Source organism: Pempheris klunzingeri, chromosome 9, assembly GCF_042242105.1.
Source record: "Pempheris klunzingeri isolate RE-2024b chromosome 9, fPemKlu1.hap1, whole genome shotgun sequence".
In the NCBI taxonomy this organism is placed as follows: Eukaryota; Metazoa; Chordata; class Actinopteri; order Acropomatiformes; family Pempheridae; genus Pempheris; species Pempheris klunzingeri.
Window position 1 is genome coordinate 17,422,682 of NC_092020.1, and position 142,134 is coordinate 17,564,815.

Here is a 142,134-nt window from a genome sequence, read left to right on the forward strand (position 1 = left end):
ACAAGCTGTCAAAACTCACTCTCCCATCACACTATTAGCTTGTGTCCTGCTTTAACTTTAACCTCTTTGAGGTTTCACCCACATTAATTTATGACCTTAATTCATAGTCATTAGTTCAGTATTTTGCATCCCAAGATGCATCTCAGTAGCCCATGTGTGTTTGGGCTGTTTTAAAATAAAGTCAGAATGTGACAATTAAAGCAGGAGACTGATTAATTGTTTATTTTAATATTCCAGTGGCTCATCCAGCCCTCATTAATGTCTAATAAGAGCTGCTCATTAACTTGTGTGTTCAGTTGTCTTTTGTTGTCTTGTAGAGATGTGCAAGTATATCAGCAAATGGTATAATGACTAATGACATAAAGATTATGGCTAACGGCTATAAATGAAGGTGATATGCCAATATTTGGTAAACTTTCCATCAGTTCCTGTTTTGTGTCAGGTTTGTTTGCTCTTTCAAATTATTTCAGGCATGTTTTTTCTTAGTTTAATTTTGACAAGCTGCTTGGTTAAGCCTATAAACTTTATTGGTACATGTTTAAACAACAGACATCAGTATGAATTCTCTGTGATGTAATCCTTAGAGTACCATCGCTGATCTTCATCAGTTGTTTCTTCTGCCGAGACCGTTGGTTAGTTGGTTATAATCTAAAAGCAGCTTTTTCATCAAACTGTGGACCTTGGGCCATGAACAAATTTATCAGATGTTGGTGGTATTGACATAACAGAGGTGTCAACACAACAGAGATCGTAGTCTGAATGCTAGGAGTATGTTTGCAGAATCACAGAGTCAATAAACCTAAATATTTAAGCAATATAAATCATGGATTTGCTGCGTACCAGCAAGTTGGAGAAGTGTGAGGTTTTGCACCATGCCACATAATCATCTTTACCGCAACAAGTATATCAACTGTATGGGTTTATGTTATTTATTTTTTATTCACCAACTACATAAAATATCAAAAATCCATAATATTTTATGGATCCCATTCGTTGTTTAGGTAAACTGTAGGCACACCAGTCACATGTAGAGAGCAGATTGCAGCAAATGTCGGCAGATTTCTCTGTAACGCTTGTGTAATCCTGATGTATATAATCAGTGTAATAAGGCTAATGACTAGGGTATCGACTGATGATTATTTTCATGATTGATAAATATACTGATAACTTTCTTGATTTGGTGTATACATTTGTAAAAATGCCTTTTGTAATTTACCACAGCCAAAGGAGACGCTTCCAAATGTGCAGTTTTATCCAACCAACAATCCCAAACCCAAATATCTTCAGCTTGAGAAAGAAATATGAGAAAGAAAAGCAGTAAATCGTCACATTTAAGGAGCAGGAACCACCAAATGTTTTAAAATTTGGCTTGAAAAAAATCTCATCTCAAAATCTATTTAATCTGAAAGGCATTTTATGGTTGCTTCCTGGCTCTGGTTTGTTTTTATTTGTCAAACAACTTGTGCTTTTGTTTGTTGTATTCATTTATTCAAATGCTTTTAGCATTTTTTTATGACTGTGAAGCACTTTTTTAACCCTAGTTTTGAAAACTGATATATAAATGAAGTTTTACTTACTTACTAATGCGATCACTTGATTATCAAAATAGCTGCTGATTAATTTTCTGTCATTTGAATAGCTAATTATATCGTTGCAACTCTAATTTTCTACATGTAATGTAATATGTAAGTATTAGGACACGTCATGAAAAGGGAATGATACACAATTAATGTAATTATTCATGGTGCATTGCTGATTTGTTCTTATGGACACATACCACTAATACTGTGTATTCAAAGTGGTATGTGGTAGTAATTTGAGGCATAATAGCTCCAACATACAGTGTTTTGTTTTAAGTTGTATGAAAATAGTCATAATCATGAAGCTTTTACATCAACATTACAGTAGGTCAGTAAGTCCAATACAACAGATCTGCCACAAGTTCAACATTTAGGAAGAGTATAATGTTCAGCTTTTGTTTTTTGTTTTACTGTTTTACTTTTACTCAAGTAAGAGTACCAAAACCTCAATGGAATAATAATCTTAGTTAAAGGGATAGTTTGGATATTTTAAAGTGGGGTTGTATGAGGCACCTATCCGTAGTCAGTGCTGGTCTGCCACTGCCTCGCTCGGTTTGTTTGGCTGTGTTTCTGTGAGACTTCATATGGTTAGCTCAGATCCAAACTAATGTGTTAGTTCACTGATTGAGGCAGCGGTAGCATGGCCAACTCCTGCGTTCTGGGAGGTAAAATGAATGTTTTTTTCAATGGAGTCTGGTGGCTTTGAAGCAAGCGAAGAAAGAGGAAGAGAAGACAGGTTCAGTTCTTGTCTGAAAGAGCTGTCTGATGGCAAAGTAATGTGATGAAAATATTCTGAAGACAGCATACAATAGATTTTCTGTTTATTGGGGAGGAGTGGGGTTTTTTAGGTGGCTAAAATACATTTTCCAGCCAACTCCGTCCACAGCAGTACATCACTTAATATCTGTACCAGGACTCCTGGCTGCTTCTCCAAACTGTATTTCCGTTGTGGGTGACACGCTAACTATGGATATGTACCTCCAAAGTGATTTGACCTATCACTTTGAGTAAAAGCAAGTAAAAGTACTCATTATGCAAAATTTGTCCCATTCAAACTGTTGCCTTTATAATATATCCATTGTTAGGATTTTATTCCTGATTCATTACTGTTCGAGCAGCATCTGAATGTCGTCAAGGTGCAGCTAATTTAAACAACTCTATACTGTTTTGTAGTTTAACTATGTAAGCATGAATATTTTATAAACAGATTATATGTTTTACTCATAAAATCTTTATCAAAAAGTAACTAATTGCTGTCACATTAATGTAGTGAAGGGAAAAGTACAAAATGTTCCTCAGCAATGTGGTGAAGTAGAAGTGTGAAGTAGCATAAAATGGAAATACTTAAGTAAAGAACAAGTACAGTACCTCAGTTTTGTACTTAAGTACTTAAGTACAGCCCTTATAAAAATAGTCACACCCCAACAGTGACTATAGGTTTATTATTTAGGTTGTAGCGAGTGGTGATGCTGCGCTGGACTGCATTATATTGAAATGGGCTGTTGTTCAGCTCACCTCCTACTTTTAAATGCCAAAACATCAGAAACACTTGTCAGTATAATGCAGTCCAGTTCAGCACCAAACCATAATATTCAATATTATTAAACATATAGTTCGACTAACACTGTTGATCAAACCTGAACATTATTGTCTTGGTGAAGATGAAATTTATGGCTGAGCCGTTGTATTGGATTACATCAGACTTTACAAAGGTGACCAATAAAGTGATCATTAAGTGGGTGTTGTAGGGTTTAGCAGACAATGCGGTAACGTACCAATTTTTACAGATATAGTTAACTTAGACGGAATGCGGAAGCATCTTCGGGACAGAAAATAGATCCTGGTTCCACTGGGGCTCGAACCCAGGACCTTCTGCGTGTAAAGCAGACGTGATAACCGCTACACTATGGAACCAGATGAGCTTTGTACCAAATAAAATCGGTAAAATCCGCTCTGGTATCCTGTTTATGACAGCATCGGCAGTCCGTATTTGTCCGGAGATTGGCTCTCTGCTCCGTGGCCGCAGGCTGCCGTGTAGCGAAACTAAATATCGGCCTGGAGTCACCTCGCCTGGACACTAACAAAGACACTAACGTTACCCTCATGGGACGTCTTGCTGCTGCGGCCGGTCACACGGTGCTGGAGCGAAATGACACCCAGCGACTGAGCTGCCATCTATGAAGTAATCACGCTGGGAGAGTCGCCCACGTTTGTCCGCGGTCCCAGCCTGCAGCCTGCACGCACCCAGACCGACACGGTGAGCACTGAGGATTAGCTTTTGCGCGTTTAAAAAGCTGACTTGGCCAAGCATGGATCAAGAGTGTGCATTTCTAAACTTAACAGTCAAAACTTGTGTTTCCCATGAAACAGAACATGGGTCTGATGCGTCTTACCTGCTCAGGTTACCTATTGTTAATATGACAGTGTCATTGTCAAATAGACAGCTGACACCAAGTCACCTCAGAGCTGTCTGACAGTGAGGCATCACACACTAGAAATTAAAGTTTAGGGTAATGGTTAATGGAGATGATATTTTATCATATTAAAAAACAAATCACACACAGTGATATATGCCAACGGTGGTGACGGACTGTGTACACTGCAAATTTAGTCAAACAAAGCTAAATGTTTTGTTTATGTTTAATATTTTACTGCTGACACACAGCCAACCTCTAAGGTTTAAACATTAAACATCACTGGGTGTGTGAGACATGCAAGTCATACAAAATAACACTTTAGAGAGTAACAACATGACTATAGTATAGAGTTTCTTTATTTCTGAAGGTGATCAACAGTTGTAAGGTCCTTTGTCATATGTCAGTTAAGTTGTTAGTCTAGGTCAGTAGTTCGACTTAGAAATAAAGGCCACAAACTGACAAGTTAATGCATTTGACCTATTCACAGATCTGCACCTGGAGCACTATCTCCTCATACAGATTGTTGTTTTCAAATTGCTGCATCACGTTCGTGTTGTGCACGTTCGCTCGTCTCGCTCGTTTTTCAGAGCGTTCCCTTGCTGTGATTCTATCAGCTATCTATCTGCCAGTGCTTCTGCTGTGGTCTCTGCATCAAATGCAAATGGATCCGAGTTCAAAACGGAACTTCTAAGACTCACAGGCATAATTCTCCTGCTAACTTCTGCTTTGTGATACTCAGACTGCGTGTGTTAGTGTGTGTGTGTGTGTGTGTTTCTCTAAAGTTGTGGGGTGTGTGTGTGTCTGAGGAGCCTTAAAGTGAGCATCAATCGAACAACTTTCCAGGCTCAAAGTCTCTCTAAAGCTCCGTCTCTCCATAGTTTACTGGTGTGGGGTCTGAAACCAGTGACAGCCTTCTCTGTCGCACAAAGAGGTTCCTCTCCTTCCTCTCTTTAAATGGTCTGCCCTCAGCATTGTCCTTCCATTTTTAGCCATTTTGACTGGAGCTCTCAGCTTCCTCAGGCGCCAGCGAGGGAAGGGCAGTAAGGCTGAATTTGGAAAACGTGGGGATGACAGCTGCATCTGTTTATCATGTGGGGTACAATAGCACACCTTGAGAGGCAGCGCTTGTATTCTCACTGATCCTGGCTCCATCACAGCGGGCCAGAGTTAATAGAGGAGGCAGATTCATATGTGTGCCAGATCAAAATTCAAGACGTGCTAGATCTATTTCACAGGCTCTGAATTTGACTCCAATGAGGTGCATGTCAAACCAGAAAGCAATAACAATCATTCACTGGGATCAAATATCATATTTGTAAAGTAAATAGTTCAAATTAACAATGAACAGCTAAGTAAACATGAAATATCCACGTATGGCTGCATCTAACTGTTATTTTCATTAGCAATTAATCTGACAAGTATTTTTTTGCTTAATCATCTGGTCTATAAAATATCAGAAATTGTGACATATTCCCATCAAACCTCCCCAGCTTGATAACTGACTTAAAGGATTATTTGATCATAAAAATTGGTGCTGTTTGATTTGCTGTCAATTAACTAATCAATTAATTGGCTAATTGTTTAAGCTCCGGGTTTCCAGAAGCCCCATTTCAGTTATTTCTTACAATTTTATATCGAATTGACTATAAAATATATTCTAATCTCTATAGGCGCTTCACCTTCCTCCCATCAGGGCTCCATGGAGGTTTTCCTGTAAACAAAGTTATCTTTACATTCAGTGTTTCTCAACAAAAACAAGTTGTGTGAGTGTCCTTGAGCTGTAACAAACATGTTGAATGTGTTTCCTTCCTCATAAAACATTTGAAAATAGTTGGAATATTTTCAACCTTCGCCAGCTGTCAATCAGGATGTGAAAGGTTCTCTGAGTTTTTTTAATTATTTGTTTCTTTTCATTTTCTTTATTATGAATAGGTCCCTATTTTGTTCATCACATTCTCCAAAGTGAGCGTGGAAACACAAGGCTTAGCACATTTAAATGGCTGTCTTTTGGAAATTATAGGCTTAAATCACCCGAAACTACAGGATCGCAGTCAGATTTGTCCATTTTCCAGTCATAAATGTCTAATGTGTTTGAATTAATCATGGCTGCTCTGAATAATCTGACCTTTAATTGGGAGTTTTTACTCACACTACAAGATGCGGCGTGCCCGCTGTGAGTGGTGTACAGTGGGACTTTGAGCTGTGCCGCGTGTTCCCAGTTTAACAGGTCACACCATTTGCTGTTACACGCCTGTGGTCGTTTTTGATGGCCCTCTCCTGGCACACACTTGTGATTCCAATAACTGTAGACCCTGCTGAGAGGCTGGCCTGCGGAGCCTCTGTAGACTATCTCAGTCGACACAGACAGCACATGCCATCTTTATCAGTGGCATCTACAGCATCCACCTCCGGAGTATCCATCCTGCTCTTACTGGTCCCGTCCGTCGCTTCTTCCTACAACTTCAGAGCAATCACTCGCATTTCTGTTTCAGACAGTAGCACAACATCTGGCATAAAGAGTCAGTCTACTAGGATTGCAAAAGCAGTTTATAAATTAGTCCTAGTGGTGGTTGGCCATGCAGGTAATTATAGTTTAATGTGCCGGTGCTTTCAAATACTCACCTCTGAAACTTCTGACCCCCAAATAGAATCAGGGTGAATACAGTTGCATTCATGCTGCTAAAAATGTTTGGAAATTACATTTGAAAAACTCAGCTGCAGTGTCCCAGTTACTCAGGATAATCCACAGACCTCACTGTCAACAGTTTCCACAGGGTCTGTGTCTTCAGTAGAAAGTACAGAAAACTGCTCACAGAGAGGTCTGATCATCCAGGGTAACCAGGGCACTGTTTCTGGATAGACGTGTTGCTTTTTCATGATATTTTCCCATTAATTAAATTCACCTGATTGTACTGGAGTAGCAGAAGCAGATTTTGCAAAACCTGAGCACATAAAATCAGAACTGTTCACTATGCAGATTGCACAGAAAGCACATATACCACTTGGAGTGAATGTATACAGTGTTTGGGGTTAAAGTAGAACATTTTTCAAACCTTGGCAAAGAACTCCACTACAAGTGTTTGTTTTTGCCACTCAGGTTTTTATTCAAAGTGTCTGACAACATTACAGAAAGGATCCCTACAGAGATAGACCTGTAAGATCATTTTTGTTTAACCAGAAACACTGATTTTATCACGCTTTTCAAAGGCACCAGACTTCATTGACAAAAACAGTAATTTTACATCACAGAATATGAGAGCAGCTGGACTGCCATTGCCTTGATCAGTTAGTTTGCTTGTGTTATTGTGCATTACTCAAACATTGTCCTGCATCTGAACTAACATTTTAAATCACCAAAGTCACACAATAACACAAAGTAACAGATTGAAGCAGTGGTAGACCAGCAACTCTCTTGATCTACGACATAAAATTACTGTTTTTGTCAATGAAGTCTGGTGGGTTTGAATAGTGCGCTAAAACAGTTGTTTCTTGTTAAACAAAAACAAACACTTATAGTAGACCTACCTTGATCTAGCACAGTTGCACCAAAGGATTACATTATAGCCATTTCAACCTGTTTGCTGCCTGTTCTTGGCTGCCAGTAGAGGAGGTCCACTGGACCAACTGAAAAGGTTTTGTACCTTCCAGTCATTTCAAACTCAAAATATGTAAAAGTAGGCCCTGGATTTTAAATACCTGAGTTATCCTTTAAATGACCTTACAAGCTCAGCGACTGTGATGGCGTCTGTAAAATGGACGGCTTGTACAGGTCATCCTGAATGGCTTCGACACCACTGTTGTCTGCAGCGGCCTTTAGCTTGCTGTGGTGCCTCTGACAGTGTTGCTTTGTCAGAACAATAGGTTTTGAACTAAAAGCTATTGTCTGTTGAGGCACAGGGAGCATGACTGAACCTTAACAGTGCAGATGAGCTTCAAATGGCGAGTGAGAACATGCGCTCTGTGTCATAAACTTGTTGCTATGAAACATGGCCTACCTGAGGTCATTGCCTGATTCCTCCTCAGTGTATTGTCACATCCCACCGGTTAAGTCTTGATCCTTTAACGGGGCCTTTAACTCACTAACAGCAGCCCTGATTTGTTCACTGACTTAAGCTACTTTTACAAGCCTCTAACAAGTTGCCAAGATAACGTGACCTCAAGTGTCTGGGCCAGGTATCTCCGTAAGAGGTCTGGGTGTAATTACAGCAAAAGAATTAAACAAAGACAGCCAGCTTTGCATGCATCTGATGATTTTAAAACTTGTTTGTGCTTTCCTCATCAGAACATCATTGGTCTCGTTTAGTTCGTCTGCACCATGTTGTCAAGAGAACAAGTGATGGCTGTTTCTGATCGGTTTACCATGAACAAGCTCCCTCCAAACAACTTCACAATCTATGATTCCTCAGTAAAACAATACATCCATTCACATGTTTGCTGGCACTTTAATTGCAGCTATTAATTAGACACTGCACGTATTAGATGTCATGCCCACAGGTGATGGCAGCCACTAGCTGCAGCTACATGGACAATATTTTTTCAATCCAATTGAAATCAATCTGATTAGCGATCCCAGTTTAACTGTTTACATGGATGCTAAATAAACTGATCTGGTAAGATATGTACTGATATGCCCCAAAGTATTTAATCAGAAAATAACTTTCTAAACATGCGCAAAGTGGGTCCACGCTGTGAATCGGCTGCAAATACAACAGAAGAAGAAGAAAAAAATGTATCACCATTACCTCAATGTGGCAAACAAGTGCAGAAAGAATAAATTTAATCCAACCAGAGAGATTCAATCTGAATAAGTGTTTACATGGTTATTAGGCACTAATATTTTCCAGTTGAATGGGTTATCAAATGTTTACAAACCTCACTCAACCTGGATGAAATTTACTTCCAATCGGGCCCATCAATATTCCAACTGAGGTGGTCAAGTGAGGCATTTTTATGTCAGGTCGTTATCAAAGAGAGGTAGCACAGTGGTGCAGTGGTTAGCAAGAAGGGTCCATGTTCGAATCCATCAAATCCATCTATGAGTCAGCCCTGTGATTGGCTGGCAACCACCTCTCGCCCAATGTCAGCTAGGATTGGCTCCAGCCCCCCACGACCCTTATGAATAAGCGCTATAGACAATGGATGGATGGTTGGTTATCATAGACATCTAAAAGCCTACCGCTTTATCTGCAGTGAGCTAATATTGGCCGATGTTTTGGCCTGGCCGAGTTATCTCTCGGGCTCTAATAGTGCTCCTGTGCTGCAGATTATAAATTCTTATTTTCTTAAAGTAGAGTTACTCAGCTGTCAAACACATGTAAACTGCCTGGTCGGTCATAATGTAGGATTACTGTAGCCTATGTCTCAGCTGCACACAAAAAAAACAATATTAAGACATCTCTAATTTGCACTTTGAGAGAAATGTAGGTAACAGTCACCCCAAACAGATGCTCTGGCTCTGTTGGCCCCCTGACTTCTTGGGCACCTGCAGGTCCATTCTGCATTCAGCCCTTTGTAATGAAATATGAAACGGTTGATGTAACTGTTGCCTAAGTTTGGCTTTAATAAACCAGTGCATGTATCTGCCAACACTTTGATTTCAAACACTTAGATTGTCTTTTCTCTTTAACAAGGATGACCCCATTGGACATTGAATCTGATTAGATGTGTCATGAGACATTTTGCTGCTCAGGATTATATGGAAGTGCTTTTACAATTATGGCATTTAAACAGTTTGCAAACGTTCATTTCCAGTGGGACAGCAGATCATCCTTTCATCATTGAAGTAATACGTGGTCAGTGTAATTAGACCTGAGGACATTCTTATTTAAAATGTTTTCCACACCTAATTCAAGCGTCCTATAAGCAGTATATTGTGTTTGCTGAATCTTTAGAAGGTAAAAAGCAAGGCAGTGTGGCCCAGAGGGACTATTTATTAGACTCCAGCGAAGTCCCCTGCAATTAAAGATTCAAGCCCACCGAGCACCAGTCTGTTTGTTATTCACCTGTAGGGCTTTACCCGGCGCTAGGACCCAGGGTGCGCGATTTTCATCTCCAGCTGCTGCAGACCGAAAACTGGCAATAAGGGAAGATCGCGAGGACAAGCCAAAATTGCATACTGTATTCATTCTACTTCAAATTCACACCCCTGGCCCCGCACGGACGCCTCTGTGTAGACAACAATAGCTTGTTGCGCTGTGTGCAGGCTTTGTGGCTGTAGACGGCTCGGAGCGCAAGGTAAGACGGTGCAATACCATGCGATTACTAATAACAAAGGCGTTACGGGCGAGCAGGGGGCATTAAAGGGGGCATTGCACAACGCTATTGAGGGCGAGTAAAACTCTGCCAAACTTTGACCTGGATATCTGTATTTTCTAGTTGTCGGTGTCTTGCGGGAGCTACAGTAGTTGCGGTGATGTCTCGCTGTTATCCCACGGCATTATGTAGGATCGTGTCACATGCATGGACAGCCAAGTTGTGTATCGAGATGACATACTTGAGTCTGCTGTCCATGCGTGTCGGCTGTGGATGCAGCAGGCGATCCAAACGCTGACACAGTAACTATAAATGAAGTGATGCGTCTCTATTTCACACAGATATTTAACATCATCTGGACGGCGCATCGGGCCATCCATTAACCTGGCAAACAAGAACATCACCCTTCACTGTGTCTGTGATCGGCTGCCATCCTCCCCCTCGTTTGTTGAAGAATAATTCATCACTTGTGCCAAGATGGAAGAATAATGCGCTTGATTTTTACTCAGCGTTCACCCCCCGCCGCCTTCCCAGCCTCGACATTCAATATTGACCAGGTGAACCACGAACTTAGACGGGACATCCTCGTCGCCGTGAAGCATGGCGGCCTAAATAGGGTCGATAATCTCCAATATGACTCACAGATAGATGACCATGTATGCCCACTTTGAAGACGACACTCTTCAAAAAATCAGGCCTTCGAAATAAACAACGTGCCTTCATCTGTGCTATCGCAGTTGTCATAGTGCATGTGCGGAATACCACATCCCTGCTCGAGAGATTTATAATTGCACGCATAACAAGTTTTTTTTTTAACCCCACAGCTCCAGACATCCGATGTGGAGCCTGTGAACCAAACTCGTCTATAATTGGTGAAGCCCCGAGCAGCCGGTCACTACCGGGATAGCTCTTGCGCGGTCGTTGAGGTCTCCGGGTTACTCCGGCTCAGACACAATGCGATGTGTCAGCTGCCGACTTTGTGATACTCCTGCTTTCCGCCGACACGGCTCTGCACGGTGTTCCTCTTTTAACTAATCGGCGCTTTTTTTTTTTTTTTGGTTTCCCAATTTCACGTTTGGCCATCTGTCAACGATTTGGCTGCCTGCACGCAGCCATTACTGAGCGAATGGCGAAGGGCATGTTAGGAGCTCTCACACACCGATCCACTCCGCGATAGGAAAGCAGGCGAAGTAGTTTGAGCCCGGACTGACAGCAGCGTTGCCCTGCACCGCCTTAGTGGTCAGGAACGGCACCGATCGTGCACGGCAGTCAACAAACTCTCTCAGCCACACGACGATGTCAGCCTCGCTGTGGGTGCACGGTTATTTCCTCACCACTGCAAGTGTTGAGAAAAGTAGGAAATTTGTTGGCCTAAAGGAGCGGATACCCTGGTAAACAGCAGGCCTGCACTGCTCCCAGGATCCAGGTAAGACAAGTGGCCTAATTACAGCAGGGTAACCTGTGCTGCTTAACTGCTGTGCCAAAATGTGATTATGGAATATGAGAGCTAAACATCCTGTGGCTGTTTATCTTGGGAGAGGAGTCAGAAAACACAGTGCACAAATCCTCTGCTCAAAAGACTGATTTTGATGCTTCAAACTTTTATCTGCTTGCCTGCCTGTGACTGGAAGTTGCAGATGTGTTGTCATTCACCTCATAACTGCAGACATGAGTTGTTTGTCCTCATAAATTCCTCTCATCTCCTTTGTCTTTGTTTTTCAGCACTTCAGTTATATATGCAATTAGGGAAAAGCTGTTTCACTGTGTACTTGTTCTAAGTCAAATTAAAGGAAAGGTTGCAAGTAAAAGTAGCTTTTATTCTATCACAAATGATGCTAATATGATTTTACCTCCAGGAGAGGTTCCTTGGCACATCAAATTACCTCCATAGTGCCTTGTATTTATAAAATAACCTGCCTGTCCTCTGCCGTGTTAAACTCAGTGCAGTTGTTATATGAAGCATGTTGGGATTATTTCAGTCTAAACAGCTTGTCTTGATATTGTGTGAAGCTCGCTGGAGAACTAGGGGCTAAAATTGAAATTAAAAATCTAAGCCCTGTCCAAATTGTTTGGTTTTTTTCTTGGGACTCGGCTCAAGACCGCTTCTCTGTAGAAAATCCTGCGAGAATCCAGTAAAGACCTGACCTGCTAGTAACAGGAAATGTGATTTTGACACAGTGCACCACAAGATGTGAATGACAGTGAACTGAAGATGCACCGCAGAGTGAGTGGCACTTTTTTTCTTCACATTCAGAGATTATCATTGGTCTTGCTGGCAAACCGCCTTCTCACCGTCAAAACCCTGGCCTGGACATGCTGAGGAAATCCTGAAAAATCATACGGTTTATCTGGACATGTGGCATTATAGTCAGTTGTAATGAATGAGAGAAAAGCATCCAGGGGAGTAAAGTTGTCGTGTTGTGAGATGAGTTGTTATTTCGGTTTAAACCATGTTTTAGTATTTCCAGTGAAGGACAGTACACATTTGGGGGCAGTATGCAGATGAGAATAATATTATTGGCTCCACAGGCTCCTGATAAGAGTTTTGGTTTGTAAAATAATGTGGAAATGCTTTCACAGGTCCTGTCATATAAGTCATGGCTTCATAAAAGGAAGACTTAAGTGAGATTTTCGCTGAGCTGAGTCTGAACCCAGTCAGGTGATGGTTAAGTTTAATCCATGCCATCAACAAATATCCAAAAACTTACTGAAAGACAACATGTCTTACACCGTTATCCGAGACAAAAACCAGTAGAAAAGCCTTTCAGTGTGACCCCCATCTTCTCTAAGCTGCATGAGCCTGCAGCCTACACCATGCAACTGGAGCGCCTCCAGCACCCAGAGTCCTGCTTCCTCCTGTTAATTCCCCTACAACAGACCCAAACCTCTCCCACTCCTTTAATTCATTATCTTTTTTTTTTAAACATATTTAGCCAATTCCGTTCAGCAACCACCACACACTGCCCTGAGTCTGTTAATTGACCTGACTGCCAGGGAAACGCAAACACCCGCTCACGGATGCGCACAAGCCTGCTTTGGTTTTTTAAAAAAAGAAAATATTGCTTGTTACTTCGTTACCCCGATAAGCCTTTTCAGTTTAGCGCACCGTTACACTCTTTGGTCGCGATCCTCCACCCCCCCTCCCTCCATTCCCCTTGAGCGGCTGGAGCTCGCGTTGCATGCCGGTACCTGCAGTCCTTACCCCTCCCAGCCTCTCCAGCGTCTAATCCTGGGCGTGGATAGCCGAGCACTACATCTCCCATGCTGTCACCCAGCACCCTTCTGCCCCTCTCTCTCTCTCCCACCAGACTGGAGACTGGCGATACGAAGCGGACTGTCTTGACGACCCCCCCCCCCTCCCCTCCTCTCTCTCTCCCTCTCTCTCGCTCTCGCTCTCTCTCTCTCCCTCTACCCTCCCCTCCTCCTCCTCCACCACCTCCTCCTCTCTCCCTATCTCCCTCCCTCCTCCTCCCCCCACCCCGGACTTTTAGAGCCGAAAACCGTCGAGATTAGTGAGCAGCCGCGGACGGCGGAGGCGAAAGGCTGGACGCGGCCGTATCCGAGTCGTGCCTGTTCGTCGTTCACATGCCATCTGGACGAGCGGGTTCGTAACTAATTGTGCCATTAGACATCTTTTATCTCGCCTGCTGATTAGCTTGGGAATTATTCAATATTTCGGAGAGAGAGACACACACATAAGAGAGAGTCTCAAAGGGGGGGCGGTGAGGAGAGGACAGGAGAGGCTCGGTGAATGCCTTTCACCGCCGGAGTGGTTCAGTCAGTCGGTCCACCGGAGGGCCGAGAGGAGAGACGGGAGCACTTCCCAGTAGGTCGGCCGGGGATAAATAGCAGCAGCCTGCCTCAACATGTAACCCACCGGGAGCAGAGCGAGGGCTTCGCGGAGACTCCGCTGCGCAGAGAGCTGGAGACCTACCCGTGGTGGAGGTGGTGGTCGGTGGAGTTGGATATATTGTTTGCCCCCTTTTTGTGGCTGCACAACCCCTGCGTAATAAGTTGTGTCACCCAGCTCTCTGTGGGTTGTCCAGCTGGCTACTCCCCCCCCCCCCTTTATTTAAGAGTAACTCAGTGCAGCCAGTTTGTGGGTGATCAGCGGGTGAAATTGATCCATTTGTGCACAAAAATAAAAAGAACATCCTCTGGCAGGCTGCGTTACTTTGGTGGTCGTGTGCTGATGAAACGGGGTGAGTCGTCAGGAGTTTTGTTTGTTTGACTCTCCCCTGTGCTGTGTTTCCCGTGTTGCTTTGCATCGATGTTGACTTACCTTATCTGGCGGAGATGTGACACATTGCCACATTGTGTCCCCTACGACGCAGCCACACGACGAAGGAGGGGTTGGAAATATCTCCTGTCACTCGCTGTAAAATGCCCAAACATCTGTCCTTCATCTCAGCCCATGCTTGTCCGTGTTATTTAGACAAGGCGTGCAGAGGGAGGCTGCCTGCGTGCTCACTTTGTGCCCGTGTTTGTCTGTGGATGGACCGATCATCTGAGAGCCAGTTGCCATTCTGTCATTATTGTGACTGCTCGCCATCTCCACAGAGAGGCGGACAGAGGGCGACCCGGAGCTCTCCAGAGTTTTTCCGTGCTGATATTCATGCCAGAGAAAAGCACATTGTTTTCAGAGTGTCCCCGTGCCACGGCATGCATGTGGTCTCGCCGTGCACTTTTCAGACGTGACATTGGGACGTGCGTCTTTTGGTGCCTTGGGCCGGACAGTGGAGAGACCGGGTCTTAGTGGGCTCCAGCAGAATAATCTGGTCTCCTTCGAGGCTCGACTTTGTTTTGTCTGCGCGGCGTGTGTGCGGACTACTGCATGCATTTATTGGCCTACATCAGAGCGGATGAATTCAAATGTTGTGGCGGAGCAGACCGCGTATGATCGCAGCACAAAGACAAACTAGCTGTGAGCAACTGTTGTACGGTAATGAATGCAGACCCTTCCTGCAGCCAGCGGTATCTGCATCGCCGGATCCCTTTCAGTCCGTGCTCGCAGATTCCAGCAGAGATTGGTGTGTCAGTCATTATGTGCATCATATTTGGTATGTTTCACTGACTCCAGGGTGAAACATTTTCCATTCCGCCGAAGCTTTGACACAGATTTTTTGCCAAGTCCCTTTTGTAGTCGTCTCATTTACCACTTGCAGATGCGCTCGCCTGCGCTCACCTCTACCTACATGCTGGGCGGCTGTTCAGGCGTGTGTATATGAGAGTATTTCACGTTTGCTTTCAGATGACATCAAGACAGATTAACTGCTCGCCTACTGTTATTTATAATGATGTGCATGGTTGGACTTGTTTTGGGAAGGAAGGTATCGATTCTGTTGTTTTCAATGGAGAAGCAATGGGTGGAATTTCATGTCTAATTTAAAATGAGACTGATGAGCACTTAACACTGCATGACCCCCCACATTAAAGCTGGTTTTAACTGAGGTGGGCTGCTTTATTGTTATTATAGATAAAACACTGCCCAGTGATACATCATTTCTACCTAAACTAGCGTGTAACAAAACTTTTCCTCAGTTCCAGTCAGCCGCTTTTCACCAACGGACATGGCCCAACCAGCACATAACACATTGAGGCTGCTGCTCTCTAATAAAAGATCATTTGTCACAGCTGATTGCCTCATGGATGGATTCCTGAATGGGCCTACCAGTTGCAGGCCCAGGGGCCCAAGGGGTCACAGGGCAAAAGCAAGACTCGCTGTTTTGTGACTGTTAAGCCTACAAGCATTTGTTATTGGGTAGGGCCCAGTCAAAACAGGGGATGGTCGCATTTTTTAACCTGGTCCTTTAATAATGAGTATCTGCTGATACAGAGTCTTGTCTAGTGTGTATTCTATATTTCTGTTTATTTCTTCATCCGCACAGTGTATAATCAGGTTAGAGTAAGTTCCAGTAAGAATAATAAGCAATCTAAAACCATTTGATAGCAAAACCAAACAAAAATCAGTGACACAGGTTTATTTCAAGCAGGGACATTATGCTATCTTGTATCGTAGGCTTCAGTATTTTATATGATATCTGTGGAGAGCATTGTCATTTTGCTGTGTTAAGGAAGGGAAGTTCATCTCCAGTGTGAATGAAATAGATTTAGGAGAACTTAAGAGTTAAGACTAATATGCAAAATATCACAGAAAATGCAAGCAAAACAGCTGCACAATCTGGATCTGGTATTTAGGAACGGTGGCCTTTTGCTTGTTTTAGCCAGGGGCACGTTGGCTCATAAACCATCCATGTTGCAACTGATGCATTAGGTCTCATTTCACTCACTGAATATACCATTTTTAGTAAAGATTATTCACTTTACAGAACGATTGACGCTGACAAATTGTTAGTATTCCCTGCCTGCAAGCAAATCAACCCAAAGGGAAAACAGAACAACTATACTCTTCAGTTTACAACACGTCTCTCTGATACCCTGAATGGTCTCCCTGCTCAGAGGAAATTGTAGCATATCAGGCCTCCAAGGCCATCTCTGAGAAAGGAAATTTTCAATTTCCCAATGTTAGTTCTGAATCATTTACCATTTTTTCACTTCATGATGGACAAAATGAACGTCTGAGTCACATTAAGTTTTGTTCTTCTTGTGTATTCTGCAGCATATCGCTGTATTTCAAGGAAAAATCGCACCTGACTGACTCAGCTACCCCGAGGCATGTTGTGTTAAAGAAACACCTATGCAGGTAATTGTTTTTGTTTTTTTTATTTGTTCATTATGGTTAGATTACTAGATTAGAGCATTGTTTTCTCTTATCTAATTAACACTGGCCTCTTGAATCTCTCTTATTACTCAGGTGGATCCTACACTAATGAATGTAGGGGATGGAGGCACGGTGAGCAGAGAGATCAGTGCTCCAAATAAAGCGTCTGCTAGCATGGTGGGAAATCCCCCCCAGACGCTACCCCCTGAGTTTAGAGGAGATGTTACCCTCAGTCAGCAAAACAAGACCACTCCAACAACAGACTGTAAGACAGCAAAAGCCTGCCTGGACACTAGCAATTACAACCACAGCCCTGAGCTTTCTTCACCTCAACAGCCAAACAATGTACCGATGTCCGGCTCAGCCCTCACCAGCTCAGAGAAGAGAGCAGACAAAAGGACAGAGGCCCCTAAACTCAAAGCTGATGGTGCTGGGGTCTTTACCACTCCTCAGTGGTCAAGTGGTGTAAAAGTCAGCCGGGAGGACTCACTCAACGCCTGTCACAGCAATGTGACATCCAGTAAGAAATCACACCCGCCGACACAATCTGTGCAAAGTGTCCCACCTGCTTTTCAGTGCTCCACCATGTTTAAACCAGTCCAGCCTGTTGCCTTCCTTCCTTCCACTAATTTTTCATCCCCACTTTGTAAAATCACTCTTCCACCAGCATTGGGTCAGATTGCAGCGTTGAGAGAAGCCACAGCCAGTCAGTTTCAGAAAGAAATCCAGCCTCAAAGCTCAGGTGTCGGAGGGACACCTCTCATGCGGACCTATCCCTATCCGTTCTCTGTGGGCCGCACTCCAGCTACAGAGAAAAAAGCAGGCACATCAGCATCAAAACTTAAATCTAACCATTCATCAAATAAGAATGCCAAATCTGTAGGAGAGCATAAATCTTTAGCCTCAGTGGTAGCTTCACCAGCTATTGCCCTACCATTGCAGCACCCATCATTAACTTCTGCAGCACCCACCTGCTACACGCTGTCTCCCACTGCTGCCATTTGCTGCGGCTCCGCGCTGGCCAGCATCACTTCTCAGAGCAGACTGCTGAACCATGTGGAGAAAGGAAACAGCATAGACAAGACAACCTTAGGCTCTCTTAAAGAAACGCCTCCCTCTGCTTCAGAGGACCGTACAACTTGCTCAGTTGAACCGAGAGATGTACCTCTTGATTTGTCCGCGAAATCAAAACGTCCAAAATGCATTAGTGACCCTCCAGTTACAATGATAGAGCCTCATAATAACGAGTCGAATCAGAGAGATTTTCTGAACTCAAAGAGGACTCATTCTACAAGTTATAGCTCAGCTGTGCAATACCCTATCTTACCCAACACCCACAGAAATGGATCTCATCAAAAGCAAATAAATAGGCCTCAGAATCACCAGGTCCCAGAGCCCAAACCAACCTGGGGTAAGGGATCTTCGCAAGACTCCATAAAAAATATCCCTGGAACGTACGTAGGTGTGGCTAGCCCCATACTGGCTTCTACTCTTCGGGGCAAAGATGGAAAAGGGACTTTTGCTGATGAATTTCAGAGTTTTGCAAAGCAGGAGTTTATATCTATAATTGACCAAGGAGAACATCTGGCCTCAGGAGGAAAGAAGCCATCCTGTCTGATGAAGGGCAACCAACATGCTCACAATGCCAAGCATGTTAAAAACACCAGCACAGCCATAACTAAGAACTGTTCCTCTAAAGGAGCCCTAACCACAGCCCTGTCGAGCTCTGCCAATTCTCAGATTCATCAGAAATCTGGACCTGGCAAAACAGCGATGCCGTACTCCACCACCGTAGTCAATCCAGCTTGGCAACAGCCGTCTCATCTTTCGCACCAAGCCTCGTCTGTTCAGAGAAAAATCCAACAAGGATCTCCAAAGACAAAGGGCACCAATGTCACAGAGGGATCCAAGTTTCAGAATGCCCATCACAGCCCGTCCAAACCTGAGGATGATAAGTGGGAGAGAATGAAGTCTCCCCTGTCTAACCTCGCGTCCATCGTAAAGCAGCAAGCCCTCGAAACACCAACACTGACAGGTGACATCAATGCTCAAGCCTCACCTGTTGCATCAAGAAAAGCCGATGGTCTGAATCCACTCTCCGCCAGCCAAGAGACCCAGTCTAAACATACTTCTGCTTTTGAATACCCACCATACTGGTCCGTGGAGCAATGGGCTGGTGCGCCATCTCAAGGGGATTCAACTCAAGCAATGAAGAGACAAGAGAAGGCGAATGCCACTGAGCCCTCGGAGAGTAACGCTGAATTAAACACCAGCCAGGGAGAACACATGGGACTACAAGCGAAGCAAGGCTCCTCAAAACCTGCTGGCCAGTCTCATCTCTTCGGGAGCAATGCATCAACAAATGGGAACAGGACGGAGAGCAAACTAGCCCAGGTGTTAGAGGGGGAGATACTGAAGAAAGAAAGTGGGGCGTCAGACAGTCCTCCTAGTGACAAATTGGAGGGCATGGTTGCGTCTATTCTCACGGGCCAGTGCGCGGGGGGAGGCGACAAGATTGAGAAGAAAACAAACGGAACCAAAGAGGAGTCGCCAGCCAAAGCCAAAGCTGCTACCATCAAACAAAAGAAAACCAGCACTAAGAAGCCAGCAAAGGAGAAGTCACCAACAGTCCCATCAAAGAAGACAACAGGAAAGAAAAAGCAAGATGTAGAAAACACTCCAACCAAAGTGTCCTGCCAAAAGAAGGTAAATTCAAGTCAGATTTAGGGAAACATTAAAGTTAGCAGTCACTGTTGAGGACTTTAACTGTTGAAATGGCCATACAGAGCTCCCTTTCATAATATTAATGTATGACTCATGTTTTAACTTCTGAAGGCTTGTTTTGAGTCTGTTATATGCTCTCCATCACCATGAAAGCTTTGTGATCAATAGCATCCAATACAGCGTGCTCCCTGTCCCTTGTGTATTTCAGCAGAAGAAACAATGTGCACCTGTGCTGGAGCAGAGTCCATCAGCAGAAAAACTTTCCCCACAGAGTAAAGAGCCGATTTCAAGGGACAAGATCAGTCCCAGCAAGAGTGAGCAACCAACCCGCAACAAACAAGGTACGTCCTTTGTTTCTTATAATCCTGTGGCATTTACTGCCCAGAAAAAAAAATCTGATATCAATCACAGATTTAATGATTCTTCCAGCTGTGTTAGACATGTAGCCTTTTATCGAGCTTACCGTTAGATTACTCTGGCATCTCATAGCTTTAGTTCCGGAGATAAATAGCCTGCAGTCAGCCTCGATGGTATGGTAGCTTGTGTATTAAGCAGACAGAAAATGTCACACGTATTGTCTGGATAGCATTTTTTTTATGTCTCAGTAATACTTCTATGCATAGAAGCTGGTGCGAGTGTAACAATCAAATTTGTGATTTAATCAGTTACAGATAGCGGCAACAGTCCTCAGAGTCTAGAGACTCCAGCGTCTCTCAGTAGCTCTGCTGTATCTAGTAAGGAAGGCGATGCTACAGAGAGCCCCTTCCCAAGACTGAGGAGAGGACGACGGCGAGCTGATGAGGCTCGACTCGACCTCTGGGGCTTTGCTACGCCTTCCCCTCCACCTCCACCAATGCCTCCTCCCCCAGCCTCCCTGTCACCCCCTCTGACCCCCCCCCAACCTGGCCGCCGTCCGAGAGGGAGGCCCCGCTCAAACCCCCTGCCAGAGAGGGGGTTTCAGGGCAAGGGCAAGACAGCCAACGCGGAGGGAGAGACGCCTGCTCATAAGAAACGCCGGCGGTGTCGTAGCAAAAAATACCAGACTGGGGAATACATCACTGAGAAAGACAAGCTGGAGGATGGAGAGCACCTCGAAGAGTCTGACTCTCAGAGGCAGGAGGACAGTGGAATTCCAGCAGGTACGCAGTTTCTCTCCAGAGATCAGTCTGGCTTTCAATTAACTGTTTCCAGCCCAAATTTTAATCAAAGTTGCAGCTGTTAGATAAAGATGTGATGAAAACATGTTTTAAAGTTGTAGTAAGAATCTCAAAAAAAAAGGGTTTGCTTCGTTTTCGTGATTATAATATTGTAAATTATTATCTGTCTTTGGATTTAGGACTGTTTCCTCAGACAACAGACATTTTATAGACAAAACCATTACTCAATAGTGAGAACAATCTGCAGATTAGTTGCAGCTTCTAATAATCAAATAACTGTTTTAGTTCCTTAACCACACCAAAAACTAGTCTCACAGATAAGTCTGAACTGTTGTGTTGTAATACCATTATATATTAATCCTTTTTTGGCTGCTGACCAGAGTAAGTGACAAAACATTTGGTTATGCTAGTTTGTGGTGGGCATTTGTCATTATTTCTGACATTTCAGTGATATTATTAAAAAAATATCTGATCACTGAATTTGTGCCCACAATAGTTGCGGCCCAGTTCTGATCTGTGAAATAATAGTGCAGCAGCTAGACAATGATTTCTGAACATTTGTCTATAGTTTATCTACAGAAATGTCTGTGCAGAAGAGCAGTGGCATCATTTCATGATTTAATCAACTGGCACACTCAACTTCAGTGACTTTAAAGAAATTGAAAGAAAACAAAACGACCCAGTTCAAGTGGTTTTTGTAGATACGTTTTTGAAGTATTATTACCCTCTAATAGTAATAATCATGCATAATAAGTATGGATCACTGACAATGTTAAAAATCTTGGATCCTCCAAATTTGATGGGAATGTTGTGCACAGAATGGGTGAATGTAACACAAAACGCATGCATAAACTCTAAATGTTGCATTCGTTTATGTATGTTTCTGTTAACTTCCAACTCCTGAGCAACATAAGTGGGCAAAGGTAGTGAGATCAGATATCTGTGAGCACTGAGTGTGTTCATATAAAGTGTCTGTTTAAGAACTAGAGATAAATGAGTCAGAATTGGCTATAACAAAGCTCAGCTGGGGGGCTTTTATAGTTAACATATGTTAAATACAGACCTTTTATAATGTACACCTTCATTAAAGGCATACTGAAAAAGCATTAGTAGAGCATTACGAGACAGCTTAATATTTGACATTAATATCTGTCTCATAATATATAAGATAATATTTGTGTGCTTAGGCTCCTAATGTGTGCCATATCTGCATCACCAAGTCCACATAAGGTACCTGTGGATGAGACCCATATCACAAGGTGCATAAGAGGAGAGTTTACAGAGATGTACCTGAGCACAGGCAGAGCGGAGTAGCTCATGGACGGCAGATACCCTGTTTAGATGGCTGAGCCAGGGGCTCATTGGTTCGGGAAGCACCATGCTGTCTGATGTAGACACAGACAGCACCTAGAATATTCCATGCTCGATGTTAAGCTCTGCAGATGAGCAAGAACACGAAGCTGCTCCGTAGCAGTATCAGTACATTGTAGATAAACTGGGTGAAATAAGATAACAAGATTGTCTGTAGATTTTTCACTTTGTTCATCTTATTGGTGCCAATCGACATAAGCGCCAATCCAATTTGTCATTACAGATCCACAGGCGGATCAGTGTCCGAGTCCCACTGCTCCCAGTCCAGATCCTCCTCCACGGAGACCCTCGTTCACTCGCTCGGGGTCGATCCGCTACCACGAGAGCGAGGTATCCCCGGAGTGCAATGACAAACCTTCAGGGAAGAGAAAGTTCAAAAGCAAGCACTTATGTGACAATGATGAGCCGAAGGTGAGTCGTTCATTGATGCTGCCTGTAAGCTTGCACTGCATTTCAACCCATACAGGGTTGATAGGAATAAGGTACAATATGAATATATTAGCTTACAGTGCCCCCCTGTGGCTACATACATGCTATGTTTGTCACATTTATGATGCCAGCTGGTTTTATACTGTACAGGTCTGTGATAAGTGGAACCCATTACCTTAACTTGGCAATGCATTTCAAGCGATTTCATTTCACACAGTGCTCTGATCAATAAATCTGTATTTTAGAGTAAGACCAAACGCAGCAGCTTGGGCAAGCGCGGCCCCTCACTTGCCCTGGATGACGGTGGCGCTGATGTAAAAAGAGCAGCCAGCCCTCCACCCACCCCAAAAAGTTTGCCATCATCTCCATCCAATAAGAAAATCTCATCAGGAAGAAGTAGCGGCTCAGAGTCTCCACCGAAAAGGCCCATTCCTCCAGAGGTCCGTCGGCTGATTGTCAATAAAAATGCCGGGGAGACGTTGCTGCAACGTGCTGCACGCTTGGGCTATCAGGTAAAATCCACATGTTTACTTGTGTGGATTTAAACAGCGTTTGACCCTCTTTGAACCAGGTTAATTTGACCTATGCCTTTTCTGCAGGACGTAGTTCAGTACTGCCTTGAAAAGGACATCAGGGAGGTCAATCGGCGTGATAATGCAGGTTACACTGCTCTCCATGAGGCGTCCTCTCGAGGCTGGACTCAGATCGTCCAGATGCTGCTGAAATACGGCGCTGACGTCAACTGTAGTGCCCAGGATGGAACACGGTGAGGCCTCATGTAGAGTCTGGTTGTAGTTAGTTGTGTTTATTAAAGTTATTTGAAATGCAAATCCTTTTGTGGGTGTAACTGTTGTGACTAATTTGAACACTGAGGTTATTTCTTGACCCTCACAAACAGCATGTGTAACAAAGCAATCTCAATTTAGCTTTTTGCAGCCATCTGTTGCAAAAATCAAATCAAATCACATCCTCGACAGGTGTTGGGAGCCGTAATGAACATAGTGACATACTCTGACTCTCTTTTTTATCATTAAAAGAAGATAATATTCTGGTTGAACATCTGTGACATGTTTTTTAAGGGTTATACTTGCTGTATAAGTATTTGAAAGTTAATATCACTTTTATTTTACTGTAGCACATACCGCACGTGATACTCCACACACAGCAAGGTTGCAAACAGATTGAGATGTGGTCTAAAGGCGTACAATCCCTGAAAGTCATGTGTGTTTTGTGTGTTCTTCCTTTAGGCCCCTTCATGATGCAGTAGCCAGTGATAACCTTCCAATAGTCTGGTTGCTTCTGAATCATGGCGCAGACCCGACTCTGGCCACCTATTCTGGACACACACCGGTCAAACTGGCACATAGCCCGAGCATGAAGACCTTCCTCACAGGTAGTTCATCCTTTTTATTAGCCTCCTTTTCCATCAGTCGAGCTAGTTATGGCTCAATAGGCACATTTCCAAATCATTACCACTACCCCAGGCTAAATTCATCTCTCACATCATCAACAAACACTTCAGACACAATAAACAACACAGCACAAAGGCTATAATAAAGCTGATTGAAATGAGACATGAAAATAAATAATAAAACTTGTATTTGCCAACTTTACAGTCACCCATCAAGCAATGTGTCAAAACATTAATAAGCTCTGTGCCCACTCCCACTACATCACATTTGGTACACTGAGCAGTAAACAATACAGGTTGCATGTCGCACATTTAAGAAATACATTGCTTATGTCCACACAGGGCTTGACATAAAAGGGATAGTTTGGATTATTTGAAGTTGGGCTGTACGAGACACTTCCTCCATAGTTGGTACATTACCTACAGCTGTACAGGTTGTTGTCAGCACACCCTCAGGTATGAGAAGCAGGCAGCAGTCACAGCACAGATGTTAAACAATGTACTTCTGTGGACGGGGTCTGCAGAAAAATGTATTTAACCACCTAAAAAAAAGCCCACCTAAAAACTAAAAACCACTTTACATTGCCACCAGACAGCCCTTTTGATGAGGAACAGAAGCTGTTTTCTCTTTCTCCTCACTCCCTTTAAAGAAACAATACTCCATTCACATTAATTTCACCTGTCAGTGAACAGGAGTTGTGAGTCTACCACTACTTGATCGGTTAGTTTGCTTGAATTATAGTGTGACTTGGGTATTTTAAATGGTTAGTTCAGATCTAAACTAATAGTTCGTGATCAAGGCAGCAGTAGAACAGCGACTACTACTGTTTTAGTCAATGGAGTCTGGTGGCTTTGGAGCGAGCAAAGAGAACAGCTGTCTGACAGCAGTGTAAAGCAGTGAAAATATTCTTAATGCAGCATACAGTTTTTTAGGTGGCTAAAATAAGTTTTTCTGCTGTCCTCCATCCACAGCAGTATTTTGCTTGGCATCTGTGCCGGGACTGCTGCTCATTTAAACTGACTGCGATCCACTGTAAGTAATACACTAGCTATAGATAAGTACCTTATACAACGCCACTTCAGGTTATCTGAACCATCCCTTTAACTGTTTGAGCCACTTGCCTTGAGATGTGTGGTTGGTCTTATAGCTGAATTAGTCTGTCCAAAATAGAAAATGTTGTCCAAGTGAAAGGAAACATCTGGAACATCAGTTCAGTGCATTTGAGAGTTTCATCTGCTAGACTTGGCTCAGTAAAAGATGAAGTTCACCTTGATAACAAGTCTGGAGGTCTAAGTTCACACAAACTAATGCAAACACTCTGCGGCTGCAGCTCTCCATTTGACCAATTCACCACGATGTCTCCTACTTTTGACATTTCTCCCTTGCAGTGATATCACTTTTTAAGAATGATCTGCTGAGTTTTTATTTGTAAAAAGTTACAGTAAAGCGATCAAGCAAATGATTCACTCATGACTGTGTCAATTTGCTCTTATTATTGAAGAAAAATCATTAAGTCTCATCGGGAAATGACTCTGGAGAAAAAACGTCTTGCACTGATTTAAATAAAGCTTTCATTGAAGAAAACCATGCATGCAACCTTTTTAATATTTTCTTATTATTGATCATTAAGAAGGTCAATGATTCATTTTGGAAAATGCTTTAAATTTCCTTCCCAGTGGTCAATGTCATTCCATAACTGAGCCAGGCAAAGTGACTAATTACACTAAACTAAACTAAACTTTTGACATGCATGACTCCCTCTTACATGTCATAGTGGACCAGAGGGAAATCCTCAGCCCAGCTTGTTTATAGACACTTTGTAATTTATTTGCATGTCACCGTCGACAGTGTTGACAGAGTTTTAAGGATCTTTCTTCAGCGCTTGGCCAGGTAGTGGAGAGTGAGGAAACATCAGTCAGCAGCCAGCACTTAGCTGCTATCGATGTTTCCTTCACTGTCAACTTGGCTGCAGAATCAGTGTTTACTGGACTGTTTTAGCTTCACACATTGCATCTCAGGTAAATACAGAGATGAAGGCTCAGAAGCCAACACACACACACACACACACGTACAGCGATACCCAGCTTTCCTTTTTGCATGGGAATACCCCAGAAAGCCTCAAAACAGACAAACTGCGACTTTGCTACTAAGCACTGGTTTTCATATTGTCGGTTATTTTGTTGGGGCTGCTGAAAAAGCCATCCCAATTATCCCATCATATGCTGTGCTTGGTCCTGACAAGGGGACAAGTATCAATGTCAAGCGCTGTCTTTTCACAAATTTACACAGATCAACCAGTGATGGCATGCAAGCTTAACTCAGAATATAACACAAGACGCTGTTTATTTTCACAGAATACTTCACAGACCTGGAAGGCCGTGATGAACAGGATCCCACTTTGCCCTGGGATTTCTACAGCAGCTCCCTATTCGGTAAGAAACCCTGACACCGTGGCTGAATCTGTCTTTGTGGCTGCCAATCCATCAGCCCACTAATCAATCAAATCTTCTATTTCAGTTTGTAAACACAGTGGCGAAAAAGTGGTTGAAAAAGCTCATTCCTCCGCTGGCAGTGAGGAAGACGAGTTGAAGCTTGCTGGAGCAAAAACCAGGTTGCTGTGGGGAAATTATTCTAGTTTGTAGGCCGGGCTTGGGTTTGGCCATCGAGACGTGGAGGGTTGTTAGCCTTGTGCACCAGCATCAGCGCTGTGTTGTAAACAGCCACAGGGAGCCAGTTATCCAGTGGAGGGAGAACAGGATTAGAGTTGCATGGAAGAACTTAGGGAGACTAAACGCAGAGTGGACTGCAGCGTCCTGGATAAACTGTGGGGACAAAAAAATTTTGCAGTGTGAAGGATGAATATCTTTGTTATACTTAATTACAATTATATTTAAAAAAAAAAAAAAAAAATCCTCTTACTATTGTAATCCAAAAGAAGACCAAGTTTCCACCAAAGTACATTCAATCATGTCTATAATTTTAGTTTATTTCATCCCCACTGATTGTTTTGTTTGTCGTTGTTTTGTATCATTGTACAGTTTGAGAAACAGCCTCACAGACGTCTCATCACAGACAACATGAAGCTTAAATTTGTCAGAGTATCAGTTTCACAGTTTCCGTATCAGTAAATGCGCTGCATTACACTCTGTTTACTCTCCATCTCCAGGAACTTATCCTTCAAAAAGTGCTTGTAAAAGCTTGTAGACAATATCTTTTCCATCCATGTGTCTCTATGTAGGGTGTAATTAACTTCAAGCTGAGTGCCATCCTGAAGTTTGCATCCTTTAACTGATCACAGTGTCACCAGCAGTCGGCCCTTTATGTATCCTGGTTGTTGTGAATAGACAGTCCACTAGAGGGCGTCCGAACCCTGCGTGTCAAAGTGTCTCAGTTTGTCATCTTCTCACCTCAGTGAACTTCTCTTCACAGAGACCGACCAGGAGCCGTGCTGGGACTTCTTGCTGTCTGAGCAGAATCAGGATCTGGAGGAGGACGCTGCAGGGAAGACAGAGTCAGACTCGGACAAAGACTGCCTCCTGTTTGAGTTCTCCTCCGAGCCTCTCTTGCCCTGCTATCATGTTCAGGTGTCATTAACCCAGGGGTGAGTCCACAGAGACGAATGTTGTTGGCAAGAGTTAACAGAAAGTGATGGATCCCTCTGTCATCGCCCAAATATGTTATTTTAATAAAAGGATACTCATGGTAACAGCTGATTTTTATAGAATACATTATTATGTGATATTAAGCTTTCAAACATGGATGAATTGGCCAAAATTATGAGTCACATGCTTGACTACAGAGTTTTGGCTGTTTAGTTGAATTAGATGACTTTGTAAAGCCACCTATTAAGCAAAATGTTGAATTTACTGGCATCTCAGTTTGGATGCAGTTTCGCTCAGCTTTCAATAATTATAAGAATTCCTATCAAATGGGAGATGATGATACTGACACAGTAGATGATAAATATAGAAACAGACTTAAATTGGTATGTACTAACATTATGTAGAGAAATAGATACAATGGGCTGTAAAGGAGTCCAACAGTATTTAGCGTTATTTTTACAAACGCATCAGTAATGAGTTAATAAAGGCTTGATGAAATACTGAAGATCAGTGTGTCTTTGAAGCAAATGAAGCCTTATGTTTAACCTGAATTGCTCAAGAAGGCTCCACTGAGACACACATGGGAAAATGTTTCTGGTGTGTTGTAGCTTCTGCGTGTAACTTCTGATATGTACCTGATCTGAACCAGAACCTAAGGGCTACTCCACTGATATACTGTGGTACTTCTATAAAGCTGGGGGGCTTGTGAGTTCAGAGGCTGAAATATCATAACATTTAGTCCCCAGTGTGGGCCGAGCTCCAGAAACGCAGGATTGAGGTTGCTTGATGATGTCTGCCTGATAACCACCCACATCTTTCAAAGTCTCCAGTTTGTCTATGAGGATTCTTGTTATAAAGTTTCGGTCTCCACATTCAAGCTGAGATAACCCTGATTACATCACTGGGTTTTTTCTCTCACACTTAAGAACTGCAGAGCTACCTGTCTCTAGTAAACTGGTCTTCATGTGTAAAATCAGAATGCCTCTTTAATTGACTCACTGGTTGTCTTCAGGATCAGATTTTGATCTGGTTATACCAATTTATTAAAATACACCCAGACTGGCCCGATATGACTCTTAGGATGAGCATAATTATGATCATCATGCTGCTGCAAGTGTGGACTAATTTAAAAAAAATTCTTGTTGGTGCATCCATGTACTGGTTTAAAGAGTTGAGTGTCACCAGTCAAACAAGAATATTTTTATGGCAAGAAGGCAGAAGTGACAGCCTGTTTGCTTTTCTTTGTGTCCATATTTACTTGTTGTTTGTCCTCTGAGTTTCATTTCCTGACACCATAACTCACAGCTGCAGTGCTGTTTTTTTTTCAGAGCTTGATCTCAGGTGGGAAGGAGAGTTCCTCTGAAACATTTTCCATCTAAACTGTAACTTCGTCTGAAAGAAAGTGTCTGCTTTGCTTTCCATACCATATGAGCAACTGAAACCAGTGGACGTCAGGGGGGCTTAAATTGTTGAATCAAATAATGTGTGTGTGTGTGGGGGTCTGTCTGTCACTGGACTGTTTCAAGATGCAGTCAGTCGTCACTTTATTAGCTACATCAGATCTAAAACTGCAGTCTAATACAGCAGCCCAGCAGTAAACCCTCTGCTTAAACACACAGAGGTGTGTCTGACATTCAGCTCACTCTCACTGACATAAATGGGGTGGACTGAGTAATAGAAACACCTGTAATAATAACACAGCCTCCAAAATGATCATAAAGTTGAATCAGCACTTCTCTAAAACAAAAGCTGAACATCATAACCTTCATAAAGGAAGGATTTATTGTTGGGCTGCTTTGATTTTAGCTTGGTGTATCTAATAAACAGGCAACTAAGTGTATGTTATTTGTTTCGCAGGGTTTATTTTGCATAAGACATCATGCTCCCAACAAGACTTCCTTAAAAAAATAAAAATAAAACTTCCAAGTATAGAGACAATTGTGTAAACTTTACTAGAAATGAGTAGACTTCCATATGATTAACCAGAAACCCATAACTAACAACAAAAATGAAGAGACGTTCCTATGGGAGTAATTGTTGCCATACTTGGATTTGTGTAAATTTGACAATACTCCCTGTTATTAAGCTGCGGTTAATATCACACACGTTCTTCTTTTGCAGCTTTTGCAACTGGTTCCTCCTGACAGATGTCCTGAAGCGTCTGAAGATGTCTGCGCGGATCTTCCGGGCGCGTTACCCGCAGCTGGAGGTGGTGAGTTTGTCTCGCGCTGAGCTCTGGAGGCAGGTGTCGGTCAGCCAGGTGAGCTCCGCTTTGGTTTCACCCTACAGAGGCAAAAATAAGGAAGAGGAAGACGAGGACGAAGAAGAGGACGGACTTGTGGAGCTGGTGCGATGCGTGCCAGAGCTCCAGAGACTACTGGGCTCCTCCATTCACATCCTACAGGAGAAGGAGGTGGAGGAGGAGGAGGAGGAGGAGGAGGAGGAGGAGGAGGAGACACTGACAAACACAGGGAAGCCTCGCGGCCGATAGCCTCTCTTCCACCGTACTCCTCCACCGTGCAGACTGCCGTCTTTATCAAATGTGTCAACCCAAGCCCTCCCCTGCAAGCAGCAGCTCAAAGGAAACCTCTCCGTCCATTGTAACGAGGGTCATGGGTTCTAACTCCAGCTACAGTAATGACTTGACACTCCACCTATAACCTTTGACCTCAGACCGAAGGCGATTAAGTGATCACAAGGACCTGCATACGGGAGTGGTCGGTGCTGGAAAGCAGCTTTCAGGTTCCTATCTATAGGTATATTTGAATACATGAGAACTATTGAGCAAACCTTTTTTATTGATTATGTCTGTACATGCTAGTGTATATGTATATCTTGCCATCAGGGTTAAGACATTTGGTTATATAAATGTATTCTTATGGCAAAGGATGGATTATGTTCAGGACTTTTTGTTTGAGTTTGTTCCCGAGGGAAAGCGATATTTTTTCGATGGGAGATAATCCAAGGCTTTTATCTTGGTGAACTCTTGCGTAAAGCTAAGACGCTTAAGTCAGGGAGGCCAATGGCCCAGATGGTTTCTCTGTCAACCTGGGAGACCTGGAGACCTGCAGAGAAGAGACCACGGCACATAAAATTCAAACATAATCACCCATTTAGGTCAGAGCCTCATTCACGTGTCCTCCTCATTTTTCTCCCCATCATCCTCCAGAGATCATTAGTGGACATTTCACAGAGTGAGCCCGGGCAGCACTCAGCTGCTGACGTATAAAAATAATCTTTTTGGACCTTGAGATTGAGAGTTTGTTTACAGAAGCGGATAGATAGCGGCGTTCTCCACTCCTGAACTGATACAGAATCCTGTGGATCTCTCTCAGAGGAAAAGTAGTACCATCTCTGGAGTCCAGAGCCTTCTCCCATGTCCGAGGAGCCGAGACGCCCTCTAAACTGCAGCCACGACCGTCTCCCACGCCCCGATATGGTGTTTCCAGACCCCAGAGTGCTTTGTGTTGCAGTGTTTTATTCACACTGTTTGTTGTGCTTAATTTAATAGTCATTAATATATTTGACCTCTTGTGTATCTAACAAGTCTATCTATGAGAACAATGCTTTGTATGGTTGGTGCTTCATTTTGAAATGTACTTATTAGGATCCCTTTATTCTGAGATTTTCCTCCCTCATTCAAAAACAGTATTTCAAAAAAGCTAAAGTACAGTTTTATTGTACTGGTGCTAAGACAGATTTTGTGTTGACAATCAATGATGTTTTGGTTTGAAGTCACAAACTAATAAAAGATATTTAAGATGAAGAGACTTAAGGTGTAAAGAAAAGTATAGTTTAGTTAAAGAAAACGGGAATCAGCAAGACTGAAAGACTGAGCAGTGTGTGAGATCTTGAAGAGCCTTTTATTTGATTCTTTTATAAGAAATCAACAAGAATAAAGCATGATTGTGAATCATAGTTTTTATCCCTTTGTTTTGTCAGTTGGATTATTATAATAGAGCTGATTATTATAATGAGTATGTGTGTGTGTATGAGTGTTTGTCATATTCTAATTAATGACACGTGTGATTAAGGATCACTGAAGCAGATCTGAATAACAGAAACGTCTCACGCCAACAGTAAATAGAAAACAGCGAAGAACAGAGTGCAGATTCTGTTTGGCACGATATTTCCTTTTTGTTTGGTCCGCCACCTGTTGAAAGGTGTGCTTTTTTTTTTTTTTGTATGTTTTCTGAATGTGCATAAGTTTTCTCCCTCTCTCTTCTCTCTCCTCCCCATAGAGAGCAGGAAGCAGGATTTGAATGTTGACTAAACAATCTCATTTCAAGGTCCACTTACTTGCTTGTTGAGGAGGTTTTGACCATCTCACACATCTATATCAGCAGATTTTTAGATTGTTTTGTTCCCTGCTGATTCCAAGGTCAACAGTGAACTGACAGGATCAGCTTCTAAAGTATGAATGTTATCTTTTGAGAGGAAAAAACACAATCTTTCTCTGTCATATGAAAAGTTGAATTCATAAACAATAAACGCACCTCTGCTCGCTTTAGCACACCCTGTAGTTCTGCTGTTTCAGTCTTACTTGCTACTGATGGTGGCTGAAGTAAAACTTTACACAAATGTTTGCTGAGTTTCTGACCCCTCTCTAGTTGTTCCTCCTCTCCTGTTGTAGGATTTAATATTCAGTCTATATGTCACTTGTGGCCACTGTTCTCTAAAGCTTTGTGTCACTTTAAGGCGACAGGGAAGAGACATGCTAGAGGTGCTCAGGGTCAAGGAAAGTTTGTACATCTGCTTTTCCAAGATAATCAAGCAAACTAAACCTGCTGATGAAGACTGTGTGACTCTGTAGAGGGCTCCAGAACGAGCACAGTACAGTTCGTGGACCTTGAGTTGAGATTGTTTTGTTTACTGCTGTTTCCAAGGTCCAAGAATAAACCATGAGGCTCAGGGCTGGAAAAGGTTTACGTGACTTCATGCGTTCTCATGACTCAGACAGACTTTATTTTATCCACTAGAGGGAAGCAATGACAGTGACTGAGTTCACATTAAAACGGAAAGGAGAAATCTGCCTGCTGTTTCTCTTATTGTATCTGATCTCAGTGAGCTTATTGTTATCCCTCCTAAATACATTGAAAGCATTAAATGCATACACAACCAAGCTCAAAGCCCTTGTGAGAGCAACTGAAAATACAGAGCAAAAGCGCTGACAACTTCTGTGTTTCTACAAATTCTTTTCTCTTGTTTTGTTGTTCAATTTCTTGTCACTGTTTTGACTTCTTGTTGGAGCCTCATGCAGTAAAGAAACAGAGCCAAATACCAGGAGGCGGCATCATGTGAGACATGTTAGGGCTTCTGTCTTGCCTGCAGGGCAGCTGTGCACAGTTGGAAAGTCTGTGCTCAGGGATCAAACACACAAAAGATTAGATTAAAAATTTAGTTTTTTTCTCTAGATTTAACATTGTTACCATTACAATAAAAGAACATGCATCTGTTTCAGTAACGGCATCTGTTATCTGCAAAAATGCCCCTAAAAAAACAGCATTAATGCTTAAAACTGTGTTAAAAGTGCCATTAAATCACACTTATTGTTCAGTTTACCCCTTGTTTTTACTTTCCCTTTTGGAGCTATGAAAAAAAAAACACCGATAAAAGTTACAAATGCGTGTCTTAAAACCAGGATACAAAGAACTACACAACTACACAAAGAAATACAGAAAAATACAACATCAGCTAAGACGAAGCATATTTCTCCTCATATCTGAGCCACTATAGCAAACTGTAATTCAACATAATGCCTGGGAGCTTATGGGCCTCAGTTTGATGTCTCGGTGTGAATGTGAAAGAGATGTTTCATTGTACTGAGACGTGACATACCAGTGGCAGCCCCTCGCAGGGCCCCATGGTACAGATGGTCCTAACCACAGTGTAACCTGTGCAGTCCCCATGAGGTTACTTGAGTTCAGTCACTGCAGACTGAGGGTTATCTCCCAGCAGAGATAGCGAGTGCCTGCTGCCAGATTTGAGTTTATATCTGGTGTATGATTTGTGTATGATTTTACCCTCCTTAAAACCATAAATGAAAAATGGCTTCTAAAATACATGAAAAATTGATTTGGAGTTTGGTGTTAAAGATTTAAAGTTCACTGTTTTTATGTAGTAAACTTTATTCAGGCTGGTTCCAGTGAAGCGATCATGTTTCAGAGGGTTTCGGGAGTCTTGGGAATATTTGACTTTCCTATAAATCAAGTGGCATTACATCATACATGGAGTGGAGCACTCAGGGCCGCCCCCCTCACCAAGCCCCTGACATGCCTCGTAGTTCATTGGCTTTCTACTGTGGGGCAGTGGCATCTGATTGGATAGAAATGAGGGCAAGTCTGTACAAGACCTACTGACAGACTGACATGGAAAGAGGAAGCAAGGCAAGCTTGTTGGAGTTTTGCATTGTTCCTACATGGAGACACATGGGGGTAGCACGAGGGGGGGGGCACCAGCACATTACACACATATATTCACATCAAATTTAGCATGAGTGTGTGTGTGTGTGTAAGTGTGGAGGACGCATGGGTTTTGTTCTCCATTAGATTTCCAAGATGCTAAAAAAACAAAAATCTTTTCTTTAAAGTGAATAAAACTAAATCCTGTCTTTTAAATCCAATCCAAGCAACACATACGAAGATGCTTCAAAAAGCTTTTCAGGTTGTTAATGCAAATTTTATGTCTGTCTGTCTGTCGTTATCATTGTAAGTTAGTTAGTTAGTTAGTACTATCATTACTATTAGCATTCTTACTATTATTTGCTATGAAAATGATTCCGTTTTAAATGCCTCTCGCATTGCCTCCGGTTCACAGAGGACATGTGTTGTATCTGTTAACAGCACTGGGCTTGCGTTATGCAACAGTCCTCTTTGAAAAAAACAAAAAAGAAAACACCCAAGGGGGAAGTCCTGCTCACTTAGCCTGCATCCAAAGCTCAGCCTAGTTACTTGCTTTTCTCTCAGTCCCCATTGATAACAGCTTGCTGTATTGCTCTGTAGACTGACCAGAATCTTAAACATGCAAGAATAAATGTTGTCATCTGTCTGAACTGTCCTTTGGACATTTGGGGAATGGCTTAGTGTCTGAGACAGATCAAACTTTCTTTCACCCCGTGAGACTACACAGCACTCTTTTGTTATCATCAGCAGGATTTAGACGACTATGCTCTCCCTCCACAGACAGGAACGTCTGCAGGAGCCTGTTGTATGTCTGTCTAGGACTCTACAGTAAAACATTTTGATAAATCATACACGTTTTAGCACTGCTTTGAAATAACACTCTTCGAGGGGTGTTAAATGTCCTTTGTTCTTGCTAATATGAAGACATGTAATGGCGTTTAATCCGTTGCTATGCCTGGCTTGATGGTTTCACCCTTGCAGCTCTAAATATAACCCCGGGAAAATAACACTGTCATGCATTGACCCTCGCTATGTTGCAACAGAGTTGACCTTGTCCAGACGGCTGAGGTAGCTTCTGTTTGCTGCCAACTTTTCAGCCAGCCTGCACGTGTCAGAGAAGCACACAGTAATGAAATCTGGTTAATATGAAGACATATTGTACTGAAGCAGCATAAAGGTTGCAGTGAACTTTGAACTGTGAACAAAGGCCTGTCCTGAAAAGTGCAGGCTGAGATGTTGCAGAAAGGTTGAAATGTCTTAAAATTTTAATTCTTCGGATGTGAAATAAGTTACAGTGTCGGCTGAAGTTGACGCACTGAAAGGAGCTGAGGTGTCAGTTGAAACGTCAGAGCTGAAAGCAAATAGACAACTCAAGTGTCAGAGGAGAAAACATGTGAGATGTCACTCAGTGTCTAAAACATGAAAAAACTGAAATGTCAGCTGACATGAAAGGAGGCCGTGTGTTAAATACTGTGTGGGAGCTGCAGTTTAAGTTCTTACAGGAGTTGTAGTGTCAGTTGAGGCTGAAGCACTGAAAGCCGTTGAAGTGTACTTGCTAAAAGTATTGTAGATTTTACTTAAAGTGCAGGAGGAAGATGAGTTGTTGGTGTGTAGGTAAGCACTGAAACACATTAAAGCGGAAGAGCTGAAAGCAGTTGAAATGTCAGTCGCTATGAAAGCACATGTAATGTCAGTTGACATAAAAGCACTGAAAGCAGCTGAATCGTCAGCTGAATGATAAATGTTGTAGTTGCAGTTTAAGTTTTTAAAGAAGTTCAACATGTCAGTTGGCATGTTACCTGAAAGCAGTTGAATTGTAAGTTGGTGTGTAACAGTTAGTAAATACAGTAAAGAAGTGATATATTGCATGGTAGCTGCAGTTTAAATGGAAGCACTTAAAGGAGTTGAAGTGCAGTCGCTAAAGGTATGTTAAACTCGCATTCAAGAGCTGTAAGAAGTTGAGTTGCCAGTTTTTATTTAAGTACTGCAAGTACCTGAATTAACAATTGAAGAGTAGGAGCTGAAAACAGTTGAACTGTCAGATAAAGATGGTACTTTAAGTTGAACCAGTGTAAGTTGAAGCATTGAAAGGAGCTGAAGTGCCAGTTGAAATGTTAGAACTGAAAATGTGTGAAATTTCAGTCTAAGTCCCGCAGATAGGTGAGTTGCCAGTTTGTGTGGAAGCGCTGAAATAGCGGTTATTAACAGCTGAGAAGAAAGAGCTGTATGCAGTTAAAGTGTCGGCTGAAGTTTGAGAGACGAAAGCAGTTACAAATGCGTCAAATAATTCGTATTAAATTGAACGATTTTGACCTGCTCTATTTGAACAATGTCTTTAGGTAAAACATTTAAACAACCATATCTAAATAAAGATTAAATAAGTGTATTTTCTACCTCATGAAACATTTTCAAAGCCAGTTTTTCTTAAAGTTTATCGCGTTGCAGGAGTGTATGAGCCGGAGACAAAGAAGACACTTGATCAGCACAAACGTCTCTTGTTAAAACATGAAGCTTCGTGCCTCAAACAAACACTGTGATGTTGGAAATCTGATCACTGTGTTTTCTAGTTGGGTTTCCAGGGGCTCCACTGACAATAGAGGGCTTCATGTTAGTGAACAAACTCACACACAGCCACGCCATTGTCTCGCCCCTTGTCTTGCAGATGAGATTAAATGCTACAGCCACCCAGAGACGGACGCGGGCACTGACCTGCGGAGAACTCATCTGTTTATCTTGATGTGGCACCCGCTGACTGTGTCACTGAGAGCACAGGATTTCAGCTGCAAGAAATGACCCTGACCGTTATCACCTGCCCACCTGATAACCAGACCATGGCTGCAAAACACAAGGCCGGTGATGGAGAGTACATTTATTTCCTGTATAATTTTACTTGAGTATTTCATGTTACTCAACCTTCTGCTTCTACTTCTACTATAAAATCATGCTATATAATATAATTAGATTATTTCTTGTACTCCTAATTTCTCTGACAGTAATAGTTACGTGCTACTTTGCAAAGTAAGATTTTATATACAAAACATATTAAAAACTTCTAAAATGTGATTAATTATCTTATATTAAACCATAATATAACAGCCTGAATGGCTACATTCTGTTTAATGGATACTCTTACTTTGAGAATACTTGTGTACTTTAGTTACATTTTGCAGAACTTTCACTTGTGATAGGATTATCAAAGAAAAGTCTTGCTGTTTTCACTATCTGCCACCACGGCAAACTGTTCACAGAGATCTTCTTAGGAAAAACATATGGGACAGACATTCATGTCGAAGGGGATATGATACACAGACCAAACTAGCATGCAAAACATCTTAAAACCCCATCCTGACTCGATGTGCGTGTGTACATTGTAAGCATGGCAGGAGGCCGTACTGACCTACATAAGCAGCACATAAAGGGATAAAGTTATAAGGGTGTGTGAGCAGCAGACAAGGCCGGGCTGAGGGGATTGTTCACTCTCAGAGACACTCTGTGTCAGGCTGTAAGCTGCTCCAGCTGGACTCCACACCCACTCGCCTCTTACATAACCTCATGCATTCCTCCCCTACATGCACTGTACATACTGATAGTGGTGTGGTGTTCAGCAGCGATGGCAGACTGGTGTGCTCTCTGGGGGTTTACATGTGTAACATCGTGGGTAGATACAGTTTAATTCAGTGGGAAAAAAAAGAAAATAGGGCTTATTGTGCTCTAAGTGAATTCAGTATTTTCTCCTCCCATCCCGAAGGACTGAGTTTCACCAGCAAGGAAGCCCTTTGTAACCTAAACAACACACAGATTGATTCTTTTCCCAAAACCAGAGGACAGAGAGCAAACAGTCCAGCCCAGGTCTTATCATAAAAGTCGAGGGGGGAAGCAGGGAGGTGTGTGTGTGTGTGTGTGAGAGAGTGTGTGTGTGTGAGGTGGGGGTTGTCTCAGTGTTGTCGGGGGTCGGTGGGAAAGCCTCCGCCCAGAAGAGAACATGGTGTTCCCAGCTTCACATCTGCGTCTCCATGCTATCGAGACAAAGGAGCTGAAGCTGATGTGAAGCCGAAGGACCAGACAGCAGCTTTCATCTGGAACAGGGCACAATTAAGCTCAATAGAAGGGACTTAAAGTTATAATCATTTGTGCCACAGTTAAAGGTCAATGTAGAGGCCTTGTTCAAATATCAAAATGATAACTTAGGAATAGTAACTGCCAGAGACTTTAGCTGAAGGAACATCACTCTATAAATGTTGCTCAGCAATGCCACTGGTGAAAGAAACATTCAGATGCTTTACTCTAAAACAACCCCTAAAACATACAAACCACCAAGACATAAAATAACCACCACAATAATCAAATTATCACAAAAAGACACAAAATGACCTAGAGGAGATGAAAAACAGCCACAAAAAGGTGCGAAAACCAAAAGACACCAATTTACTACAAAGAGATCACAGCAACAATGACAAATGACCACAAAAAACTAAAAAACAGAATGAGGTACCAGATTTGAGTCTCACATGTAACTGAGGCCTCTTCCTCTATGCTAGACTGACACTTCAAGGCCATTTTTTTGAGCCTTGAGCAAGTTTACGTCGAGTTAAACAAACACAAGGAGCACTTTTTCACTTCCTTGTCCTTGTGGTTGATGTGTTTCTGGTTGTATATTACAATGTACGTGCTTTCTACTAACTATGTTCTTTTAAAAAATCACTTGAAAGAAAATATTACTTTCTTATTACATTACATAATGCACAGCCGGAGGAGAGACTTCAGGAGTTGTGGATTGTATCTTCACAGAAATGTTCTTTCTGAAGAGGTCTGTTCTCTGCGACCATGCTGCTCTTGTGCTGTTAGGGAAACACCCAGCACACAGAAATGTTAACAACATCAGTGAGCGTGCTGGTTCTCATTACTTCTGCAGCACAAGGCAGCATATTGTGGGTCCGAGCTGTGCACAATGACGTGGGCTTCACCGTCTCTCACATGAGACAATTTTATACTGAGGCAATGCCTAGCAACGCTAAATCCTCTGCATGTGAACAACACACACCACGTTACACCACAACAAACCTGTGTTTACCACAGGCAGCAGTTACCTGGGCACCAGGTTCAGCTCCTGCTGGGGGCGCCTTCAGGTTTAGTTGGTGGAATGTCACTACGTACATTTAATCAGGAAATGTACTTAAGAACAATTTTGAGGTACTTGTACTTTGCTGAGTATTTCGTTTTTTTTCCTACTTCTACCCTATAATGTTATCTCATTTGAAGAAGGTTCAATCTCTACCTTGAGAATACACTTGTAATAAAGTATAACAATTTCAAGGTTCACGCACTAGATTTTTCCCAGAGCTTTCAACCATATCCAAGGATGCACAGACAGACATGCAACAGATGTCACGTGTACAGAACAGACCAACAAATTCACTGAGCATACAAATGACATGACAACATTTCTGATACATGTATATTTTAAAATATATGTGAAGGATATGGATTCAGGAGCAAAGAAAGAAAGAAAGAAAGAAAGGTTAAAGCGGTTGTTTTGTCCATGACTTTATGGGCGTTCTGTTGCTTTATACTGAGTTTGAGTGTGCAGGTGTGCCTAATAAAGTGGCCACTGAGTGTTTAATCAGCTGATAAAAAACAATATACTAGATTAAACTACTACAGCAGTACAGTGTATTTAGATTAGCTCCACCTCAAGGACCTAAAGAAGTAAAATGCCGCTTACGTGTTGCATCAGTAATAATAATAATCCAATGATAGAATATAGCTCTGATGGGACAGCGCCCACTCTGCTGCTATTTTTAGATTGTGGTATTATTACTTTTAGCTGACGCTTTCATCCATCACAAGATGCTTAATACACAGGATTGAAAGTTGCAATCTTTTAGTGGATCAATCAAAGCTCAATCAAATGTTAAAATAATAATGTAGAGATAGTAAAAATTCCTGACCGTAGAGCTCATCAGCCTCAAGTCCTGCATTTAAAATTTTGCTCTACTAATTTATGCAAAATGCAAAAGTAAAAGCACTCATCGTGCAGAATGGCTTCTTTTTGAGGACGCTGGGGGCGTCTTTACGCTGAGCAAATGCTGTCTTAGTTCTGTCCAAATTGACTCAAAGTTTCAAGTTGACACATATTTGTCTCTTTTGTTTGACAGTTGACACAAAGGTTTACTAAAACATGTGTGGGTATTAACGCAAACAATGCAGTGAATGCACTCGGCTGTTGACTCAGGGAGCAGTGCTGTTAAGCATAGAAAAGCGAAGAATAAGGGCGATAAGAGCAAAGTGGGTGCAGCTGCAATGCTAAAAAAATCCAAACCTTTATTTAGAATCACGTTATTGACCTGAGACATCACCCTCCAGCACCAGCCTGACTTCATCTAACTCATAAAGTAATAATCTTTCTGGTTGTTTGGGGCTTTATTCCTGTCAGGTAGGAGTTTACAGCCGTTGAGCAACAGACAGTGCAGATGAGGTGAGTCGAGGCACTGCCAGAGAAGGCACAGCAGACGCTGCCATTTTCTGCCAAGTCTGTGATCACGCAGCCTCATGCTGGCAGGCCGTGTGGGGCAAAGACCTGCCAACCATGTCTCCAAATGTCTTCTACGTCCCAAGATACATCGGTCACACTGACTGCACTGAACCCAAAAACCCTTGTAAGACTCCAGCCCTGACAAAAATATCAGACATAAACAACTGTTTACTTTGGGGTTCTGCTTTCTATAAAGCCATAAGGGTAGATAAGTAGATTTCCTGTTACACATAAAATATCATTTGGCATTTGATATCTGGACTTTGAAACACTCTAAACAGCTGCTGTGCGTGATGCAACAGCACATTTTCCTCACAAGTCTGGAGCCATTTCAAGTCAGCAATGTACCGAGTTGTTGCAGCCATTCGCTCTCAGGTTTCTCAAGACTTTAATGTGAGCTGGGAGACTTGAGCGAGTCGGCAGTCAAGCTGTATTACAGAATATCAGTGTCGAGGCTCAAGCCCTTTGGGGTTTGTGCATGCAATGGAAAAAAACAACTTTAAAGCTCAGAAGTCACTACTTTACTGCCAGAAACATCGGCCTAAACAAATAATTTACAGTCATATACAAGTCGCTTTTATAATATATTTCTATTGAAACCAGCTCCTCTCATAGGAATAGTTTGACATTTTGGGAAAAATGTGCTGATGGGAAGATTGATTCCTTATATCTGTTAAATGTGAGGCCACAGCCAGCAGCAGGTTAGCTTAGCTTAGCATAGAGACTGGAAACAGGAAGAAAGCACTAATTAACACGTTTTATCTCATTTGTTTGATCCAAACAAAAACTGAAGATTAAAACCATTTCACAGCCCTTTTAACTGCTCTGTGACAAAAAATCATACACATAACTCTGTAAATCAACAAATTGTTGTTTTTACACTTTTTTTTTTTTTTTTTACCATTTTTGTATGAATTTAACAAACACTACCTAATGTATTCATTGGTGAGCTTTAGAGATGCTTCTAGGTGAATTTTAGGCTAGCTGTGTCCCTTTGTTTCTCGTGTTTATGCTAAGCTACGCTAAGATAAGCTAGACAGCTGCTGCCTGCAGCCTTTTATTTACCACACAGATATGAGAGTGGTATTGATCTCCTCGTCTAACCAACCAAAACGCTAATATGGAGATTTTCCAAAATGTTAAGCTTCTTCTTTAAGTTAGGACTCAACAATAAATGAAGTGACTGGCAGATATGTAGATTTGATTGCTGTATTTTGTAGATTTCAGTTCAGGTCATGAAAGAATAGAAACCTCATTTCTATTCACATTTGCTGTCTGGCCAGCTGTCACCAGTTTGGTTGACCCAGTTTATCTGAGTGGGCTGAGGCGCTGACCAGCACAGCCATTTTGATTTGCAGCCATTTGTATGGCCTATTGTGAGTGGGAGAAGAGGAGGACTGCAGCCTCACACCACAGGGCTCACGCAGCACTTTTTATGCAAACTCTCGGCCACCGTGTGCTCACTGCTGCTGGTCAGAGGAGCACCGGTTTGTTTGACCATGTCTGCCCTCCACTCGCTTCCTGGATGCCCTTCATCACACTACAATCTCTTAATCACCGCTGTGCCTTTCAGACAGAGAGGGGAAAAAAAGGTTGCAACCGGATTGGCTGCTCTTGGTGGAGCTGTTGCTAAGGGGAGGGTTTCACTCAGTGATGGATAGAAGTGGCAGCTGGTGGGAGCTACCACTTTGAGCAACGTATACATCAACTTAATGTTTCATTTATACACTGCTGGCATCATGTTCAATGTGAAAAAGCTGAAGAAACGTGATTGATCTCGTCTAAACCTCTCCCAAACTGAGGTTTTTAAGATCATGTTCTCTGCTCCACCAGTGTTTTTTCTTTTATCAAGTTTATTGTTGCACCTAAATAAAGTCTTATCACTTCTAAAGGGTCAATGCACTTTACAGCTTTTATAGCCATTTCAGCAATTATTCCCACCGTTTGAGATGATTTGTTGACTGTGTAAACATCAGAGTTTGAAATGAATGCAAAAATTGTAATGCAATTGCAAAATAGGTTGTGGGCTGAGGGGGGGGGGGGGGGGTTGTTTACATCCTGGCTTGTGAGAATATAGGCCTATTTAATAGTTGCTGTATTTTTTCTCTAAAGCGATCTGCTCAAAATCTAATATTGCCATTCAACCTTTGAGTTTGTGTTTTGGGTATAATGATCAGTCTCAGAACTATTAAGCAGCATTGCAGTATCTGTATTTGATAAATGATTGTGCAAAATTTGAAAAAGCCATAAAGTTTTACTGCACCTTGAAGCTGCATGGGCAGGTGATTTTCCTGAGCACAAACGTCTATTTGCATAGAATAGATATGAAATGGTTTTATTAACAAATTCTGCTTGCGAGCCTTGACCTCCTTTGCAGAACTGGTGTTCTTTATTCCCCTACAGGTAGAGCCTCAGTAAAGTACTTTTAAATCCCTCAACACCAACATTACATAAAGCTTCTAAACTACATGCAACACTGGGCCAAGTAATAGTTGTAGCTTGCGTTTTAAAAATACTCCTTACACAGCCTGAAGCACTTTACAACTTGCATAAGAAAGTTTCTGAACTACTAAGAGGAAGAGGCATCAACACCACCAACATCCTTCCTGCTAGAAGTGACAAACAAAAAGGAAGCAAACACCAAGTTTCCAATTATTTATTTCAGTTTTACTGCATTTCTGCGGCAATATAAAATTGGTTTTGAAAGAGCCAAGGACAAATACATGAATCATTTCATCATGAACCCCTTGATGCACCATTTACGCTGTCAGACAATGGGGAGGTAACTGAACAGGGCATGAGGATATACAAAAAGTCAAGGCACGCCATGTTACAGTCATACCACGTGGAAAGATTTAAAACCTCTGCAGGTCAGAGCCCTTCAGCTCAGCATTAAAATTATTTTACAGGAGGGACAGAATAACCAGCATTCAATTTCTCCTACAGTCAGACCTTTTATTCACAATCTGGTGACTAATTCATGTTCCAACTTGAAATGAAAAGACTAAAAAAAAAACAAAAAAATACAACTAAGGGCAAGTTTCAGCATAAACCGGAGCTGTGCTTCATCTGGACTTGGGTACAGATTCAATAAACCTCCACCTGACACAAAACGTCAACCTCTGCACCGAGACAGGCGGAGGGACGTGTGCAGGCGTCACTGGTTTCGGGTGCGTTTGGTGGAGGGGAGAAGAGGGAAGTTGGAGTGTCGCTACTCAGGAGTGAGAGAAGTCACAAAGTGGTTACCCTGGTCAGTTCACTGTCCATTGAGATCTATCAGGAAGAGATGGGGCCCTTCTCAACACATCCCACTGTGCAAGTCAAGCAGTCCGGGGGGGGGGGAGAAAAAGGGAAAAGAAAAATGTAGAGGCTTCTATCTTGTGAAGTTTCCCCCTCCGATTTCTCTCTTGTATCTGTTGGTGAGGTGGTCGGCTTGCAGCGTGAGCTTTGACAGAACTCCGAACAGTCCTCTGAGGTGATAGTGAAACTGATGCTCCAGGTCAGAGTTGTCGTCCAGGAGCAGGTCCCCGGTGACGGGCTGCTGCTCCTCCTGCTTCACCGCCATCTCCAGGAAGCTGGCGCCGCTGCTCATCTCCTTCTTCAGCAGCCCCCACTCCATGTCGTTCTTTATGGACTTGAGGAGCAGGTAGTGCTCGTACATGTCCCTCTGCTTGTTGGGACACGGCGGTTCATTATTGTTATTGGGCTCCACCTCGGAGGGCGCCTGCTCTTCCAGTGGCACGTCTCGCAGCAGGCTGGGCACCATGATGGTCTCATCCATGTTGTTGGCAGCTGCTATGAAGCGGTGCATGACGTTGATGAGGGAGTGCTTGTTGCTGGCGGAGTCGCTGCTGATCTGCATCATTTTGAAGGCTTTAGTTTGGCGTGGTTACAGTGTAGAGCTGGCAGGTGGGGTTAAGGCAGAACTGCTCGGTGTTTTAGAGGTGGCTGATCTGCAGGAGGAAGAGAGGAAACATGAGGATCTAAGAAAACTGCACACACGGATTGATCGGCTGCTGCAAAAAAAAAAAAATGCAACACAACATGCACAAAAGTCAGGCCTAAAATACTTTGAAACAGGTTCACACATTCAGCATGAGCACAAAGGCTGACAAAGGCAGCCAGTTCATTTCCCCACACTCAGCTAGATTGCAGGAAATATGAAACTGGGGCAGCTTGTTTCTCATCTAATCCAGAGCATAATCTGACTTCTAACACACACACACAAAAAAAAACATGTCGACAACTACAACAACCACCATCATTTTGCCGCATCGTGATGTCTGAATCACATCAATATGACCTTGTCTTCCCGATATTAAAACACTCGTGTCTGAGGCCTAGAAGAAAAAGGATGTGGACTGACCTGAACCACGGGGTAACCTGAGGAAAGTCTTTTTGGCGTGCTGTTAAATTAACCAAATCTTCTCAGGCTCTGCACACCACCCACCAGGAAGAAAAGTCAAAAATTTCCCCAACTGCCTGGCAGCTGAAGCCTGCTTTATAGCGGACCGCCGGGTTGGGGTGGAAGAGAGAAACAAAGTCCGCCCTCCTCCTGTTTTTCTACTGAGCCCATTGGACAGCACGGAGGAGGGAGGCGGACCCTCCGAGCATCTGATCCGAAACGGACCAATACCACACCAGATCGCAGCTGCCAGTCAAATACATTTGTCCAGGGTTTGTCTGCAATTAGCTGCACCCTATTTACTTCACTTTTTTTCCAGGCCGTTTGTAGCCTGAAGGCAACGCTGATGCAAGTTTGCACAGGAGCGCTGCTGCACGCTGTGAGTCATGTGTGAAAACTACTATGTGTTAAATTATTTTTAATGCAAAAGCCTAAAAGAGGGGAGGAAAAAAAAAAAGAGCCCTTGTTTAATGAAGTTTGAGCTCGTTTTGTCGCATTTACCTCCGGAGTTATGTTACACAGCACTGCCACCTGCTGGGCGGGTTTAGTTAACTGTCATATTAATGGACTTCATACTGACACCAGTCGGTTTCACGCAATGTTTACAAATTAATCTGTCAGTCACATGTGTTCAGTTCAGTCTTGCATTATTTGGCCTTGAGGCAAACTGATTGGTGATTTTGGGCTATAGTTTATTTTTAGTTCATTTTATTTCTGTGTTCATGCTTCATCTGGCTCATCCCACGTGGGATTAGAAGACACCGCCACTTTACAAAAACACACATCTTCTGGTAACGCAAACACAAGAAGGATTAACACATTTTAGATTTATCCCAATAAAGCGCCCCCCCCCCCCCCCCCCCTCCCCAAGGCTTTCAGCTAATGTAAATGTTTTGTATGTCAACAACCACCTTATTTGCATCATCCATATTTACAAAAATCAACATGCTTTTTAAATCTTACAAGTGTATGATCAATAAATAAATACTATAAATAATATAGATAAAAAATTGGCTTGGAGGAGGTGTTGATCTTACCAGATGGTTTCAGTCTGAATCTGCCCCCCTGTCCTCCATTGACATGAAACAGTGACTCTGATTCTTCACTCTGAGGTTTGAACCCCTCAGGTTTATCTGCATGTGTAGAAACAGTCCGCAGCGCTGAGAGTCAGGCAGACATTTTGAAACCTCCTAGCAGGAGCAGTCCAGGTGTGTTTAATGAAGTTAATGAACAATGGGGGCAGAGGTGTGGGTCCTCCTGAGGAATACCTGGTGTCATCACTGACACCTGTGACTTTCCTGCCGTGTCAAGTCTGAATATGAGACAGAACAACAGGGGGGAGCAAGAGCAGTGGTTCACTAAATCACTAAAACTTTGAAAATAAATGTATGAGCAGTGAGCAAAACATCCCTTTTTTCCACCTCTAATTCACAGAGAAAAGGGCAAATATTGGACCAAAGTTTTGAAAAGTTTAATTTCTTCTTGCACGAAGACTTTCCTGTCTTGTTAATGATCTGGAGAACGTTGGGATTTCTCTTGTAACCCTTTGATAGATCTCAAAAGAAACTCAGTCAACAAGGACACATACAGCCTGCAGCCAGTCGGCTTAGATATTTGCTTTCATCTACGGTTGTAAAGTTTTAAAGTGGTGAAAACACATCACCTGTTTGTATTGATAGTAACTAAAACCCTTATCAATAAGATCTCTGCTGCGTTCATTAACATTAGCACCAAACAGTGGCGACACCAGAAAAATCAATCAATCAGAGTTCCACACCTCCGAAATACCTCAGTTATGGACACTTTCTGGTTCTTTTACAGGGTGGGAATAAGATGAGTACATACAGGATGTAGGAAGCCCACTATTTTAGACTTCATTACCCAACATTCATAGTGGGTTTTTGAGAAAGGTCTCCTCAGCTAACTGAGCTGTATTTTGTCAAAATTATCATACTGAGAAATTACTGAGCTTTCTTTGATAATAATAATCATCTTTGGTTGAATTAAAGCAAAATACAACTTGAATAGTTCTCACACACACACACACACACACACACACACACACACACACACACACACACACACACACACACACACACACACACACACACACACACACACACACACACACACACACACACAGTGTTAACAGGCCGTGGGTGCTTCTATCAATATTTTAACCACGGATTGTAATATTGAATTTGAAATTAAAGATTAATGTGAAATCTAGTCAGAAAACCTGAAAATTACAACTTCTCAAAGCCGTACATTTCAGTCCTGTCTTCACTTAATGTGAAACATGTCAGTTAAACCTGGACAATGTGTTGACAAAAATATTGTGATCTTGTTTGGATTCTGATTGTCACTCTCTAGACTAGTATAATCTTCATCCGTCTTAAATTATGAAGAAGTGACCATAACGTACCAACATTTTCTTTCTTATATGTTTTACGGTATAAACATCCTCTGAATGCACACGTCACATTATTTAAATGCAGATTTACAAACAATTACACCTCACCGTTTGTCTGCCAAAATATCTGCTCCTGCCAGTGTGTGTTTGTTTTTGCATCTTTTCAGACGCATGTAGAAGAAACGTGCAGGGCGGACACATCCTGAGCACGCACACTGTTAAAGATACTTAAGTTCATCTTTATTTCCTTTTCTTTTTTTTTTTCAAGTATTTCACATGCATCCACAAAAGAAGAACAATTTAACACTGAAAACTGATACGAAGTTGGCTGGACAACTGTGTTTTCAACAATACTGGCCTACAGAGGGAAGTCCTCTCTGTAAATCATGCTCTGATGTCAGGGTGGCGACCTCTTGTCCGTCTCTCAGGCTTACGTGGGTTTCACACACAGAAACGCTCTTAGTGTTGCAGAGAAGTTTTAACATTTATAAACTTATTGTCTAAATTTCATCTGCTTGGCTACAAGACTAATTTTAGCAAAATTACAAAATAAGGCAACTGCGTTATACAAAGACAGAAGAAATGGAAATGCTGGCAACTGGCGGAGTTAATTAAGTCAAATGAAAGTGACTATTCAATTCAATACCTAACTAAATCCCAGGAGTAACAAATCATCTCTGAAATGTCCAGGTCCCTTTTTATTTTTGGTCAAACTACGACGCAGATAATGTCCCTTTAACATTTCCCTTCTGCTTGTTTGTCTTTGGTGAGACTGAATAAAAGACAAAGCAGTGAGTGTTTTTCCCTCTAAAATGACATTGACTAACACGCACAACATTAAAAAAAAAAAAAAAAAAAAAGATCACAGGAGATCCCTTTAACTCAGTTTGCACCAGGAGCAGCCCGTCAGTGACCTGCGAAGACAGACGGAAAACGAATCAGACAGGCTGTTAGACGCTAGATCATTAAATCACCGCTGCAGAGATTTCCCAATCTGTGTATAATCTGCAATCATTTGTGTAAAATGGAGTCTCGCAGCAAGGAACCGTGGTGTCCGCTTCCCCAGTTTTCTTAATTTAGCCGATAAAAAGCCTCACCTGTGGAGAGTCGCTGTTAGACCATCTCATACTGGTTGTTGGTTATGTATCGAGACAAGCAGCAGGACAGGAATATCCCAATGAGCTGAGACACAACAGAAAAAACATAAACACAGTTACAATCAAAATACACAAAACTAACCTTTGTTCTTCTGTATGACACAAAATTATGTTTTTTTTTTTTTTTACAACCTGGATTTCTTCAAAATGAAACAGAAGGTTGAAGTCATGACACTATCTGGTGCAACTCTGATCTGCTGTAGTTTTACAATGTGATTGTTGATCAGTATGTTTGTGCATTTGTTTTTATATTCGTATTATCTACCACTGCCCCCTCTATAATAGACAATAAACAGACTATAGTGAGCAGCGAAGTGACTTTTTGGACACTGAGGGATCCTTTCAGTTTGGTCACTCAATGTGCATAAGCTTAGTTGAAGGGGCCCTGAGGAGTTTCTGACCACTGGTAGTGCTATGGAGCAATGTTTCTATGAGTGGGTTCTGTTTATTCTTGTGCACTTATACAAGGATGTGTCCTGCCAACAAGGTAGAAAAATAGAGAGTAAACACAGCAATGCAGAGAGGAAGAAGACTGCTAGCAAGTAAGCATGGATGTAAACAATTCAGGTTTCAAAAACACTTAAGGAGTAAGGTTACCCCCAAATCCTGCTGGAACCCTCCATCCTGGCATATTTACAAAAATTCAACAAAGGAGTGGGGGAGCAACATCTGTAGGAGGTGTGACTTTGTGGCTACACAGCGTGTGACGTGGGGGGGTCAGGGGGACACTGACTGACCACTGCTCGGCTGCTGTCACACTAGCTACAGAATAAATGCCATTTTGAAGCCTCAAGTTTGGCTTTAAGGTCGCCGTCATCTTGATTTTTTGGAGGCGTAGTGAAAATCATTCCACGAAGACCGCTTCTGATTGGTTAGTTACAAGGAAGTTCCGCTCTACAGCATACCCTGCTTTATCGTCTATTTCCCACTAAATGGAACCAAAATTTACAAAATGAACATCAGACTGTGTTGAAGAAGTCTTGAAACTAACGACAGAGACCATAAACTCAGCAGGAAAGCGTTTACTGAGATAATAAATCAAGTGAGAAGTACAGTCATTTTCTCATAGACTTCAATACATTATGACTTCTATTTGGAGCCAGTAAAGCTGCTCCCTGCTGGCCATTAGAAAGAATGCAGGTTTAAGGCTCTTCACTTAAAGAAAATAATATTCCTTTATTACTCCCATGAGGGGGAAATTTACAACATTACAGTAGACCGGAGGAGATATTAAAAAAAAGGGGAGATATAAAAAAAGGTATAGTACATTGTTAAGTGAAGTAAAAAGATGAATAAATATATTGCAAAGAGTAAGGCTGCTTTGAAAGACCCAGAAACTATGTCCACTTCTTTTATAGAGTCAGTGAAACTGAGCTATTCATTTCTTCAATGGACTACAATCACCACAAACACTGATTGGGCATAAAAAGTGGCAAAGTTTCACTTTTCCAGCTTTATTCAACCATTTATCCTGTGACAAAGAAACAGCAACATGTGTCGTACCTGGAAGAATGCAATCCCAAAAGAGATCCCTGCAATGATCCCCAGGTTGGCCTCCATCACATGGGTCACCTTAGCGAAGCAGCCCTACACAGCAACAAATACAGATTCATAGAGATGCTTTTAACAGTGGACAGTTAACCGATTAACCTGCTTGTTCTTAAAGACAAATTTTAAGCCATTTAAACTGAAACTACACAGATATCTAGCGGTGGGGCAGGCAGTGAACTCACCACTTTGTACACTTCTTTCTCAGCCTTGTCGAGGTCTTTCAGGGTCTCCGGCAAGCATTTGACGTTGTCTTTACAGCAGCTCATAGGGACGCCCTTCTCTTTGAAGTAAGCTGTGTCATTCCAGTCAGTGTAATTCGTCACTCCGCAGCAATGCAACTATAGGGAACAAAGCCAGCGACAAAATTTACACAACACTGTAACATTTCTTTATGCAACAAAAAAGTGGGTCAAAAAGTGTTTTTAACAATGAAAAAAAAACAGTAAGATATTAGTTTTTTCACCAACAATACAATGAGTGACGTTACTGCAGATGTTTGAGATCACCTACTGGGAAAACACCTGCAGTGAGAGAGCAGCTCTCTGTAGTTTAGTCGTCCCTTTTAAAATCTTGCTATATAAACAAGAGTTCTTTAGTTTGTACAGTGGGACACACACAAAGTCAGATAAGTGTTACACCACTAGTGTAATGAAAGACTTCCACACTTACAGTCCTCTGGATGACGTCAACTGCACCACTGCTGCTGTCGCTGCTATTGTAGTACTTGACAGCGTTTTTATAGGCGACGCCCAACTTGGCCTTGATCTGGTGAATTCAAAACCAAAGTAGGTAGGTTATATATTTTAATGAATGGGCTGGTGTGATCCACCTAAACAAAAAGAATATCTTGATGCAACTCACCTCATGCCTGAAGATAAAGCCTGAGATGCCAGCCACAAGCTCAGCCAGGAACACCAAGGTCAAAAACATGGCGTACTGAAAGAAGCATAGCAAGTGAACAATCATGTGTCAACATATCAACGTCAGTGTTTTGGGGAACTCGCTGCACGTCCACTGACCAGTTTGAGCATCCATGGGCTGCCGCGGCATGTAGCGAAGCAGCCGAACAGTCCGAAAATAACGATGATGGCTCCGGTCCCGATGAGGACATATGGCGCGTTGGTGCTCTCCTCAGATGCCAGGGAGAAATAAGCCTCCAGGCTCACCTTCCCCCACACCCCGACAGCGAGCAGGATCACGCCTGTGAACTGGAGGAGACGGCAGGGCGAGTCAGCTCCGGCATCAAAGAGCAAAAGAGAAAGAGGAGCAGAAAGACAGGGACGTCTCTGACACAAAAACCTGAGATTAAAGGCTGAAAACCACTCAGTTAGACGGTTAGAGTCAGGCAGCATTTTAACAGATCAGACTCCTTTTGAATCATTATTATCACATCTACAGCATTTAGGTTTTGCTTCTAATGATTGGAAGTGACAGAAATTACGAAAAAAAAAAATAGGAGAAGAGATTTGATCAGATTTGGACGTATATTTGAACAAATAGGGATATTTTTGTAAACTTGGAACTGGTTTTAATAAAGTGTTTTTCCCTTTAATGTAAATGCTGTGAAAAAGAATTTCCCTTCATAGACGATAAAGTCAAACTACCAACCCACCTACACTAAATGCTTTTGGATCTAAAACTGGAATCCACTGAATAATCATTTTGACCATTTGCTTTTTCCCCTTCATTATATATATTTTAGGGTTTTGGTTTGTTGGTTGAACACTTTCACCATTTTCTGATGTTTTTACACACACAAAAAAAACTTAAAGGGAGTAAATAATAATTAAAGTAATTAGCTAAATTATTAGTTCATTCCACAATCAAAACAAAATTATTCAGCAATTGTTTTGATTTGTTTCCTCAAAGCAAAGCGCCAAACATTTATATCACTGACTACAGTCCTATATGTGAGAACTTGATGCTTTTCTTTGCCATGTATTACAGTAAATTTTATGTCTTTGTGTTTTGGACTTTTTAGTTGAGATGAAAAATAAGCTTCTGAAGACGTTCTTGAATTTTGGGAACTTGTGTTGTTGTTTTCTGACATTTAATGAACCAATCACATAAATATCAAACAAGAGATATTTCTCAGATTTATCCATTAATAATGAAAACAAGTGCTAGTTGCTAAAAGTATGTAAAAACATGAAGGTTTGCTGTGTACCAAGCAGTGACCTGCACCACATCTGGCAAATCTCAGGGATTCTTTTAATTAACAACCATGATGGACTAAATCCTGGAGAAACACAATCTCCCTCATTGATTTCCTTTATTAAATCTTCACTGTTGTCAGGGGAGTAAAAGCAGATGAAGAGAAGCAGGTGAGTTAAAGGGGACAGTGGAGCTCTGACACCGTGTGTAAAACAGGATACAGCCTCTAATATAGTTCATATATTTGATATATTTGACATATTCTCCCTCCGCGTGTGTCAGTCATAAGATACACGATTCATATGCCGCAGATGATTCATTTATTGGCAGAGACACACCTGGGACGCCCCACTGGCCTGAGGTTTGATCACCTGAGCATCTTTTGCTTTAAGACGGCCCACACCAGTCATTAGCCTGAGGGGAGGCATCAGCTCAGCCAGCCAAGAGCAATAAATTACCAGATAAAAGCACTGAGCTGAACTTTGCGTTAGCAGCCGCAGCCTGAGATGGCTGTTTGCTCGGTACAAAGATTAACGCAGGGAGCAACGATAACTACTCATTTTCTCCTGAAGACAACTTTATATTTTCCTTACCTGTGAGAACAAACAGACCAGACATATTTCACAATTAAGCTTCATATTAAAACTGTGACAATTAGTTGATTAATTATTTTGTTACTGAATCTTTAAGCCATTTTTCAGGTTAAAACACCAAACACGTGCCTGATTCTTGCTTCTTAAATATAAGAATTTCCATCTATTCTTTGACTTATTGACAATAGACCTGAACACCTCTGTGTTTTGCACTGCTGGTCGGACAAAACAAGGCATCTGACGACGTCACCTTGAGCAACAAAGTACCAGCATTATCACAAATTTCTGACCTTTTAAAAGCAAATGATTAATAGACTACATCACACCTGCTTTGAATCCTCAAACAAGCAAATGTTTTGCTTTTTGGAAACGATAATGTTCTCATAATTTCCATTACGGGCATCTTAAACTTCTGATAAATTGATTCTTTGTTATTGCCCGTGTAAAATAGAGAGTTTTTAGTCAGTGCACAGTAGATCAGCTGTACAGTTGGGCTGTCATTTTATCATTTAACTGATTAGTTGTGTGCGTGACAAAACGTCAGAAAATTGTGAAAAATGTCATTCACTGTTTCCCAAAGTACAAAATGACACCCTCAAATGTCTTATTTTGTCAACTTCTCAAAGTTTAGAGTACAGAAACCAGAAAATATTCACATTTAAGAAACTGGAATAGGAGAATTTGGAAATGTTTTAATTCTTGACAAAAAAATACATCTTTTATCAAATTTGTTGGTGATTAATCTAACAGCTGACAACTAGTCGGTCAATTATCAGTTAGTTGCAGCTGGACTGGACATTTAATCTCTCTTACACTACCTGACATAAAACAAGACTTCTATCCTCTTCTTTTTTTACTCTTTGGCATTCAGTGTGGATGGCAAAGTAAGATTTTCATTGTACAGGGAAACCCGTTTCTGCACTGTACACTTGACAATAAACGCTTTGAATCTTTGAACCAAAAGAAAATAAATCTGTAGCTGTTTTGATGGTCAAATTAGTCTTTTTTTTTTTTAAACTGCAAAAAATTACCAGTTGCATCCTCTTAAATGTGCATATTTTCTGGTTTCTTCCATCTTTTCTGACAATAGGTGGTGTCTTTGGGTTTTGCATGTTTTTTTTAAAAAAAATCCCAATATTTGCTTTTCACAGGAAATGTTGTGGCTAAAAAATGTTACTGCATTTTATTCTGTCAAAAGATTAATCGAGTGATCGCTGCAGCTTTTATGTATAATCAGGATGGACTTTATATATATAAAATATCACTTCTAACAACCAAGTTTGGTGAACTGACGTCTTCGAGCTCAGCCAGTTTTTGGGACACTAAACGTTGGTAACCGTCTTCATCAGGCGGTGCATTTTCAACAAGTGGCTCTTTATGTCAACACAAGCTCCGCTCCGACTGGTGGACGTTTATCCAACATACGTAACTCCGTGTGTGTTTTCGTCGTGATTAGAGGGACCTATGCAGCGTTATTCAGCCTTGTTGGCACCGCCGCCGCTTTTAGCCCATTGTTGCTCCTTTAGCTTGTTGTCCCCCATTACATGTCAGACAACTCACCCAGAATATGAGGCTGTAGGAGATGAGGAAAGTCTTCAGGCAGGTGATCACTGGCTTCGTCTGGAGCCGTCGAGACGGCGGCGACATGCTGGCGGTCGGTTTTTCTTAAACTTTGCACTGAAAAAGAGAGAGAAAAGTTGACTTCACGGCGCCCTGGAGGCGAGAGGGGAGCAGAAACTTCGGGGGTAAATCCAGAGAGGGAGAGGGGGAAGTGTCGTCACTCACTCAGATTCACTTTCCTGAAGGAATAAACAGCTCTGCTTTCAGACCGGCGTCAAGTCCACGGCGGCACGTAACGCCGTGCGTAACACACTTCCGCCTCACGTACGGCCTTCGAAATAAAGACACCCTTCCCTACCTACATGTTTAAACAACACATTCGAGGGGAAATATTGTTGGCTTGACTGAAATGAAAAAATATGGATTTCTAAATGAATTAGATTTAGCCTACAATTGATTTATTCATTTTTATAGCCCTGATCTGTCATTAAACACACCATTGTCACCTCACCTCGGGACCTTCAACTTTGCTCTTATATAGTTTCTATTTCGCTTTCTGTGCTTATTTCTGTCCTTGTGTTGTTGCAACAGCCACATTTACCTGCTGGGGATCAATAAAGAACTGCTCTTGTCTGATCTTTAGATTATTAATTGCAGGCTGTTGAGTTGTTCCATTCTATTGCTATAAGTTGCTATAAGTTCTTAAGTCTTAAGTTCTTAGTTGTTACCCAGCTCAATGCAGGGTAACTTTTATTTTACATTTTTTCTTCCAATTGATGCTGTTTTATTTGGTATTAAGTGTAAAAATCCATGTGTCTGGACAGTTCTTCATAGATTTAAACATTTGCTAATTTGAGATGATAAGAATCTTTTTTTCTTGTGCAGCGTACCACAGTGCAGTTTTGGACCTTCAAATGGGATGTTTGCTATCTTATACATACAGTGTCAGGTCTTCTGCAAAACTCTCATATTGTATAATAACGTGAATATACAGCTTAAGGAAATAAAGAAGAACTGATTAAAATAAATGAAAATGATGGTACAGGCTACTTTGTCAAAATCAGAACCAGCTTTATTGGCCAAGTATGTGTACATATTTGAGTGAAAGATAGAAATAATAAAACAAGGACAAGGACAGTAATGCTGAATATAGACAGGCAAACATAAATAACAATGTATAATGCACATAAAAGAAGGTGAAAAATAGGTGTACATAGCAATATATATTAAAAGCAACAATAAACAACAACATCTATACCCAAGTCAATCACAAATAGTGCAAATGAATATATAATGAATGGGTAATATAATCAATTACTTTATATACATAAGGTGGAAGGTTATTATAGTATGCATGTATAGATGTCTCTATACAGTATATACAGCATGCAGGATTTATATTGACATTGACGGATGAGTAAGTACCTTCTCATAAATTTGGCCAAGTGAGTTTGATCATTTCACCAAGTCAAAGTACGAGATCATAAATTTAAAAACATGGCGTATTAATAGCTCATAGTTTAAATGAAGTCAAGATTCTTACTTTCCTCTTTTGTCTAAAAAACAAACAAACTTGTATGCTTTTACTTTGAAGGCAGCGCGTCACTTCCGGCCTCATGCTGTCTGACTTTATGACCAAATGCAGTTTATTCCACTGGTGATGTGACGCGCTTGTATAAACTAAATTTCATCAGCTGGTTAAATAAAATTACCATAACATGTCGCCCGTAAGATAAACATGAAGTTCTTTTTTCTTTTCAAATCCAATTCCTTCTCGCATTATCTCCTCCTCTGAAAGTTTATTACAACTTTATATCTTTTAATCGACATGTTCTAACTAAATTACATGTGATGGCACTTTCAAAACACGAACATCTCATGTTAAATCGTGTGAGTGGAGATCTATTTTAATCATTGCACGGTGTATATTTCCTCTCGTTATGTCTGGGAAACACATTTTAACCCTTTTACTTGGGTTTCTATCTATTCCCATCTGTACTGACCTCCACTCTCTGGGCTCAGGAGCTGCTGGAGGGGTGTTACGAAAAAGGCTCATCATCGTGTCTAAAGCAGCACAGTGGGAGGAAACACACGAACATGAGGAGTCTGACAGCGCCACCAAGTGGTTTTGGACTTTGATGATGAGCCAGAAGGATCGTTGCTTCACATAGACGGCGGAGAGTCCGATGAGACGGCAGCGCTTCTAGTCCCCACTTTCAGTAATTCGTTGATCAAAACAGCTGTAAACTTTCTCTGGATTATAATTTTGTGGGGTTTTTTGCTGGGCTCTTGGATCTGAACCAACCTGCGCCATAAACCCCCTTTTCTCCAGGAGTGTCATCTCTCTTTCTTCCTGACATGCCCCTCAGCCGCTTTGTTGTCGTCTTCATTTTATACTCCACAGGTGAGTAAACAACAAAGGTGAGAAAACTCAGCTACAGCGTGTCTTCAGTTATGTGTGAACTCTGAATACCACTTTATTTCAGTCAAAATACCATGAAAGTCTTTATAAAACAAAAAGTTTAAAAATATCTGATATCCTGACTGCCAGAGAGAGCTCTTCCCTGCAGTTAGGAAATGCCTTCATCTCAGCAATAATAACAACAGTATTAGATGCAGATGTGCTCCATGAATGCAAATGGTGCCCACTCCTCCCAGCAGGGACGAAGAGCTGGGATGCAGCTCCTCCGCACATCTCCCAGCATGCAACTGTCAGGATTAACTAAAACACAAGCTGGTGTTGAGCTCCTTCCTCTTTCAGGTGCTTCCACTGCCCGCAGACCCGTCGGTTTAATTACAGCTGGGATCTGCCAGTTAATTACTGAGGAGCACCCCCCCCCCCCTCCTATGGGCCTTCAGTCACGTGACCTGGGATCCTCCCAGAGGCCCACATGAGCTCAGATGATAAAGCAGAGAGATTGAAAAGATGCTGGTCATCCTCTCACATTTGTCATTAGAGAGAGAGATGAGGCCTTTAACTGGGTAACTCAAACAGACTACATGCCTCCTGTGGAGTGACTCACTCCTGCTACATGGAGCCGCTCTGCTGCCCTCAGCGCACAGGTTTCTGTGTGTGAGTGGGTGTCTGATGCACGGTGTGTGTCACTGCCTTGGTATTCTCCACCCTCAGTGTTCAAGAAGTCCTCAGTCTCTTTAGTTGAGTTGACGTAGGAAAAACATACCACAGAGGAGCCAAAGAAAAAAAACATAGCTCTGCTTCAAAATTTGTATTTGTTTTTGTGGGTTTTTGCAATTTTTTTGTGAAATATTGGTTCATTTGAATTCTTTGGGCCTCACACAGTTATTGAAATGTCACAGAATCAGTGACTTCTTTTAAATTACTTCTTATAACCCATTTTTACACACTTATTTTTATGTGATGTCGACTTTCTATTCATCTGTTTATATCGCTCTTTATTGTTTATCTTTTTAATTTTGTTGCTTTTATTCTTTTAATGCATTTAATTGCATTTATTGCTTTTTTTGCTTTTATTGTCCTTTATGTCTTTTTCATCCTTATCTTTCATCATCCTTTGTTTTGCTTCTTTTGTCTTCTGCTTTTACTTTATCTTAACTTCTTTCATTCTGCTTTTCTTTCTTTTTGTTTAGCCTCACTGTTGAGCGTTCTCTTGCATTACCTCCTCAGTTATCCTGCTTCTCTTTGTCTGTCAAAGTACTTTGTTAACTGTATTTTTAAAGGTGCTTTTCAGTAGTTTTACCTGCATGTAATTAAAAAGACTACAGATGTTTAATTGCCATATAAATGATGTCTCATGTCACCTGAGTAATTTCTCTATTGAGCCCTGCAGGGCAGACTATCAGACTGATGAGCTTAGCTTGTTTATTTCCTCTATGACTAATTCTCTCTAACTCTTGGGAAGTGTTACTGAGTGGAACATCGGGCTCATTATGAGAAAAATGCTGACGGTAGGATTCATTCAAACACTGCTGGAAAAGCAGCTTCCCGAGGAGGGAAGTTCGAATGTGGGGCTTCATTATTATTATTAGAAACTTGATGTGTTTGAGGGCAACTGTGCCAGAAAACAGAGTGGTTGAGCTGAAGCAAGGGAAGCAGTGCAGGAAATGACTGGAGATGAGTGTTCAGGCTGGCAGACTGGAAAGTTTGGCTCTCGTTTCTAAACATGGAGTCATTTTCAGGATTTCAAAAGGGATAATGTGCACAAACCACAACTGCTGAGAAAGGAGGATAAGAGTGAAAGTACTTATTGCGCAGAAAGATTCAAGGACAATGAAGGCCACACAGTACACAAGCCTTTCTGCTCTATACATGAGGAGATGAGCAAGAAGCACAACCTCCAAGTGAGTAATAAAAACAAGCTGTTCTAATTAGCGGTCCTAATTAGTGGTGAAGTTATTGTCAATTTAAATGGCCAGAAAACACTATGATAGAAAGTCTAACATTCTTTCTCTTTAGTCATTTTCTCCCTGCAAGAAAACAGCACAATATTAAGCCACATGCAAGATTTCCATGTTTTCTGACCCTCCTCTCAGGAGTCTCTGTTAGCATCACTGATTACAAATCCAGGTGTTTTGGAGGACGTTTTTGAGCTTCTTGTGTTGAAGGAAACCCGAGAGGAAGTTATGGAAAAGAGATTGTGATTGGAGAGGCATTTACATGTCAGACTGACTCTGTGTGACCTGTACTGTGTATATAATCTCCTGATACAGAAGGATAATGAATCATAATGTTTGACTGATCAGAGAACTGTGTTTGACGTCTGACATTTTGGCCAAATGTTAAAGGCTCTTTTCTATATGTCGTTTTTTCCAGCTGGCTCTGGGACCACACAATATGACAGCTACAGTGACTTTACAGAAGATGACCACACTCCTGAACTGGACTATAAAGGTGAATATGGAAAAACAGGATACAGGAAACAGGATACATGTGTTTATGTATCTGTACGATATGATTTGTCTAAATGTTGAGAACAAATCTAGTAGCTTCTGTAGTTTATATGTGTGATAGTACTTTAAATCTCAAAACCAGCATGCATACATACAGTGGAGATCGAAAGTTTGGGCACCCCAGGTAAAAATTTGTATTAATGTGCATAAAGAAGCCAAGGAAAGATGGAAAAATCTCCAAAAGGCATCAAATTTCAGATGAGACATTCTTATAATATGTCAAAAAAAGTTAGATTTTATTTCCATCATTTACACTGTCAAAATAACAGAAAACAAAATAATGGCGTCTGCAAAAGTTTGGGCACCCTGCAGAGTTAATACCTTGTACTGCCCCCTTTGGCAAGTATCACAGCTTGTAAACGCTTTTTGTAGCCAGCCAAGGGTCTTTCAATCCTTGTTTGAGATATCTTCGCCTATTCTTCCTTACAAAAGTCTTCAAGTTCTTTGAGATTTCTGGGCTGTCTGGCATGCACTGCTCTTTTAAGGTCTATCCATAGATTTTCAATTATGTTGAGGTCAGGAGACTGTGAAGGCCATGGCAAAACCTTCAGTTCACACCTCTTGATGTAATCCACCGTGGATTTTGAGGTGTGTTTAGGATCATTATCCATTTGTAGAAGCCATCCTCTCTTTAACTTCAGCTTTTTCACAGATGGCATCAAGTTAGCGTCCAAAATTTGCTGAAATTTGATTGAATCCATTTTTCCTTCTACTCGTGAAATGTTCCCTGTGCCACTGGCTGCAATACAACCCCAAAGCATGATTGATCCACCCCCATGCTTAACAGTTGGACAGAGGTTCTTTTCATTGAATTCTGTGCCCTTTCTTCTCCAAACGTTCCTTTGCTCATTCCGGCCAAAAAGTTCTATTTTAACCTCATCGGTCCACAGAACTTGTTTCCAAAATGCATCAGGCTTCTCTCAGTTCTCACAATCCTGCGAGCTGTTCTGTCTGATATTTTTCTTGATCTTCCAGATCTTGCTTTAATTTCCACTGTTCCTGATGACTGCCATTTCTTAGTTACATTCCGAACAGAGGATATTGGCATCTGATGCCTTTTGGAGATTTTTCCATCTTTCCTTGGCTTCTTTATGCACATTAATACAAATTTTTACCTGGGGTGCCCAAACTTTCGATCTCCACTGTAGAGGGTGATTGTATGTCACCTGGCACCAAACGCTGTCCAGCAGCAGACAGCACTTCAGTACTTTGCTGTCCACCATTACTGCTTCACACAGATTTGGGTTTGGTTGCTCTTTAAACGCAGACCCACACTGGTGTCATTCTCCGGGTCTAACCAACGGGGAGGTGACCTGCCACTCCCCTCGAGGTGGGGCCTACAGGAGCTCGTTGGGCACCCGCTGTGAGATGAGCTGCGACCGAGGATACCGTCTGCTGGGGAAGAGCTCGATCCAGTGCCTCCCCAGCCGGCGCTGGTCTGGGACTGCTTTCTGCCGCAGTACGTGGAGGTTCAGGTTTTTAAATTCCCACATGGGGATGAATCTAGTGTTATTCAACAAATCCCATGAAAAACAAAAACCATAAGAAAACTGAAACCAGTGTTGTTTGTGTATCCAAAGCCTGATACTGCTTCTCTCTCTGTATGATAGTGCTCCATTTCTGTTTAAAGTCTATTAAAAACACATCAGTGAGCCACACAGTTAGCTAACATGATCATTGATTACCATAAACATGGGCACTGTAGTTTATTTTGAGCCTTTAGCACATACACACCCTGCTGCGGTGAATTTTCAATAGCGCGCAAAATGTGTATTAATCCGCTACTGGAAATAGTCCCCACCTAATTTTACTATTTACTGGTGGTTGTATAACATTTGCTAAAACCTACAGTGCCGAGCTATTTAAAAAAATTCATTTGCCTTTTTTAGGTATGAAAGTATTTATCCATGACACACTTTATGTCCTCCGTAGGGATAAATGAGCTTGGGGGGGTGAGAGCAACAAATAAACCATTTATCTATTTAGATAAATGTTGGTTCTGTGATAGTTTCGACCCTGAGGATCAACGTACTGCACGTCTGTGTGGTGATGTTTCTTTAGGGATGCGTTGCCACGTGCTGCCCCTCATTCCATACGGCAGATACACCTGCAGTCAGGGCTTTATGGTGGACTCCAGGTGTGACTTCACCTGCAACCCTGGTTATCGCATCGAGGGGGAACACTCACGCACCTGTCAGCACGGCGGGTCATGGAGCGGAGTACAGCCAATGTGCTCAGGTACATATCAAGGAACACAAAGCTGCTGTGCTTCAGTCTTAATTTTCTGTTTTCTGTTACCAATTAAATGAATACATTTTCCAACTGCTTTTTTCAGATACTGATCCTCCAAAGATCAAGTGTCCTCCGTCTAGACTGAAGTTCGCTGAGCCTGGAAAACTCACTGCTACAGTGAGCTGGGATCCCCCCACTGCGAAAGACACTGCTGATAAATCCCTTGAGTCTGTCCCTCCCTCCCTCCCTTTGCTTACTTTTCCTGTTCACTTTAAAAAGCAATGAAACACATGGCTTTTACTGTGCTTGTTTCTCTGCAGTGTTATATTAGTAGGTCAGGAGCCAGACACCGACTTTAAAGAGGGAGCAAACATCATCCGATACAAAGTGTACGATCAAGCCAGGAACAGAGCTGCCTGCAAGTTTATTGTTCGTGTTGAGGGTGGGTAATGTGTTGACACGGGAAACAAGTTTAAATACAGCACATTAACTCAAAGACAGCAGTTTAACTTACAGGATTGGATTTTTCTCCCTCCAGTGAGAAGATGTCCAGAACTATCTCCACCTCTGCATGGCTACCTCACTTGCTCCTCTGATGGGAATAACTACGGTGCAACATGTGAATACCACTGTGACGGAGGATATGAACTGAGGGGCGTATCCAGTCGTGTCTGCCAGTTCAGTCGCAACTGGGGCGGAGGCGCTCCTGAGTGTGTCCGTGAGTTTACATGAAAGTTATGCTACATTGTAGTGCACTTTTTATGTTTATTTTATTGAGCCGTTATTTAACCAGGTTTATCCTTCTTACAAGGATCTCTTTTACATGGGAGACTTGGCCCAGAGTAATTCTACTAAGTCTAATCCAGACCACCTGGATGCAACAGATTTCACCATAAAATCATTCAGGGTCACTATGTTTTATAGTCTAAGATCAAACTGGAGATTGCTCCCTGTGAAGGTGAAAAAAAGGCCGCTTCAGGGAATTTGAAGGCATGGCAGTACATAAAATGAGGTCTGACATGTGAACGCCTGAAATGGCCTTTTTATATTGTTCGACTGCCACTACATTTTGTTGAGAAACTGTGTGGCTTTCCCAGCAATGTAACTGATAATAGGGCCCTAAGGTGCATAGGTGAAGTAGGAGCAGGAATATTTCTTTTACAATTTACCACACACACACACACACACACAACACCCAGATCAGTTGAGCACACACACATGTACTCTAAGAGGTATAAATGGAGGATGCAGTTGTGAACTTGTGTGTTTGTAGCAATGGAGATTAAATCCGATGTAAAGACGGCCTCAGCTCTTCTGGATCAGTTCTATGAAAAGAGGAGGCTGCTGATTGTGTCTGCGCCCAACATATCTGACCCAGACTACCAACTACAGAACCTCATGATACAAGTGAGGAAACTTTTTGCTGCTGGTGCCTTCACATGAATCTCCCCTAAAGAAGTTCACTGAACAACAAGAAATCTGTCTCATAATCTGCTTTGCTTGTTTTGAACCAGAAAGCAGACTGTGGACTGGACCTGCGACATGTAACTGTGATTGAGCTCCTGGGCTCCCCGCCGCGTGAGGCGGGCCGGATTAAAGAAAGTCTGCTCAGCTCTGAAGTCATCGAGGGGTTGAGGTAATAGTGAGATACTTCATCACTTAGTTATTCAACTTATTACTTAGTTGAAAAAAATCCACGCTGAACCGACTGTGTTTAACAGTTACGAGTTGTTTCTCCTCACTCTATTTAAATGTCAGTAGCCTCCAAATAAAAAGGGGACCTCCATTAATTTGACTTTAGAAGGAAAAAATCCACTCGACAGATGAACACTTTTAAAAATAGCAACATACAGTACTAATGCCAGGGTAGCAGTAATGGCTTTCTGACAGGACTGATGGAACAAATTCAATAGTAAACATTTGGCTTTGGTTCCCATGAGAATCAATGAATAAGATTTTTAAAAGGGACAAAGTCCACCAGCTCCGTAATTTGAGCAAAATGCACTGCTCACTTTTTCCAGACTGGAAAATCTCCCCTAACCTTCAGTCTCTCCGCTAACACACAACCCCACAGCTGAGTGAGTGACTGCACACTGAGGCACATTCTTTGAATGTAGTGCAAAGCATTCTGGGAAGTGTAGGCTTTAAGAGATCGTTACAAAGGGATTCCTGGAAAGATTAAAGCGGCACTAGTAAACTCTCTGAGGGGATCCTAGAGAGTCTTACAGCCGACAACTTTACTGTTTGGTTCACTCTCACTGCTCTGATCAACCTACTTTCAACATACAGCTGAAAACACACAAACACACACACATGCTAAGTGGTGGATTCCAAAGAGCTAAAAGAGAGTGAATATTGGGCTTACATTATTAGTCAGGAGGCCGAAAACATGACTCCAAATAAATGTTTATATGAGATGTACGGGAAACTGTTTACCAACATGTGGCCATAACTTTATGAGGTGATAAGTGTTGTGCTGCTGTGTTTAGAGCTTGTTCAAACAGTTCAAAATTAAATGTTGCTTTAAACCTGCAATACTTTGTCTTTTTGCCACTTGGGTTATAACATGCAACAACACTGACATATTATCACCTTTTAAGTTGATGTGGTGAACATGTTAGCAAACAGTTGCTTATTTACACATTCAGCTGATACAGAGAAACACTATCTTCCATATGTCCAATATTCACTCTTCTTTTGGCTCTGTTTAACTCCTGGAGGGAAATGGCTGGCTCTTAAAACTGCAAAATGCTCCAATATGTTTAGCAGCTGGTCACTAACTTTGTCTGTCTGCTGCTTAGTGTTGAGGTTAACTCAGAAGGGGTTTATCAGTCTTTTTTTTAAAGATTGCTTTTCTTGGCATTTCTGCTTTGTTTGATAGAACAGTAGAGAGAGACAGGAAACAGGTTAGAGAGGGGGGTGACATGCAGCAACCCGGGCCGCTGTGGTAAAGCCTAAGTCTACTCGGTGAGGCACAGAGGCGCCGCTATCTGCCCCTAAGTGTTTTTGCAGAAATGATCATCCTGCTGTGCTTGAGAAGTGAGGACCTTGAGTGAACCAGATCAGTAAAGTTACAGACTGGAGGAAAAAACAACTGAAAGGCTCGATAGAGCTCCATAAAGCTGAGGGGAACTCCGGGGAACTACTGATTAAATGCACTTTAATGATATTGAATAACGTTGTTGATTGCTGGTTTGTCTCTCTGTAGACAAGCATTCAGAATCTCCAGGTCCTACTTCAGCATGGTGCTGCTGGACGAGCTCGGACTGGACCGAGAGCGCTTCATTACCCCGATGGCGTCGGAAGAGCTATTCTCCTATATTGATAACTTCCTGCTGGATGAAGAGCAGCGAGAGAGGCTGGAGCTCCACAGGGACTTCTGTGACTAATCTAATAAACCTCTCCGGTTGCCACAGTGATAAACTCATCAGTATCACTAACACAAGATGAGGAAGGACAAGGTCCAAACCAGGTCCTGCAGGACATGAGGAGAGAGAACGCTGCAGTTCCTCATGTTCAAATGTGATCTTATACAACACTGAAGTGCTAGCACTGTTTTCTCTCTATCGAATAATCATCTTAAAGGCAAAGGGGCCAGAAAATGGACATTACAGTGATGACAGTGAAATAGTAACTGTGAGTAAAACACATTTGTAAACAAAGCCATGCAGTAATTTTGAACCATAGATACAGAAAATTAGGTCGGATGCATGATGTGGATTAGCATTATTTTTAAAGGAGCCCTAAAAATAATGAAACTAAAAGTGAAAACCATTTCTACAAACAACTACTGAGGAACACTTGAGTGGATGGATCCTTTTTTTGGTGGTATTTGAGTCTAAAACAGACCTGAAACAATCAAGCATGTCTTTGGTTTAGTCAATTTTTATTGGGTGAACAGAATATTAAAGGCAACCTTTAGGTAAACATGACTCTGATCACACTCAGACGAGGAGTTCAAAGTTAAAAATCTACATTTATATTTGCAATTATACAAATTTAATAATTTCAAATAGGCTTTCCATGCAATTTATATAAATATAATTTTTTCATCATAGTAATAATGTAAAATACAGCAGTATAGATTTAACTAAGCATAATTTGTTGGATACAACACCAGGAATCTTGTATAATATCAGTTAATAGTGAATATTTTCCCACCTATCTGTTTTTCTGTACGCATCTATGAAGAAAAGGGTGACATATTATGACAAAGTTTCTGTGCATGATTTTAAATTGCAATAATATAAAAAGCCTGAATTTTAAAAACATAAAGTGACTGTGTCAGTGCTCTTAAAATAAACAGAGTTTAGTGTTGTGATCCTTTGGCACGTTTTTTTTCAAACAGTTGCACCAGGCGGTGGCGGTGGGGAGGGGGGTGTCACGGCTAGTGTTCAGCAGGCCATTGAACTGCGTCTCTGCTTCCAGCCAATCACCTGTGTGTTGGTTCACTTCAGTACAAACGCTTCTGTTCAGATAAACTTGCAAATTACAGATGAATCCAGAATCTTAGATTTATCTCAGACCCCACAGCTTCTCCCTCTCGCAGTCTGTTTTTTTTTCCTGATGGTCCAGGCCTGTGCTGTCCTCATTTGCCCTTCCCCTTCCCCATAGTGGAACGCAGTAGAAGAGTGCCCTCTGCCCACGAGTCTGGGTACTGCATCATCTTCTGCCACAGGCTGACCTCCTCTCCAACCGAGTCCATTTCCACTTCCTCTTTTCCTATTTTTACGGTGCCTGCAGGGGTGAAGATTGCACAGCGAGTTACCATTACTGGTGGCAAATTCCTTTTGCTCACTTAATTTTCACTCTGGGGCAGCCTTGTGGAAGTCTTAAGGTGCTACAGCTGTAATCTAAAATTAATCGCCTGTTTCTCACAGCATCAATTATGCTTTGACAATAGAACAATTTGAACTATAAATATGTAAAGAGTTGTTCCCTCCCTGGTGCACAAACCAAGATCTCAACACTGAATTCCAATTAAAGTGAAATAATTGACTACTACAAAAAGGTGCAATTGTGCCAATAAACTAAAGCAGTATAATTTGAAGTGAACTAAGGTCAAAACATAAGAAAAAAACTCAAAAGAATCTACCTCCTAAAAATGCAGATAACCCTTGATTAAACAAACAAAAAGACATTCATTGGACTAAGATAGATTAAAAACAAAAGAAAACATTTAAAAAAAAAAAAAAAATCTGGGGCAATCTGTCCATCTATTACCTTTTCCAGAGCAGAGGCGGACTCCTCCCAGGAATTCATTGCTCAGCATGGCCTCTCTGTCCCACACAGTCAGCTCCAGACACATCCTGCTCAGCTGCTCCAGAGCCACATCTTTGTACACAAATGTGTGGTCATAGTGGGGGTTCAGGTTCTTCTTCACAACCGGAGTCTTCCTCTTTGTGGTCTTTGAGTTAATTGGGAACAAGTACCTTCAGAACCAACAACGCAGGGTTAGTTTCAAAAGACAAACGCTTGTGTGACAGCACAGTGAGTGTGCTTTTAAGATTCAACAGATCTTCACTAACCCTTTTACAAAGCTATCCGATGTTCCTCCCAGTTTCATTGCCATCAAATTCTTTGCCTCTTTAATAAGGACATGCAGCTCTCCCCCTTCCTCAGTCACTGCTTTTTTGCCTGAGGAGGAAAAGACAAGACAAACAAAGAAAATTAAAAAGAAAAAAGTATCATACACAACTGGAGCGGAATGCAGTTCTAAAAAATAATCATAGTCTACCTTTAATTTTCTCAGTTGTTGCCTTTTTAGGTGCGATATACTTCAAGGAGATCACCAGCTCTCCTTTGTACTGAGCGAAAGCTGAAGCCGGGGCGGCAGAGGGTGCCTGTTAAAGAAATGTACAGTTTATTTAGGAAACAAGAAGCACAGACAACTGCACAGGAACATGTTATCCATTCTAACATGCAGGCCTCTACACTAAAAATTGATTCATTACTGGGCATCTGAGGCTGATATGGATGTCGATATTTGTTTGTCTTCTGCGCATGCCCACAAAGGCAGAGAAGAAGGCGACTTCTTGCGAGGAAACATGGATGTGAACAACGCTAGTTTCAAATGTTGAAGTAAAAATCCATCAAAAATTCATCATGTTTTTTAGACCTCAAGGATAAACATAATGTGTTTTGGTGAGCGACACTAAATGTAAACATAACATTTATTTACAAGAAAACTCCACAAAGGGCCCTTTAACACAGACTAAAGAGAAATAACTCCAGTTTGTCTGATCTACCTTTGCCATGAGAGCCACATGTTCCTCATGTGGGGAGTCGAGGTCTTGGCAGTCCAGAGCGATCTCCACCTCTCCCAGGAAGGCGTTGCGGCTGAGGCGACCATGATGCCAGACTGATATCAACAAGGAGCGGGAGAACAGCTGAGAGCGGCTGATAGAGTACTGGTGGTGTGAGATGAGGAGGAGAAGAAGGGATGGATCAAAGGCCTGTCTCAACACTGACACAGTGGTGGAGAAGTCTTATATAATTTTAATGCTTTGGTGCTGAGCGAGGTTTAAATAAATCATTCAATGCAGATTAAAGCAGAAAATGGATTCAGATTTTATTGAAAGTTGCATCTAAAATTTTCCAAATGATAACCTTCTTCCTAACCTTTAAGAAGCAAATGCAAACCTATAGAGCAAACAGTTGCTACAATCGGATTCATCCAGCTAATTTCCTTTGCAGTCACTGTATTTAAGCTGACTTTACATTGGAGGCAAGGACCAAAATCAATATTTGACGACAGCTATTTCTAATCTGCAATGTCAATATCAATCTTAAGGTCTCTGTAGGTGTGGTCATTATTTGCAGCAGGCATGGCGCAAGGTCACTAATCAGGGAGTGCCATTAAGTCAACAGGATAAGGTCGACGGTAGCAGTTAGAGAGGCGCCACTTCTAAACTATCACCTTCAGTGTTTCTTTGTAGACGGGGTTGATCGTCTTTCTCTTGATGCTGGTCTTCTTTTTGCTCTGGCGAGATTTGTCAGGGAGAAGATAACATTTGACGTAACTGAAACACAGAAACAGAAAAATATGTCAAACAGTGTCACTGCTGGACACACAGCTATTGGTCTTTTGCTGTGTTTTCTGACTAAACGCCATGAAAAATATCTGTCGACATTCAGTTTCCTGTGAAGCTCAAGTAACCACCCCTGGGATGTGATTATCGAGACTTTGTACACATAGCAACCTCTTATCTATGCTGATCAAAGCTATGTTAACACCACTCTAAAGGGCTGTGTGTGCAGCAGGAAAATGTCTGTCTCAGAGCCACAGACTGCACTGCTACTCAATGTGAAGGCCAGAGTTTGGAGTGAAGTGTGTTTCAAATGCTGCGTTTTGGCATGTGAAGCTTCACATTGTGGCTATGCTTGAGAAAAAGTGAACGTTTTTAATAGTTACGGGTTGGAAATCAGCCGTGACGCATCTCCGTAGGCCAGGCCAGTGCACTCCTTGATGAAGACCTGGAGGCTCTGGGTGTGTTCGTCGTAGCTCACAGAGAAGACGAGGTCTCCGCTCACCTCCACGCTGTCAAAGTCTCCTGCTTCACTGTAAATACTCATCAGGCTGCCCAGTGTGCTCTGAGGAAACACAGATACATCTGACCTGAATACCCTGAAGGTTTAATGCCGCGGATCACAGTTTAAAAAGACAGAAATAACAAGAAATAAACTGGCCACAAAGACGTCATGCATAACAAACGAATACTGGAGGGGTAAAAGAAAGTGAGTCAAGACCATAACAAACAAATTAGCAGAGATCAGGATTTCTGTCAATATCTAAATTCAGAGTGACAGCATGAAATTCATGTTGGCCTCAGCCGTGCATTCCCCTGAGGCTTTGGTAACCATAGAAACCCTGTGTTAGACTTAACACGTAATTTTCATACTTCCTAACTCGCTGGAGGATATCCTGAGGTTATATATGCTCGTTCAGATTATCTAACATCGGTTCCGTTCTGAGAGACATAATGAGCTGCTCTTTAAAGCGTCTTTAGAGCTGTGTCAGAAATGTCAATACTTTTTACCTTTGAGCTACGCAGGCTGGAGGCGCTCGAAGCCATTGTCCTTTTATGAAAGTTAACCAGTCTGTCAATATCTTCGTCCTCCTCTCCATCTTCCTGTGGCATCAAACACAGACAGACAGGGAGATTTTTGTTGTCAGCCAAGATCATAATAAACAAACAAATGTAACGAGCCTTGTTTCCCAGGGAAAGATCTGTTTTTGTTTATTATTCTTATTATTATCATAAAAATGGCTAATCTATTATTAATATGGCAGGCAAAATCCACTTTCAGGTGTTTCAGTTGATTAAGATTAGACAGAATAGATTCAAAGTACAGTATATTGATCGCTTAAAAAAAGATCTACTTACCTGTACATCTAGGCCTGGTACAGAGCGGCTCCTGTTGCCCATTGAGGTTGCTGATGTGTCAGGTCCATCACGCAGGTCCAGTGTTGATACGTGCTCTGTTATACACATTCAGACCAGCATTTCAGCTGCGATACACACAATGTTTTCATTTGATTCTAGAAGAAAAACAGCAGTGCCGCACAGGGTAATATAAGACACTAACCAGGAGGCTTTGGGGCTCGTTTGATGCTCTTCTTGAAGAGTTTGTCGACATCCAACTCCGGGCTCGGACTGAGCGGTTTTACTTCCAGGGCCTGTTGTGACAGAAGCAGGAAGTTAGAAGTGGTGAGATAAAAGGGCTCAGGACAGAAACATGACCATGTCACCTGGATGCATCTCACAGTGTTGGCTTCCGTATTAGCGCCGTCAGTGCTACCATCATCTGCTTTGACCGGCACGGTCAGACTGGAAACACTGGACCCTGCTGGGCTGGACCGAACTGTGTGCTTCTCTTTCCTGTGTGGCGATACAAGGTTCACAGCTACAACTTTCGCCATGCTCCCTTTCATAACTCACGAACTGTTGGCACTCAGCAGAGAATATATTTTCTTTCTTCACTTTCTTTTGACCAAACATAGTAAGTACAGAAACAATTTCACTTTCAAACAAGTACACAGTATTTTGCATCACAACACACTTTAATTTACTGAAAAAGCATAATCTACTTCAACATTTTACATTTGTGCAAAGGGATCAGTTTTGTGCTACACAATGGTTATGCATTTGTTGCACAACACAATGCAACAAGTGTGTTGCATAAAGTTTGTTCTACTTCACATTTTTAACTAAGCTTTAGTCCACAAGGACTCCTGAAATTTGCCATGGAGGTCAAGTGTTTGTGAGGTGTGTGATTTCATACACACACAGCTAAATTAGTGCGAAATTGTGTCTCCACTCTAACACTATGAAGCTTAGAATTGCAGGTGATTCATCCCAATGTATAGACTAGACTAGTACACAGGCCAGCAGTGGGGGACGAGGGCCAAACATGACACTTCCTGCCTCAAATGTTGCTTTGAAGTTTCGGGGTAGTGTTTGCACCTTTAAGATTAACTACAGGTGAGTTTACCTTGACTCCTCAGGGGTCACACGGCCAGACTCTGTCTCAGTTTTACTGCTGGTTATGCTGGCGTTCTCTGCAGACTCTGTGTCACTGCGTGTTGGCTTTGGCCAAACATCCTCCTTTGATTCAAATGATTCCCTTGAAGCAATTGATCCTGAATTTTCGCCTGAACCACTGTCAACAAAAAAAGTGACTTACAGGTTGAGACATTCTTAAGTCCAGAAAACACACACATGAACATTTCTAACACGGACCAAACTGATGTGAAGAATGAGGACTGACCCTTTGTTATCTTTCTGATTCAGCTGCCTGGCCCGAGGCACAGGAATGGGAGGCTCTGGATTTATTTCAGTACTTCTCAGCAGCAGTTCTCCTGTTGTCTCACGCTTCTTCACTATCACACACACAACAAAAAGTAAAACACACTTCCATACCAGTCAAACAAAACGCTATCATGCTCCTGCAATTTTTAACATTGCTCTACTTCTACTGCTGAACAACATTCCTGTGATTGTGGGCTTTTCATTTGGCCCAAGCTGAGAGCTGTTTACATTCCTGTTTGAGCAGCCGATACCCACTTCCTCTTCCTGCACTCACATTGAGGCCTCTTTTTCAGGGAGATTCTCACTAGGTCATGTCCAGGCGTTGTGGAGAAACGGTTCACCCTTTGGTCGTAGAACCAGTCACCCGTCATTTTCTTTAGATCCCTGAAATCCAATGTGAATACTTTTTAGAGGTTTAAATTGACCTGAATTTACACTCATTCATCAGTTAAATGACAGAGCTGAAAAAGGTTAATGGCCAACCATCACGCTGTGGGCTTATTAATATTTCTCAACATGTGCACCACATGATTATCATATACGTGGTTTAAAATAACTGTTCTGGCTTTTCAGAGATGAATCTATTACAGTCAGCAACACACACAGCCAGTCTGTCTGACCAACAATATTTTTTTTTTATTTCATTTTGCATTTTAAATATTTTTTGACCAATAACGTTTCCTGCAAATTTCACTTTTTTTTTTTTTTTTTTTTTAAATGAAAGGAAAATGTATCTAAAACTGTAAAAATTCAACATTAGAAAAATATAAGCAGAGAATACGACTTAGTGGATTCAGTGTGAAGGATTTTCAGCTCTGTTCTGCTCTCAGTATACTATTTAATATTTTACTATTTGTGGCTATTTACCTTAAAGGATAAGGATTTCATATCTATTATCACTAAATCCAATGAATAGACTAAAACCAATATTTATTTTATTATACTAACAACAGTTGTCTCTGTGTTCAGACCCTGGTACAGCTTATTTCTCTGTGCCATTGAGCTCTATTGTTGTCCAAAAAGCTATTTAAACACCTCAATGAGCCACACTGCCACGCGTTCCTTTATTGCCATGAACATGTTTATTTTAAATTAATTTTTTCATTAATCCTGCTGTGGAAACGTACATTACAGCATCAAATGTTAATTAATGTACCACGAAATAGTCCCCCCAAAATAAAGGATTTATTCCTGTTTGAGTAACTGCTCCCTAAAACTACAGTACCAAATTGTTTTAGGAAATTAATCTTCAAACTTAAAGTATATATGTGCCACTTTTTTGCATCTTCACTAGGAATGACTGGGCTTGGGGCATTTCATTGGATTTACTGGCAATCTGATAAAACATAAAACCATAAATACAAAGACACAATATTTACTCAAATACCATTATTATGGAAAGTTAAAGGAGAGTAAGAAGAAAACAGTCTCTTACGACTCTTTGGCACACACACTGCATAGCCAGGATCCTTTGGGGAGCACTGTTCGGCAGTTGTTGCACACGTGGTGATTGCACATCTTACATTGGCTGGAGAAAATAGTGAGACGACTCAGAGGCTCTTGGCATCGGCCACAAGTCCACTGACTGTATCTTCCACTGCCACGTTTGGCCCCTTTCCTCTTCACATCCAGCAGCTCTGTCTTCAACTTCCTGAGAACAAAAGCAGACACATAGAAAAAAAATAATTAAAAACTGAGAGGTTGCCCTTTGAGAAACTGTGATGGCAGAATTACTGCTTTACCCTGTGTCACTCTTAATGACACCTAAATAAATGACAAATCTCACTCATTTTGGGGCTTTCAGTAATAATACAATAATGTGAAACTATTAGGATGTATGATGTATCCAAATCGAAGACAGGTACTGAGCGATATGCCTGAGATCAATATTACAATAATGATGTTGATTAGTTGACTCATGAATTAACATTGTGGAAGTAAGTTTTGAGAAAAAATGGTAAAAGTTAGTTCCAGCTTCTGTTCTGCCTCCAAATGCAAATATTTGCCATTTTATTAGTCTTCTTTCATAATAAATTAGGCTCTGTCTATCTTTGCATTATTGAAATTGATGTCAACAGCAATTTAAACATGCCGCTTTGGCTCCAAGACACTGATAGACATATACTTATACTATTTTCTGACATTTCAGAGAACATACAATATCAAAATCAGACACACCTCTTCACAAATGTCATGCAAATCTTTTATAAACTCACATGAAATACATGAAAACATAATAACATCAAAAAATAATATTAAAGGAAATATCAGTGAACACATCTGTTGATTCCTTTTTCAATGATAAGTGGGGAAAACTAAAGTTAACCATTTAGCAGAATTAACAGGAGGTGCTCTCTGCTCACCGCACACGCTGCTCCTCGGCCTGTCTCAGCTCCTCGTCCCGTCTCAGCACCTCCAGGATCAGCTCCTGCTCAGACTCAGACAGGAAGCCCAGGCTGATCATGTCCACAGCCTGGGGCATTGTTCCTTTAAAGAAGAACTGTCAGTGCAGTTTAACTGGCTCTGCTCAGTTGCTCTCACATCGAGAAGATCTCCTGAAGACAAAACAGAACATCAGCTATCAACAGGTTTGATTAAATGCTGACAAAACCTCAATTTTTTATAACGCCTACAGTGCAACTGATCAGATGCTCTGCAGTAAGAAGAGGAACTTGGTGCATGACTTGATGCCCTGCGCTGATGAAGATAAAGACAGGCACAAACCGTTGTGTGATCCTAATCAAATGAATCATAGACGACTGAGTTACGTTTCTCTCTTCCTGTTGGCCTCCATGCAGTGAAACCTTTAGTGCAGCAGCTTTGCAATGGATAGTTTGGGATGGTACAATAGTCATAGCCTCCTTCTTGTATTTAAAAATGTCCACCAGTCAAAAATTATTACTCCTGGGAATCTGGATAACCATAAAGCAAACACAGACTGATCCTTTGACATAAATTAATCTACAACTCTAGCCAAACCTAGCACTGCAAAAAAAATGATTAATGACTCATAGGAACCAGGATGCTGGATGATTTAAAATCCCTCATGCCCTGGTGAAAGGTTGTTTTGAGTAGGGAAGGCAAAAAAAACATGAACTTGGCTACTGAGCAGGGTTCCCACCCATTAAGGACACACAGAGCCGGGTGGAGTGGAGTTAAGCAGCAGCTTAACAATTTGTTTAAGACCAACATCAAACTTGTCATCTGTCCTGTTCCCATTTGAAACTTTATGCTCCAAGCACAATAACGTGAGTTGGGAAAGTGCTTGTTGAGTGAGTTAGCCAGTCAGAGGGAAAAACGCATGCAAAACCTGACACCTTTTTCCTCATTGTTAGAATAGCTGCGACCAATGATCCCTTGCAGGAGTTCAATAATACCTGCAAAGCAACTTGTCAAATGTAAAACGTCATGGAAACGGCGCATGCGTCTGTTGCAGATGACGGACAGATACTGCACTAACAAGAGTACTACTTTACAACCACTAAAAGAGAGGATATTAAAGAGAAGATACGTTTGGGGAAGGAAAAACATGGAGCCGAAAAGTGTATAAGGGTGTAATCTTTCGTAAACTGTAGATATTAAACTCAACGACAGCAGATGACATTTGATAAAAAAAGCTTTTTCTTTAAATTTCAGATTTAAATAATTAAACACGCTGAGGAGATGCAAGCGGCTGCGGATCAAACAGCCGAAAGTTGACGTAAGATACGTAACCAACAGACAATCAAATTAATGTCAACTCCACATCCACTTCATAGTGCTTCCAGAAAACTATATACTTTTATATGGCTTTTAAGGAGAGAATTCAGTTATTTCACTGCGTATATAAGCCACAAATCAGCTGGGAAACGGCACTCAACACAGCTAATTAAAGAAAATTACATCCACCTGTCGTCAGTAGTCTACTTCACCCCGCTGCTCGGCTGGCGTCACTACGGGCGACGGCGAGATAATCCGGACAGAAAAACACAACAAAAATGGGCAAAAGCAGCAGATAAGCTAAGAGCGAATTTAAGATAATTGCCTCTAAACTGGTTTACTCACTTGTCGCCTATATGACCATGTCGCCGTCCGTCACTACTTCTTCAACTTGTAGCCTCCTCCCGTCTCAGAGACTGTTGACTTTGTGCAGCGGAGGAGTCCAGAGTACCGGAAGATGAGGAAAGTTTGTAGGCAGACAGGAGCGCCTCTCCACATTTTCCATGACAGGTGCATTTAGCTCTATTTACCACAGAAGGGGGCTGGATGTGGAAAATTTGGCCCATTCAAACAGTCCGATAATTACTCCAGTTCCCCTTTTCCCACGCAAACAGTAACGTGGAAGTTGAGAGCGAGTATGCAGAGCTTTTTCTTTTTTTTCTGAAGAAATAACTGGAGCGGACATATGCATGAGAAATGCAATATATAAACAAACGCAGTGAGCTATTTATTGTTGCTGAAAACAGAGTTTATATGTATGGCACATTTCAGCATCAAGGAAATTCATAGTGCTTTACATAAAACACTAAAAGTACATTTAAATACAGTACAAAGCAGGGACAAAAGAAAATAAAGACTAGATGAAATAGTATAAGGCAGGCATAGAATTGCAATTGTGAAAGGAAGCAGAAAACAAATGTCATCAACCTGGAGCTCAGATTTACAGTTTTCTGGGAGTTTCTTTCCTCCAAATATGTGGTGCATAAAAACTGAATGTTGCCTCTCCATATTTAGTTTTTAATTTGTCCCAGAGTCATATGGTGTGTCTGTGCAGTATCATATTATGCTCTGTGCCATTATTTACTATCAGGGTGTATGCAAAAAGATGGTAGTGCAACACATTGTTAGGCAAATGATCACTAGGCCTATAAAGTTTCCATTACAACAAATCTGTTATCTAAGAAGTCAATGTGATATGTTCTTACTCCTAAAAAGAGACAGATATGATAAGGTTTTCATGGCAAGTATGTGTCTGTGTTGAGTTAAACCCCAACTAATTAAATGCACGTGGCCAAAGCCTCCAACCATTCACCTGCTAGTATTGAGACAGAGGTGTCGAGTGTGACTGGGAATGGACAGAAGTGACTCTGTATTTCATATTAGTACTACAAACTTAACTGTGTCTGTGGCTCTTCTGGCCAGCACTGCGAGTACACACTATGTGCTATCACCTCCTGTTACCTTCACAGCTGAGACAGATGGGTGAAAAAAGGAAAAAGAGCAAAAACATTAACTGTATCATTAACATGTTGGTCCGCCACAGGCTGCCCAAAACAGCTTCAGTGCTCCTTGGCATTGATTTCTACTGAGAGGATAAACATCATTCATCCAGAAGATATTCCCTTATTTGGGATCAAAACCTGAAAGCCATATCATGTGATTCACATGATTCCTTGTGAACTTCAGTGAGCTCCGCTGTACGGAAGCAGCTGCACTCTGTTCCCCCATCATTTATTCAACTCAGAAGTTAAACTGTCTGCCATGTTTGTGAATTTGTGGGAGTAGTACTGTATATTTATGATATCCATCTCCTTGGGATAATCTTTACAACCACCCCAAGTATATGAATCCTGTAGTTTAAGAAGTCATGTTGGAGTTTTATCAACTTGGGTGTTCCTGCCATCAGCAGCACACTGAGCAGTGGAGTTGAATCACATCTCAGTCTTCAGCTTTTCATTTCAGCCAAACCACAAGAGGTGTAGGGATCAAACACCGGAGGGGAAATTCAACAAGTATAAAATAACAATGAAGTGTCCTCGCCACCACTGCTCCAGTGGAGCTGACCAGCGGGCAACAGATAAGGCTGTGGTTGTGGTGCAGCTTAGCAGCTTCCAGATGTGATTATAATTGCATGAGTGTGAGGCAGGGCGTTTCTAAAAAAAAAAAAAAAAAAAAAAAAACAGCATTAGTGCACAGTGAACTGCCCTGGACAAATAAAGGTTTATGAAAACACTACAGCAGCAGCTGGTATAGTGCTGGGTTACACTGGAAACTTGCTGTTAGAGCCATGTCTACAATAGAAACATAGTTGTAAATAATTTAGATTTGGTGTATGATGTGCTAGGGATAAGAAGTTCCATAGTTTCACTGTAGCATGCTAAATTAGGACCAATAATGTCTGTTGCTAGACTTGTTTTCTGATTGGTTAAAATGTAAAGCGTGCTGCACATGCTTGTTAGTTTAACTGAATCTATGAAGTCTCAACAGCACACTGATCTTTGACCATGTTTGCTGTGCATGCTCACGCTTGTGCAGTACGTTTTCAGTATTTTCTTACCAATTTTATTTTGTACTTAAGAATTTTCAGTGAACCCACAGTCATGAACTGCAGAGTTTTATTGAAGCATGCGTCTACTACATGCTCAGACTCTACAGCTTTAGTGGCCATTTTCAGGAAATAGACAGAGCCAATTTAACATTAAAATGTTGAATTCCATAATGTCCACTCAGTGTGTCTGCGTTCACCTTTTCAGGTCAGGAGGGTCTGCACTCCAAGTCCAGCACAATGTGGTGAACATGAGGTGCATATGACTTCACATGTTCTATGTGCTGGATGTTTGCCGTCCACGCTGCACCAGTGGTGTCCTTTAAAAGAGAGGTGATGCGGTTTGCTGTGTCATCGGCCCAGGCCTGCCACACCTCTCTGTCAGCTTTCTTCCCAGAAATCCTCTGGGTGGCATCATCAATTGCTGGAATGGCTGCTGCATTCGGTAATGGTGAAGTAACGTTCTGGTGAATGTGCAAAATGCCACCACTTGTCCTCTTCAGCAGCCGACAGGCAACAGGCCAGCCATCCTCAGAGCTCGGTATGAGACCCAGATTCACTCGGTCGGCAGTATCACACAGCTGGAGCTAGAAAAATAAACAATGAATTATCTTTCCATAAACTTGTATCACTATTTTGTTACTCTGGTAATGAAGCTGATTAGATTTATATAGTTACAGTCAGTTATGGTGGTACGCTGGAAAGGGCATGTAGATTTAAGGTTGGCCTATAGGATGTTAAAATCAAGAAACCTGTGACTTATTGAGATGAAACAGAATACTGAAATGCCATGTCTTGTACTCAACATTTTCTCACCTGTGATGCCAGAAATGTGTGTGTGATTACAGTGGAATCTACACAGAGTAAAAACAAATCAACCAGACTGCACTTGGAATATGTGAAGCATTGTTGTGCAACTTTCTGCTGCACACAGACATCATTGGTAACACTTAACATGCCAGTTTGAATTGTTTTCTAGATTCTGCAAAGAATATTGTCTGTATCCGTCACATCAATAGTTATGGCAACAAATAACTGTCAAGAATGGCAGAAATCCCAAATTTCATGACACAAAAATTAATTTAAACGTGTTGAAATGCACGCTATTGTTAAAGTTTAGGAACTAAGTGGGTGAAATTAGTTTAAAGTATAAAAATCACATAGAAAGGAACAATAATTCACTATTGAAAAATGTACGATGCACATTTCAAATATACCGTATAACAATTCATTCATTTCATCATTTTCTAAACTTAACAAGCTAAAAAATCTGCGTTATCAATTTAATTGGAATACTTGTGTATCAACATACTGCATAATTGTATCATTACAATGAATTTTAGAAAGACAATTACTCAGCAAAAGGGGACATTGTCTATATGACAACAGTGACAGACACACTAAAGTTGAGTTTCTCCCCAAGAAAGGGCCTTAATTTAACAATTTATGTGATTATTGATATTAACTCAATAAGCTAAAATCCAGAGGTTCCAGTATTTGCTGGCATGATTTTCAGATTTTCAGCTAATAGAACCACTAGAGGGCATCAGTGAGCACTTTCTGTGGCGAAGTGAGACAGCAAATATAGCAGTAATATGTACATCGCACAAGTCACATAAGCAGCATTGGATGCATGTGAAAATGCTTTACTTGTCTGTTGTCTCCTTGGTGAACAGTGCAGCGGTCAGACACTCCGTTTGCCACAAGGTTTTTCTGCAGAGCTTCAACAGCATCGGGACTCCACTCACAGGCGTGAACATGACTGGCCCCGGCGTGTACCAGATATGGGAGAGTGAAGTATCCAATACCTGACACAAGGTGTGGTTGTGACAGTTGTACACCAACATTCTTGTCGTAATTTAAATTGTGTTGAATTACTAGTACGAGGGTCAAACATAACAAAACTAACATGAAAAATTCATCACTCAAACCTTATTACACTACAGCATGATATAGGACTTGTTTTATTGTTTCCCCTGTGATGTTAAAGTAAAAACCTGACAGATATTGAGTCAGCTCTCCTACCTGCATACAGATCCACCACTATCTCCCCTCTGCAGTCAAATCCAGCCACCCGGAGCTTCTCCATTATGTTTCCAGCTGAGAACATGCATTTGGTAACATCAAACTCATAGCTGAAACACAGGTGAAGACATTAGAAATTCAGACACGTTTTAGTTAGTTAAATATTAACCTGACTGATTAGGACTGAGACTTACCTAATCCCATTGTCCATGTGCTTGACCCAGTTGTGCTCCCCTAACAGCATCGTCACCATGGGAGACCTAAATCCATCCCTGCATATGCGACTCATCTTAGCCAGGCGCTTTGCACCCAGTCCTTTGGCCACTGCGCCCCATAGCTGTTGATCTAAGGAAATAAAAAGCAATCAAAAATGTCCTCATAAATGATCTTACACACCTAGTACTGAAGAAAAGTTGGAATAACTTTGAGACCAGTACCTAGTTTCTTCCATAGTGGCAGGGAGAAACAGTGGTCTCCCAGCAGGACTAGGTCTCCATGCCTCTGGAAGCTGCGAGGGAGGTCCCCCCTCAGCTCCTCCGTCCAGCTTTCACCATGAGATTCCAACAGCTCCTGGAGGATTTTCTCTAGTTTATTACCACTTGTCCTTCCCCTCCCCTTCTTTGACTGCAGAGGAGACTGTGGTGACAGGACAGGATAAACAACAGGGGAAACATAATGACACTTCAAAGCTGCAGCACAGTAGTATCTGTTGCTAAAAGCATTTAAGTGAAGCTCAGCTTTAATTACCTGACTCCAAACTACTTCACAAGCACTGTCCAAAGCCACCATAGTTGTGAGAGATGGCAGATCAAGTTGTGGCAGATAGGATGTTAAAATGGGCAGAAGGACTGTGTCATCTGAGTCTTTCAATAAACATAAACTCAGGTCCAGAGCTCCTTCGGCCTGAAGACATTTCCTGTAAAATAAGACGTTTAGATGTGATATCAAGATTAGTAAAGGCGGCCACAGACAACATTTTAACTTGCTATTGAAACAATCTTTCTGTCCCATCAATCAAGTTTCCATCAATGCCTACGTCCCGATGCTAAATGTTAGCTAACTTAGCTTAGCGGTTCACTCACTAAATGTTTACCTGAACTTCTGTGCATGACTCTGCGACACACGAAGACAAAGCACTCCGTCCATTTACAAGAAAATACGAAACCCCACTTTATTTGTTTCTGACGGCTCGACAGTGATATTTAGCTAGATATCAACGAAGAGTCCAGGTAACCAGTAGCTTCTTCACATCAAAGAATAACGCGTGTTTCCAGTCGGAGTATTATTCAGGACGGACACTTCAATACTCAAAACTTTATTGTAAAGACAATGTAAGCGTTACTGACCCGGAATATTGATTTTTTAAACATTAAAATGTGATGGCTACGCTTTTGTTTATGTTACATTTTTTTCTCTTGATAAATTACAAAAATGCATGAATTGGTTTGGACACGTTTGTCGCTGATGTCGGTAGATGGAGACAAACGACTCCAGACTGAGGACGGTGAGTAAAGTTACATGGCTGTTGATAAAGTAAAGTAACGAAAAATGTGATTAAAAAACCTTATTAATCTGTAATCTGATGTTGTCTGTCTTATCACAGCGTTAAATAAGGTATGATTACATTGTGTGTCCTGTAGTAAGGTAAAGTAACCAAGATCCAGCGAGACATTATGAAATCATTTCCATTAATTCTCCAAAAAATATACCTAAATGTTTGTTACAGCAGCTGAAGGAATATCTCTGATAAGGCTTACTATTTAATACTTACAATTTCTTATCACATTGAATGTGATCTTACTATTACATGAAATGTATTTGTCTCAAAATTACTATGCTGTTGTTTACTCTTCTTATTGTTTATTTTTTTTGCCAGATGTTGCATCAGAGTTATATTTCATTGGTTTTGTTCTTAGGTGCATAATTTATGTCTGGCCTTTTATTAATTTATCAATTATACTTATGTTGTTTCCATTTTTGACTTAGTGGTGAGGCGGGGTCCTTTTACAATCTGTGTTAGATTGTATGTTTGTGATGTAGTACACCGTATGTCTTTCCAGAGGTTAAGTGGTTAAGTTATGCATCATTCTGCGTTTTTAAACCCATCAGATTAAGCTTTCTTCTTGCAGTAAGATCAAAGTGCCTCATCCTCCCTGATCTCTCCTTATGTAATGAAAAGTGGCTCCAGGGTTTTAATTCTGGCTTTTAGTCGTCCACAGTCATGAGTATGTTTGAACTTAAGTTGGCAGGTTGGTCAAAGCAGCATCTGACAGGTCATTTATTAATAATGTCCTCCACTGGGGTAGATATACGACAGCCAGGATCCTGACTGATGGAGACGTACAGTAGCTTTTCTACCTCTGGTCTAAAATGTCAGGAGTCGACAGACTGAGAGTGAGGGATGTTTGGTTCACTCTTGTGGTCATTTATGGTCCAGACCTCCCTGTGTGTTCGATAAATTGCCATCTCTTTGCCTCTGTGTAGCAACAAGGAGGCTATAATGGCTGTATGACTGAGCTGAGCCAATATTGAACCATCATAATATCGCTTTTTATGTCTTTACCCAAAGAGACTTAGCAGGGGCTGTTAAACAGCTTGTAAGGCCAGTGTGAATGTCAATGCTATTACCAGCCATGAATACGTGATCACAAACTTTAAATCATAAGCTCATGCAGAGTTCACAGTAACAAGAGTCACAAAACTCAAAAAAGGTAAAGCTGAGATGAAAACAATGCAGCAGCCAACATCTGTTCCAACAAAAAAGTACTATTGGTATTAAAAAATAACAACAACAACAATAATAATAATAATATTTGCATACACATTTACAAAAAAAACATTATATGGTATTACTTAAGAGAATTCTAATCAATGGTTGCCTATCATGCTGGACATGAAAACAGTTTTAAACAATTTAAACATGAAAATCTAATTTCAAATGTGTGAAACTGAGCACCATAGTACCACCATCACCATTAAAGATTTTGGAAGGAATGTGATTATGAGAAACATTTTGAAAACTAATAACCCAAAGCGAATCTGCTGAGAGTGATAAATAAATCATAGTCAGGAGCTATGGTTTTGTTTTAGTCTGACATGGAACACCATCATACTTAAAATGTACACAATACACCAACCAAACAAAAAAAATCACAGGATATTCAATGCAAAGAGTCAATAAAGCAGAATAATGGATATGGGTGTGTTACAATGGGAAAAGAAAATACAATAAACTATACACAGCATGAAAGACAAGAAATATATCATGGATAAAACTGAATCCTAACACAGATTAAACCCTAAAAGTGACTATATTTTATCATTAAAGGTGACTGCAGTGTTTCCCTCTGCAGCCTTTTAACTACACATGGAGCAACACTTGAGGGATTAAAGCATCTGGGTGTCTGTAACTAATTAATCTGCATTAATACACTTCTTCACGGTCCCCTCCCTTGGGCAATACAACTGGCAAGAGATTTAGCATATTAATGTCATCTAAATAGGACCTTTATCTGCGTCCTTTGTTCCTCTTTCTCTTACCTGTCCTGCCCCTTTAAGATTAGACATTTCAATCTAGGCGTGTTTCCTGCTGCCATTGACTAAAACCGAGAGCTGGCATCCTGCGGGAAAAAAGCACATTAAACCGCCCTGCATGCTCGCTCCCATACAGGCGTTTCTTTCTCATTTTTTGACTGTTTTTTTTGCACATGGATGCACACTGAGCACGTCCGGCGGCATGACCATAGTGTAAAACCTGTGAGCGCGGAGCAGCTCGCCTGTACGATCATTTATGATTTATCGAGATGATATGAATGTCAATCGGTCAAGGTCCGCTCTCCCGATGCAACAGACACCCCTGTGGGATTTTCCAGCTTCTGGTGGGAAACATCTGCCACAAGCGTTTGGATGGATTTGTTTTAGTTGTGCTGCTCTGAGCGGACGGTGAGAGGGTTGAGACAGTCTGAGCAGCCCAGTGTGGGAGCCTCTCTGTGGGAATGACATGCTGCAGTAACTGGGAATAATATGGATTAGGAAACACTGATGATGTGACTGCGACACTTTAAACGAGAAGAAAATGCTCCCCAGTCGTCTCTTTGTGCAGAAATCTCTGAGTAAGTGGTTGGTTTCTCTGCAAGTGGACTGAGTGTCACATTGACTGAACAGCGTTTAAATTAATATACGAGGAGCGAGAGCCTTATTGTGTGACTCCGTTTTACAGTATAAACACTGACCGGATCCACCAGAGGACCGAGCTGAACACAAGACATCATGTCGGCGGTGATGATAACAAGGAAGGTGCGAAAATGGGAGAAGCTCCCGGGTAAAAACACTTTCTGCTGCGACGGACGGGTGATGATGGCCCGGCAGAAAGGAGTCTTCTACCTGACCCTCTTCCTCATCATCGGGACCTGCGCGCTCTTCTTCGCTTTCGAGTAAGTCACGTCCTCCTCTCCCTCTTCACTCCAGACCAGCCTCCAGAGTCAAAATTAAGATTTGCTCCTGGAAGTATCCGTCAGTCACTTCAGGGCTCTCCCCCCCCCCCCCCCCCCCCCCCCATATGTTTCTGTAGGGGCTGACAGTTATTCAGCCATCTGTAGAGCAACGCAGATTAGTCGATTAATCCATGTTAATGATTAATCATTGTCACTCTGTTTTTGAGGTAAAATGTCAAAATTCTCTGTTTGCAGCTTATCAAATGAGACTTCAGGTTTCCTTTGTCTTCTGTGAATGTAAACAGAACATCTTTGGGTTTCAGACTGTTTTGAAGACCCCACCTTTGGCTCTGGGAGCCATTTTCTGAAATATTAAGGGCCAAATGATTAATCAGGAAAATATAGATGGATTAGTAATGAAAATAATGGTTGCAGCATTTCAGTACTAAACTGTACAGGCAACTAAGGTTTATTCCCATTATTGACTGATGCGACATTTGTTTTCCTGCTTGATGAATTAAGGAGTGAACAACCTTTTATACTTTAATACTGCCCTCAAGGTGATCCATTGAAACTGCATGTTTTATCCAACCACTTATCTAAAGCTCAAATATATTGAAGTCACTATGATATTTGACAAAGAAAATAATAGAATTCTAACATTTGATCAGCTTGAACTATCAAATATTTGGTATTTTTGCATGAAAAATTGCTGAAATTATAAATCAATCATGAAAATAGTTGGTTATAGTTGTTCCAACTCCAATTTTTTTCTCAAGAACCATCTCTTTTTTTTAATGAATTACAGCTACCTGATGTGTGCACAATAGTTTTAAATGAGTATTAGAGGTTTGTAAGCTCAAGCTCAAGCTTGTCATGTACGTAAAGGCAAAGCGATTCTTTGGATTTTCTTGCACAGTCTCACTGTGAGCTGATCTGTCACCTCCTGCATGGCCTTTATTTGTATCAACCAAGAATTTCTGTTTTGATAACTCAGACACACTGTGGATCCTCAAAATTCAGACCCTGTCAGAGAAAAGGTTTATGATTGACCACATACTGAAGTGTTAAATGTTTAATAACCCTAGCTGTTCAGCTTTTCCACTGGTTTAAGAAAGGAAGGCTGCCTTTTTTGTTGTCTCAGCAGTTCTGTCTCAATCCACTACTCGCTCAACCCAGCGGACTCATTAGCACTGAAAACACTGCTGGTTGGCTTGGATACAGCGTGTGAACCAAAATCCTGTCAGCTAAGGTTGCACGGAGGCTTGTTTTTAGTATGAGGAACATGAGTTTGAGTGATGGTCATAAAGCAGTGCTGCCTCTCATTTAGACTGCACTCATTTTTCGTCTTTGTCCCACTTGTTTCCTCCTGATTCTCTCTTTTCTCACCAGTTTCTACTAACAAATCAGCCACAATGATTTAGCACAAAGTCCTGCTCTGTAACACAGTAACCCCTCTCGATTGTGGGCGTGTATGCAGCTACCAGGCCAAATGGATTTGAAGCATAGCAGAGAAGAGAAGGAGCTGCTCTCACATAGTGCCAGGCCCTTCCCATCTCTAGCTGCTCTGCACTTTAATGGCCTCCAGCTTTACTTGGAGTCTGGACAGAAGGAGCTGTTGTCCAGCTCAGAGAGATGATACCGCTCACACCGAGCATCCAGAGCCCAGAGGAGGTATTGTGGTGACTAATGGCTGGAGGGTTGTTAGCATACCATGTTCATATTACAGCGGAACATAATTATCTCTCACAAGGGGATGGATATCAACGTGGAGATTGGGCCCAAGCAGCATGGGGGTGATTTTCAAACTCGCCATTACACGGCATGTTGATACATATCTGATTTAAACCTCTGACGGAGTAACAGCTTCCTACAAAAAGCCTCTGAGGTTTAATGCATCCACAGACTGCCCGTTTGTAGTTAGATTTAATAGCAGAATTGAAACAGTATGTCCAGTCCTGGTGTGAATGGAGGAAATATCCTCAGCTACTATCAGCAACTAAGACATCATTTTATAGTTGATTAATCTGCAGATTGTTTCTCATTCAATCTATTTTTTTTCTGTAAAATGGCAGAAAATAGTGGGAAAAAAATACCATTACAATTTCCCAGAGCCCCGAGTGACACATTCAGATTACTTGTTTTGTCCAAGAAACAAAGATATTCAGTTTACCATCATATATGAAAAAGAAAAGTAACAAATTCTCACATTGGAGAAGATGTTGAAAATGTTATTGGCTCTATGGATGGAAACGTCGGTTAGCCAGTCCAACATTTTGGCCCAGAAACAAATATCTAATAATATGTTATGGATTGTCATGAAACTTTGCACATACATTCGTGTCCTCCTCACGTTTAATTGTAATCACTTTGCCGATCCCCTCATTTCTTATCTAGCACCACCTTTAGGTCAAAATGTTACTATCTAATACTTTGGTTTGTGATTTAATGCCTGCAAAACTCCCGGTGTTCCCAGCTGCTCATTGTTTTAGTGCTAATTAGCAAATGTAGCATGCTAACACGCTAAACTAAGACATTGAACATTGTGCGTGCTTAACAGCAACATGTTAGCATCTTCATTGTTATGTTAGCATTTAGCTCAAAGCATCACTATGTCTAAATATGGCCTCAGAGCTGTGAGCATGGCTGTACACTCTTGATCCCGTTAAATGGCTACTTGTGTTCGCTAACAAAGCGGAGTGAATTGTTTCACTGATCTCTAGCATAAGATCAATCATTTATCAGCATGATGGCACATTAATTTTGTGTCAATCAACTAATCAATCAATCATTGTCACAGTTTTAGTTAATATGGTTTATAATATCATCAGTGTTACGCAACACGATACAGTGGACATAATTATAAAAGGCATCGATTAAAAAAAATTTAAACTGCAGACAAAATGCAGAGGCTGCATCATTGTAATCTAGGTTTATGCTGCAATGCTTTTTGTGTCGGCTAATTCTGGTGCAGTTCATCTTTCTGTTGTCAGATAGACTGTCTTTGTCGCATAGTTTCCTTGTTCTGAGGGGTTCATTCCTGACATATTGGCTCAAGGTGGAGCTGTGAGCTGCACCATGGCATTGATAGGAGAACAGAGAGGGCAGTGTCCTGCCGTGGCCTGGCTCTTATCCAACACCAGCCGAGCAGACATCTCACTTTTATCACCAGCCATCGGCACCCCGTGCACCAAGACCTCCCCGTGCTTTAATTTGTGCTAAATTGCGGAAACAAGAAGCCGAATACACAAATGGAAAGAGCCATTAGGAACAGCTAAACAAATTATTCAGTGAAGAGGTGGGCACAGCCTATCTCACAGACTTTATGTCCTTACCCTGTTGGTTTTGTGCCCATTTAACATCCACCAAACTCATGTTTGAGTGGGATTTTACATGGTTACATTTTACCTATGATCTATAAAGCGCTGTGTGGTTATTTGTCTAACGTATGTAAATGCAAACTGCTTCCTCACAGTTGGATGTTCACTGGTTTGGTTCCCATTTGTATGTTTGTGTTAATGTGTGTTTGGTGTGCGTGTGTATGTGCATGTGGATAGCCACCTATGGAGCTTGGATGAAGGAACAAGAAACTGGAACACAAGGACAGTGTGTCATCTGTCCGTCCACCCCAGGCCTCCGAGCTACGTGGCCAGAGAAGCATATGTGCATGTAATGAGACTGAGTCTTTCTCTTTGTCTGTGCGTGTGTTTGCACTCTACATCCTTACATATGCTGCAAGGTGGAGGCGTTCAGTGTGTCCGGCTGACCACACGTCCTCTAGTCGCCTTCATAAAATGTGCTGTAAAAGATGCATTGATGAGAGGAGCAGGGCAGAGCCTACAGAGGGAGCAGCTGCAATCAGAGAAGATCTTGTAACCGACCCCTGAGCCTCCTTCAGCATCGAACCCCACCCCATCTCCCTGTCAGCCAATCAGAAAGGGGCTGCCGGCCCTGATAATGAGCAATAACATGATTTATGCTCCATTCAGAGTACATGCTCCACTTACAGTAACAGTGATCTACAGGCTTTGTTCTCTGGAAGCTTCCCTGGCAGGAGGAGATGGCTGCTCCTCTGTCGAAGGTGATATATGAAGTGATATTTTTTTGCCCACATCCTGTGCCATACTGAGAGGAATAGTTTGCATCATTTCTCCCTTTGTCTTCATTTGTTTGGTTCAATAGATGCCCCCATAGGAGAAATGCATATAGACAGCTTCCTGTTTAATCATGCTGTTAAATCACTAGTATTTTTTTTTTTTTTTTATATGGCTGAAATTAAATCATCAGATGAATTATGATTCTTCGTTGACTTGGTGAATGTTCTATGACGTAACATCTGTAATCCCAGTTTTAATCCCTGTAAGAGCACTATGACCCTGGCTCCCAGGTTTTGTCTCTCTCTCTCTCATATTGTACTTGAGTTGCATAATAAGGAGGACTGATTCAAACCGGACAACAGATTGTACCCACTGAAGCTTTAGTGTAACTTCTCCGAAACGCAGTCATACAGTGGAGTGAAATTTCAAATATTTGTAGTTCAATGAAAGGTCTAAAATGGCCTCAGTTTGTGTTGCTCTTGTCTCACCGTCTCATTTGAGCTGCAGAGCTAAGCATTCAATTTTCTACAAAGAAAAAAACCCTCATCTTTCAAAAACCTAGAAGGTCATTTATTGAACTTTACTGAGACATATGAAAACATGACACAGTGCTGATTTTTTAACTAGACACTGACTTTTTTTGAAAATGGGTAAGTGTACTCACTTTCCAACACTACTCCGGTCAGTTCTGCTGCCCGGAGCACTTGAGAAAGAGAACAGGTTTAATATAATTTTATTGTTCAGCAGACATAACAACAATAATATTTTTTTCATCCAGGTGGTTAGAAAAGGCTTTAAGGATTCTGGAAATACCTTCAAAAAAGTTGTTGTTCAGCTGCCTTCTGGATTTTTCAAAGATTGTCAGATATTTCGTTTTCAGAGGAATTACGCTTAGCTCTGTGACTTGAATGTAATGGGAATACATGAGAGGAGAAACAGGATTATATCTGTGGAATATTAAACCCCAGTGAATTACAATATCATAATATTTTTTTGTCAAAGGCGGCAGAGGGCAAGCAGAGTTTGTGAGCTATTTTTTTTTTTTTTTTTTTCGGCAGTGCCCTAGAAACAGGCAGAGTCACAGTCTACAGATGTTTGTATGACAGAGGGCTGTTACTGAGGCCTGCTGTGGATCTGCCTGCACAGCAAGTGCATAATTCATTTGTGGTATGATTCATGCAGCTCTGCAACAGCTTACAACTGTTAAGTATTAATAAAGGGGCTTGAAATGTACAATAAAGGCAAGATGTCATGAGTCACTAAGGCATGACATATTAATCCTGGGATCAGCAGTTTTATTGATGAGCAGTTGAAAAGATTTTAATTCAGCAATATCCCTACTTTGGAGCCTTCTCATCTTTGAGCTCGTATCACCCCGAGTTAAGAGGAGAAATCCTCTGGATCAAAGTCTGCAATAGACACACCCTAAAGCTCACACACGTACATACATACAGCAGACTTCCATACAGAATAAGCAGAACTGTAGGTAGCTTATCTGTATCTCTTATATAACACTGTTTAATTTTATGTGTCATGTGATTATTGCCCTTTATAACCAGCTGATTGCATTTTTTCAACTATTGGGTCCACTTTATTGAAAAGATAAACATCTTTTTTAATATACTTAAAGTACTCTGGGCCTAGTGGTCACTCTAATGACTTTCTGAATGTTGTGTTAGGGGTCCATTAATGAAGCATGTGACAGAAACACTTAAAATTGCATACTAAGATAGATTGAAGAATAATAAAAGAAAATATATGTTTTTGTGGTGTGGTTTTGATTTCATGGTCTTAACATGGTGACAGTGAACATTTCACCCTTCATATATGATGACCAAGTGAGATTACAGTCGTGTTATACTAACAAACATGGAGCCTACATTACCCACAATGCTACTGGAATTGTACAGTTGCATTGGGTTGCATAGATGTTGGATGAAATGAATACTTTGAAATGTTGTGGTGCTTCATTGCAGGTCTTGAGTAAGAAAAAGAGAGGGGAACGTGTAGGTGGCATGTGAGTGTCGTTTGGTGCTCTGATTGATTGACTGACTCACTGATGAAACCATTTTCCACACATGGACGTTGGACCTGATTTAGTCCAGTTTTTCTGCTGCCTCTTTGGTGACTGATGAACACACATGTCACTTTGCCAACACTACCCTGCTTCTCAACAGCAGAGGAAATGGTCACATCCGGGAAGGACGTGGAGGCTTGATGGGAAGCGATGATAGAGTGCGCCTTGATACCTACCAGTCATCATTACGGGAATTACACTTCATCGACAGACTGCCTCCCCTCAGTCTGAATCTATTGGCTGCTCTATGCTGTCTCTGCACAAACAAATGGGCCAAACATACTTCACAGGCCTGGTCCAGTGGAAAATTCTATTGATTTGATCTCTGCTTCTACTTTCCATTAGTGTGAAAAAAGGCACTGCAGGAAAACTGCCCATACCAGTCCAGCAGGTGTTTGTGTGTGAATGTGTGTGTGGTGTTGTTGCTGTCGGTATGCTGCCGTACCTGATTCATCTACATACTGCGACTGAACAGGTGGCCTTTCTTCTCTGCCATGTTGTGCTGACTGACAGTTTTTAACTCATCCATTTCCTTTTAAATTTATTTTTGCTGTGTGTGTCTTCTTGTACTTGCTACATAGTGAGGAACAGAACATGCATTTTACCATCAGAGTGAGGACATTTTTGGGAAGTGAGGACATTTTGGCCAGTCCGCACAACTTCAAAGGGCCGTTTGAGCTTGTTAGCTGACCTCCTGTCATGTTAGATTTGAGTTTATTTGAACAGATTTTAAACGGGATGCTATTTAGCAGTATTGATTATATAAAAGTGGATATTGTTATATTAGTTTCTTTCTACAATTGAATCGTCAGTGAACTGGCAGATGCTGGATGTTTATCCATCACAACCATTTAAGCCACTTCTTTCCATGTACCCCCTGCCAACTGCAGAGGTACCCCTGGCTGGGAATCACTGCTGTAAAAGAAACCTTCACTTATTCGATTAAATGACCAGCAGTGTCATTATGAGATGTCAGATGTGTAGTTTAGTCCATAAGTATTTGGTTCCAATGGTACAAAGGCTATTAGTCTAAAAGTGCATCCAACCAAACCAGAAAGAATCACGTAGTAATAAATACATCATCATGCATTAGTGCTGCTTTCAGGCAGTTTTGGCCAAAATAATTTATAGGTCACAGTCATTTATGTAACACTATATGCAGTGCTTCTGCTGATATGTGATACAGATAAATGGCCGTTGTCGATATGGGGTATTAAATTCCATACAAATGCACTTTGTACTTTTGTGTGGAAAAATCCTTATGACTTATACGTAGAGCTGCACCTAATCTTTATTTTCTATCTATTAATATGCTACTTATTTTCTCAAGTAATGGATTCATTATTTAGTGTAAAAATGCATTTGTATGATTCACTTCTACAAAAACAGAATAAAGTGTAATGTAATTTTGCCTGTTTGTCCTTTGAAATCATGTGTGTCTGTTCAGAGGATAGTTTTTAAAATGTTTAAGTGGTCCAAATTTTCATCGTCCGTATAATGAAGCAGAGTTTGTCAGCTGGCTTAATGCATGACACTCAGTGCTAAAGTCTTGAACAGGATATAGCACTGTACCTCGCAATCCTGTAGTGCAACATCACTGTTGCATTATGAATATATGATCCCGGCCACATGGGAGGGAGATGAGGCTGCACAGTTTAACTATTAATAACTGCATGTTGAAGCCTTTGCTGCTGCTGCTCTGCTCTGTCGCAGCACTTTGCACTGCAGCTCACATCTGTTATCACTCTGAGCAGCAGGCCTTTTCGGTGGAGGAGCCCTGCTGGCTCTAATCTGAAAGTCCTGGCAAACGCAGTTATGCTAATTGTTCTCCACTCTTCCAGAAGGTGAGGGGAGTGTGGCATGGTGTTGTTTATTCATGGTCATGACTTCGGCATGGTCCAGAGAAAGGGCAGCTCACACAGTTCATGACCTTGTGCTCAGCGCACCAGTTCAGAGTATGTCTGTTGTCATGTCACGCCCTCTCTGCTCATGCACTTTTGAAGAGGGCTCCCCCATTTCTGTTAAGGTTGTGTGCAGTCATCGTGTAACTGATGCAAAAATATCAAATACTTTAATTCAAAGTATTTCTTCTGTAATGAACTCTGGGCTGAAACTAACAATTTTACTAATTACTAATGGTTTTGTCTATAAAATGTCAGATGTAGAAAACATGTAGAACATTTCCCCAGATTCACAGTGATGTCATCAAAAGTAAAAAAGATTCATGTTTTGTTTACAATTATATAAAACAAAGAAAATACTCACACTAACAAAGCTGTTCAAATATTTTTCTTAAAATGACATAAATGCATATGAAATAATTGCTGATTGATTTTCTGGCAATGTCTAATCAAACAATCCGTAACCCTAACCCTATCCGATGGATCATCGCAGCTTTAATCATCACAAATCAAGACACAAACATTTATGATAAGGCCAAACAGAGTGACTGCAGACACAAACTGTGGGTAGACAGCTCATCATTAAATGACTGAAAAAGGTTCTGAGGATCTTTACCTTCTTCTAGACTGGATCTTTTAACATCTGTTTGAATGTTTTTGTTTGCCTACAGATGTCCCTACCTGGCTGTCCATCTGTCTCCTGCCATCCCAGTTTTCGCTGTCCTTCTCTTCCTCTTCGTCATGGCCATGTTACTGAGGACCAGCTTCAGTGACCCTGGGGTGCTGCCACGGGCCCTCCCAGAGGAGGCTTCATTCATCGAGATGGAAATTGGTGAGTCACAGAAAACTTTAGAAGAATTTTGTCTTTTATTTTGCGTTTATTTATTAGCAGTTATTTTCTGAAGCATCCTAAGCACCTGTCTCCCCAATATTCCCACTAATTCGGGGCTTCAAATGTTTCCCTATACTTTCCCCCATACTTATAACTGAAAAATCATACAATTAGAAAGGTGGTGAAGATATCTATTAAAACTGCCGTAAAAGATATTTTCATTATTACAATATATCATCTGACGGTGTGAAAACAATGCGAAAGGGGTTTCTACTTATGAGGATTATCCCCTAAATCTGCAGCTGCATGGCTTGATGGAGCGTTACAGTGAGATTCAGCTCACTATTTAACAGTCCAGCCAGCGACTTTACTGTTCTGGTTTACTCTCACTGCTCTCATACCATCCTTTTTGGCCAAAGCATGCAGCTGTTTTCAGTTCTAAAACCCCACTGTGGACACTAGCTGCTCAGCACCAAACAGCAGACAGACACAGTTGGTGACTAGATGGTGAACATAGTGCAGCATGTTTCCCTCAGGAGTTGGTAGAGAGTTAAAAGGAGAGTGAGTGAGAGTTTCCAAATGAATGATGATTAAGTTCTGCCGCTACTGGATGTGTAAAAAAAAAAACACCTGTTTGCTACGAAGTTTGCCATATACTAACTTAAAAGGTGATGATTGCTGTATAGGAGTTCCCCCAAAAATCAATTATTGTAGGTTTAAGTAAATTTAGTGAATTTAGTGAAGTGTTCAAATCCACAATGACAGTCTTCAAAATTGATGAAATTTTAAAAATGGATATAAAGCGTCAATGCTAGTTTTCATGAAATGTTTTGTGCTCTTTACAAACCTTTGTGATTTTGACTGGAATTCTAAACATACAAAGCTTGTTAGCAAAACATTTGTATATGGTAACGTTTGAAATGATGGATCTGCAAAAACGTCTGACATTTACTGCTGATAATGGCAGAAAAGAGTAAAGCCAGCCAGTAAAGAGCACCTTCAGTAATGATGCTCAGATCCACTGCAGATTTTTGCCAGGATTGAAGTGCTCTCACCTCTTTTGGTGTGACTGCAGTCCAGCTCCTCACCTTGAAGTGTGCATAGCTATTATTCGCAATCAGAGACTGCACTGATAATGCCTGCAGGCACAAGTCCCTTATCTACATCCATTTAAATGTTAAGTCAACAGCAGGACAAATGGTTATTACAGTTCATGTGCTTTTACAGCATCATCATCAAGGTTGTTCTTTTTTGCATAAAGTGACGTCCAGAGACTGCAAATTAGGTGGAAGTACAGCAAGTGAAGTAGGCATAAATACTTCAGTGTGTAGCTAGATCAGCAGTGAGCAGACAGCCACAGTCGTTCTTTGTTTGTTGTGCTTTATGTTGTTAAAGGTTGGGTGTGTTTGTCTGTGGATGTAGCGCTAGTCTAACACACATTCATTACAAGAGATCCTGTTGTCTCATCACACAAAACAAACTATTAACTGCATGATGATGACAACAAAGCCTTTGCACACAAAAAATAAACAACCCATGTTGTCTTTAGAAACTCTGTTTTTTGTGTCAACTCCCTGTGTTTATAGAAGAAGCTTTTATTCTGTAATATCTCGTACACAAGCCTCCCAGCCTCCTCCCAGCGTCTCTACCCGCCTCCATCCGTCCCTCCCTGCCTGTGTGGCTGTTCAATGTTCACTCTTTGTCTCTGTTAAAGATTCACGGTGTCTTTCAGCCGTCACTCGTGCTCTCTCGCTCCACTCAAGCAGCCTGGGTGGAGACTGGTCTCAGCTGATGACAGAGGAGGGCTGTAAAAGCAAGGCCAAGGCTCTCTGTCCTCTGAGACTGGGTTAGCTGGCAGACAGCGCTTCTCTGACTCATAGTGCTCGCTGGATGACAATGGCTCAGTGGTCTGACTGGCCTCGGCTGTGATGACCCTGGCGGAGAATGTGCAGCTCCCGCATGTAGTTTATAAGACGGAATCTCACTGGAAATTATTAATGTGAATAGAGCCACAACTAATGACTATTTTCATTATCGATCGGGGCTCTAGACTAACTTCTCCAGCACATGATTTGCTTCCACGCTTTCTTTTTGGTACAGCATTGTATTTATCAATGACCTTGTATGTTGATGAATAGTGTCTTAACTGTTATAACCTAGTTTGGCATTAATGTAAAGATTGAATATAAAGTTTCTCTGACACGAGCAGTGGCTGACATAATAGTTTATCTTCTATTAATTTTAAAAGAAAACTGTAACAACATTAATTTTGCCTTAGCAGTACAATTATTTAAAAACTGACTTAAGTACTTAAGTATTTCTCACACAATCCAAAGGAGATGTCTTAAAGAATGCAGCCTAAAATCCAAAAGTAGTCCACAGAACAATTGATATGGGACATTCCTACTTTGGACAGAGCCACACTAGCTGTTCCCCCTTGTTTCCAGTCTTTATGCTAAGCCGGTATCAAACTTATCAACTAACTCCCTGTAAATAAGTGATTTAAGCATATTTTCCAAAGTGTATGAACAGTTCCTTTTAAATCTCTTCACCCTACATCCCCTTGAAGTTGAGTCGAAGAGTTTTTAGGTCCTGGTCCTGCATACCAACGTAAAAGACAACAAATCTTTGGTAACACATTCGTTTTATGTTTGTCTTGGCTTTCTTTGGCATGCAGCCCCTCAAACCCTTCACTGACTGAGAGCCTGTTTTCAGTCTTACATCTTCCTTTTTTGGTTTAATTCTTTACATTCCACATTTCAGCAAATCTCTTAATATAACAGGACACCCATCAATTCGTCACTAAAATGGGTCACATGACCTTTTGAAGAACATGCACTGCAGCAGCTTAGATGAAGCCCATAGTTTAACAGCTTCCACCCCACACTTACAACTGGTCTACAGCATGTTTTCTAATGTGTTCGGGTAGCTGTTTGCTGTTATGAATGTGGGCGTGCTAGCAGCCAGTCGAAGAGGCAAGTATGGTTTCTGGGGCTGACACAGGCATGTTGATGAAGCAGCCGCTGCCTGGATGCTCCGTCCCCTCTGCCTGTTAGCTGCTAGTCCCGGGGGGGAATGCTAATACGAGGAGAGGCATCCTCGTGGAATTTATAATGCTACTAGCAGACTGAGCTTTGCTACCCGAGGGAGTGGCATCATTCCCTGTGAGTGATGACTCGTTAATTTATTCTCCGCTGCTTTATCCTGAAAGCCATTAATCCTACGTTCTGTAGATTAATGCAGAGCATTTTGTGCTGTCACATAAAATGAATTTCTGGAGATGTATTTTTGACACAAGCTTGAAAACGGGCTAGTTTATTTATGCAGAAATGTTTTGTTTTCCAAAAGCTTTTTACAAATCATAAATACGCAGCTTAGTTTATGTACAGTTTCCCATCTCTCAGATCTGAACCCTTTTTCTCAAGCCCAGATAATTTAATTTCCACAAATACCACTTTTTTTTTTTTTTTTATCTTAATCTATCTCCACAAAGTCAAATGAGCCTGCTTGCTCTTTTCCATTAACTCACTCCTTCCCAATGCAGTATGTTAATGGTAGATTTCTCCCGAACAGCTACTCTCCTGAGAGATTCCAGCCAGCAGCCCTCTGGTCATTAGCCAGCCTCTCAATCCTCTCAGCTCCTGCACTGCAACATAATCAGAAAGATCTGGATTGCCAAGAAATGTGAATGTATGAAAAAAACGTTTGGTTTGCAACTGCAGAAACAAAAGATAGGACTGCCGAAATGTGTTTCCAAATATAGCAGGACACTGCACTTTATAGTTGCTAATAAATAATATTAACAGCTCAGCAGTGATTACACGTAAATCCACCATCATCAATACTGTATCGAACATAATGTCGTTATTCACTGACATCCTCAAGGTTCAGCTGTCAAGATTTACGCCTTATTTTTTCTTGTCCTTGTCAATGAATCTCACATTTCTCACAGCCTGTTTTAAGAAATATACAGCAGGTGGACACCATATTGTGAGCACCTGTACACTCTATTGTAATTCAGTGCATTAGGGCAGCAAGACATGTGAATTTGTGAAGCTCATAGTGTTGATTATTTGTGAAAACACCGTGAGACGTGTTAATTTGTAATTTTTGAGGATGCAGTTTGTGCTGTTGTTGTATTGGATTGCAATTAGATAAAACCTTTTGTAATGATTTACTGTGTGCCAACTCCTACAAATGTATGTTGTGTTTTTTGTCTCCACAGAGGCTGCAAACGGGAACGTGCCCGCTGGACAGCGACCCCCGCCCCGAATCCGCAACGTGCAGATCAACAACCAGATCGTCAAGCTCAAGTACTGCTACACCTGCAAGATCTTTCGACCACCTCGAGCATCTCACTGCAGCATCTGTGACAACTGTGTTGGTAAGAGATCTCTTCTCATCTGAAGTCGGTGCTTAAAATGTTCAAACTAAGCCTTTACAAAGTGAGAAGACAGCTCAGTGAAACTTATTTTAGTTTCTCAGAAATAGAAAGGTGAATAATGTTTACTGGGAAAAATAGCTTGCTGATGTGATTATAACTGAACCCTCGGTCTTAATTGCCTCTCTGTACTCAGTTGTCACAATGATTTGAATAATTTAAAAGTCACAGCTTTATAAATAAATGTTGGACTGAGATGACAGGGTGAAAAAGTTTCTTTGAAAACTGAAACAAATGGGCCAAAACCTTCACAGGGAGTCTTTTTTAAGGAATGTGCTTTGAATTTTGAGGGTGGTTTGAACTGTGTGTGTGTGTGTGTGTCATTTCTCAGTGATTTGGCTTGTGATGATTGAGGAATGCGTCTGAAGGGAGCATAGACTCTTGGGCGATATAAGAGGAGACAGTGGAGGCTCAGTGAGGGAATAAGCGCTCAGTCATAGTGAACACTGGTTCATCTGTGTCCACCTGCTGTAGAAACACACACACACACACACACACTCCAAGCATGACACAGCAACATGCCTCAGTCCCTTTTTCTCTGCAGTCATATCTTTTGCTTTGCTTCACGTTGTTTATAGTGGTTAAAGTCTCTCACAGAATATGCAGCATCATAAAAAACCAGCAAACCATTTCACAAATTATATTTGTTTATAGCTGGGCCCGTCTCTGGTTATGAGATGTCTGATACACAGTATAGTTTGAGCATTTGGACAGTGGTTTTATCTCTGTATATAGCACATGGGAGTTGAAATAAAATAATAACTGACAGAATATTAACTGAATAGCTGCACATATCTTTCAGTGATTCAAATGGACAAAATGGTAATTCAGTTTGATTCTCAAGCTTTAATTACTTTCAGCTTTAATTTGAGGCTTTCGACATCCACATTGAGTGAACAGCGAAGAGGATTAATGTTCTGCTGCACTCACATGCAATCTTAAAAAATGGGAAGGGGGCATGTATTACAAGACAAAGAGGCAGAAGTAAAGCATGCTGAAAAAAAGGGGAGGGGTATCAAAAGGTTCCTTCTGTGCTCTGTAAATATAAACATGATCCATTTATTTTAACCTAATATCTACAAGCTGCTTCACTTCTCGTTTCTGCCTCGATGTTTACAGTATATTGGCATATTGTTGTGAAACTCCATCCAGGGAGAGCAGCGGTGTGTCTGCTGCAGAGAAAAGTGTAAAGCAAGATGTTTACCTCTGCTGTCCGTTTGACCCTGCCCTGCTTTCATCTGACTCTCCTCCAAATTACAGAAGAGGAGAGGCAAAGAGGAAGTGATCACTATATTTAGACCGCAGGTTTACAGAAGCTTATGCACAAAACTCTTTGATCAACAAACGTACTGATGTATTTTTAACACTTGCTTGATTTCCAAAAGTGTCTCATGTTTTCTGATGTTGGCGTGCAGCGTCCGATGCCGTGGTGACCTTTTTCCTCATTTTCACAGACCGTTTTGATCACCACTGTCCATGGGTAGGCAACTGTGTGGGCAAGAGGAACTACAGATACTTCTACCTGTTCACCATGTCCCTCTCCCTGCTCACCATTTACATCTTCACCTTTGACATCGTCCACGTAGTCATGCGTGAGTATCCTGTCTGCATTTGTCCGATCTGAGGGAACAGACAGGCCCATCATGTAGCAGAACGACACATCTTTACACAGAAGAATGTGCCAAAACGGGATGGACGACCTGCGACACAAGCTCTCTAGCAGCTTCTAGTGTGCAGCGCAAACGTATGCTCATGTGCTGAAACTATGACCTAATTCAGACCAGGCTTTTCCTGGAGCATGACATGACACACAACAGGAACTGACAGCTTGACATGATTCCTCTTTCATCCTCATCCTCCGGCTTCCTTGTTCTAGCCAACACAGACAGCAAGACGACAGAGAGACGAGGAAACAGGAGTGTTTCTAGTCAGGATAATTAGCTCTGGGCTTGTTATCTTAATTCTGGAGTAATGAGAATTGTGCCCTTCCAGTAGAGACAAAAAGAATAAGGAGGCAGTGGGATTTTTTCGAGAGCCTTCTCTTTTTAACTTTTCTCTGTGTTGCTCTGTTCACAGGTTCAGTGGATAATGGCTTTTTGAACACTTTGAAGGAAACGCCTGGAACATATCCTTTTAAACTCTGACCACAGTATATACCATGCAAACACCTACTATGTGCACTATATTCGCCAGATTTCCTAGAATAGAAAAACGAAAAACAACAACATACTTTTCAAGTATGACACCCAACTATGACCTCTCCCCGTGATATTCCAATAATAACTTAATAAGTAGGCACAGCAGGCCTGTCAAGCTTTGGATTTCTTACTCTGATGAAGCCTTTTTTAGCCTTTCTGAAACCTAAAACATGAGCAAAAGTATTTATCTGCTCTAACGTAAGCTGCAGTCCTTAGCATCCATCTAATTAACACTTTGCTAAGATGGATGCAGTGTGCTAGTGGTAAAAGAGCATTAATTCAAAGGCCGAGTAGCACAGCTATCTATACAGGCTTGTAGGGTTGAAGGCTAAGTTAAAACACCTCCCAGTTCATGACTTGCTCATACACTGTTTAGCATTTCACTGTCCTGAATGCTGATCTTAAAAATTTACTTCTTTTAATCTTCATTGTCTTCCACTCACATTATTAAATGATCAGGATGCTGATCTTTTGCATGGTGCACGTAGCTTTAGCCTCAGTTGTTTAGCATGATAACATGTATGAAGCTATCAAGTGCATGTATGAGACCCCTTTTGGAAGATTTCTGTTTTTAACGCATCAGCTGGAAACAAAAGTCAACCAGAGACCGCCTTATCAAAAAAGTTGTGAAGCTATCGTTAGCTTAATTAGCTACCTAGCTTTTTTTTTTTGAGGGGGGGCATTTTTGCTGGATAGAAATAAGGAGCTGCTTTTGAATTTCGATGGTAAATCTACCACAGTTATTGTTAAACCTGCAAGCTTGACACACATGGCATCAGAAGTTAACGGGGTGCAGGGCTTAAAAAATTGACTGAATTTAATTCCAGCTTTCTTTCTTTTTTCCACAGTTAAAAGGATTTTAAAAAATCCTATCCAGCCTTTGACCCCATACTTTTTCAGACTTTCTCTCACTGTCAGCTTTAATCACGTTGCATAACTGTCTGCCTGCGTTTTGCCGTCACCTGCTGTCCACTGTGTAATCAGTGACCACGTGTCGGGGCAGAAAACATCTGTTGCTGTTTTCTTAACTGGAGTTCACTGTGCTGGAGGTGTTGGTGTGCTTCTTCACCCTGTGGTCGGTGGTGGGACTGACTGGCTTCCACACCTACCTGATCTCCCTCAACCAGACCACCAATGAGGATGTAAGTGTACATGCAACATGTTCAGCTAAGCGTGATCTCTCCCAGTAAAGCTCTCTGTCCACGAATCCCTTCAAACTGCACATAACTGCAGACTGATGCTGTTGTTCCATCCACAGTTTGTTGACTTAGGTCTGAATCATCCTGTGAGGCACAATGCTGCACTTTGCATTTAGTTTGTTTAAGCTTCACACTGTCTTGCAAATGGACTATGACCTGTGAACACATGGACCAACTCACTCGTTCTTTGGTTAGTTTTCTGTGGCGCTATTGTCGTCAAAGTACTTCACAGTGGCAGAAATTCAGCAATCTTGCTCTGTTAAACTGACATATGGGCTATTTTTATCTTGGTGGTCTTATTAACTAAAAACTCTTGAAGACTCCAAGTGGGGTGTACATGCTGAGGTTGGATCATGTAAACTAAAGCTCACAGGGTGGTGATAATAGTAATAGTAACAGTAACAGTTTTGCTAGGTAGCTAACAATTATCTATAAAGAGAGACACATGTGTTTATACCTTTTTCAGCATCTGGCCAGAAGCACTGAAATGCTTCTTGTTTGCATTTGCACTACGTCACATGGCTCTCTGATTTATCCAAGACACACAAAGAGTAAATAAAGGAGAACTAAGACCCAAATATTCAGGCACTTTTGGCTCCTCTGATTGGTGCTCACCTGAATTTCTACCATTAATTCACCTTCCCAAAGTATCTAAACTCAAGAAGGAAAGACTTCAGTGATAACTGAACTACACAAACCACATGTGAATGTAACATAAACATCATGTTAGAGCAAAGTCCTCCCTCTTGGATCAATCACAGATAAGATAAAAGGCCTAAATGCAGAGATTTTTCTAGTTTGGACGAAGGGTTAGAGATTTATTCGTTTTGTCAGTGTTGTGATCAGACAGCCTGGCTTCACGTGACTGGAAAGATAAACTTACATCACAGAGGTGTAAACATTACAGTTTCAAAGACTACAGAGCTGTTTCCTAGACAACGGCACCTCCTTGTGCAGCACTGAAGGAGAGCTGGTAAACTGTGGCTTGTTAAACAAGGTTATTATATTGTAAACGCAAGAGTAAAGCTACCATAGACGGTTACTGTGAGCCCACATGAAAAGAAAACACAGACTGTTAGAATATAATATCTTAAGGCTATTTATAACTGCAGCTAAAACACACACATACTGCATGTCATGTTTGTTTCTTCTTCTCTCTTTTTTTAATCAGACTTCACATGAAGCAGAACAGACCACATGGAGGGACTGACCAGTCTCTCTGTCTGTTTTTTTAAATTTGATTTAATATGTCCTCTTTTTATCCAGTGCAGCCACACTGAGACCAAATATCTCTTTACAAGAGAAACATGGCCAGTACAGCAGGCGCCGTTTTCTTCTGCTCAGTCTGAGCCAAGTGACAAATTGGCTGGTTAATGATTTGAATGCTAAAAGCTGCAGTTGGACTCCTTTCTGCTCACCAAGCCGACAAAGTGTAATGATCTAAAAATATGCATGAATAGCTGCAGCATTAACAGAATTGAGCTGAAATAAGAAGAAAACAGACCAGCTGGTTTCTGATTCTCAACTCTTCAGCTACATTTAGAAGAAGCTAGTGAGGCTAAAAAAAGGAGGAAAAAAAAAGTATTGATTGCTTGATCGCATTACCATTGAGTCATTATTTAGTCACCACACACACACATATTCAGGCCGATGTAAAGCAGATGATGAGTGGTGGTGGTGCAGGTGGATGAATCCACAGAGGGAGTAATTTATGTAGTGTCTGTGTACCAGTGTTAACGGTGTGTATACTTTATTGGAGGCTTTGTTAGCCCAGATCTGACTTCAGAGGCTCTGACGAGAAGCAGCAGCAGCAGCGGTGGTGGTGGTGGGAGGCTCTAGATGGCTGAAAGCAAGAGAGTGCACATACTTTGTTGTAATGATTAATTTATAATTCCTCTTTTTCCTTCCTGTGGGATGGCTGGCCTCATTTTTTTCATTTAATCAGTAATGAAGCTCTGCAATATGCACCTACAGTACAGTGTAGCGCTGCTCCAGCAGCTGAAACAATGGCTGTCAGCCCGGACGTTTCAATATCTGTGATTGGCCTAATAATAGATGCATCGATACCTGCAGGGGTTGGGCACGCTGCCAGAAATACTGCTGTGGGAGAGGCGGACAGAGGGAGAGAGAGAGAGGAAGTGGAAGAACATAGAAATGGTTGAATAAGGGCATACAAGAGAAGGCACCTTGAGTGGTGTATCTGCTCTGGGCTCCCATAGGGTGACACATGTACTGTCAACTGTGTCTTCTACACACACATACACACGCGCACACACATACACACGCACACACAGATACACACATAGTACACATGGGCCTGCAGTACTGAAGTACCTCATGGGCAGACTGCTGACCTACATCTACTCAACTGAAACAAAGCTGCTGTCTCTTGACTCACTGGAGGGTCAGTCAGTGCAAACTCATGCCGTGCAGCCAAACTTTCTCTTCTTCTGCATTTTTATTTTAGGTGAATACAAATAACATCTAAGTTATATTTTTAGTCACAGATACATTAAGATCAATCTAGCACTTAAAAGATGATGAAACAATAGGTTCTTGTGTTTTCCATATTATTGGTCATGTAACAAAAATATTTTTATCCTTAACAAAACGAGCACTTTGCTTTACTGTCTTCTCTTTAATTGCTGTTCTAATGTCTGTAAATAAACATTTTACATATTTTTTTTCTTTAATCTGAAAATCATCCACAAGAGGTGGGAGTGTATCTGCAGCCCTGAGTAGTGTCTTTCAGGCTACATACATCCCCAGCCACCTTCACTCACAAGGTTGTATGTAACCTGAGAACTCAGATCTTCTTATATCTGGATGCACAGTAAGACGAAAATGTTCAGAGAGACTTGAGTTAGTGGAATTGTGCATAAGATGATGCACAAGATATCTGAAATATTTCTGTTTGAGGTTATCGAGCAGCCATAAAAACCTAACATAGAACCTGAAAGGAGCCAATATAGAATATGTATATTATTCAGTCAGTGTAGAATAAGGTGATTTTTCCATTCCTAAAGCTGCGTGAAAAGAGGAAAACCAGATTTAGAGGGCTTAATATGTGCCTCAGGTTAGCTGCCAAATAATGCATAAGGCTGAGAGTGTATATACAGTACAATGCAGAAGGACTGCATGTGTTGCTGGGGGATTCCTTTGTACCGTTGAGATTTTTCGTTGAATTATTAAAGTAGTTATAATTTCTGGTTGCCATGCTCATTCACACCCGTTGGCACAAAGAGTTCCCTTTAAACCAGGAATCATTAAGTTACTGATATGATCCTTTTTAGTAGGTCAAAGCCGAGCCTGTGGGAATGACATCTAAAAAAGGAACTATGCTTTTGAATAAGGTATAAGCAGAGGGGAAATCTTTTAAAAAGAGAAGTGAGCGATATTGTTACCAAATCAGGATGCTGGACGCTTGGGATGCTGGTTGATGGTTTGGGAAGGTTTGTCGCTCCACTTGTGAGTGTTTTGTATGTTTTTGTTTTGCACAGATTAAAGGATCCTGGTCGGGAAAGAACAGAGTCCAGAACCCGTACAGCCACAAAAACATCATCAAAAACTGCTGCGAGGTGCTCTGTGGGCCAGCGTACCCGAGGTAACGTTGTCTCAAATTAAACAGCTCTATTCATGGCAGGAAGAAAACTCACCACCGTAGTCTCATCAGTTCTGCTGATTTTCTATTAAATACCTGCTTTGTTTCAGAATCCGACATCTTTTTTATATTTAGTTATATATATATTGAGCTTTATATCTGTTTCTTTCCTCCTGCTGTCATCAGTGAGGTCTGTATCAGTGCCCGTGGTAGATCAGACGCTTAGATGTGCACTTCAGTCTGACAAATAACGAGCAGGATGCAGTTAGTGACTGATTGCCTTGTCTCGCTCTCCAGTGTCTTGGACAGACGAGGACTGATGCGGGAGGGTTCACCTGTTCCTGCAACACCTGCTACCCCCCCCTCTTCCACCTACTCCAGCAGCGGCAGCGGCAGCAACCCAGTGCCACAAACCACGGTGAGCGCATACACACACACACACACACACACACACACACACACACACACACACACACACACACACACACACACACACACACACACACACACACACACACACACTGTTCCCTCCCCCTTCACACACTTCTCTGCGCCTGGCTCCAAAGTGGATCGAGGCTGCGAAGCACAGAATAGTGAATACAAATCAGACATAAAACTGACTGTAAACCAATTACAGAGAGTGTTGGAGAGAAGAAAGGAGGTGTGTATGAGAGGAAGTGTGCTCTAAATGGAGAGCACTTTTTGTATCGATTGTCCATCTTGTGACACATTGATGAGGAGCCATTTTGTGGCTTTTCACATGGCTGCCATTGTTCATCTGTTGTTTTAATAATTGTTCAGTTTTAATATTTTCTGCCATTAGCCTTGTTTGTGCCATTCATGTTTTTACATATCAAAATAAACCAAATATCAGTGTTGCTACAGATCATGTTGACTTTAACATGTTTCACTGCCACATTACGTACTCTAGGAAATAATGAAAATCCAGTTGATTTACCCAAGACGGGTAACAAGATAGTTTATTCCCCTGGCTTCGAATGAGACGTCTTTGTGCACACTTGTATTACCTTCGTTATTTGTTTTAGTTGTAGGGCCTAATTAAACGAGTCATGTATTTCACTGCGTTTGAAATCACTTCCACTAGTGGGTGTTCACAGTGTCTGCATCAGTCGGGGCAAGTTGCTTCATGTTCAGTGACCCTACTAAACCTGGGAAATGAAAAAAGCATTTGGCCTCTATCTCGCCCTTTAAAGACAGAAAATAACATTAATAAGAAAAACCACTTGTAGATGTGTGACAGCATCCCTCCACCTTACAAAGTAAAATACCAGAAATGTCTGCTAGCATGTATATGGGGATTATATATGATGCATTTTTTGTTTGTTTGTTTTGTTTTGACAAATCCCTCAGCACTGTGGCCACATCTTGAGAAACTTTCTACAACATAGTTTCTCTCAGTCAGTCAGCAAGGAAGAGACAAGGAACTTAATTTAACTTTTTTTTGTCATATTTTCTCTTCATATAAAACTATTCAGTTTGATCTGTGTGCTGTTGATATTTAGACTTGAATGGGATACATTTAATCTTAAAAACAACTCAAAAGCTTCTACTGTAATATTAATAATATAACAGAACTTCTACCTGAGTATGGCCTTCTGACTCTGTCACCATGAAATTGAACTAAAAAATGAGATTTTTTTTGGTATCTGATCATTTTTAGCAACACCCAGTCACTGTTTTATGTCATTCTGTCATTTTATCGATATGGTGGGTAAAGACATCAGGTCTGCTAGACATCAGGGCTGGGTATCAGTACTCAATACCCTCTAAGGTGTCAACCAAAATAACCCAGTATCAAGTAGGGTAAAAACCTTTCCAGTCAAACGATACCTGCTTTCGATCTTCTTTGTACACAGATCTAGAAAATAGTGACTGTTTTTTATGCTTTTTCTTGCAGCCAACCACCGCAAGCATTCTTCAATTTAATGCGGCATGTGATTGGCCGCATACAACCTACACAGGCTGTGATTGTGAAGTCAAGCTTGATGTTTATGACTGAGATGGTAGTTGAGCGTCGAGATGCTACCAGCCTAACATGGCTATATTAGACACCATAGATAAAAATAGATGTTTGAAATGAGGAAGGATTATCTCAGAAAAAAATGGAAATGGGAGTAACATGATGAAACACCTAATTTTGCATGGAGAAAAGGTACTAAATGAAGTACTCTATTGGTATTAGTATCACTTAAGGGTACAGGTATTTCTGCTGTAATTTTTCAACGCTACCCAGCCCTGCTAGACGTCTGTTATGATCCTAAAACAGTAATCACTTTAGTTGCTCATAGCTTGCCACAAATGCTGTGCTTGTTTTGTGCCTGTATTCACTCCTGCGTGCTTCTCAGTGGCTCTCACTGCATTTGCATCTTTTCAGCATGTTGTCCTCTGCCTACAGAAAACCACAGCTCCACTCATCCCCAACGAGCACACACCTGATGACGCCAAGCCGAGCATCGCTGCCTCAGCAGAGAAGAGCCCCTCCCCCAAAGAGGAACAACCCCCTGCAAAGGTGCCACCTCTGGCCTCACCCGAGACCGATGCAGAGACATCCCTCGCCAAGGACAAGACCCATTAGCTGCATGACGGGGCGGCTCTCGTCGTAGCCACCCCCCCAGCATCCTGTCTGGTCAAGAAGTAAAACATTACAGTCTGATTACTGTGCGGGTGATTCTGTTATTCTCCGACTCCTGCCCTACATTCCACCAGAAGAGCAGAGTCTCTGCGGCAGCTCCCCCTCTTCCCTCCTCTCCTCACCAGTAGCTGCAGAGCTGTTTGATTGACACTTACTCCTGCAGGAGGGGGAGTGATTTAATGGAAAGTCAGCAGCTTCCTCTGTCTCCTGAACACTGCATGGAAAAAGACACACAGGAGGAGAACTGCAGAGAAAAAATAAACTCTCCAAGCGTGTGACATCCTCACAGGTAACCTGTGGACTGCTCTGATTGTCAGTACTACTTTTGATCTTTATTTAAAATTGCATAATGACATTTATTGTGAGAGGCCAGTTCAAATATACTCCTTGCAAGTGTCTGGCTAAGACGATATTACTTCTGGACATGTATAAAACATACAGTCATACATACAGTCAGTCTTAAGTTGTGTGCACATTACATGCCCTATGCAAACCATGAGAAAGCAGTCTGTGAGTACACATGATGTCCAGGCAGGGGGAGGACATGCAAATCCTTAGCTGAGATATCTTAAAGGAGCTTCTTCCAGGCAAGTCAAAATCTACCTAGTATTCTGATATTGCTGCAGTCAGTACTGTTGTTCCTTATGTGCATCTTTTCTTTTTTTTTTTTTTTTTTTTTTTTGAAAGTGATCTGATCCAGACCAACGCCTGTCCTTCCATTTTTATATAATCGATGATGTAGTGTGACGTCGGTGCTCTAAAATAGATGAAATTGCTTTACACACAGTTAAAGTCTTGTATCCAGGAGACGCTTCGCCAGAGTCCCAGTGTGTTTCAGAAAAGGCCTGTCTTCTGATCACAGTAGACACTAGTTGTAACAGTGCCTTATCGTAACAGTTGCACTATCAAATGCAACTGAGATCAACCAACAGAGAAGCCCTTGAATCAGTTCTTGCCACAGATAAGGTGTTAAATCTGCCAATGTTTATACACTAGTTAGTCCAGTGGTTCCCAGCCTGGGGTTTGGACAAGAAGAAATTACTGTGTTTTAACTGGTCGCAGATCTTAAAGGGTGGAAACCACTGAATTAGACCTTGTGAAGCAAAAACTAAGCAAAGCCATTGTTGAATTGTACATAGTTTTAGCAGGTAAAGATGTACTGAAAACCTCTACGCTGGTGAGGAGGAAAGATTGCAGCAGGGTTTTGTTTTGTTTTTGCTTTTTTTTGTGTGAATCATGTGAGCTTGAGCACCTCCTCCTGCATATCACTCCAGAGCTGATCTTCCTCCCAATCCTCTTTCTTCCTGCCGTCTTCTTCTTCCTCCCTCTATAAAAACGTCTCTCATATTTAAGTCCCTCTCCTTGTATCTTTGCTGTGACAGTTATTCCTACAGTATGCCCAAGGCCAAGGCTGCTTCCACTGCAGCTGTTTGTGGCGGGCTCATTATCTCAGCCGAGAGAGAGAGAGAGAGAGAGAAAGATGTTCAGTCCTTTCTTTTCACACACATCTGTGTATTGCAGACGGAGCACGGCCTGTGATGTTGCTTGAGAATTTTATGTTGGTCACAGATCGCTCGAGGGGACAGCATCCACACAAAGGAAAACAAGGGAGAGAAGAGAAGCTTGTTCTTAGTATTCAAATGATGTTAGCTGATAGCGAGAGTTTGTAATAGTGATTTTTCTTGTATGCAAGACAGAGTTAGTGTTTGTGAAATATACTTGTGTAGAAATTCTAGTGTGTCAACAGCATTGTATCAGACTCTGAAATCTGCCCGAAATGATTTATTATAAGACTTAAAACTCTCACAATTTCTCCAAAAATATTTGCCAAACAAAGCGTGGAAAATACATATTAGGGCTCTGGGATCGTTGGCAGCTGTATGATTACTCTCACTGCACTATAATTTTCAAGGCACTCAAGACTGATATTACACACTCTTGGATAATAAAAGATAATCTGGGCCTGCAACGAACCATTAACCTCATTATTGATTCATTTTATTGATTAACTAATTAGTTATTTGGGCTATATAACATCATGAAACAGTGAAAAGTTATTATATTGAAGTTGTTTCAATGAGTCCAAAAATCAAAAAATATTCAATTTACTGTCAAAGAATCAGCAGATTTTTACTTTTTAAAATCTGGAACTAGCAAAATTTGACACTTTTGCTTCAATTCCAAACAAATAATTGATCATTAAAATTGTTGACAATCAATTTTCTGTCATAAATTAACTAATAGTTTCAGCTCTCTCTGTTGGTCCGTTACCCGTGTGAACTTTCTCTACACATCTCCGTAGGAATACGCTGTAAAGGTTGTGGCAGTATTGTTTCTGTGAAGTAGAAAAGAGTATTTGTTGGGAAAACTTTCCAGTGAGACAGAAGAAACCCAGACCAGTTTTTCAAGCTGAGCTCTGTGGGCTCTCTGTGTGGGAAGTATTTGAAGACCGTTTGGTGTAAATGATCACTTTGCGTTGCTGTCACCGAGAATCTGGAATGTACGTGGTTGATATTCGATAAAAGAAGGGACGTTTGTGTTTGACTCCTGTGTAACAGTTTCACAGCATATTTTGAAGGGACGGTTGAACTTTAATTTGTAGCTCTAAAGGTTTGCGGACTGTAGAGCCAGGCTGAGCTCCTGTACGTATGTGTGACTCCTGTGTTAAAATGCCATGACGGAATCAGACCTGAATGCTCTGACCAATCTATTACATTGCATTATGTATACAGATACAGTACTATACCATTGATGGAACTCTTTATTTATGTTCACTTCGTTTAGTATCAACACTGTGACTATATGTATTTCATTCAATTTACTTCACTTCTTTTTACATGATCAATGTGTCTGGTAAATAAACAATATTGTCTTATTATTATTTGTCTTTTAAAAGTTTTTATTCCTTTATGAATAAAAATGTATCCACTATTATTAGATATTCAACAGAGGACATGTTTCGTATGCAGGTATTTTTGTTCCCCTGGATAATTACAAATTGTACTTTTAATTCTCTATGTTTAAGTTACTTTTAATTTTGATATTCAACAGACTTTCTCTCTGGACCCAGCAGTGTTGTCTCACTCAGCGCTGGCAACAGGACGACGGTTAGCTTCACCACTGGAGGCTGACCCTAAGGACCATCGATAAATTACTGTTTGATTAACACAAAAATCAATGTTTTTTTCATGACCTCCATGCTGACTTACCAATATGAGTGCAAGTTGTGACAAGAAATTATACTAAATCGGTCTCATGTAGCATACGTATTCTGACATTCTAACATAAACAGTGTCTCACTGACTTTGTGACAGTGTCTATGTGGTGTGTCCAGCTCAGGTCCTCGCTGATGTGAACCCACGAGGAGCCTGAAGCTGCTGACTCCTTCCACGGTAATCCCACTGATTGTGACGGGGAGGTGTCCTCCTCCCCGTCCAACTCACATGTCAGGGCTTAAACAATAATAATCAATGTTAATTATCAACAGCATTTCACTGAATAATGTTTTATTTAAAGTCTATTTACAGCTCTGTTTAAAACTTCTCAATGACAACACGTGACAGAAATCAGCGTAATGTTCCTCATAACAAGAGTAAAAGCAAACTACTCAAAGCTGGAATTCAACTAACATAAAAAGTATCTTACATTCATTTTTGATTTTTGTTTGAGACAGCACAACATAAAAACATGTAAGTCATAAAGAAGAGAACGTTTAAATGCTTCATTGGAACCTTACATAACATCCTTGGTGGGAAACAACAAATTGTACAATACATCATTCAAAACAGCGTTCCCAGCTGTGGCACACGGAGACAAATTGTTCTGAAGTGCAAGCAGACTGAGGCAAACGGAGACCATCATGTTCATACAGTATTTCAAACTTTCACTGTGTTCCTATCACCAGTTTGCTCTCTTTTAACAAATGGATGTTTTTTAATGACATTAAACATCCATCCACAGAGTCCTTGAGAACCAGGAGTAACGGAAATTTTAGTTTTTTTCCACAGCTTCTCAAGATCCTTCGTCCACCGTCAGCTCCTGCAGCTGCTCCTGCACGGCATCCAGCTGCTCAGTTTGGTTCTCCTCCGGCTGTCCTGATTCCTCCACATGTTTCTCCTCCTCCTGGTTTATCTGCTCCTCATCTTGGAGTTCCTCCTCCTGGTTTATCTGCTCCTCATTTTGGAGTTCCTTCTCCTGGTTTATCTGCTCCTCATCTTGGAGTTCCTCCTCCTGGTTTATCTGCTCCTCATCTTGGAGTTCCTCCTCCTGGTTTATCTGCTCCTCATCTTGGAGTTCCTTCTCCTGGTTTATCTGCTCCTCATCTTGGAGTTCCTCCTCCTGGTTTATCTGCTCCTCATCTTGGAGTTCCTCCTCCTGGTTTATCTGCTCCTCATCTTGGAGTTCCTTCTCCTGGTTTATCTGCTCCTCATCCTGGAGTTCCTCCTCCATCTTCGTCTCCTCACGGCCGCTCTCCAGGTTCTCTGAGCTCTCAAAACAGCCAGAATCCCTCGGCTCCTTGGCCTCCTCCTCAGATCTGAGCTCCTCCTCTGGCTCTGAGTCGTCCTCAGCTACATGGGGAAAAGAGACACACATTTTAATACATAGCGGCACAATGCAATCCGTTTTTTTGATTCATGCTAGACTCTGAGAGATCATTTCATCTTCAGCTTCAGAGAGAAACCTCAAAGTCAAGCACAAACCCAGTGATGAGTCTCTATTTTGTGTTTGTGGTCTTAATGCAACGTTAATTTTTGAATTATTTTTAAGTCAAAGTAAATTTTCATTTTCAGGAGTGGTTCACTGCCATTTTTTTTCCATTGAATGGGCGTTAACTCCACTCTGATCTAAGTTTTGTCATATGTTGCTACAAATATAAACAAAATACATAGTGGCTACAAAACCAGCTCATCAGGTTGGATCGTTTTGGCTTCATCAGTGTTTTTTGGCAGCAGGCAGCAAACTCCACCATAAGATAATTTTTTTTTAAAGAATACACTGCAGTTTGTCTTTATATTTTACGATGACTAGATTTAACTGTGTTCAGTCAGGTTTTGTCAATTAAACTCTCTCTTGATCCCAACATTACTCTTAAAACAGTCGATACATTGAGACTTGAATAATACTGAATACTGTAGTTCTGCAGCTAGTTGTAACAGTAATGGAAGTCCATAAACTGTTCATCATATGGCTGTTTGCTTAAATCATGCTTGATGATTTGTCTGGAGCACAGACGAGCCGAGGTATCAGCACAAAGAAGGATTCTTACAAGCTACTGAGCCCAACTACAAACTGTGAGTGTAATGCCGTCCATAAAATGTACCTAATTATGTAGCTGGGGCACTAAAAATATAACGGCAGCATAAAGTATTCCCCAAAGACACATGTTTGACACTACCGAAACTGGCTGTCTGAAATTAGCAGAACATAATGGTCTTTTATTGGAACATTTTTCACAGATATGGATTTGAGGGGTATTTTCTTACTGATAGCATCACTATGAAAGATTATTGCAGCGTTTCAGTGCGTAAACCTACAGTCTCTGAGCAGCTCAGTGGTGTTCAGGATCTTTGAGCGCTCGTCCGGGTCTGTGATGTTCAGCTCGTTGAGGTGAGACTCCTTCAGTCCTGCAAAGTCCTCCAGGCTCTGGAAACCGTGCATGGACAGCAAAGAACTCAACTCCTAAAACAGAAACACCAACATTTAGATGGACATCCACAATAATGGTTTACCAGTGAGTCCTGCTGCAGTGTAACAATCTGTGTTATCAGAGTGAAGCTCACAGTGAGACCGATGCTGTCCAGCACCTCCTCCAGGGTTTTGGGTTTGGATTTGGCTTTGCGGCTCCTGTTGTTGCAGCGTCTCCTCCTGGCCGGGGGGCTCTCATCAGGCAGCAGGTTGACGTAGATGAACTTAAAGGAGCCCACTTTGTTGTTGAGCTTCCCTGTCCAGGTCCCCACAGGGGGCTTCTCTATGATGTAGATGATGTCTCCTTTCTAAGAGAGAGGGATGACGTATGAAGACCAGACTTAGTCATGATGATGTTAGGATACAGATGAAAGGATGAACAAAGGAAAGAATAATTTTGTTATTTATTAAGTTCATACTCCTCTGAGTTTAGTACTTGATTCTAAATAACTATCACTTGTGTAGAACAAAGAAACTGAGAAGCTGCATGTCTAAATATCAGATATTTCCATACCCCTTAACAGACTTTTCTCTCGCAGCGACACAAACAAGACAAACTATGGTATTTTGTCAGACAAGCAGTCAGTAATGGATCATGGTGTTTGACTCATCCTTGAAGAATAATAATCAAAACAACCCATCTTGTTTCACTTGGTTAACTAGCTCCCCGGAGGACGGCCTGACGAGACAGCAGAAGAGGCCAAGGGACATATCAGAGACATTGAGACAGACTTTCTCCCCCCCGAGACTCACTTGGAGTTTGAGCGACTCCACATCATAGGGGCTGGGAGTGAAGTCAGTGTGGACCAGAGCGCGGCCACAGAAAGGCCCGTTGTAAGAGACGCTGTTCTCTTCCAGTCTCATGCTGTCCCTCTGGCAGTATCCGCTGTCCAGGCTCTGTCTGTCGCTACCTGAGGTGAACAGATAGGAGGCAGGGTCAGATTCATCCTGATAATTATAGTTTGGGGTTTTTTAGCCTCTATGTCCACACTGTCCTCATCATGGGATATGTCAAAAAATATATTTTTTGTTCATGTTGCACAATTTAAATTTGTCACTCCTATTATTTATTTGACTTACTTCTGTTTAGGGGATAATGATGCTCTCGTTTTTGGAGCTACACTTCCCTTCGGGGATATAAACAGGAAGTATGATTTCATCACAGATTCAGTTTTTTTAGCCTGTGCTTGCTTAGATTTTGGCAACTGGCACAATTAAAAGTATGCCGATTTAGTTATGAGCAGTTCCTAGTTACAATGTGCCCATGAATGTACAGACAACTATCACTGGATTTCTTTGATACAGAAGAAATCTTAAAAATGTGATGATTCTCTGGCAATGTCTGGAGTTATAAGCAGGGTCTTTTTTTTTAATGATTTCTAATGATGAACATTTACTTATCTAATAATATTGCAGATAATGTTTGTTACTTACAATGAATCTAACAATATATGTCTGTGTGTTAAGACTGGGCTGAGTTAGTCTCAGTCATCATGGCTTGAAAACTTCCTGTTTACAGGGGTAGAGATGTACTCTTACTGCCTGAGAGCTGGCGGGTGATGGGGCTGGGCGTGGTGTCCTCTGACCCCGTGGAGCACACGGACGTCCTCTGTCCTGCGCTCAGATCTGGAAGCCAATCACCCGGAGAGACTGGAGACAGCTCCTCACCGCTCTCACCCTGGAGACACAGAGGACGTCAACAGGTCAGGTCAAAGGATCAAGTCAGTTCACTCAATTAATAATGTTGAATTGACATGAAATGGTCTGAAAAGTTTTTTTTTTTACCAACATAAGGCTACAAACATCAACTGTGGTTTGTCTTCTTGTTCACTTGAACAAACAAAAGCCTTACAATGAGAAATTATTTGCAGTTTTAGAGCACTGACAAGCGTGACATGCACCAAACTTCAGTAAAGATATTAAAAATTAGCAGCGGAGCAAGTATTTTTTGTTATACTTAAGTAAAAGTAGCAATGCCACTCAGTAAAAATACTCCGTTACGAGTGAAAGTACTGTATTGAAAGTAAAAGTGCACAATATGAAATATTTTGCCCTGTAAATGCTCTACTATTATGCATTATCACATTTTACTGTTGCAGTTTTAACCTCTTTGTGTTGTTGGTCAGTTAAATCTATAACATTGTGTCATATTCTCTGGACATATGAAAAATCTTGGTAAAGTAACCTGTAGCTAAAACTGTCAGATAAATGGACTAAAAAGTACAATAATTCCCAGAGTAGAAGTATTAAGTGGTCTGAAATGGAAATATTCAGGTAAATATGAGTGCCAATTTGTACATAAGTGCAGTACTTCAGTATATTTCACCACTGAAAATCAAACTGCCACACAAACATACATTTGTCCACTAGATGGAGACAATTTCAATCTTTTTGTAACAACAACAGCTTTATTTCTAGATGTGAACATGTTTTTGTCTGTGATACTTTATAGTTCAATTAGTTATGATAGTTTATATATAAATGATTACTATTTAAATACGGTGATCTTCATATGCTAGTAAGTGTAGCTGTAAACAGGATTTACCCCCTCTTCAGCCAGAGCCTTCTGCACCATCTTGGATGTTTTGCGTGTCATTGTGCGTGAGATGACGTTGCGCCATTTCTTGCCCAGTTTGCTGCCACTTTTCACTGCCTCCTCTGTTACACCCTCTGCCACCTGAGATGAGAGAAAAAAAGAGAAAAAAATCTATTTCAGCAATTTCTCGACAAGAGGATATGTGGTACAACCTAAATGAAGTTTTAGTTAATTTTCTAAAAAATAGGAAAACAATGTCACTGACATAGATAAACTCTCACAGTGGTTCAAGTCACATTTCTCACAATCTAGAAACCCTACAGACTTTGTGGTAATGTGGTTTACACACACACACACACACACACACACACACACACACACACACACACACTATCATGGCCAGGTGTTTGAAAGAAGATTCTCAGAGCGTTACCAAACACAACCCCGTCTGCAGCCAAACACTGTGGGGGCTCAGTAATGAAAGCTAATAATGTTTTCAGTATTTTTATGAGGCACTTAGTTTCAGTAGTTGTAATGAACTGAGTAACTCTTGACATTGTGTGAGGAAAACAGAGGTCGAGTCCTGTGTAATTTGCAAAGAAAAGTAAAGTAGAAATACTGTGAGGTTCTGTTGGATTTAGAGAAAATAGAGCAGAGAGTTTCTTGATCAAGCTCTACAGTAAAGGGAGATAACCGTGCCGTGTGAAACATAAGTAAATAACTGCACTGATACACCCTGCCACCACAGAGACAGAGATGGATGGAAATGTACATGTAAATGTAATGATGAATATTTGGAAAATACATAACAATGAATAGAAAATCCCTAAATTCTCTGGGGGAGGGCCGTCAGACTCCTGGTTAAATGCTTGCTGCTTCTGCAACTGTTTGTCTGACGCAGGTTGTCTGGTTGACTGGCTCTCACAGGAGGATATCCTGTCTGCATGCTGCTGTCATCTGGGCTCTGTGCAGTGCTTCTCATTCTTACTTCCTCTCTTCTTCTACACTTCTATTCTTAATGGTCCTCCTATGTCCACTCACAATACCCAGTACTGTGGGTACCCAGCCACTGGGAAGTTGTTTTAAAATGTTAAAATCTGCAGTGTGTTGAATCAGGAAGCATAAACTTCTGCATCAGCTGTAACTGATAACGATTTCTGCCTCATCTTTGTGCACTTTGGTCCCTTCTGGATGCAGAGTCATTTAGGGGCTGGGTGAGGTGGTCACAGCATGACTAATGAGGAACAACGTGATAAAATATCAGGAACTGCCATACTGGGAACTTAAAACACAATGAGTTTATAAGACAGCCTCCACTGATCAGTGATGTGTGCTTTTGTGTTTATGTTTGAGAGGAACAGTCCAACTTACATTCTCCTCCAAGGTAAACTCCTTTTCAGACACAACGGGAGAAGTGGGTTTGTGCTTCATGAAATCCTTGAAGCTGCTGGACCTCTGCAGAGTGAGCTGTAAACATACAAAGAATTGCATTTATTTTAAAGCAGCATAATCAAAGTCTAAGTAACAGCAAAGGGTGCAAACAGGTCAGTCCGTTGTTTGGTGGTTTTTGAAGCAACACTGATAACACTAATCTCGCTCAACATGTTTAGATCTCTTAACGTGTGAACAGAATGAATTTGCAGAGGGGTTTCTCAGAGGGAACAACCGTCTCTCCTTGCACACCCGCCGAAGATAAAGCCACAAATCTGGGTCATTAAATATCTGTCATGTTGTACCGTGCTGCTTCTGAAACTCTTTTACACAATATAGTTTAGCAGAAAACACAGAGGGACTGTGATGAATCACCACACATTGTTTCCTTTGATAAATAGTTTGTATTCAAAAACAAATACACAATCAAAAAGTCTAATGTGTAAATCCAAACATGCAAATTCAAGTTTAATGCAACCCCACTATGAAGATTCATGTTTCTGTTCTGAATTTGAAAAAGGATAAATCTACTGTAGTGCAGTAATTTGTAGGATTAAATTTACTCAATGCTGCAATTAATGTTTTTTTTTTTGATAAGTGGTCAAAAATAGTGAATACAGTCCCTCACATGTTGCCTGACACCTAAGATGAATCTCTTGTTTTGTCTAATTAAAAGTCCAAAACCTGAAGATATTCAATTCACAAAACCACATAATTCAAGTATGCTGATTTTGTCCATTCATCAATTAATCAATACTTATTTACTGTCAAACTAATCAATTAATAACAATTATTTATTACATCATTATAGCTGAAGCTTGGTGCACTGTGACACATCACCTACATTTGCTCAAAATTAAGACTTCATTTTTTTTTTTTGTACTTTTTTGCATAATTTTTCACATCTCAGAGTTTCTTCGAGCTCTGATGGAAATTCTTTGTCTCATTTTCCACACAACCACATGTCACTGTGCTTAATCTCATCGCAGCTCATCCTTCTCGAGTCTGCGCCTCTGAAACCACAGGAAACGGGCAAAACTTGAGCAACTGCCAGCAGCCAATCATTGCAGACATCCAGTCAGTGCTGGTGGTCTCTGTTTGTGTCTAAAGAGCTGAACCACCGATGCAGTCAGAGGAACGACCTTTAAAAAGCCACAAAGTTTTCAGATACTAATCCTCAATTTACATTGTTGACAGAGTAGTGACTCCTGTTGTGGGGCAAAGATGCTCTACAGCCTCAATAATCACTGGTGACTGATGATCGCAGAGAACAAAGACAATGAGTTGTGTAAAGACAAGGTTTGAATTAGACCACAGGAGGGGAGATGATGATGGAAAATAAGGGCACTGGTGTCGAGCGTAGGAGGCTCACTCGGTTGGTGGCAGCTGGAGTCGAAAACACCAGAAGCCACAAAGCCTGCTGTGACTCAAACTACATCTGCAGCAATGATTCACCCTGCCAGAATAGAGGAACTCCACTTTTCTAAAAATGTCAGGCCAGAGAGTAGATGTTCTGTTTTAAACATAAAGATCATATTAAGCTTTAAGTTTTGTGTGCAGGTGTGTGTGTGTGTGTGTGGGTGGGTTTGCGTGTGTGGGCTGTGCAGCTTCACTGCACTACGTTTAGCAGACATCCTGTGTTGAAAAGATGTGCACACAAAGACGGCTGTAAGTAATGTGGTGGTGCAAACATCCAGTGTTCTAAGCATGTGACAGACACCTCTTCACCATTACACTCTAATATTTACATTCATAAAAACTCAGTTTAAGCACATTAACTTTAAATCTTCCTCATCTCCCATTACAAACAACCAAAAAACTCAGCTCACCTTCTTCTTCTGCACCTGCTCCTTCTCCGAGGCATTGGAGGGCCTTCGCCTCAACATCTTCTTCTTCAGCAGGCCTGAGATTTCTCTGGACAAAAAGCTGGGAGAGTGCTACGCCCGTTATGATCAGTGAGGGTTTCTGTCACTGTGCTGTCAAAGATGACAGATAAAAAACACAGAGGGAGGTAGAGCTACACTCCGCCGCAGCCAAATGAAATGCAGAGGCTGAGAGGAAGTCATGTGACCACACAGAAACTGAAGAGGCAAACCCTGTTTTTGGTGCTCGGGTTTACACACTCAGCTCATGAGTTTTTTGCATGTATTTCTCAGCCTTGTGTACCACAAGTTTTGCAACAAACTGGCACTCACCAAATAGTTCATGAAAATGTCACGACTATGGATAGACTGATAAAGCTTAAAAAAAAAAAGAAAGCATGTTTTGCATAACGCAGGTCATGATTTTATGTTGTGATCAAATAATTAGCCTCTGGTTGCTCATATTTAACATGTTCAGTCAGATAGAAGCTCTCAATAAGGCGCAGTTGTTCTAAAAGCATCTCGTGTCTTGCTGCAGTTTCACAGCTGCAGTGCAGAGCAAGAACACATCCTGCAGCCTCTGTATTACAACATTTCTACTCCTACTGGCACTGGTTTTCAACTTCAGCAGAATGTTGAAGTAAATTCTGTGGCAGGAAAGATTTTTAACATGCAACACAGAAGCTGTTTAGTTGTTGGTAGCTCTGTGTGTTCGTGATGTCCAGGCCAAACTGTGATTTTGATTTTTCAGCCTGTTTCTTTAGCATGTTTCACCAATCTTTCTCAGACAAGCACATATTTATGATTGCACTTGAAGTGTGGAAGTGAAAGAAATCTAATGATGACATATTTAGAAACTGTTACATGATTGCAGCAGCTACAGGAGGCCATAACAGCACCACAAACTGTTGATTAGTCTGTGGTGCTGTCCAGCTCATCCAATAGGGGATATTTATACAAAAAGTGATTATGAGACAAATGAGTTTCAAGGTCAGATACATGCTGACACAGTAAAAAAAAAAACCCCAAAACAATTCCAGTTAGTCACAGAAATCTGCATACTTTTGAATTTACATTCAGCCTGCAGGGCAAAGCAAACATTGATAGTAAGGGAAGTACAATGCAAGTCAAGTTTAGCTTGTTATTTTGGTTGAAGCAAGCCACATGATGAGAGGATGCCCTATTTTAGTTTCCTGTCACTCGACTAAAGGTTGGCAACAGACTTATCTGTCTGCAGATCTTAAAGGGACAAAACCCCCCAAAAAAGTTGAGTGAGATTTTGTTTTCACTGAAGGTTACCTGAGACTTAAGAAGTATTCAGATCCTTTATTCAAGTAAAAGTAGCAATACAACACTATAGAAATCTAAGAATATGTCTTAAAGTAAAAGCAATGTATTAGACAAATCACTCTCAAATGTGCAACTGTAATTGAATGCCTTGGAATAACTACCAGTTTATCCCTGCAAATGTCAATAAATATTACTGGTGATTAAAGATCCCCCTCAGTGGACATTACATTTTATATGAACTTTAGAAACTTGCTTAAGGAACTGAACACAAGAATAGAGTGCATTGTTCTTAATGAGTTTAATCTAAATTGGGCTGACAAAACAACCAAAAAAAAAGCTCAAAGAACTTAAAATAGATGCTCCCACTAAGATACTCAAATACCCAAATTAATTCATAATTAGAAAAGTTAGAAAAATAACTAAAAATAACTAACTAACTAACCAACTAACTAACTAAGAAGAGACCTTTGTTCACAGAGAACAATGATCTCATACTTACTGTTCCTCTTTTTCATGGCCTCTTTACCACAAACACAGAACGGATATGGATGAATATGTCTTCTCTGAAATATTTCTTCATATGCTTTTAGTGATGCACTTGTTTGACAAGAGCATGCAGATGCAGGGTGGGGTGTGATGGCTGCATATTCACACCTTCAACATGCGCTGACAGAATAGTTGCCAGGCAACCGGCCGGCTGCAGGCCTGAGCTCTTCACATGTGGAAGAAGTAACAGTTTCTGAGCGGGTTTACAATAATTCAGTGCTCTGATTTACGGACACCATGGATCTAAAACTGTGTAAGAGACATTATTTAAACCATCACATTATGTCAAATTATTGGACATTTTGAACTAAGCACATACACCTACCTGTACTTCAGATTGGATACTGGACATACGTAGCTAGGCTTTATGCAACTAAAAACACATCTGTAATCTTCCTCTCGACCTGTTTATATTTCAATAATCTGCTTATATTTGACATTATATTATTAAATTGGATGTTTTTAAGCACTTTAAACTGTTTGCATGCTTTTTCTACATAGATTGCCCTTGAACATGAAAATGACTTGGTTGAAAAAAGTAGACATTACAACAGTGCTTTCATCCAGGAAAAAACTGCTCCCCCGCTTACTTGTATGTGTTTACTGGCCAGTTTTGCCTCAAGTCCAATATGGCGGTGACGGTGATGTATTGGGGCAACGTGCCAAAGCAGTCAATGCGTTTCCACATACATGTGTATGTCTCTGCTGGTTTACTGGCAACTGCCCTCGGTTAACATTAGCTCCTAGCTAGCTTAAGCTTAAGGACGGGTCAAATAATCAACATTTGGCTCAATGTACGGCTCTTTATGCAGTTTAAGGAGTCAAGTTATAACAGCTTTCTGTTTAAATTAAAACTACACAAGATTATGCAGAGAATCATCTTGTCTCTCCTTGCATTTCAAAATGTAAGCGCATATAAATTGATTAGCTGCTGTCAGATTGATTCAAATTACTGACAGCCTCGGCAAGAAAATTTAGAGCTGACTTGCTGCTCTCTCTATATAACACCATTTTAAATCTTTGTTTGTGAATGTGCAGCTAATTTTAACTACTTTATATACTCTTGAGAAAATTAAACCATGTGAAGGTATCATATTTTAAAAACTGATCATGTTTTAAATGTAAAATCTTTATCTGCAAATTGACTAGTAGCTGTAGCTTTCTGACAGATGTAGTGGATTCAAACATGCAACATTTCCCCCTGAAATGTGGCGGTTTATAAGTATAAAGTAGTAAAAAATTTACCCCAGTAAGTACCTTGGGTTTAAGTGTGGTTCCTAAAGGTACCCTGTGGAGTTTTCTATCACTATGGTGCAATATTTTTTAGCAGTGTGTCCCCATTTTGTTTATTTCGTACAAGAACAGTCACACACGCGTCACTGGTTTCTTCAATTGGCCTTTGGTGGCACTAATGACTAAGAAAAAACATATCAAGGTGCAAACAAAGACAGCACAGAAGAGTCTAAGCTAGCAAACATAGATTTAAACAATGAGGATTCAAAACCTTAAAAAAGTCCAAGTGAGGTCACCAGTCATTGGCGATAAAGTCGAGTTGACTTTTATGATTTTGTCAAGTCAAAGATTCATTACTGAAGTTCACTCCTATATTTGAATGGGTGTTTAATAAAATAGAAATCATAACAGATGGTCATAGAAATGTCCAGATTAAAAACCAAAAAGCTAAAATATCAAAAATCACACAAAAGATCATCTAAAAACTTTAAACACCACAATATCAGTCATTAAATTATTAAACAAATATATCCTTCAATTAAAAAATGCTAAATTGCAGTGCATCTCTCAACCTGGTTTAGCTGCTCAATAGAGACTGCATAGGTGTAACATCAGTGTGCAAGTCTGCTGTGAATGGCGTGAGTGCAAGATTAGAAGATGAGATGATGAAAATGCTCAGACAACGTTGTGGAGGAGAGCTACGGCCAGAGCGGTGAGGGTCAGAGAGGAGGAACACACAGACGCAGAAGATCCAGACTCCACAAAAGGCTCTGTGTTTTTGACCATCCAACTTTTCTCCTCATGTAGTCCCTGTTTGTCCAGCTCAAGACCCACCAGCCTCCGAATTGTCTCGTAGTATTTATTCAGCCACTGAATCTGGAGGTAGAGAAGACTACCTCTCAATAAAAGTCATAAATGAGCCGGAATGTAAATAAATAAATCAGATGAACTTCATTCTATATCAGGAGTAAACAACTGATAATGCACACAAATAAAAGCAGAATGTTTCCCTCTAAAATCTAGTGGAGTATAAGTATAAAATAGGATAACATGGAAACACTGAAGTTATGTCCAAGTACCTAAAAATGTTACTTTAATTCAGTAGTTGACTAAATGTTTGTAGATAATTTTCACCACAGATCTTAATTCTGTTATTGTTATTGTATTAACATTAACTCTACACATATCTTAGATTGTCCCTTTATTAACATGACACAAAAATACAGAAGTTGATTTCACACGTGGTTTTGTTTTCTCTGATAATGTTTTGATCTCTGAGCTGAAGAGAAACGTCGACCTTAAGTGTAAAGGGGGATTTTAAGAGGAAACCAGCACTCGTATAGCAGGAAAAGGAAAAGACTTAGTTGGTGTCACAGTCTCTTATACAGAAAGGTACTAACAAACGGGAAACCAAGCGTGTCTTTGGGGAAGTAAACTTACAATATAGCTTGTTACTGGGCATCTATTTAATGTGCAGGGTAAGAACTTATTACCACCTTCTTTTTACTAAAATGATGATCAACTTCCATTAAACTCTCAATATACAATATTGATGAATATGTAGTCAAATACTAAGAATAATCAAAAAGAAATTAAATGTTGTGTTACCTGCTCTGAGTTGAGGAGAGAGGTGTCAATCAGCTTTCTGTCATATGGGACCAGCGACACAGTGTCAAAGGTCAGGTAGTTATGACCATACTGCGGGAAAGAACAGCACATTCACGAAGAGAGTAACCTTTAATATCGTGCGTTAAAAGCAGGAAATCGCTGACATGATTCTAGATTATCAATAAGGCTTTGTTCAACCACTCTGTGTTTACCTTTGTACGTGCAGGTACAATCACAGCAACATCTTCAATCCGGATCCCAAAGTCATTCTCCTTGTAATATCCAGGTTCTTGAAGAAAATCATCACCAGTTAATGTCCTTTAAAATGATCATAATGTAGTGTTGTCTGGATTGTTTGTGGATTTGTTTTGAAGAATAAAAAGAGCCTCACCTATTGATGTGAACATGCCTGCTTTGAAGGGAATGTTGTTGCTCTGAAAGCCGACTGGCCCTGGAAAAATATTAAAACATAGTACATGATTAAAATATAGATAACACCACAGAAAACTTCAAAAACATTTAATTTGTGTACATTCACTTTTACATCTCTATTGTTGGGCATTTAATTAACCTTACAACCTGGTATTCAATTGTACTCTGATTTAATTCCTATTTCCCTGCCCAGCATGGCATGAATTTGCAAATCAAAACAAAGGAGTAGTTATGTGCACATCCCAGCCTCTGTTTCCTCCTGTGAAACGATGGGTTTTTATTACATTTTGTCTATAAAACTGTATAGTGTTGTCTTGTTGTTCTGTACCTCTCTTTTTCAGAAATATAGCTTTCAGATAAGTGATTTTAAAGTGACTGACATGTTTTGTTTGCTTTCTATGATTTTTTTTAAATGTATTTCATCTTGATTTTCTATTTGGTTGTTGTCCTTTTCAGTCAAAAAAAGTTTTCGGGAGCTAAAATCCAGTGAGTTGACACTTTTTTAACTTTTTTACTAGTCATTTTAAAAGGGAAATCTCTGTTCAAGGCTTCCCCAGTGTGAGGACAGTAAACTCTGTGATTTGGACTGTTCCTCAGACAAATTGCAGCTCTACACACCTCAGAGTGTCACAAACTAAGATAAGTTCAAAGTAACTTCATAGATGCCAGATAATGGACTGTTGTCCTAAACTGTGAGTTTTGCCTTTTGTTCAGCTGTATTTGGTCAGTAAAGTGGAGGCTCTGAAAAATTAAATGTGTGCTCAAACATGCAAAACTGCCTGCCACAGTGTAATGAAGTTCAATTTGATGTAAAACAGCCTCCTCTGGGCCATAATCATGATGCTTTCAGACATCACAGATCATTGAAATCTGTTCCTGACTTCTGTTTCTTCAGGATTTATGCTTTTAAAATGTGTTTTTTTTTTCATTTTCATACTGGGGGTATAAACTAGAAAGAAAATAAAAAGAGAACCTACACTCATGAACTCCAAAGTAGTTTCCAACACCATGACCCGTGCCGTGGCCATAGTTCAGGCCCACCTCCCACAATGCCCGGCGACCCAGCATCTCCATGTTTACACCTGTCAATAAACAAAAGCCGGATCAAACATCCTTATCTGAAACTCATCCACTCAAAAATTAGCACAAAACGTTGGTAAGTGGAGAAACAGGGCTCTCTAGTGGTGAAACTAGGAAAGGTTTCAGGTGGGAGTGTTGTAAATCTAATTTTTAACATGCATGTATGTTTTTTTTCATTCTCACCTCTTGTCCCTGAGGGAAAGATGGTTCGAGATATCTCAATATTTCCCATGAGCACTCGAGTGAAGGCCTCCTGTGAGGTGACACATATGGTAAATGACAGGAAAATTGTACTTTAAAGGAATATTTTGGATTATGTAGCATTGTGGAAGAATTTTAGAGCTGAAAATTTCTGGTTTATATACCACCACAGAAATTACTGCAACAACACGTTTTTTTAATAGATACAGAAAAACTGATTGGCTGCAGTTTCCTGTGTTTTGACAGAGAGAACATTTAAATATCTGTTGAAACATTCACACTTTCAGTATAAAACCTAAAGGGTTACCTTCTGCATTGCTGTGGGGGTTCCCCAGTGAACTGTCCGAGTGATGTCGGTGGTCCCGTCTCTGATAATAGTGAGAGACAGATTGACTCATTTCAAATGCAGGTGTTGTGAAACTGGAGACTGTGTGAGCAGAGTGTGTTTTTACTTACAGATACTGGCCACCAGAGTCGACCAGGTACATCTCATCAACTGTCAGCCTCCTGTTTGTTTCTTCTGTTGGGCTGCAACAGAAGAAAAACAGGAAATAACAGCAGCTCTGCAGATCTTTGATGGCAACTGTAGCATGTTTAAAGGGCAATAGCAGTGTTTTATAGGTTTTAGCTACAAATAAATTACTGCTGACCATTTTCCAATACGTGATGTCTTATCTCTTAGGATGCTTCTGTTTTCCATTTGCTCAAGTGTTCTTAGAGGCATATTTTTGCCCTCAATAGGTAGCGTCCAGTGGAGAACTTACAAGAAATGGGCAGATTCGAACCAGCCATCGTTCACCACCACCACCATGATTCAGCATCTGAAAATCCCAGGCCACCAGAATGTCTGCACTCAATGCTTTCTGGTTTCCCTACACTTTACCTGAAGTTTTAAATCTTCAAAACAGACTCACAAATGAAGTGTTTCATTTTTTAAAAAAATGCTCATTAATTTCTGTAAACAGCTTGGTAGCAATTAGCAGACGTTACAAAGACAGGAGCAAATAGTTTATGTGTTTGAGACTATTTTCAGCAGCGGATTAGTACACATCTGGTGCTCTAGAGGGTATTTATGCAGCAGGACAATGTCTGTGGGATTAACTCAACATTAACTGCAGTGCCTGTGTTCTGGGTGTCTCTATCATTAGTTTAAACACTTGTTGAACAATGGAGCTCCGTGTCACAGAGGAATAAGTTACATCTGACTTAGGAAACAGTAGCAAAACTTCAGCAGGATCAATTCATTGCTGGATTTCATCTTTTTATTGGCTTTGTTGACAACAACAGAAATACAGTTAATTGTCATCCTAATTCTTAAATCAAATGCCTAAACCTGTTTTTGCAGTGTCCATGTTTTGCTTGTTTGTGGGCATAAATGTAATGACTGTCAGCAGTTTACTCTTAAGTCTTGGATGTCCTTGAATGCACCAACAGGAGGAGGTGGAAAAATCTGCATAAAACTTATGGTGTGCTTTGAAAAAAAAGGTTCAGCAGTAACATAAGGACTATATTATATACAGGTATAATTTAAATGAAAAAGAAAAAGTGAGGAAGAAGAGGAAGAATATGAATGAACCTTACCTGTAATGGGCAAGTGCAGCGTTGGGTCCGCTTGCAGAGATAGTCTCAAAGCTTGCGTTTCTGTTGTCTTTTTGTTTGCTGGAAAATGAGGTTTATATTAGCTGTGAAAGCCAACTATGAAGTGAGTGTAATGATGAATATTTAAATATTTAGTATAGTAGTGTCTTTGTGGCTGTTTGTTTATGGTCCTTTTTAATACATTTTACAGGCTGTGCAGCACTCATATTCTGATTCATGTATCTCAGTTCTCCACCATCTCCTGTATTTTGTATGCACTCACCTGCGACAGTCATTGACGTATTTTGCAGCAGTCAGCTCTGTCTCCTTCCCCCCTGGCACTGCCTTCTCCAGCCACATCAGCAGCTGGATGACTGCGACTGCATCCCTCACCTACACACAGCCACAGTGACATGGTGACTGGGAGAGTCTCAGCATCATTCACAACAACATAAAATGCACAAGCTGACATTTTACATGACGTGCTGTTCATATTTCTTTGGACAAGGTAATAAATGCTTCGAGAAAGATAACGTAGTCAGGTAAATGCATTAGAGGCTCATATCTGAGATACAAACTTAGCTTCAGTAGTCATAAGTGGTCAAAGAAGTGGTCATTACTATTTGTGCTCATGTGTGCACGTACATGGTGGTGTGCTTGTGTATATTTATCCTGACTACATCTGTGTGCGGATGACTTACGTGAGCATCTCTCAAGATTCGCGCCTCAGTCTCGTCTTTCACTGCTTTAGTCGTCAACACAGGAGAGTAGGAGCTTGTCAGTAGTTTGTCCTACATGGTGCAAAAAACAATAACAATTGATATAAAAATAATAATAAGTTGATGTAGATTGTTTGAAAGGAGAGGTTGACTTCACTGAGAAGTTTCACACAAAAAACAAAAACTTTATCATCTTTATGACAAACTGCGACTTAGTGGACTTGCAAAATTATCTTTTAAATTGATGAACATCATATGTGCAATTCGTGGCCCAAACACACACCTCCTATTATATTGCTCTGCTAACTAACTCCACAAGTTAATGGTGAAGTCTGGTTTTATATGATGTGTGGCTTAGCTAGTTGCCTAAAATCACACTTCATATCAGACAAATGTGAGCTGAAGATGAGTGATCAAAAATATTTTAACAGGAGAAAAAAGGTGTATAGATATATATAAAAAAATCTATTTAGCATTTAAGAGGAAATACAAGAACAATCAACACAGAAACACAAGATTAAAACATAGGAAATACATTTTTCATTTAATTTAATTTTTAAAAACACTGAAAAACTGTTGAGCTGCAGGGAACTTTGTGGGTTCTTCACCATGAGCGAGCACTCTCACATAGTAATTTGATCCATTGTTTATATAAAAATATTGATTGGTGCAGTTTTAAAAACTTGGATTTTGTCCATAATACGCATCAAAAATATTCATCCCACTAGCAGCCAACAAGCGGTGACTCACTACAGCTGCCTTAATGATAAAATACAGCAACATTACATAAATACAAAGAGGTTATTATACTGTATGTAGACAGTGCATTCCAATTAAGATTAAAATATCTAATATAACACTAACAAGGAATGAAATTATGCAGTGTAGTGAATATAAAGAAATAAATACCTGCATACCTCTGGTTTAATTATCTCATAAAGTGCGTAGTTTGTGTACTCTGTCCCGATCCACACTTTAACCCTGGGTTGGGCCACATACTCCTTCAGATGATCGAGGACAGTGTCGTAGCTTTTTAGCTGCACACACATGGGCCCCACACAGGAGGTGTTAAGGTACACCCTCAACTCCTCTGTCAGTCTGTCCATGTGGAGGAAGAGCCTGGGAGAAAGTACAAAGAGTAGTCTATAAAAAAAGAAGTTTTCATAAAGGGGAATTAACTGTTACGTGCACAGATACTTAAGAAAGACGGTTTGAAAGGAACCCCACATGTTCACACATGTAATCCCTGACAAACCGACTTACCAGATCGCATCCTTTGTGAGCAGTGTGTAGGAGTAGAAGAAGGGATTGTATGGGATGTCGTTGCCGCGCAGATTGAACAGCCCTAGAAATCAAAAATATACGAAACCACTAACTGGCAGCAGCAGCTCGCACATTGATTTACATGATCTGCTAGATCCACCTGAGCAGGTACATGCTGTTTACATCTAATCTTTCTGTGTGAGGTACGTGACTTTTCCTTTGTCCCTATGATTGAAAACTGACTCACTAATTCTGTAATCAGAAGTCAGGAAAGGTCTGAGACCCAGCAGTCCTGTTGTGTGAGTTATAATAAAGGAGCTTTTGAATAATTCACTGTTCATTTACAAACAGCTGAAGTGAACGACCAGGGTACATACAGATAATCAAGTCAGTTAAATACTATAATTACTGTTTATAATAAAAACTTATAATTTTCAGTGGATAGATAATTCCAAGTAACTTTCAAACTTTTCAAGTTTATATCTTTCTTTTGGTCTTTTAAGCATCTTTTCTATGTGATACGATTTCTGTATTTATTTCACAACCTGCTACATCAGACTGCAACTCCTCAGGCTACAGTTTAATCCAAAAAGCCTTGGTTGTATTTGTGCTGTGTTTGTCTCTTGTCATTTTATATTGTTGCAAACTGTATTTCCAGAGCTATCCTGAGGTATGAGCAATCTAAGCGGCTATTTAGGGCCCTGAAGCCACTGGGTGGCCTACAAATGAAAATGAAAAAGAAAAGAAATCGCTGGGGATTTGTTTTCAGCCATTTTTGAATATGGAAAACTGGATACTTCTGGCAACACTTATAGGTGTGTCTCTGCTCCAACTGAAGTGTATTTTGTAGCTATCTAGAGGCTTAATGAAATGATTATGAAAACATTTACATTTAAAGTAGCTGTAATGCATTTTTTATGATGATCATATCAACTACTTTTTTCAGCGAATTCAGCATGACAAAGTTTGAGTTACTTACAGGCTGTTTCATCCAGTGCTGACAGCAGAAGAGCAGTTGGTTGATATGGATTGTCTCTTATCTGATTTCGTATGTGCTCCACTTTCATCTGCCAGGATCTTTCTGCAAACACACACATTTCAATTTTATTTGCATCCACATGACAAGAAACACTTGATGCACATTGGCGTTGGACATGGAGTTTTACTAGAAATTCTCACTTTTTAAAAATGTTTTCATTAGAAATCAACCACCTTTTATCCTCTGTTATCGAAGCTACATTAATAGGCAGCACAACAAGCTGTGTTGTTTCTCCTTTTAGCACTGCTTTGGTCTCCACCAGCTTTTGAAGGAGATATTTAGCCACTAAGATACCAATATGTTCCATAATGTTTATGGGCTAGTTGTCAACTGTATCTAACTGTTTGGTGCTGAGTAGGTAGAGTACAGTAGCTTTATAAAACATTTTCTGCTGAAAATGGCTGACTGCTGGCGCTGGAAAACATGTTGATAAGAGTCTTCAGAGTGAGACAAAACAGTTTCTCTCCCAGTTTGTCACTAAGACCAACACCTTTCACATTACACATAATCATTTGAGCTCTAGTTCCTATTAAAATGTTGATTAGTTCAGCTTTAGCGCTTTATGTAAGTGTAATGCTTCCCACTAATTACAGACACATATCAGCTGACTTTCCTCTAACTTCTATCTTTTCTTTAGCACTACCGTTTTCTACTCATCACTTTATATTTTCCAGCCTGTACATTCAAACTATGAGGAAGTGTTTACAAAAGACTTGAAACACTCTATGAGATGCTTTTTTTCCAGATTACCCTGAAATGTATACGCACACAAACACAGACACACACAGACCATTAGGTTTTATGATGCTCTCCATTTGTTCCATTTGTCTATTCTCCGACCATAAAGACTAATAAGGCCCATGGGTGTCCAGACAACTTCCTTTTCAGAAGGCTTTCCATTCTCTCAAAGTTAGTATTTGATCCGTCAGCCGGCCATAAAAACATGAACCAGCTGTCTATGGTTGTGTTTGAGGAACTGCTTATTGCAGTCCAGTTTGCAGGTATTTATCAGCACATAGATAAAGGGCACCACACAGGCAGACAAGCAGACTTCAGTGTGTGTTTGTGTTTGTAGTACAGACACACAACGCAGTCCACTTGCCGCTTCACACATGTATAAAGAAACCCACGTATGATTCTGTCGGGCAGGCGGGTGAGGTTGTCAGGAGGGACGGGCGGCCTGTCCTTCCATACTTGGTCGACCAGGTTAACAGGGATGGACTTCAGGCTGCGATTGCTTGACTCCAGATTGATGCTGTAGTCCTCCTGCTTTTCTAATGGAGGAAATTGCAGATGATTACACACAGTGAAGCGAATCAATCACAAGTAAACAGCCTGCATGGCGTCTGGCGGCTCCATCAATAATTTTCCATCTAGTTGGGTGGGCACTTTATTGATGTTAACCAGGAGTGACGGGGGGGATGGAGGATGGAGTCTTACCGAGGGAGAAGAGGAAGGGATCAAAGCCGATCTTGCCGCCTGGCGGAACCTCGGAGATGAGCCATTCTGCTACACTGCTGATGGACACTGAGATCACACATGACAGACTCTAGTCGGGTTATTATTGACTTTAGATGGTGTGATACAATAAATTCAGTTGACCTATCTGTGGTGGATACTGTAATACAACATAGAAAAAATAAAAATGTTTGGTATTTGCTTTGTAACAAAATGTGGATTGGTGGATTAAACAATATGTCAGTTTCTCTAAACTATAGTAAGCCTGATTATCTGTTATAGTTTCATTCAATCATTATGTTTCAAAGAACATAAATACTTTTTGACTAAACTCATCAAAGTCTCTTACATCACATGCAAAGCTATAAAAATATTAATGATGTTGTTTGCAATCAGTTAAAGGTAACTTTATGGCCCATATCCTGTTACAGGATGCAATGAATCCTGTTACAAGAGATGATTTTAGATTAAAAAGATAATTAAAAAAACAAAACAAAATACAATGCTGTGTAATTGTTACAGTAATGACGGTGTATCAAATGTAGTAATAGAAATGCGGTGTGAGATATGTTGTCTAATTATGCTAAAGCCTAAAGTTGCATCCCAGCTGTCGACATCATGCTACACATGCCCAGAAAGCTCAATGCACGGCAACTTATTGCTGGTCAATTTTGGACAACAATGGAGGTCAGATGCACAGGGGAATAATTCTTGACACATCCTTTAGGAAAACGCAAGCAAATTAAGAAACACATTCAGCAATTAAACAACAAATACTGAAAACTCAAACAATCATAAACGTGGGAACTAACAACAGAACTAAGTCACAATGTAATTGAAGTTCTTCCTGATAAAACTGCTAATCATTTGTTAAAGGCTGAAGTTGCTGCCAATATCTCCAATAATATCTGCATTACACAATCAGAATGCTGAAACTAAAATGAACAAAGAATCAATTTCAGCATCACAGGGGCACCCTGTTGAGCTGGGGGTTAAGGTGCCAGCCCTGAGCCTCAACATCACCAGTTCACGTCTGGCCAGGGATCGTTGTTACATGTCATCCACCATCTATCTATCCCCTCATTCCCTGCCTTCTCTCTACTGCAGCTACAGTATCGAAAAAAATTATAAAAATGCCTAAAGAAATAACTGTTGTGTTCTGACTTGCAGTGTTTCTGTTTTTGCAACGTTTTGCAGGACATGTGCTGTCAAACTGATTGATGGGATGAGCTTTGTCACCGTATAAATCCTTGACTGACTATAGATGTGGACACAAGTCATACGTTTCCCTACAACAAAAGCTGCTATGTAATTCATTTTGTGCTCTACAAATGTGTGAACATCAGCATCATATGTTCAGTGCTAAAAGTGTTTTTGCAAGATAAAACATGCAGTGACTTCAGTTTGTTCGTGAGCTATTTTTATCATTTAATTCCTGTAATAGTATATGCAGCATTTGTCAGGATATTTTTAGACTAGACCATAAAAACCACAAATATTTGATCGGCATCCCTGTGTCCTGCGTTGTCATAACAAGTAATCAAAACACGATAACCCCTACCATCTTTTTCCAGCTCCCAGTTGCAGTCCATCTGTCTCTCAGCTTGAACCCAGTAGCGGCTGTCTGTCCATAGAGCAGCTTTGGTCTGAGTAAGCACGGCAGTGCCTGAGGAGAGGCAGAACAGCAACTATGTTATAGAGAGGGCAGCAGTGACAGTTAATTACAAACAACTATAAATGTCAAAGTTGACTTAGAACAATGCATGATGGGCCAGCTAATTGTGAAAAATGTATGCACGTGGGGAGAAACAGGAGGGTTAAGAAGAGCCACTGAAGAGAACCTGGTGATGTGTGGTGGGTATATAATAAGGGCTTACATTATCATTCCACTGTTGTACCAGCACATGAAACACTTTAAATAGCAACAGCTGAGAAGTCTGATTCTTCATGGAGGCTTTTAAAATGTGACTTTTCTTTATGGAGTTTGGCATAAGATTAGCCTGGTGTAACTGAATTGTCATCTGTCCTCATATCGTCTTCTCATATTCATCTGTGCAACAGCTGAGCACAGAAATATGTATAATCATTAATCTTGTCCAGCAGTTTTACATACAAATAGATTACTTGATGTAATGGTCAAGTTACTCTGTGAGGACGCTGATGCATGAGGAGATGCAATGATGCAGCGAGTGAGAGCGATGAAACTAAATGACCGAGAAGCAGGCTGTATCGTGAGGATGTGGGATGAAAGTAAAGGAGCTGCATGGCGGCAGCACTCCGATGTGGGGAATTGAGTCATGGGGAGGAGGAGGGGGATGAGGAAGAGGAGGATTGTACCTGCAGAGCCTGTAAAGCCGGTCATGAAGGCCATCCTGGCATCACGTGGTGCGATATATTCACTCTGACAGAGAAACAGAGTGGATTAGCATTTCATACACACATTCATGTGCACACACACATGGTTGGAACCCAGATGAATTAATTATGATGGACGGCAGATGTACCAGGTGAGCATCAGTGCCAGGGATAATGTAGGCAGAGATATTCAGGCGAAGCATTTGCTCTCGTAACTCCTGCAGCCGGAGAGTGGTATTCACTGCTGTGCTGGGAAGGTACTGTAACACACACACACACGCACAAAGAGAAAGAGAGAGACAGACAGACATACAGACAAACAGAGAGTGTGAAAAGTCTTCAGATTTAATTAAAACCTGAAGAACTGCTGATTCATCCCTTTCTATATCTCCCAGTGTAATCATTAACTGTAACACAGGTGCAGTAGCTGTATCTGTACAGAACTCAAGCAACATTTTTCATGACAGAAAAACATTTGGACTTCAAGGTAATTTATATGACTTGATTTTTGTAATTATTTGGAATTTTAAAAATCAGTTTGATCTTACCGGTGGGGACAGAGAGCAGTTCCTCTCAGTTTGCTCAAATGTAACAGCACCAATAGTGTGTCCTGAAATGAGAAGCACATAGTGACAAGAGACCTTGGAAAGTGACCATGTCTGGCTTTAAGAGCACATTGTCAGATCAAACACTCTTTTTGTAGGTGATTTTATCGAGTCGAATCTTTTCAGACACAGCTGTGGAATCAATGCAACAGCTCAGGATTTAGAGGGACGAAAGCTTCTGTTCAGTCAAAGTAAAAGGACTCTGGACAAACTCAGAGACCACACAAGGCAGCTGTGCAAAAAACAACAACATAAAAACAAAAACACAGATAATATCAATTAGAATAACTACAACTTATACAGTAAGAGTAGTGCAATCAATCAAGATGGTCAAAGATAATCGGTGAAACATGAAAAAAGGGAAGAGTATGAGACAGAGCTGTTATCTCCTTCTAAGACTAATCATTTAACTGTAATCTCTCTTTACATTTTACTCCCCTTCACAGCGTCTGTTATTGATCATCACAGTAGCTCAGTTAAAGTCTTCACACAGAGAGCAGAGGTTTGACACTTACAGACAAATCAGTGAGGATAAATAGTAACTTTTTTTTACCTGTTAGTGCTGCCAGAGTCAGAGCCAACAACCAGCCACAGGAAGGCATCTTGGCACCACTAGCCTGTCTGGAACAGACCTACTCAAGGAGTGGCTACGAAGCAGGTACTCCGATGTGTGCACTGCGTATGTGAGAAAGTGTATGTGGGTGTCTGGTGAGAAATTGTGTGTGGGTGTCTGCTAGTTAAGTGCATGACTGTCCTCTCTCTCTCTCTCTCTCTCTCTCTCTCTCTCTCTCTCTCTCTCTCTCTCTCTCTCTCCTCCTCTTCCTCTTCCTCTGCTACCACTCACTCTCCCTGTGGACCTCTGATAGGAATCATGTGCTGTGGTTTTTGAGATCTTGGTTCTCAGAAACATTTCTTTGCCTTCTGACTACAATACAATGTGCCAGGCCACAATGTTCACCCACCTGCCCCCCCTCCCCCATAGTATCTCCCATATCTCACTGAGTTCTTTAATCTTTTTCATTGTATCATGATGCAACTCAGTGGCGGAGGGTAAGGAGGTCCCACTAACATACACTGTCATCTGCCAAAGCTGCATTAAGTCTAAGTCTAGGTGTAGACGTACATTTTCATGTTTTGCACATGAATGCATGTACGAGGGTCTGTCTCTGCAGATCACCACATATTACAGGCAAATCCTTGTAATCCTGCAGAGATTTCCACAGAAAACATTTGTGCTTTTGGTATTTTTAAACCCTTGTATTCAAGCCAAACGTATAATGCCACTTAGCTAAAAGAGGAAACAAGTGGGCGGAGAGTGTATGGCCAGGAGATTTATTACAGCAGCGATATATTAGTCTGTCATCAGACAGACATTTGAGATAGTTTTACATTTAGGGAATCATGCTTATTGGCTTATGAGAGTTAGATAAAAAGATCGATATGACTCTCATGTCTGATAGTTATCTTAAAATAGCATAAAGGCTGGAAATACGGTGAAAAACAGCTAGCCTGACTCTAGTAACAAAACAAAATTTTACCAGCACCTCTAAAAGTCACTATTCATCTGATATATCCTGGTGGTTTTATCCATACAAACACCAAAGTGTAAAAGTGATAATTTACTATGTTATGTGTATTGACTTCCTGAAGTCAAATGATCCCTTTTACATTTTGGTTTTTGCAGAGATTAAACAAACAGGATATAATATGTTAATCAGTGACCTTTAGAGATGCTAATAGACAAATCTGGTAGGCTAGCTGTTTTCTCCTGTTTCCAGTCTTTATGCTATGCTAAGCTAACCAGCTTTTTGATTTGCTGTTATTGTTGGCGTTTAATTTGCTGCCTTATGTAAAAGACTTTGTAACTTGTTTTTAGGAAAGTGCCCTTCAGGTCAAAAGACAGGACTCACTGGGCCAATTAAGCAGTGCATGCAAACTGTAAATCTCTGCAGAGCCTCAGAGTGGTCAGCTATTGCTGATTTATTAATCTGGTACACCGGATTTATGCACATACAGCTTGTGATTTACTGACACTGCAACTATCTGATGTGATGACATTTTTATTTGGTAACACCTTTATGGTGCACTGGGATCCACCGGCTTTGATCATGACTTCAAAACCTGGCAGACCTTCAGACTACAGAGCTGTAATACTGAAATAAGAAATGGGCAATATCCAGTGATCACAGAGTTGTGTCTCTTAAATCGCCTCTTTTTTCATTAGAAAATATGTCTTAGTAACTTATAAAGGTGTCCGTATGCCTTAAAATCTGTGAATATGAAAGGAAATTGTGAAGCGTCACTTTAATTAAAAACTGGCACTTTTTCACATTGTGAGATGAGCTTACACTATTAATTAAACACCAGAAGTTTAACAGATTTCTTTGTTTTATGAAGAATTACATGTTTTAATGCCCTGCTGGTAATTGTTTGCTTGTATTTATAAAAAGAAAAAAAGACATGCTGGCACCTTTGTGAGCCCTGCTTAGACGTAGTATTGCTTTAGGCTAAATGCTAACACTAGCTAATTTGCTTATGTTCAGCAGGTATACGTTTACCAGGTTCACCATCTCAGCTCAACATGTAAGCATGCTAACAAAGTGCAGCTGAGGATGTTGGTAATGTCATTACCTTTTAGATGAAAGGTTAATAGATCACAAAAGTTATCATAAGTAAACCTGAAGGGAACATGAATATCTATCCATCCAAAAGTTGTTGAGATATTTCAATCAAAACTACCAACTTTAACCTGTTGGTGGCGCTAGAGGAAAAGTCAGGGAATCCCTGAAATGAGTAGTCTTCATCCTCTCAGGACCATAAATGTTTGCACAAAATGTCATGGCCATCCATCAAATTGTTGTTAAGATATTTTTGTTATTTTCTGAGTATAAAAAAGAAGTAATTCAGTACCATACGTTGCTTATGTGCTACTCAAAAATTACGAGTACTATAAGGAGATGTGTTTTATTTTATAGCAGAATAAGGCAGCATGCATATCAATGTAGTTCTGTAGTTTCACCCTCAAAGCTGAATGTGCTTTGTGACTGCTCATAACAGTATTTTTAGATATAAAGTGACCCAGATATTAAGGTAGGCATTTTATCATCACTTCCAGTAAAAGGACATGGATACACTCTGAAAACATCTGAAGAGTTCTTATCAGTGTGGAGGCCACATGTAAAAAAGCACATATCTGAAACCTGTGAGGCTTTTGAAACCACATTATTCACGGCTCAGTGTAGCTCATATTTTAGAACTTATAACAACCAATTAACAAAAAAAACGAATGAAGGAAAAAGGATTGACTCTTTCATCTTAAGAGGATAGAGGAAAATAATGCCATAGGTGCATTGTCAGCTGCTGTTTACTTACATTTGCTGGTGACCTGAGTCAGATTTGCCCAATGGGCTTGAACAGCTCCTTTGAAAAAGAGGAATCACAGACTTATCTTTAACTGAGGGGTAGACAGGAGGAAAGGTGTAGAGCAGCTTCCTTCTTGACACATTTGCAAGCACCTGAAGTCGTTTGTAGCTCTGTAAATAGTTTCTACAAGCTTCTAATGTGCAGCAGCCCTGGTGGCAGACTGAGCTGCTCACGTGAGGACGAGGAGGTGCTTGACTGATCTGCTGTCAGTTCACTCTTCTGCACTTCACATTTTGATAAAAGCCTGACTGACTTTAGACTATACGATGATAAGAATAACCTGCCACTGGCCACCAAACACTCTAAGAAAAAATGTCATATCTCCTAAGTGCTAAATACAAACCACAGATGGGCCTGTACTGTGCAGAATAAATACAGTTTTTCACCCATTCATCTGCCACCATATGTGAATAGTGGCTGGACTGTCTGAAGGCATTTCTGCAGTGCCAAGCACGAACAAGGCTGTTGATCCCACAGCATTTTAAGTAGAGTGCAGACCTGATCATAACCCTGTGACAGCTCTCTGCTCAGACAGGGGCTTGTACAGTAAAACAACCCTTAAGTCAGCCTGGACCTACATGAACTATGTTTTCAGGCATGAAGGAATTAAGGGTCATGGCAGACGGCTATGGCAAGCTTTCTAATAATATCTGCAATTTTTAAGTGTCTAGGTGTGTAATGACTGTTTGTGTGACTTACTTGACTTGCTATTACCTCACATATATATTTGTGTAATTTGGTCTCAGGTCTCACTTGAAAAAGAGACTGTGATTTCAATGAGATGTCCTGAATGAATAAATCTAAATAACTTAAAACAAATCCTGTCTTAATTTATTGTAACCTCAAAGAGACTTTGAAGGAGTCTATGAAAGGTGTGGAGTAGCTTTCCTCTCCAGTGGCTCATTTCCAAGCACCTGTTTGTCTGTTTGTAGAGTTCCAGTGCCAATTGCATTACTGGATTTCCATAAATTTTGGTTCAACATTCATTGCCCCAACAGGGTGAACTGAAGCATCCTCTGGGAGGACCTCCACCTGCTTGCAGAGTGATGAGACCCCCAAAAACAACAAAATGGAAGCTACTGGAAATAATACAAGAATGAAAACACTAGAAGAGAAACTCCGAGCAGCATAATGGTGAGTTTGAAATTAGCTATTTTATTGATGAAAGTAATACAATGGAAATCTAAATTTTTCTAAAGTTATTAAGACAACATGTAAGCAAGGAGGAAATGTTGAGTTTGAAATAACAAATGTAGATAGGAGCAAATCAGGAAGCAGGGAGACATCTTCCTAAAATATGGTGGCGAAGTTATAAAACAGGGCAAGCTATAAATAAAAGTTTGTCATTTATATAAGCTTGTTCCAAATAAAGGCTTGTCTCTGCACTTGGGGTAAATTAAGGTCCCTGCCAGTATCTGAGAATTTATGGTATTCATCTGCACTTCACCTTGGTTTGTCTTTCTTCCTTTATGCACATTTTTAGTCGGTTTGTGACATCTTGCACCAAACACAGTGCTAAAATGAGCCTCAGCTACAGCATGACAACAATGAGTTACAAGAGGCCAATAATCAGCATCAATACACATGCCTTATAATGATTTACCAATATATTTATACTTAACTCCTTGTACATAAGAATAAGAAAATAAAAGAAACACCTCACTATCTAAGGTACCACTTACTTTCTCTGGTTTTGTAACCGCACTCAACGTAACAGTGTTAAGGTTCACTTAAACCTCTCTATTGCTTTGACCTTGGACCAAAACCTGCATTACAGGACTAAGATATACAGCTGTTAATGTTTGGCCACCATCTGTTATTGTGCATTGAAATGGAAACCTGCATACGAGTCAATAAAGCGCAGCGTTACTCATAAAGCTTGTTTAGTTTGCATAATTCCTTGATAACACAGAGAACAATATGAAGCAGATGGACAAGCAGTAAAAACGATTGTGCAACTTTAACTCAAAGGTTGTGAACTGTTGATAGGAAATGGTTGCTGCTCAGCGTCCCTCAAGGGTCCTTTGGGAAACTGAGTCCTTGGAAAGGAAGAGTCACAGTTCAGGCAGAGGAATGCTTCATAAAAAATGTTTGTGAATCTTGATAGGGGACTTTTTAGTTTTACAGCTGTAGTCTGTTTGGATTCATTGCAAGGAGACTCAGTTTGACTACAGATATTAAAAAAAAGTACTAAAACATCAATGGAAATCAAACCATGTTAACATTGTTGGGAGCAGCATATGTGGCTGACTGCCTACAGTGGAGCTTTGTTATCTTGCATTTGACAGCTTGGGAGCATGGGCAGCTAACATGCCGTCTTGGATTGCCCAATGTGCAAAAAAAACATGATAAAATGCACTTTAGGGTGCTCCCTCCAGTGGATAAAACACACATGCTACATAGTGGTTCAAACTGTGTCGCCATAAATACATCACAACTCGTCACTGGAGGCTCAAAAGTGATCAAGAAGATTTATTAATAAATGCAAGACAGAGATACACAGTCTGTGGCGATTAGACCCCATCAAAATGATGTAAAGCTGTATGAAATGACAGGATATTCCCTCGATGTAGTCTAGACACCACTGGTGGTGATGAGGGGTGAAGAGAGCTGAGAGCTGAATGATAAAGAGCAGACTTCTGATGACTTCTGATGTGTGGGGTGGAGGGGGGTTACATTGATTTGCCTGAAATGACAGCTGACAGGACAGAGAAAGAACTTTAAACTTTGACAGCTATGAAATGATTGGCTCGTGAGACTTAGAGCGAGGATTTCATTGGTTTACTGTAAGTGCGAGAAATCAGATGATGAGTTACAAGTGGGAAGAAAGTGAGAGAGTAAGGGGGGAGGGTGAGCATAATGAGTGATCATGACTAGACAGTCTTGATCTTGATTTTTTCATCCCCGCTGCTCGTAGTCTGCCACTCTGCTGCAACATATTTCTGTGACACCTATTTCAATAACGCATTCAATTTAAGCAGTCAGTTTGATAGACTGTTGCTACAATACTCATTTGCAGCTCTGCTGTAGCACTTTTATCATGTCCACTTCTGCCGATCATAAACATTTCATAACCCAACTTCAACCTGCAGGCTATGAAGCTAAATTCACCTTTAGGGAAGTTTGACTTTGACTCACTCCTAAATCTTTTTTCTTTTTCTGATTGTGTGTATTTGCTTAAGAAGAGTGATGTGACTGGAGTGTAGATACCAAGAAACACTTGGCAACAACAAATGACTTATTATTAACAAACTGACAGCGTGACTGTTCTGCTCAGTCACCACACTCACAACTACAGTATATTTAATAAGACTGTTTAGGCAACAGTGCACATATCTAAATGTGATCCTTGATATAAAAATTGTGAGAACATCAATGGTTTATATCGACAGCAAAGAGTTGACACAGTTTCTACCTTAGCATTAGTAACACCAAGTGACCAGCTGGGGGTAGAAGAGCTCCACTTATTTCTTCTATCAACTTGAGCATCCACAGAAAAATTCACATTGTTAGGGAATGTAAAACTAATCTGTGTGTGTGTTGGTGTACAAATCCACACAAATAGACAATCCTCCAGCAGTTAGTCTTAGAAGAATACACTTCTAAAGAACAAATATTAAATATAAGTATTATCACAACAAATTTCTGTCTGATCAGACCTCTGCTCAGGTTGAAGGTGGGCAGAGCTACGCTGTCAATTACATGAGGTCACCAAACTCCTTGCAATTACAATAATGAACTGTGAATGTTATGTATATTTTATGTAAATATGATGATTTTTTTGAGAATGCTGTTGTCTCTGGTTTGTTATTGAGGAACTATGGTAAGGCACACTTGAAAAGATACACAGTGCTGAACCTCGTGGGGGGCAAGCAAATGAAACATGACCACAAGGTGTCGCTGGTGTCCAAAGTACTCCACTTCCAATTCTCTCTTCGGTCCCAGTGAACACCCTGTTCCTCACAAACCTCTCTCCATTATACTGTAGGCGCTCTCATTCACAACCTACATCACCTGGACACAAACCCATGTGTATGTGTGTGTTTGCATCCATGTGTATCTGTGTTTGTTTATGTCGGGGGATTCAGCGCCTGATCAGCCATCAGCCACGCTGTAGCCCGGTGATGAGACTCAAAGTTATGGACCAATATTAATAAATGGTAGCCCTGGCAACAGTGTTCGGTGTGTGAGTCAGAGGAGCTCAGGCAGAGGGGAAGGCAGGGCACCGTGGCCGAACATGAATGCTGTCTACAAAACCACCTCTGAGGCTGGCTGTGAACTGCTGTCACATCTGTGCTGAACATGAGTTAGAGGAAGGGCTGAATTATAGCCGAATCAACATGAAATAATTGCATCAGTGAGGAGTAATTTTTGGGTTTTGGCACTGAGGGATTGCAATATTTGTTTGCTTTGTGTCATTTCAGTCAACACATACCAAATACAGAGCACTGCAAACCAAAGTAATTACATTTAATGACTAGTGAAGCCGTGTTTGACTGGTTTGAACAACATGACGGATTAGAGTACAGTAAACAGTTGAGGAAATACAACATGGGTGTTCCCCCTGCTGCCCTGGGATTGTTGGGATTTACTGTGGTTGTGATGCACATTCTCCTGTATCTCTGAGGAGTGCATGATATTTTTAAAGTGACCATAATGGTTGCTTTGGATTTGTAGGGGTTTTT

The 142,134-nt window shown here is 41.0% G+C and overlaps 9 protein-coding genes and 1 non-coding gene across 11 annotated transcripts; 3 read left to right on the forward strand and 7 right to left on the reverse strand.

Moving 5' to 3' along the window:
- Positions 1-3,421: 3,421 nt before the first annotated feature.
- trnav-uac (transfer RNA valine (anticodon UAC)) lies at positions 3,422-3,494 on the reverse strand. Its single transcript has one exon. It is a non-coding gene; the product is annotated as a tRNA-Val (tRNA).
- Positions 3,495-10,112: 6,618 nt separating this feature from the next.
- On the forward strand, positions 10,113-31,583 carry bcorl1 (BCL6 corepressor-like 1). The gene is made up of 12 exons (XM_070837448.1): positions 10,113-10,231; positions 16,869-16,952; positions 17,064-19,676; positions 19,903-20,035; positions 20,360-20,833; positions 22,446-22,633; positions 22,897-23,163; positions 23,251-23,417; positions 23,899-24,044; positions 26,418-26,495; positions 27,493-27,664; positions 29,787-31,583. Exons 2-12 carry the CDS (start codon positions 16,947-16,949, stop codon positions 30,154-30,156), a joined length of 4,614 nt encoding a protein of 1,537 aa, XP_070693549.1. The 5' UTR covers positions 10,113-10,231; positions 16,869-16,946; the 3' UTR covers positions 30,157-31,583.
- An 11,655-nt stretch (positions 31,584-43,238) lies between these two features.
- On the reverse strand, positions 43,239-45,099 carry mid1ip1l (MID1 interacting protein 1, like). The gene is made up of 2 exons (XM_070836896.1): positions 44,965-45,099; positions 43,239-44,551 (listed from the first exon to the last, which is right to left on the reverse strand). The coding sequence occupies exon 2, from the start codon at positions 44,461-44,463 to the stop codon at positions 43,972-43,974; it is 492 nt and encodes a 163-aa protein (XP_070692997.1). The 5' UTR covers positions 44,464-44,551; positions 44,965-45,099; the 3' UTR covers positions 43,239-43,971.
- Positions 45,100-47,634: 2,535 nt separating this feature from the next.
- tspan6 (tetraspanin 6) lies at positions 47,635-54,709 on the reverse strand. Of its 2 annotated transcripts, XM_070836684.1 has the most exons (9): positions 54,657-54,709; positions 54,432-54,548; positions 51,144-51,332; positions 50,986-51,060; positions 50,794-50,889; positions 50,307-50,462; positions 50,077-50,160; positions 48,514-48,598; positions 47,635-48,330 (listed from the first exon to the last, which is right to left on the reverse strand). In XM_070836684.1, the coding sequence occupies exons 2-8, from the start codon at positions 54,516-54,518 to the stop codon at positions 48,530-48,532; spliced, it is 756 nt and encodes a 251-aa protein (XP_070692785.1). In that variant the 5' UTR covers positions 54,519-54,548; positions 54,657-54,709; the 3' UTR covers positions 47,635-48,330; positions 48,514-48,529. The 2 variants fall into 2 exon arrangements, with proteins under 2 accessions (XP_070692785.1, XP_070692784.1); XM_070836683.1 differs by lacking the exon at positions 54,657-54,709 and having other exon boundaries at positions 54,432-54,635.
- Positions 54,710-56,624: 1,915 nt separating this feature from the next.
- Positions 56,625-65,913, forward strand: srpx2 (sushi-repeat containing protein X-linked 2). Its single transcript, XM_070836754.1, has 10 exons — positions 56,625-56,835; positions 59,224-59,301; positions 60,628-60,819; positions 61,422-61,598; positions 61,696-61,819; positions 61,913-62,034; positions 62,131-62,310; positions 62,866-62,999; positions 63,107-63,228; positions 64,801-65,913. The coding sequence occupies exons 1-10, from the start codon at positions 56,790-56,792 to the stop codon at positions 64,979-64,981; spliced, it is 1,356 nt and encodes a 451-aa protein (XP_070692855.1). The 5' UTR covers positions 56,625-56,789; the 3' UTR covers positions 64,982-65,913.
- Positions 65,462-75,511, reverse strand: sytl4 (synaptotagmin-like 4). Its single transcript, XM_070836753.1, has 17 exons — positions 75,449-75,511; positions 73,768-73,959; positions 72,840-73,055; positions 71,679-71,788; positions 71,364-71,475; positions 71,088-71,255; positions 70,360-70,474; positions 70,182-70,272; positions 69,980-70,074; positions 69,632-69,724; positions 69,007-69,185; positions 68,512-68,614; positions 67,841-68,002; positions 67,330-67,435; positions 67,121-67,229; positions 66,816-67,024; positions 65,462-66,329 (listed from the first exon to the last, which is right to left on the reverse strand). Exons 2-17 carry the CDS (start codon positions 73,884-73,886, stop codon positions 66,181-66,183), a joined length of 2,136 nt encoding a protein of 711 aa, XP_070692854.1. The 5' UTR covers positions 73,887-73,959; positions 75,449-75,511; the 3' UTR covers positions 65,462-66,180.
- A 1,439-nt stretch (positions 75,512-76,950) lies between these two features.
- Positions 76,951-80,830, reverse strand: trmt12 (tRNA methyltransferase 12 homolog). The gene is made up of 8 exons (XM_070837140.1): positions 80,767-80,830; positions 80,421-80,589; positions 80,111-80,309; positions 79,868-80,018; positions 79,674-79,783; positions 79,299-79,456; positions 77,849-78,235; positions 76,951-77,256 (listed from the first exon to the last, which is right to left on the reverse strand). Exons 1-7 carry the CDS (start codon positions 80,817-80,819, stop codon positions 77,858-77,860), a joined length of 1,218 nt encoding a protein of 405 aa, XP_070693241.1. The 5' UTR covers positions 80,820-80,830; the 3' UTR covers positions 76,951-77,256; positions 77,849-77,857.
- Positions 80,831-83,425: 2,595 nt separating this feature from the next.
- zdhhc9 (zinc finger DHHC-type palmitoyltransferase 9) lies at positions 83,426-107,606 on the forward strand. Its single transcript, XM_070836611.1, has 10 exons — positions 83,426-83,785; positions 83,893-84,106; positions 92,853-93,013; positions 97,239-97,397; positions 98,909-99,046; positions 99,531-99,577; positions 100,690-100,794; positions 104,352-104,455; positions 104,750-104,870; positions 106,869-107,606. Exons 2-10 carry the CDS (start codon positions 83,943-83,945, stop codon positions 107,046-107,048), a joined length of 1,179 nt encoding a protein of 392 aa, XP_070692712.1. The 5' UTR covers positions 83,426-83,785; positions 83,893-83,942; the 3' UTR covers positions 107,049-107,606.
- Positions 107,607-110,578: 2,972 nt separating this feature from the next.
- Positions 110,579-118,752, reverse strand: sash3 (SAM and SH3 domain containing 3). The gene is made up of 8 exons (XM_070836608.1): positions 118,587-118,752; positions 116,698-116,793; positions 115,336-115,467; positions 114,330-114,468; positions 113,544-113,701; positions 112,886-113,098; positions 112,640-112,784; positions 110,579-111,673 (listed from the first exon to the last, which is right to left on the reverse strand). The coding sequence occupies exons 1-8, from the start codon at positions 118,641-118,643 to the stop codon at positions 111,117-111,119; spliced, it is 1,497 nt and encodes a 498-aa protein (XP_070692709.1). The 5' UTR covers positions 118,644-118,752; the 3' UTR covers positions 110,579-111,116.
- Positions 118,753-121,947: 3,195 nt separating this feature from the next.
- On the reverse strand, positions 121,948-134,751 carry xpnpep2 (X-prolyl aminopeptidase (aminopeptidase P) 2, membrane-bound). The gene is made up of 21 exons (XM_070836553.1): positions 134,580-134,751; positions 133,970-134,031; positions 133,571-133,681; positions 133,404-133,467; positions 132,628-132,732; positions 131,049-131,135; positions 130,739-130,882; positions 129,549-129,650; positions 128,570-128,651; positions 128,224-128,425; positions 127,289-127,378; positions 126,871-126,980; positions 126,591-126,668; positions 125,466-125,537; positions 125,317-125,377; positions 124,992-125,061; positions 124,706-124,810; positions 123,688-123,747; positions 123,509-123,585; positions 123,297-123,386; positions 121,948-122,564 (listed from the first exon to the last, which is right to left on the reverse strand). Exons 1-21 carry the CDS (start codon positions 134,626-134,628, stop codon positions 122,364-122,366), a joined length of 2,022 nt encoding a protein of 673 aa, XP_070692654.1. The 5' UTR covers positions 134,629-134,751; the 3' UTR covers positions 121,948-122,363.
- Positions 134,752-142,134: the final 7,383 nt, after the last annotated feature.

What these genes read in the sequence shown, in the direction of transcription:
- bcorl1 (XM_070837448.1), top strand. An exon ending in AAGTGTCCTGCCAAAAGAAG is followed by an intron (nt 19,677 to 19,902) that starts GTAAATTCAAGT and finishes TGTGTATTTCAG; the next exon opens with CAGAAGAAACAATGTGCACC. An exon ending in CATGAAGACCTTCCTCACAG is followed by an intron (nt 24,045 to 26,417) that starts GTAGTTCATCCT and finishes TTATTTTCACAG; the next exon opens with AATACTTCACAGACCTGGAA.
- mid1ip1l (XM_070836896.1), bottom strand. Translation starts at nt 44,463, where the DNA reads ATGATGCAGATCAGCAGCGACTCCGCCAGCAACAAGCACTCCCTCATC.
- tspan6 (XM_070836684.1), bottom strand. Translation starts at nt 54,518, where the DNA reads ATGTCGCCGCCGTCTCGACGGCTCCAGACGAAGCCAGTGATCACCTGC. An exon ending in TTGACGTCATCCAGAGGACT is followed by an intron (nt 50,463 to 50,793) that starts GTAAGTGTGGAA and finishes TGTTCCCTATAG; the next exon opens with TTGCATTGCTGCGGAGTGAC. An exon ending in AGAAAGAAGTGTACAAAGTG is followed by an intron (nt 50,161 to 50,306) that starts GTGAGTTCACTG and finishes GTTGCTGTGTAG; the next exon opens with GGCTGCTTCGCTAAGGTGAC.
- srpx2 (XM_070836754.1), top strand. Translation starts at nt 56,790, where the DNA reads ATGCCCCTCAGCCGCTTTGTTGTCGTCTTCATTTTATACTCCACAG. An exon ending in TCCTGAACTGGACTATAAAG is followed by an intron (nt 59,302 to 60,627) that starts GTGAATATGGAA and finishes CTTTAAACGCAG; the next exon opens with ACCCACACTGGTGTCATTCT. An exon ending in ACTGCTGATAAATCCCTTGA is followed by an intron (nt 61,820 to 61,912) that starts GTCTGTCCCTCC and finishes GTTTCTCTGCAG; the next exon opens with TGTTATATTAGTAGGTCAGG.
- sytl4 (XM_070836753.1), bottom strand. Translation starts at nt 73,886, where the DNA reads ATGCCCCAGGCTGTGGACATGATCAGCCTGGGCTTCCTGTCTGAGTCT. An exon ending in GCCGAGGAGCAGCGTGTGCG is followed by an intron (nt 73,056 to 73,767) that starts GTGAGCAGAGAG and finishes TTTTGTTCTCAG; the next exon opens with GAAGTTGAAGACAGAGCTGC. An exon ending in CTAATACGGAAGCCAACACT is followed by an intron (nt 70,273 to 70,359) that starts GTGAGATGCATC and finishes CTGTCACAACAG; the next exon opens with GCCCTGGAAGTAAAACCGCT.
- trmt12 (XM_070837140.1), bottom strand. Translation starts at nt 80,819, where the DNA reads ATGGACGGAGTGCTTTGTCTTCGTGTGTCGCAGAGTCATGCACAGAAG. An exon ending in GCCACTATGGAAGAAACTAG is followed by an intron (nt 80,019 to 80,110) that starts GTACTGGTCTCA and finishes TTATTTCCTTAG; the next exon opens with ATCAACAGCTATGGGGCGCA. An exon ending in ACCAAGGAGACAACAGACAA is followed by an intron (nt 78,236 to 79,298) that starts GTAAAGCATTTT and finishes TTATTTTTCTAG; the next exon opens with CTCCAGCTGTGTGATACTGC.
- zdhhc9 (XM_070836611.1), top strand. Translation starts at nt 83,943, where the DNA reads ATGTCGGCGGTGATGATAACAAGGAAGGTGCGAAAATGGGAGAAGCTC. An exon ending in GCGCTCTTCTTCGCTTTCGA is followed by an intron (nt 84,107 to 92,852) that starts GTAAGTCACGTC and finishes GTTTGCCTACAG; the next exon opens with ATGTCCCTACCTGGCTGTCC. An exon ending in CTTTGAAGGAAACGCCTGGA is followed by an intron (nt 99,578 to 100,689) that starts ACATATCCTTTT and finishes TAACTGGAGTTC; the next exon opens with ACTGTGCTGGAGGTGTTGGT.
- sash3 (XM_070836608.1), bottom strand. Translation starts at nt 118,643, where the DNA reads ATGTTGAGGCGAAGGCCCTCCAATGCCTCGGAGAAGGAGCAGGTGCAG. An exon ending in AGTTTACCTTGGAGGAGAAT is followed by an intron (nt 115,468 to 116,697) that starts GTAAGTTGGACT and finishes CTCTCATCTCAG; the next exon opens with GTGGCAGAGGGTGTAACAGA. An exon ending in AGGCTCTGGCTGAAGAGGGG is followed by an intron (nt 114,469 to 115,335) that starts GTAAATCCTGTT and finishes CTGTGTCTCCAG; the next exon opens with GGTGAGAGCGGTGAGGAGCT.
- xpnpep2 (XM_070836553.1), bottom strand. Translation starts at nt 134,628, where the DNA reads ATGCCTTCCTGTGGCTGGTTGTTGGCTCTGACTCTGGCAGCACTAACA. An exon ending in CGGCTTTACAGGCTCTGCAG is followed by an intron (nt 132,733 to 133,403) that starts GTACAATCCTCC and finishes GCCTCTCCTCAG; the next exon opens with GCACTGCCGTGCTTACTCAG. An exon ending in TCCCTTCCTCTTCTCCCTCG is followed by an intron (nt 130,883 to 131,048) that starts GTAAGACTCCAT and finishes TTCCTCCATTAG; the next exon opens with AAAAGCAGGAGGACTACAGC.